The sequence below is a fragment of the Miniopterus natalensis genome, chromosome 5 (genome assembly GCF_054644295.1).
Source record: "Miniopterus natalensis isolate mMinNat1 chromosome 5, mMinNat1.hap1, whole genome shotgun sequence".
In the NCBI taxonomy this organism is placed as follows: domain Eukaryota; kingdom Metazoa; phylum Chordata; class Mammalia; order Chiroptera; family Miniopteridae; genus Miniopterus; species Miniopterus natalensis.
In genome coordinates, this window is record NC_142085.1 from 19,137,299 (window position 1) to 19,264,316 (window position 127,018).

At 38.1% G+C, this 127,018-nt stretch overlaps 1 protein-coding gene and 2 pseudogenes across 2 annotated transcripts; 1 reads left to right on the plus strand and 2 right to left on the minus strand.

Moving 5' to 3' along the window:
- Positions 1–6,273: 6,273 nt before the first annotated feature.
- Positions 6,274–97,697, plus strand: CD2AP (CD2 associated protein). 2 transcript variants are annotated; one of them, XM_016212736.2, is made up of 18 exons: positions 6,274–6,508; positions 28,296–28,456; positions 37,250–37,403; positions 45,361–45,461; positions 47,086–47,206; positions 51,881–52,068; positions 59,489–59,567; positions 59,963–60,057; positions 61,422–61,526; positions 63,729–63,765; positions 64,862–64,924; positions 75,164–75,326; positions 75,686–75,828; positions 81,835–81,947; positions 82,662–82,763; positions 87,241–87,422; positions 90,635–90,698; positions 95,136–97,697. In XM_016212736.2, the coding sequence occupies exons 1-18, from the start codon at positions 6,505–6,507 to the stop codon at positions 95,175–95,177; spliced, it is 1,917 nt and encodes a 638-aa protein (XP_016068222.1). In that variant the 5' UTR covers positions 6,274–6,504; the 3' UTR covers positions 95,178–97,697. The 2 variants fall into 2 exon arrangements, with proteins under 2 accessions (XP_016068222.1, XP_087673565.1); XM_087817439.1 differs by lacking the exon at positions 90,635–90,698.
- On the minus strand, positions 13,780–16,876 carry LOC107536882 (small ribosomal subunit protein eS10 pseudogene; annotated as a pseudogene).
- Positions 54,714–56,487, minus strand: LOC107536881 (thyroid receptor-interacting protein 11 pseudogene; annotated as a pseudogene).
- Positions 97,698–127,018: the final 29,321 nt, after the last annotated feature.

Genomic DNA, 127,018 nt, shown 5'->3' on the forward strand with positions numbered 1-127,018 from the left:
GGTTGTACACTGAAGGTATTGGTATCAACCTCAGGAGGAAGGAGGTTGAACTGTACTATGTTTCACTTGAATTCACCCTTCGATATTTCAGTAGATGTGAGAAGAGGCAAAGCTGGGTAAGGAGGCGTGGGCTGAGAAGGAGATTGGGGAGATCTGCTTATGAGCCACATATACAATGTGGTACAGTTGTGGGGGTGGTGAGATGTGGCCTGGAACCAGCAGAACAGAATGTGAAGTCTCGGGAATATGCAGAGAGGAACGTCCTGGTGGATGAGCTGCTTTGGCTGCGGCAGGCATTTAATTCTAGGCATCAAACTAATGTCAGCGCAGGCAGTTGAAAGGCTCCAGAGTCAGATAGGACATAACCCACTTTGTCATCTGTGCAGTTAAGGAAGTGACAGGGATTTGTAATAAAGTTTCCACTTCTCGTTTCAGAAGCACAGAAATATAACAATTTGATGAGTGCCTTTTAATGTCACATTAGGCCAGATGTAGAAACGAAAGTGTCCAAAGGTTAATGAGCATAGATGGAATCCTCTGCTGAGCATTCTCTTGGGTTACTATTTCTTTTTTTTAATTTCCTTTTTTGTTGTTTACACAAATTCACAAGTGAAGAAAACACAGGTTACTAATATTTTTGTTTTCAAAAAAACTACTTTGTGGTAAAGTAACTTGGGATACATACAAATACCTTCTGAATATTGGCTAACAGGTCATTTGTCTTGACTGCTTAAAACGTGCAAAGTGATCGAAATAAGAATACTGCAAATTCATTACTAAAATGAGAATATGTCCAGTTTGGTGGTCTCTGCCATGATGATTCTAAATGCACACTCTCTGCAATGAGGTGAATTTTACTTAAATAAGCATACGTTCAAAACAGTCAAGCAGCCCGGCCGGGCGTGGCTAGGATCCAGGAGATCGCGGTCAGAGCACATGCCCAGGGTGTGGGCTCAATCCCCAGTGTGGGGCATGCAGGAGGCACCGTATCAATGACTCTCTCTCATCATTGATGTTTCTATGTCTCTCTCTCCCTCTACCTTCCTCTCTCTGAGATCAATAAAGACATATTTAAAAAACAAAAACAAAAAAAACCAGTTAAGCATGTCTTAAACTTCTTGGCTGGAAATCACATTCCTTAAAGGCAGAGCTTGTGTTTGCTGTGTTGCATCTCAGAATACATAGTGCCTTGTATATATTATATCAAACATTTTTATATTAGTAAAAACACATTTACTAATTGATCAAGGGTATGGGTGCTTAGTCAATGCTTCTTGAACCAAATGTTTCGTATCTAATTTTTTGAGAGGCATGCATTTTTTTGCTGTGACTGTAGATGTGGTTGAAAGAACAAATCCATTACTTACTTAAAATTTTTCATTAACTACCTATAACTTCTAGAATAAATCACAAATCATTCCCATAACCCGTGGGGCCCTCTGTGTTAGACTCCGGTTCCCTGAGCCTGGCCCCTCAAAAGGCATTCGAGGGCTTCGATTGTACACCTGCCTGTTGTCCCTGCCGTCTGAACACACTTCCTTGTCCTTATTGGGCAACTCCAATGTACCCTCAAACGCTCCCAAGACTTCCTGTTTTCAGGGCATGGACCGTATTTTCTACCTCTATATTTATCACAGAGCAGGTGCTGATGTATAGTGGCACCTGCTCTTAATCAGTAAATGTTTGTCGAGTTCAATGAATGTGTATGCACGACTGGAAATTCTTTACATAATATTGTGTGTGTCAGTGAATTGCATGATATTTGAAAAATGCAAATGTATTTGTCATTTGAGATTACTTAAAATACCTGACACTTCAACAGAGACTAGCTTTAACATTTTGAAAAAGTAATGCTTCTTAAAAGAGACTCTCTTTGAGGGCCTACAAGGCTCCATGACTTACCTGTCATATATCAGCTCTATAAGGACACTACCATCGGAATAAAGTGCATTATTAAAAAGGTCCTTTCAGTTGGCCATGTGGTGAGACATTTGGCTGGCCTCATCACGGTGTTTTTTTGTTGTTTTTTTAATTCTCACCCAAGGATATTTTTTCCATTGTTTTTCAGAGAGAGTGGAAGGGAGAAAAAAAGACAGAGAGAGAGAGAAAAACATCAATGTGGAAGAGATACATCAATTGGTTGCGTCCCGCACTCGCCCCGACAAAGGCAGGGGATTGAGCCTGCAACTGAGGTACATGCCCTATGGCAGGAATCGAACCTGGGATCCTTCAGTCCACAGGCTGACGCTCTAAGCACTGAGCCAAATAGGCTAGGGCTGGCCTCATCATGTTTTTAATTAAACGTTTTCTTAATGTGAAATAATGAAAAGTGCTGAGAGTGGTCATATGTTTGAGCACATCCCCCAAATTGCTAGCAGAGTAGCAGGATTTTGTTACAAGCTCATGGGTGAGTTCGAGCAGGGCGATTTTCCAGCTTTAATGATCCTACAGCATAGGCATTGTATTTGAGATTATTATTTCCTGCAAATGTTTTGTAAAGAACGACTTTTAAAATTCAGGTTATACATTGATGTAATTTGTGCTTAAATATACCGTAAACTAGCCAAGCAAAAACAACATAATAAGGAAAATGGCCAGGAAATATCGTATTGTGGAACTAAGAATAAAGACACAAAAAAGAATTAGTTGCCTGGAAGATTTGAGCTAAATGAGTGTTTTAAAAATAACACAATTGAGTTGATTTTTAATTGAATTTTCTTCAGAATGATCTTCCTGGTTAGAATAGTTTTCACCAGACAGAGAGAAGGTGGATATTTTTTTCAATATAGATACCTTCTGATAAATTTCTAAGGAAATATTAGAAATAAATGATGGCAATTTAGCATGATTAGGTTGGTCTGGAATTGTATTATTTTCACAGAGATTGTAATAGTATCTTTGATACTAGATTGACACATTCAGTATTTAGCAGAAGAAAAAAAGTGAGTGGTCAGAGTAGTATTCGTCCATTTATCTGGGAATGCAAAGAAGACTGAGGCCAAATGAACAGAAAAAACCTAATTCATTATAGCATAACAATAATGGAAATAAAGGCAAAAAGAAAAAATAATATATATATATTAAATATATCTTTATTATTTCAGAGAGAGGAAGGGAGAGGGAAAGAGAGTTGAAACATCGATGATGAGAGTCACTGATCGGCTGCCTCCTGCTCATTCCCTACTGGGGATTGAGCCGGCAATCTGGACATGTGCCCTGACCTGGAATCGAACTGTGATCTCCTGGATCCTAGGTTGATGCTCAACCCCTGAGCCACGCCAGGCTGGGCAAAAAAATAATCTTTTTAGCTGAAAGGAATTTAAGGTGCAGTCTAAAATATGTGATAAATATGAGATTATCTTCTCACCATATTTTCTGTCCTCCGACAAATAGTTATTGCTGAGGAAAGCAATGTTTTGAGCTGAATAAAGTGCTAGCTATATAAAAAAATGTATATAGTGTATATTTTGAAGGTCTCATTGAGAAGATAAGACAAAATGAAAAGAACTCCATGGAGTAATTAATAAGTAACATTTGCTTAGTACTTGGAAGTTTGGAATGTAGTTTTAGGTACCATTTTGTAAGTTTAAGAAATACATTTCTAGATTTCATTCTTCTATTGGAGTTTCCTTTGGTTTTACCTGTGGAAGACAGGATTAACTCTAGGATTGTGATTACTTCTTAGCTTTACTTCAGTTTTCTCAGCCTTTCTTATGGGTCTAGAGAGAGTGAGAAAGATCCATCGGTTGCCTCCCATACACACCCGAACCCTGACCGGGAATCGAACCCATCACCTTTTGGTGTACAGGGAGGATGTTCCAAACAATTGAGCCACTTGGCTGGCCAGAGATAAGTGTTTTATCTTGTTGTCAGATCATGTGACCTGACTTCTGGTTAAGAAAATATGGTCACCTTATCTCCTTGTGGCCTCTACTCCTTATCACTTAGTCACTAAATGACTTTTAACTTTCCTGTTATATACTCTGAATATATAGCTATCTATATTATATTCTGAAATTATATTTTCAGAGGTAATCTTATTGTCAAATCCAGTGGTCTTTTTTCCCTCCTGTTAGTTTTCCTTAACCTCTATTCAGTTCTATTCATTGGCCTTTTTTTTTTTTTTTTAAACATATCTTTATTGATTTCAGAGAGAGGAAAGGAAGGGGAAGAGAGAGAGATAGAAACATCAGTGATGAGAGAGTCATTGATCGGCTGCCTAGCCCGCAACCCTGGCATGTGCCCTGACTGGGAATCGAACCCCAATCTCCTGGATCCTAGGTCGATGCTCAACTGCTGAGCTACGCCTGGCCGGGCTCATTGGCCTTCTTGAAATGTCTAGGATTCTAGAGACCTAGGACTTTAGTTGTCTTCCAATATACTATATGATTCTTTGTCTCCTTTCATGAATTTTCTTTTTGCCCCCCACCAGCCCCATTCTTCTAAATCTGAAATGGTTTACTTTCTTATGGGCAGCTGGAGCCACACAGATTTCTTTAAGGCTCAGGAATGTTCTTTTTGCATATCCATCTCCAGTATTTACTTCTAGGACTCCTCCAGGCTGAAATTATTGCCTTCCCCCAAGCTTTAGTTCAGTTTATACCTTCTGAAGCTTGCCTTGCTCAGTAATTAATTTGCCTTTAAATTCTCAGGCATTTGACCCTCCCTACCTCATACTGTTAATAAACTGTGTTAATGTGTCACTTCCTAGTTAGAATGCAAAATCCTTGAACATAAGGGCTGTGCTTTAGCTTTTTTTTTTGGTTTGCTTGGTAGGAAATAATGAACATAATACTCAAATATTTATTGACTGAAAAAGGCACAATATATTCTATGGTTTCAATACAACACAGTCAACACGTACATTTTGTTGAGGTGTGAACATTAAATTTTTCTTTTCTTTTTGGCTTTTCCCATCGTCAATGGCAATTCTTCTTCTAAAGGTACCATATGCAACATTTTAGAAGCCATAAAAGAATTAGAAGATGGTAAAAGCAGGCCTCTAGGAGATAGCGGGAATGGATACTTACGAAGGCTGCTACAATGTGCCAGACACTGTGCTTTGCACTGTAAGGATTTTTTTTCCAAAAGACACAAGAAACTGAAGTTCAGGGAGCTTAGAAGGTTCCTCAAAAAGTAAGTGGCTGTGCTGAGTTTCAGAAACCTAGGTCTGCCTGGTTTCAAAGGACAAGGCAGTTTTAGTATCGGATGATTGTTAGAATTAAATGACATTTTCCTTAAAAAGCACTAGGCCCAGGAGCTGGCACTCCACAAATGTTGCGGTCACACACATGTTCTGGGGACTGGGTGGGTATACTTAGACAAGGGGGATAAAAGCTGGCAGAATTAATTACACTTGTTTCTAACTCTTCAAAAAGGCTGTTTGATTACAAGAATCCTTTGCCCTTCTTCAGGCGGAGGACAGAAAAAAATGCCTGGCAATATTTCAAATCATGAATACCCTCCTCCCCGCCTCATGTGACAAATTATACTTCTAAAAGAGAACAGGGATTTAAAAATCGTCCTAAAGGAAGCCAATCATGTATTCCTGTAAAATAGAAGTTATTTCGTGCTTTGGGTTTTTTTCCGACGAAGAAATGCTCCTGATGCGTAAGGAACTTTGCAAGGCAAAGAGCGGAGTCCCGGTAGCAGCTGGGCCCCCGGAGGTGGAAAGCCAGCGGGTCCCCTCGACCTCGCCGCCGCTGTTCTTTTAGGTCCCCCCGAGCCTGCCGCCTCGGAAAGCGGGGCAACGCGGGCTCGCGGTGCCTATCAGCAAAAACTCTTTGTAGTCACCGAGCCACCAACCGTGCAGAAGCTCCCTCCCAGCCGCTCCCTCCCAGCGCAGGACTAACCGCACTTCCTCCGCCCGCCGCCCGCCGCACCTGGGCGCCCGCGGCGCGCGACCCCCGGCCGTGACGTCACCGCACCTGGCAGCCGCCCGGGGGGCCGGGTGGTGAGCCCGCACGCGGCGCGGCGGGAGGGACTGGGGGAGCGAGGGATTCTCGCGAGATTTGCCTCCTCCAGGGCCCCGCTCCCGACACCTTCCCGGCCTCTCCCCGGGTCTCCACCTCAGTGTTTGGCGTCGAGTTCTGGAACGGCGGGCATTGTCGGCGAGGCGAGGGGCGGGCCCCAGGCTCGACGGGCGCTTCGGGTTGGAGCCAGCGGCCTAGACGAACCGGCAGGTCCCACCCCCTCGCGGGAGCCACCCAGTGTGGGAAAGCCACTGTCTGGGCCGGCGGGCGGGCGCGCGGGGGAGGGCGCTCCAGCCGCCGCAGCTCCGGCGGAGGCCCGGCGTCCGTAGCAGCCGCCGCCTCTTCCTCACGGGCCGCGCCGGCGGGACTGTCCGAGGAGCGCCGCGGGCTGATGGAGGCACCTCCTCGCCCCGCCTGAGCTCAGGAGGGGCAAGAGCGGGGCGCAGGGCCCGCCTCCTGCCGCCAGAGCGGCGGCGCGAGCAGCTGGAGGAGGAGCAGCGGCGCCGGGCTTCTCCCCGAGGGGGCCCCCAGCATGGGTAAGAGACTCGGGGGGCGCTTCCCAGCGGCCGGCCGACCCTCCTCATTCGGGAAGGCGGTGTCCCGCTCGGTCTCCGCGGGGAAGGGACGGGGCGGGGGTGAGCCCCTGCGCCGCAACCTCGAACCCTCCCCTCCGCCCCTCCGCGCCCTGCCTTCCACCTTGCTCGCCCCGCGGGGAAATTCGTCGGAGGGCTCGCGGCGCTTCCTCCCGCGCTCCCCTCCCCGCGGGTTTCCTGCTCCCGGGAAAGGTGAGGGGGTGGGGTGGGGGATGGGGCGCCCCGCCGCCTCTGCTCGCCCACCGCCCCGCGCCGCTCAGCCCCGGGCTGCCCTCTCCCCCGGCCCTCCCCCCCCCCCCCCGGGAGAGGACGATCGAAAAACTTCACCAAGTCGCACTTCCCACTTCTTTCTCTTCTGCGAGGCTTTGTAGAGATTGGCTTTTAAACAATTTTTTTTTTTTTTTTTTGGTTAGAAAAGGCAGTTTTCCCCGCTGCTAAGAACTTGTAAGGGATGCCCCAAGGACTGGGGAGGCTTCAGTATTTATTTACTCCCTTTCTACCTAGGCGAGTCTGTTGGCATTTAAATGTTAAATCCCTGAGGATTGGGTTGGGGTTTCGTAGGATTTCGGTGGTGAGCCCTTTGAGAAGCAGTTTCCTGTTTGGAGTTAGACTTCCTTGCTAGAGGAGGGAAGAATGCGAGGCCTTATGTGTTATTTACGGTGTGCTTTAAAGTTGTGTGTGGATCTGGGGAGAGCAGTATGTGGTGCAGCCTGGTGGGAAAGGGAGTTTTTGTTGAGCCGTGTAACAATGCTCGTGGTGATAAAGTGCCGCGTCGGGCTCGGCGCTAGCTCCCTCCCTCAATCCTTCAAAAATCAAAAGCAGTTTTTAAAAGAGCTGCTTTAAAAAATAAATAAATAAAATCAAAGTGCGCCACCTGAAAGCCTAAGTTTGTGTCACCATAAGGTGTAAGCGTGTTCTGTCAGGGTAATCTTGATTTTGGTTTCGTAGAGTCAAGAGGGTGCTCTGGCTTGTTGCTGTGGAGGACGGCTGGTACTGCTTTGTACTGACACGCTGTTCACCGAAATGAATGATTTATGAAACTGACACATAATTTTTAGAAGCAGGACATACGCAGAATACTGCTGATGTGGCACCTTCTGCCCACACATTTGTTCTGTGGGGAATGCTTTAAGCACAGTGTGGATAGACACTCGCCCTGCTCTTCTGTGTTTTCTTAGGCTTTCTTACTTTTGGGTTCCCCAGCCTCCCTCTTAACTTTCAGGTGACTTTTGTACACGAAGCGCTCTTAACCTCAGAAGCAGTAAAACCTTTGGTATTTGGAACTTCCACATGGAATGCCTTTCTCATGGATTGGTTGAGCTTACTGGGTAATTGAGGGCTTTACTCCTTTAAGCATCAAATTATAGAACCACTTTATTCCCTTCGAATGAAAATCAGACTAAAATCAAATATGTAATTCTTTTCTATCTGGAATAGGGTGCAGAATATAATTAAACTTCTTGTTGACTTAGGGTCCTGATTTCAGATGTCAGGTACGGTGATGCCTTCAGTATCTGTTGATTGTATGTAGGACTGTTGATCAGATTCTTTCGCATTTTGAGGTGACTGGCGTACTTTTCTGCTTTGCTGTTGGGTGTGCTTGTCACTGAGATCAGTGTCTTCACCACCTCTGTTCTCTTAATTTTTTTACACGTGTGGAAAGCATGCTCATACCTACTGTATGAGATTCTCTCTTGAGAAAAGTGAATGAGTATCAATACTTGGATATTGGAGTATCTGTTTTGATTGTGCAGGGGCCTTTTCTTAGTGACTTCACCTTTGTGTTCTGGTTAGGTGAGTTGCCAGATTATTTTGGTTGCATGCTCTCACTTTGACTACCCAGAATGTGTTTCGAAGGTTGGTTACTTTCGGGCATTTGTAGCTAATTTTTGAAAGGTATTTGTCAGACATTTCCATTTGAATGTATACTTTAAATTTATTGGTCACGTACTAATTCATATTAAAATTATCAAAATCATTTAAATGAAGTTTCCTCTTATAATAGCAATCTCATTTGCTTGGTTTTGTTATCAGCAGTCTTTATTTCTTATGCTTTAAGATGACAACTTAAAATATATACGTGGTGTTTTATCAGGTTTGTCACAAAATGAAAAAATCTTTAATTTCTTTGTTTTGAAATAGTTTGGATACCTATTAAGTGATGGGTCCTACATTTAGGTGGTGCAGCTAGAGTTGAGACCATGGGCTCTGGACCCGGATAGCTTAAGGTCAAATCACAGCTCTTCTGTCTCCTAGCTCTTGTGACTGTTACCCTCTCTCTGTTCTTCAATTTCTTAATCTATAAATGGGATTAAAAATATTAACCTCATAGGCTGTTACGAGGATTGAAGGAGCTAATACTTCTAAAGTGCTTAGAATAGGGCCAGTACCGGTTACTGTTATTTTTATTTTCAAATGATTTCCTTAATTTTTGCATCAACTTGAAAAAACCAGTTCTCAGTTTTTGACCTTGACTAGAAGCAGTGTATTGTATTTAAAGGACCAGTGGACTGAGATGGTTTCGTACTAATGCAGAAATTGAATTTATATATTGTATTCTTGCAAAAATAATGTAGGAAGATATGTTCAATATTGGAAATACTGTGAGAAAGTCCATTATTGGTAGTAGGTTTGGTAGTTTCGGAAAAACTAAGTAGGACGAGTATTAGGATAGACTTATGTATTTTATGTTAAACTAAAGCCCAGTTTTTAGTTTCTACGTCATAAATGTATCGTAAATTTGAGGCATTGTGTGTGAAGGAATTTGGGAAGAGCTTTAAAGAGATAGAAAACAGTACTTATTTCTTATTCCAGAAGTTCAGATCTGCATTTTGGAGTGGAATAAGACAGAAAGCAAATGGCACAAAGTATTACTATATGTAAACCTTTATTGTTGACCACGTAAGTGGAATTTTTAAAAAGAAGATTTTAGAGAGAGGAAGGTAGAGGGAGAAAAAGAGACAAACATCCATGTGAGAGTGAAACATCAATAGGCCGCCTCCTGTACACCCCCTACTGGGGATCCAGCCCTCAGCCCAGGCATGTGCCTAGACCAGGAATTCAACCGGCAGCCTTTTGGTTGAGGGAACATCGTCCAACCAACTGAACCACACTGGTCAGGGCTAAGTGGATTTTAAGGACTGAGTCTCCTAATTTTAGATAAGGTTATGAAGTTTTTGGCTTAAATTATTTTTTATAAGGTCACATATATAACAAGTGAACACATTTAAATTATGAGGTAGTTTTAATGGACAAAAATAGACAGTTGGTTTAGAAATGATGTATGTACTTATATAATAGAGTAATTTATTGCTTTATTTTACTTTGTTGCACTGTTTGCAGAAAATCTTGATTCATATAGATAAGTAGTGGCAAATGAAAATTGCCTGCTACTGGCTCACCTTTCAATCAAAGGATTTACTTCATTTAATCCAGAGCGTGAAAAAGGAATATTAGGAAATGATTAGTTGTATTCCTTAATTAGTAAGTCCTCAGAATCAGATTTTTTCTAGGTATTTCAAACTTTGAATAGTTTTAATTCCGTAAAGTCACATTAAGGGTAAAACTTCACATTTATAATATTTTATATTTTCCTATGGAAACTAGCCTAAAGTTTGCCATGTATCTCTCCAAATGAGGAGTTTGCAAAATAAAGTGATATTACATTAACTTAAGATCTGAATTTTAAAGTATTTAATATAAAGACTTATAAAGCATGAAATGCTTTGGGTTCATTCCATATTGCCAATCAAAAATATCTCGATTTTTTTGATACATAATCCAAATTTGTGATTTTTTTCTCTCCTCCTTAGTCATAGAATATCTTTCTCTATTAAATGTATTTTAAGTGTGATAAATGTTTAATTTTTCTCACGAATGAAGAAATGGTATTTTGTCAAGGGCCTGAAGGTAGGCAAGGAAAGAACTGTAATGATTCTTGATTTGGATGAAAATAGGACAGAACTACAGATCTGCTTCCTAGCTAAACTGGTGAAGCAAGTTATGAGAGACGTGTAAGTGTTACTGTTCAGAAAAGAAAGCGTAATATATGATTGGATATGAATCATTAAATTGGGTAATCTTTATCATTGAGCTATGACTTTGCTTAGTTGTAGAATTTGATATGCAGCTACTAGGCAGATTGACCTCAAGTGGGACTTACATCTTTTTAGATGGGGGAGAGGCCAGAAAACTGGCCTGGGAAATCTGGATGGAGGTCCATCCATATATACCCACTGTCAGCATGAGGGATATGTGTAGCAAAAGGCAGTGTGTAGACAGATGGAGCAGGCCAGCTTGTTGTGGGAGTGGAATGGTGGTTGGTAGCAGGCTCTAGGTAGCAGTTCAGATTGGCATCTTGGGGGAAAAGGGAAGAAGTGGGGTTTGGTAGTAGGCCTTGAAGAGCTAGCCTCAGGGAAGCGAAACCAGACAGGATACAGGTTTCATATGAGAGATACAAGGTAGATATTTGTTTCCAGGATAAGCTTGGTTATTGGAATTATTTAAGATGAGCCAAGCAGTGAAGTTGACAAGATGCTGGACTCCTAAGCTGTAGATCTTATATATTTTTTGTCTTGGATCACATTAGTTGTCTAAGTCAGTAGTTGGATCTATAAATGTGATATAAATGGTCCTGGATAAGTGGGATGAAATGAGATCATCTATCTAAATGTTTGAGGATATTCCCTGGTCACAATTTAGCACTCCCTTTTGTTTATTTGGTCCCAGGTATTTAATGTCTGCTTTTTGTTTGCTGCTATCTCTCTTTCACCTGAGTCATCTCTTTTCAGACCCAAGGCAAAGCAGATTACTAAGTTTCAGCACACCCTTGAATTTCAGAAACAAGCACACAATATTTTTAACTGCCAACATAACAATAAACAGGCAAGTAAGGCACAAGAAACTTGAAAGTCCTTGATTTCACTGAAGTGGTGTTAAGCACCTATTAGAAAGGGGTTTTTTTGGTAGAATGTACTTGTTGGGGTTTTTTTGGTAGACTGTACTTGTCCTCCCTTACACTTCCATACCTCATTCCCTCTAGCTTTATTTTAGGCTTATGTTAGATAGATGTTCAAACTAGTTCATAGAGTCATTTTTTACCACCATTAAGCAGATAGAATCTCCTTCATAATCTTACTAGGGCTTTTCCGACCTGACTTTGCTATATGCAATACTTTCATTTTTCAGTCATAATCTTGGCTTTTAGCCCAAGTGAGGTAGGCATTTTCCTCTGGGCTCCTAAATGTTTCCTCCTGTGAACTAAATTTGACATTACTTTTGTTTTGTTTTGGATTTTGTTTGTTAGTTTCTGAAGGTCTCAGGTGCCTGGGTGTTCTACTGTCTTATTGTTTTCATTCAGCTGAAAACATACTTACCAGTTGTTTGCACTTAAAGGAGCTTTTACTCTAAGAAGAAACTCTCCTTTTAAAAAATTCATTATTCTAAATTGATATCTAGCCTAAAATGTTGAACCAGTGTCAGATAAGGCAGTGTTATGGACTCATTCTTTCCTAAAATTTACGCTGTCAATCCTTTCCAATGCCTTCAGTAGACTTGCATTTCATAATCTTTCAAAGTTTTATACTTTGTTAAACTTCCCATCATGATCCAATTCTGTTTCTCAACTAATTTGTAAGACAGAGATGACTAACATGGGATCCTAAATTCCAATGTCTATTTTAGTGTCAGCTCAGGTTCTTGATGGATGGTTCAATGTTAAGGTAATTGCAAGACAGCGACTGTGTAGCATCTAATCACTAGGAGTTTGTAGTAGAAAAATACTTTTAAGTATAGTAACAGTAATGAACAGTTACCACCATCATTAGGAGAAAGGCTCTGTCGCCTGGCTGGGTGTGGTTCAGCAGTTGAGCATTGACCTAGGATCCAGGAGATCGAGGTTTGATTCCTGGTCAGGGCATATGCCTGGGTTGCAGGTTCAATCCCCATTTGGGGGTGTGCAGGAGGCAGCTGATCAATGACAACTCTCTCATCATTGATGTTTCTATCTCTCTTTCCCTCTCCCTTCCTTTCTCTGAAATCAATAAAGATATATTTTTAAAAAGAGAGAGAGGCTCTATCACATCGTTAAGGAAAGGAGCATTAGATGAGAGATTAATCAAGACGAATTTGGGCTATTGTGAGTAGTGTAATTAATGCCATGCTAGACATTAGGGGAATTAGGACAAGTACAAGTTTTAGTGCCTCAAGTAGTTTACAGAAGTATTGGGGGTTGGGCATGTTATTAGAATCATCTGGATTTTTAAACTTTTCACAACCCCTGGAAACTGGTATAAATGCTCCTGCCGCTCCTTCCCTCCAGTTGTTGATGAGTGTCATGAATGTGCTGGGATGGTCTACCATGTTGTGATAGGAATAAAACTTAAGAAGTAAATCATTGGAAATCCAAACAAGAGAGGAAATATGTAGTACATTAAAAGACTATAGCCAAGTTAGATACTTTAAGATGTACTAGGAGAAGCATAAGGAAGATCAGGATATAGATTCCTGCATTGGAAGGCAAATAAGATTTGTTCATCTCTCTCTAGTTTGACCAGTCACATAGTGAGTACTTGGCAGTAGCCAAGAAATTTTTTTCTACTCCTGTCCCTGAGTCTTTAGAGTGAAGCATGCCTTCAGTATTTTGTCTTGCTGTTTTGGAGTGCGTATATGTGTTTGTGTGCATGCACTTGTGCATGTGTACGCGCTATTTAAGATGAAAATTTCATTTTTACTTACCTACTAATTAGACAATTACTATTATTATTTTTAAAATATGTCTTTATTGATTTCAGAGAGAGGAAGGGACTGGGAGAGAGAAACATCAATGATGAGAGAGTCATTGATTGGCTGCCTCCTGGGCACCCCCTACTGGGGATTGAGCCAGAAACCTGGGCATGTGCCTTGACTGGAAATTGAACTGTGATCTCCTGGATCATAGGTTGAGGCTCAACCGCTGAGCCTCGCCAGCCAGGCAGACCATTCTTATCAAACACTTTATGAAGCAGTTTAAGAAAATTACCTTAAATAATGAAAATATATCTGTTGAGAGTTCAGAATTTCAGAATGAATGTCAAATGGAAATGTAAAAACTTTGCCACAAAAATTTCCTATATTCCTTATATTCTATAAAACTCAATTGAACTTACTTATTTTTAAAGTTTTTACTTTATCTTTTTAAATTTTTAAATATTCAACACAAAATAATCCCTCTACCTTTACTGAGGTGGTTGACCATATCTATGACCAAATCCATCTCTAAACTAGAATTTGGTTGCTGACCCAGCCCTGGCCTTGGCTTTCTTGTCAGCACTAGCCTGTAGTCTGTATGTGTCTCTGTTGGCTTCCCCTCCTTCGAGTCTTGCAGGTCCCTTGCCCTCCAGACCTTTGGACCTTGGCTTGCCAGTCTCAGGTCAGCTACAGGCAAAGTGGCAGGCAAGATCTCAGGAGGCAGGTGGAGATAAGTAACCAAGGAGATACTGGATGCCCTCATTGGTAAGGTAGCTGTAGAAATGTCTCCAGGCAAACTTCCTTCATGTGGCCTTGTGATTTGAGAGACTGCATGACCTTCATGACGTGAAGATTAGGCACATTCTTGTCTACAAGCTGGGAGTGTTTAGGCATGTGAACATCCTTCTTGGCCACCATTACTCCCTCCTTAAAAAGGAGTTCATAAATGGCAATCCAGTTCTTCTTGAGCATCAACGTTGCAATGGCTGCAGTGTCTGGGGCTAGAGCTGGAAAGGAAGGGGCCAAAACCCATTTGAATTTATAATTTAGAAGCTCCTAGTTTAAAGCCAAAAGAAAAACTCTCTTGTTATTCTCTTCATTTCATATGTAATGATCTTACTTGCCCTGAACTCACTGATGTCAGAAACCATATCAATTATTTTATTCTATTCAAAAAATTTGTTAACACTCTTAATAAGTAATAGAAAATTGTGAGCCTGCTATGTGTTCACTAAGTCTATGAGTCAATAATACTTTAATTTGGAGTAGTTGGGGAGAGGGGGCCAGTCTAATGACTAATACAAAATTTAAATATATTGAAATATGTCCACTTAAACCAGATTAACAGAATGTTGCCTAATTGGAGCTCCTGTTTCAAGTTGGTGGATGAGGTCTAACTATCATTTTAGAAAGACACTCTTCAATCCTTTCTTTCTGACTCATTGTGGCTCCTAAGTCCCTTTGGTAGAGAATCAGTGATATTTGTGTCATTGAGATTAAGTATCTTGTCAGGTGGGTCTGCTGATTGCCTATTCCATGTATGTTACATTGATATTACATGCTTCTAGTAAATAAAGCAAAAATTATGTGTTTTATAGATGAGAGAGATTTCCCTGTTTCCCATTTATCATGTTAAATAAATTCAGATATTAAGAATCAATTTGCTTTAAAAAGTTTGTCTTAAATAACTTGAACAGTGTTGGTTGAACTGTAAAGTTATACCATCTTCAGTAGGTGCTGTGAAGCAGGTATACCTGTGTTCTCTGAAGCATACTGAATTGATAAATCACATACCAATAAATTTGCTAGTAGCTATGTTAAAAAATAAAAAGGAACCGGTGAAATTAATTTTAATATATTGGATATGTTAGGTTAAGGGAAATATATTACTTCAACATATATGCAATTTAAAAAGTTATTAATGAGGTAGTTTACACTTTTTTCCCTCGTTTTGAAATCTGGTGTGTATTTTATATTTATATAATATCTCAGTTTGGACTATCCACAATTTAGGTGCTCAGTAAATATCTGTAGCTGGTGGTTACCAGCTGGACAGTGCAGTTTTAGAATGTAAACCTTATAGCTTTGTTGTGATCTAAGAAGTATATATGAAAATATTTTTAAAATATTAGGCAATTATGAATTATAAAGAATTGTACTATTTCAGGGTTCGATAAATCATTTTTTGTCCTTATTTGATTCTGTATTAGATATTAGTGATTGTAATTAAATAACAAGTATGTTTTCTAATGGAAAAATATGTTCAGTTTAGTGGATTGCATGTAATAGGCCTGGAGTTTATTTCATTCTGTTTTCTAAATAAAATGTGTTTTTTGGTACTTGGCCTACTGGTGTTTTAGAGAATTTGAAGCCTTTGAATGGCATTTGGATTGTTACTTGAAAGTATAAGTTGACTTTAATAAGAGAGCTCTTCTTTCAGTTTAGAATGCTTACCTTTAGAGATAAGTAAGATTACAAGTCGTATTTCACAGATAAATGAATGCTGTTGGTCAAAAGCTCAAAAGGAAAACAAATAATTATTGGGGATGTGATAAGTTCTCAGAAATGACATGGGGAAACATTTCAGAAGCCTGTCAGTTTTAAACATAAAATTTTAAACAGACCTTTATGATGGAATTCTTCTGGCCAAAGGGTCTATATCTTTTATTTGCTTTTTGGTGAGCTCTATGATCTGAAAAAAGTTCCGAAGGACTGTTACATGATTTCTTTCCCACATTCTGACATTTCTACTTCTTTTTTAATCAGTCATATCCCACACTAATTATTTTTTTCTCAGAAAAATAATTATAATTTTATCTTGTTAGTAAATACTTTGGTATAAACTTGGTAAATTTTTTTTAGGTCTTTATATAACAATCAGCAAAGACAGAAGCACTCAAAATGAAAAGGTGGGCAAGATCATTGAACAACTTCTGTTAACATTTCCTTCATAGCAGTTCTGCGGGCTATGAATTCTTGTTTTTGTTTGAGAAAAATATTTCTCTTTCACTTTCGAAGGATAATTTTGCTTGATATATAGTATTTTAAGTTTGTAGTTATTTTTCTTTCAATACTTTAGTTTACTTCACACCCTTCTTGCTTGAGTGTGTCTGAAGAGAAAGAAGCTGGATGGAATTCTTACCCTTGTCCTTCTCTAGGGAAGGTGTTTCTAATCTTGCGACTTCTTTCAAGACTTTCTCCCTCTTTGGTTTCCTGTAGTTTGAATATGGTATGATTAGGTGTAGACTTCAATTTAGCCTGCTCAGTGTCCTCCTTTTTCCTTTTCCGGCATTCCAATTACGGGTATGTTATATCTTTTGAAATTGCTTTACAGTTATTGGATGTTTTGTTTTTTGTTGCTTGTTTGTTTTTTAAATTATTTTTTCCTCTGTGCATTTCAGTTTGGGAAACTTCTATTGACCTATCTTCAGACTTATTGATTCTGTGCATGGCAGTGTCTGGTCTGCTGTTGAACTTAGCAGTGGCATCCTTTATTCCTGTTACAGTGTTTTTGATTTCTAGTATTTCCTCTTGATTATTTCTTAGAGTTTCCATAACTGCTTACCTTACCCACTGTGCTCGCATATTGGTTTTTCCATTATCACTCATAACATTAGTCATAGTTATTTTAAATTCCCTGTCTGATTCCAAAATATGTTATGTTTGAGTCCAGCTCTGATGCTTACTTTGTCTTTGTGTCTTGTCTCTTAAAAGCATGATGTATAGTTTTTTTTGTTGAAAGTTGGACATGATGTATTAGGTAATAGGAGCTGAGGTAGATAGGTCTTTAATGTAAGGTTTTATATTAATCTGGCTAGGAGTTGTACTTTGTTTAATATTTGCTCTAGCTGTAGGTGCCAGAGGCTTCAGATTCCTTTAGTGTCTTTGTTTTTGTCTTTTTTGCTGCATTTTGGTTTCCCTAAGAACTTTCTCAGTATCTGCATTGTGCAACTCTTTCAGCAGTAATTAACTCTTATCATGCTAGAGCTCCTTTGGTGTGATAGTAAGGTGTAGAGGAGAGGAAGCATCCTATAATCTTATAATTAAATTGCAAACTTTTAGTGGATCTGTGTCCTGGGACTGTGACCACTGCAAGTCTTTCTTAGTCTTTGTTCCCCCCTCACTGTCCGTTCCCCCCCCCCCCCCCGCCAACCCCCATGAGACAGGATGGTAAGAGGGGACTGGAATCTGAGAAATGCCCATTCCACAGGTGGGATAAGTCCCTGATAAAGTCATTTCCTTGGAGGGTAGGTCTTTGTTATGGAGAATGCTCTGGTTCTTAGTTATTTCACAGTGATTACTTTTTCCTTCCCCCTTGCCAGAACTACAAAGACATCTTTTTGGGCTCTTCACTGTGAGAACCTGATGGGGTTCCTGGAAGTAAAACCCATAAAAGTGTGGGGTCCTCCTATACAGTCCCCAGAAGTTTCCCATTCTCATGATATTCCACCCACAGCCTCCAGGAATTCATTAAAATTACTATTTGTTTGTAGTGGATTGACTTTTTGTCCCCAAAATGGTAATATTCAAGTCCGAATTCTTGGTAAAATATGAGTGCAACATTATTGGAAAATAGAATCTTTGAAGATGTAACTAAAGATCTGAACATGATGTCATCTTAGGTTTAGAAATAAGAAGAGGGAGATCTGAGACAGAGATATATATAAGGGGAAGGCCATGTGCAGATGGAGGCAGAGGTTGGAATTAGGTAAGCCATGGAATTCCAGAGATTCTACTGGAAGCTCACAGAAGCCAAGATAGAGATGTAGAGCAATTCTTCCATGAAGTCTTCAGAAAGATCCAACCCTGCTGAATACCCTGATTTTGTGCTCTGGCCTTCAAACCTATAACTGTGAGAGAACAGTGTGGTATTTTAAGTCACCTAGATTGTGTCAGTTTGTTATGACAGCTCTGGGAGACTGATAATAATGTTCCTCCCAGTTTATGGCTCTAGTGGTTTCTACTGGAGGTGATCTAGTAAATGTGACTTTCTGACTATGCCTGTCTCTCCATATTTTGAAGTGGTGGTTTGCCCTGTGTCCTCATTTCTCTGATGGGTCTAAGGAAAGTCATTGATTTTCAGTTTGTTTAGCTTTTTTCTTGTAAGAGTGAGAGTGACAACTGCCAAGCTTTTTACATGTTGGAGCTGAAACTCTCAAGTATTTTTTTTAAAATAAATTTTTATTTATTGATGAGAAAGAGAGAGAGAGACATCAACTGGTTGCCTTCTGTGTGTGCCCCAACTGGGAATCGAACCGGCAGTCTAGGTATGTGCCCTGACTGGGAAATGAACCCGCAACCCTTCGGTGCACGGGACGATACTCCAACCACCTGAGCCACACCTGCCAGGGTGATCTTGGAATACTTTTTACTCCTGGTTTTTAGACTGCTGCTATTTTAATCTTCCCATATTTTAATTTTTTTATATTATTATGTTATATATCATATAACATTAATTTCAGTTGTGCAACATGATTTAATATTTGTATATGTTGCAAAATAATTACCACAGTAAGTCTAGTTAACATTTGTTACCCATGTACATAGTTAAAAAATGTTTTTCTTCTAATGAGAATTTTTAAGTTTTACTCTCTTAGCAACTTTCAAATATGCAGTACAGTATTATTAACTATAGTCACAATGCTGTATATTATTTAATTATTTTATAATTGGAAGTTTGTACCCTTTGACCACCTTCATCCATTCCCTCCTCCCCCAGCAACCACCATACTTATGTGCTCTGTCTATAAGTTTGTTTTTTGTGGGTTTTTAAAAAATTCCTTTTTTAAGATTTCACATATAAGTGACATCTTACGATATTTGGGTATTTGTCTTTTTCTGTCTGACTTATTTCACTTAAGCATAATGCCTTCAAGTTCCATCCATGTTAATGCAGATGGCAAGATTTCCTTTTTTATGGCTGAGTAGTATTCCGTTGTATATATATCACTTTAAAAAATTCTATTTATTCAACAATGGAAACTTAGGTTGTTTTCATATCTTGGCTATTGTAAATAATGCTGCACTGAATATGGGGGTGCATATATCTTTTCGAGTTAGTTTTCTTTTCTTTGACTGAATACCCAAAGTGGATTTGTTCGATCATATGGTAGTTCTGTACTTAATTTTTGAGGAACTCTATACTGTTTTCCATAGTAGCTCTACCAGTTTACATTCCCACCAACAGTGCACAATTTGGGTTGCTGTTTTCACACTTAGAATTAACTGATAAGTACTTAAAGTAATTAATTTAAATTTCACTTTCTCTTTCATTGGTAATCACATTTGAAATGAAAGATTAGTAATCCACATTCAAAGACTTTAAGTGATTACTTTGATAAAAAAGTGGGTCAGGTGAAAGAGCCATCAGTGATAGATAATACTGCAGTGTTTATCAGTACGTATACATTCTCTTCCTCCCCAATTTTTAGTCAACATTTATTTCTTCACTTTAAGCAGACACTTAATGCAAACCCCTTTCTTTAGTCAAACACAATTGTTTTAAATGGTAGAGTGTTATTAATTTACTTTCCAACATACCAGCTTTCAATGAAAGAGTACGTTTTTTGAGTTTTTAAAATGTGGAGGATGCTGATTCTTGGAATGATGGCGTGCACTTAATTGTATGGCAAACTCTTGAATTAAATAAGATTTTATTTAGTTTTAACTTTTTAGTTACATAATGTCTGGTGAGTAATTTTTTTAGAAACTTATTTTTACCCAATTTATATATATTTATTGTAGAAAAGCGCTAAGGTATGGGTTACCATTTACAAGACTGCCCTCATTTCTGACACCAACTGCAGAGTTTGGGGATTCCCAAGACTGCCCTAATGTTCGTTAACTTGGTAGAAGGACTCACAGAACTTACTGAAAGGTGTCATACTCTTGGCTCTAGTTTATTACAGTAAAGGATACAGATCGAAATCTGCCAAGGGAAGCAAAGCATGGGGTGGATGGAGTCCGGGAAGGTTCCCGGCATGGAGCTTCCTGTTGTTTTCTCCCCCAGAATCATGGACAGTGTTAATAACCTCTTGGCAATGATGTGTGACAATATGCAGAGTATTACCAATCAGAGAAGCTCACCTGATCAACTAGGGAAGATATAGTTGACTGCACATGTCACTGATCTTTAGTTTCTAGCCCTTCCAGAGGTAGAATGGGTATTGCATGACCCAAAGCCCCCAACATAGTTACATTTTTAGAACATTTCCAGGTGCAATTTTCAGGTAAACAAAGGTACCCCAGAAACCCCAAGGTCCCGAAATTTACAAAAACACTGTTCCTAGAGATCACATCCCAGGAGATGAGGCAAGGTCCAGACCTCTTTTGGGTAAGATTAATTTTTTACTAAAGATGAAATAAAAAGAGATAATAAAAAACATCTCAAATCCCTTCAAATGTCTATTAACATTTTGGAATGTAACTTTGTATTTTTCTTTGGATATTGGATTGTCTAGATTGGTCATCTGTGTTTTGTCTTTGTTTTCATATTTTATTTATGTCTCTTTGCTTTACCTTTTTTGGAAAATTTTCTTGTTGTTTTCCTCTCCTCCCCCCCCCCCAATTAATATGACATGTTGGAAGACACAACTTTCTAAACACTTTCTATTTTTTTATGGCATTCTATTTAGATTTCATGAACTTTATTATAGGCATACATCATTTTCTGGATAATATCCCCCCCCTTTTTTTGTGCCTTGATACTTTTTTCTATAAATTGAAGGTTTGTGGCAGTCCTTTGTTGAGCAAGTCTGTTGTCTCTACTTTTTTTTTTTTAACATATCTGTATTGATTTCAGAGAGGAAGGTAGAGGGAGAGAGGGAGATAGAAACATCAATGATGAGTGAGTCATTGATCAGCTGCCTCCTGCACGCCCCCTACTGAGGACTGAGCCTGCAGCCTGAGCATGTGCCCTGACTGGGAATCCAGCAGGGGACCTCTTGGTTTATGGATCGGATGCTTAGCCACTGAGGCACACTGGCTTGACCGTCCGTGCGATTTCTTTATGTCGGTCACATTTTGGTAATTCTTTCAAACTTTTTAATTATATTTTTTCAAACTTTCAAACTTTTTAATTATATTTTTTATGGTGATCAGTGATTTCTGATATTACTATTGTAATGGTTTGGGGGGCATTTTAAACCACACCCATATAAGATGACAGCTTGATAAATGTGTATGTTCTGACTTCTCCACTGACCAGCTCTCCCCTGTCTTTATTCTTTTCCCCTGGGCTTCCTTTTTTCCTGAGATACAACAATATTGAAATTATGCCAATTAACCATACAGTGGCCTCTAAGTGTTCAAGTGAAAGGATGAGCAGCACGTCTTTCACTCTAAATCAAAGGCTAGAAATGGTTTAGTAAGGAAGGCATGTGGAAAGCTAAGATTGGCCAAAAGCTAGGCCTCTTGTACCAGTTAACCTAGTTGTGAATGCAAAGGAAAAGTTCTTGAAGGGAATGAAAAGTGCTACTTCAGTGAACACACGAATGATAAGAAAGTGAAAATAGCTTTATTGCTGATATGGACAAAGTTTTAGTGGTCTGGATAGAAGATCAAACCAGCCATAATATTCCTTTAAACCTTAAAAACCACACACAAAAACCCACCAAAGGCTAATTCAGAACAAGTCCCTAACTCTGTTCAATTCTCTGAAGGCTAAGAGGTGAGGAAGCTGCAGAAAAAAATTTTCATGCCAGCAGAAGTTCCTGAGGTTTAAGGAAAGAAGTCATCTGATGTAGAAGCTTCAGCAGATTATCCAGAGATCTAGCTAAGATAATTAACGAAGGTTGGTTATATAAACAACAGATTTTCAATGTGCATGAAACAGCCTTATACTGGGAGAAGATGCCATCTAGGACTTTAATAGCTAGAGAGAAGTCAGTGCCTGGCTTCAAAGGACTGTCTTGTTAGGGGCTCAAAGCAGCTGATGACTTTAAGTTGAAGTCAGTGCTCATTTACTACTATGAAGGTTCTAGGGCTCTTAAGAATTATGCTAAATCTACTCTACCTGTGCTCTAAAAAAGGAACAACAGAACCTGGATGATAGCATATCTGTTTACAACATGCTTTACTGAATATTTTCAGGCCATTGTTGAGACTTACTGCTCAGGGGAAAAAAAGATTACTTTTAAACTGTTACTGCTCGTTGACAATGCACCTCATTACCCAAGACTTCTGATGGATATGTACAAAGAGATTTTTTTCATGCCTGCCAATTTGACGCTCATCCTTTAATCCGTGGGTTAAGGAATGATTTTGACTTTCAAGTCTTGTTTTTTAAGAAATGCATTTTGTAAGGCTATAGCTGCCATGGGTGATGATTCCTCTCATAGAACTGGGCAAAGTAAATTGAAAACCTTCTGGAAAGAATTCACCATTTTAGATCTCATTAAGAACATTCTTGATTCATGGAAAGAGGTAAAAAGATCAACATTAACAGTAGATTGGAAGAAGTTGATTACAACCAACATGGATGATTTTGAGGAGTTCAAGACTTCAGTGGAGGAAATAACTAGGTGTGGTGGAAATAGAGAACTAGAATTAGAAGCAGAGCCTGAAGGTGTGACTTAACTGCTGCAATTTCATGATAATATTTTAATGGATGAGGAGTTGTGTCTTATGGACAAGCAAAGAAAGTGTTTGTTTATTATAATTTTTTAAATTGCTTTCAGAGAGGAGGGGGGGGAAGAGTCATTGATGTGAGAGAGAAATATTGATCGGTTGCCTCCTGCGGCATACCATGACTGAGAAACCCGCCACCTTTTGGTGTACGAGCCAATGCTCCAACCATCTGAGCCACACCAGCCAGGGCCAAAAGTATTTTCTTGAGATGGAATGTATCTCTGGTGAAGATGCTGTGAAGACTGTTGAAATGACAGCAAAGGATTTAGAATACAGTGGTACCTCGGTTTTTGAATGGAATCTGTTCTGGAAAACTGTTCGATTTCTGAAGCACTCAAAAACCGAGGGATCAACAGCCGACAGCTAGGCCTCAGGATCTTGCCCTCAGCGGAAGCCGTGTGGCATGTTCGACTTGTGAGGTGTGTTTGAAAACCGAAGCATTTACTTCGAGGTTTACAGTGTTCGTAAACCAAAATGTTCATCAGTGGAGATGTTTGAAAACTGAGGTACCACAGTATTACACAAAATCAGTTAATAAAGAGGGCAGGGTTTGAGAGGATTGATGACAATTTTTAAAGAAGTTCTGTGGGGAAAATCAAACAGCATTGCCTGCTCCAGAGAAATTGTGAAAGGAAGATCAATTGATGTGGCACATTCCATTGTTGTCTTATAAGAAATTGCCACAGCCATCACAGTCTTTAACAGCCACTACGCAGTCAGTCCGCAGCCATCAACATGGAGGCCAGACACCCACCAGCAAAAATATAACTCACTAAAGGCTTAGGTAATGTTTAGATTTTTTTAGCAATAAATTTTTTATTTTTTTTATACTCATCCAAGAACATTTTTCACTGATATTTAGAAAAAGAGGAAGGAAGAGTGAGAGAGCAAGCTAGAGAGAAACATTGATGGGTTGCCTCCTGTACACACCCCTACTAGGCCTGGGGATTTGACCTGAAACCCAGGCATGTGCCCCCACTGGGAATCGAACCTGCAACCTTTTGGTGTACAGGACAATGCTCCTGACAACCAAGCCACACTGGCCAGGGCAGCAGTAAAGTATTTTTGGACTAAGGTACGTGTATTTTTTTTTAACATAATGCTATTGTACACTTAATAGACTGCAGTATAGTATAAACTTAAATGCACTAGGGAACCACACAATTCGTATGACTTGCTTTATTGTAATACTCTCTTTATTGCGGTGGTCTGGAACTTAATCTGCAATATCTTTTTTATTTTAGTTTTTAGAATAAAATAGTTTAATGTATTAAAATATTAAACTGAGCTTTTTAAAATTTTTATTGTTGATACTATTACAGATGTCCCCAGTTTCCTCCTTTTACCCACCTCTACCCAACCTCTGTCCCCCTCTCTCTGGCTATCACCGTACTATTCTCTCTGTCTATGGGCTATGCATAAATGTTATTTGGCTAATCTCTTCACCTTCTTTCATCCAGTCCCTCTCTCCCCCTCCCCTCTGACCTCTGTCAGTCTGTTCCATGAATCCATGCCTTTGGTTCTGTTTTGTTTGTCAGTTTATTTTGTTCATTAGAGTCCATATATAAGTGAGATCATATGGTATTTTTCTTTGTCTGTCTGATTTTGCTTAGCATAATAATCTCCAGGTCCATCCATGCTTTTACAAAAGATAACAGTTCCTTTTTAACAGCTGCATAGTATTCCATTATGTAAATGTACCACAGCTTCTTTACCCACTTTTCTACTGATGGGCACTTGGGCTGTTTCCAGATCTTGGCTATTGTACATAACACTACTATGAATATAGGGGTGCATATATTCTTTCTGATGGATGTTTTGGGATTCTTAGGATATATTCCCAGAATTGGGATCTCTGGGTCAAAGGGCAGTTCCATTTTCAATTTTTTAAGGAAACTCCATACTGTTTTCCATAGTGGCTGCACCATTTTGCAGCAACAGTGCACGAGGGTTCCCTTTTCGCCATACCCTCGCCAGCACTTGTTGGTTGATTTGTTGATGGTAGCCATTCTGGCAGGAGTGAGGTGATACTTGATTGTTGTTTTAATTTGCATCTCTGTGATGACTAGTGTCCTTGAGCGTTTTTTCATATGTCTGTTGACCATCTGTCCTCTTCGGAGAAGTATCTATTCTGGTCCTTTGCCCATATTTAATTGGATTATTTGTCTTCCTGGTGTTGAGCTGTGTGAGTTCTTTACATGTTTTGGAAATTAACCCCTTATCAGATGGTAGTATCTTTGATGTATACCTCAACATCTCTGAGGATTTAAATTTGTATGTGTTTAAATTTTATTTAAAAATTTTGAAATGTAGAAATGTTAATTAAGAAGTACCGTACAGCCCGGCCAGGTGTGGCTCAGCGATTGAGCATCAGCCTAGGACCCAGGAGATCAGGGTTTGATTCCTGGTCAGGGCACATGCCCAGGTTGCGGGCTAGGCAGCCGATCAATGACTCATCATTGATGTTTCTCTCTGTCTCTCCCCCTTCCTTTCCTCTCTGAAATCAATAAAGCTATGTTTAAAATAAATAAATAAATAAAAGAAGTACCGTACAAAGAATTTTTTCCTGACTGATACCTTTCTTCTGAGTATTTTACTCTATATTTTCTACAAACTAAGACCTTTTCCTACTTAATCATAATCCAACCATAAAATTTAAGAAATTAACATTTATGTATACATGTGTGGACTCATGGCTTCTTATTTTATTCAGTGGAGTATATTCTGTTACTATCATTATTTATTTTGATGCTCAAATTTTCCTGATACGGCCGAGTAAGAGCCTTTAAAATAATACCACTTTTCTTTGTCCTTTGGCATCACCTCGTCCTTTTTTGAGAACTTCTTTGCTGTCTGGCATAACACTATGTTTCAGGCTTATTTTGTGCTTTTCCTGCCTTAGCCCTGGAATTGCCCCTATTCTTAGTGACTTCTGGTTCCTTTTAGTAAAAAGCTGATTGGGAACTCTGTTTATATTGCTAGGACTTAGAGTTTTATTTTAGAATTAACAGGTGGGGAGCTAGGCGTGGCTCTGGAGACCTTTAAATTCTGGAAATCAGTAGTCCTTTCTGTAAGAAACTAGCATTCATACTTAGTAGCTATACTAGTTTCCCCAAACTGTGTGTGTGTGATTAACCATTTAGGTTTTTGTCTTAGGAGAAAAGTGCCTGCCTACTTAGCATTAGTGTCTTAGAGCTATTGTGGTTGATCATGGGTGTCAGCTTTTCCATATGGAGATTAATTTCTCTATTTTCAGCTTTACATTTACCATGAGCCTTCCTTTTCTGAATTTCTAGCCTTTCTGGGGTTCTACAGAACAATTCGGTATCTCATTTATAGTTTCTTAAGTTCTCTGGGCTTCCTATTCCTGGCTTTATTAGTATGGATTTATTTTCACAAATTAAAATTCTCTCTGGCTCCCTTTTGAGGTTGGGATGTGTTCAGCTGCAGATAGATATACTGACTAAAATACACTTAAAAGTTAAAGCTACTTCTATAACAAGAAATATAAAGGTATTGTAATTCTGGGAATGGTTAATTTAGCAAAGATCCAGGTCACTTTTATCTTCTCTTTCATCCTAATCGTACCTGCTCTTTATCTTGTCTCGAATTGTTGTGGCAGTTTTGGGTATTACATTCTCATCAAAGAACGTCCAAAGTCAGTAGGAGAACATTCCTTCTTTGTGTTTTGTAGTTAAGGTCAAATAAAACCTTTCCAGAAATCTTGCTCGCATCTTATTGGTCAGAATCCACCCATCACATGTGTGTTTGAAAACTCATCAGAGTTTGTGTGTATAAAATTACTATAAATCAACTATCATTAGACCTTTGCCTCTTTGACCAGCAGCATTAGGTATCCCGAGACCTACTTAATCAGAGTCAACAAGATGGCTTCTGCAAGTAAATAAAGATGACTCAATTGTACATTAGTATTTGAGAAGTACTGGTCTTGACTAGTCAAGAATTAACCCCTGGGACTGAGAGAAGCCTCACTTGTAAAAGTACAGGGTCTCAAAGAACCTGAACAAAAAGGTTCAGTGAGAAGGGAAGGAGGGGCGGTCAGTATGGGAATGGCTGTTGGTTTGACAGCCAACAGTGTCTGCCCATATTCCCTTTACTCCTTTTTTTTTTTTGGTTGTAGGTTTTGCATGTGTATGATCTTTTTACTTGTCATTATTATGGAAGGAAAAAAGATGAATGGAGGTATGGCTAGTATACCATCTGAATAGGAAATCTGTTACTGCTTTTCTTTTATGGAGCCCTATAAAATATTAATGGTATGGATAAATCATGTTTCATAATCTAATATCTTATACTTAAAGGAGATGAAATATGGATCCTCATTAACCTTCATTTCAGGGTGTATTCATTTTATATCATTCTGTGACAATATTGCCACACACTTAGCAGTTTAAAACAATATACATTTATTATCTCACTGATTTTGTGATTCAGCAACCTGGGCATGGGCTAACTGGGTCCTCTGCAGGCTGTAATCAAGGTATTGACCAGGGCTTGGGTTTTCAACTGGGGAAGGATCCAAGCTGACATGGTTGTTGGCATCATTCAGTTCTCTGTGGGCTGTTGGACTGTGGGCCTCAGTGTTTGCTGGTTGTCAACTCTAGACCTCCCTCAAATGCTTGCATGAAGTCCTCTCCATTGGCCAGCTTACAACATGGCACCTTGTATCTTCAAAGTCAGCAAATGAGTTTCCTAGGAAGACAGATATTATGATCTTATGTTGTCACATTCAATTCATCATGTTTGTCATATTCTATTGGTCATGTTCACATTCAAGAAAAGAGAATTATACAAGGACATGACTATCAAGAGATGAGATCGCCCAGCTGGGCGTGGCTCAGCGGTTGAGTGTCAACCTAGGATCCAGGCGATCAGGGTTCGATTCCCAGTCAGGGCACATGCCCAGGTTGCGGGCTTGACCCCCAGTTGGGAGTGTGCAGGAGGCAGCCGATCAGTGACTCTCTCATCATTGATGTTTCTGCCTCTCTCCCTCTCCTTTCCTTTCTCTGAAATCAATAAAGATATATTTGAAAAAAAAAAAAAGAGATGAGATCTTGGGGACCAACTTAGAGTTTGTCGGCCCCTAAACACGAAGAACAAGTGACTGTAAGAACAACTGATGGCATGAATTATACATTGTATTGAGCCTTCTACTTAAAACTTGTACTATGCTTTATACTAAGGTAGTCAAGAAATTTGCTGATGTAGCGAAATATTTAAAAGCATTGAGATAAGCCTTGATGATATCTTTGTAATATTAATTATTGTTGTTAAACAGATTCCTTAGTTTAGTAATAGGCTTAATAGTATTTTACGAGTTAAGTTTTAGACATTAATCTATTGTTTCTTTTTTTAGTTGACTATATTGTGGAGTATGACTATGATGCTGTACATGATGATGAGTTAACTATTCGAGTTGGGGAAATCATCAGGAATGTGAAAAAACTACAGGAGGAAGGATGGCTGGAAGGGGAACTGAATGGGAGACGAGGAATGTTTCCTGATAATTTTGTTAAGGTAAGTATTTTCCCTTAAATTTCTAGCTGTTACTTCATAGGATTTAATCTTGAACATCATATCTTAATGTTATGTATAAATATAACAAATGTTTTAGATAAATTTTTACTCTGCAGAATTTAAAAAAACTAGAGGTCCAAGTACCCCTATAATGGATGTCATTGTTTCTTGGTGTCCTGGTAGATAACAACACTGCATGTTTGTGTATATATGTATGTATGTGTCTACCTGTCTATCTTTTTAAATAAATAAATAGTAGTTTGCATTTGGGTAGCACTTCATAATTTACAAAGAAGTTATGCTGTGAAATTCTTTTTTTAAAAAAAAATGTTTTTATTGACTTCAGAGAGAGGAAGGGAGAGGGAGAAAGAGATAGAAACATCAGTGATGAGAGAGTCATTGATCCGCTGCCTCCTGCACACCCCCTACTGGGTGAGGATTGAGCCCACCACCTGGGCATGTGCCCTGACTGGGAATCAAACTGTGACCTCCTGGTTTATAGGTTGATTCTCAAGCACTGAGCCATGCTGGCCGGGCTTGCTGTGAAATTCTTAGTTGAGCCTTCAAAAGTCTTGTGAAGTAAGTAGGGCAGATGATAATTCCATTTCAAATATGGTGTCATATAGACTAAGAGGTTAAATGGTTTACCCAATGTTGCATAGCTAATGAAACATAGAATATGAACTGACATCCAGGATTGTTGCCTCTTTAAGTCTTATTGTATCTTGTTGCTTTTCAGCGTTGCTGTAGTTAATCCATCATAGGACGTAACAGTTACGCTTCAACTATAACCAAACATTCCTTTTTTATTAAATATTCTAGTCACCTCTGCCAGAAAACGTTGAAATCTATTACAAACTAAAAAAGTTAATAGTAGTTTAAGAGAGGGAAAAATAAAGAATATTTGTATATTTACACTTCACTTATAATTGTCTTATTTTCTGTATTAGTTTTCTTATACCCAACCACATCCCTGACCTCATTAGATTATGAGTTCTTCTGGGAAGGCTAGAGTGTATGTCTCATTTATTTGTCCAATTTGTTCAGTAGTTGTTAAGTAAATATTTGTTCCCTGAATAAATTTGTGTTTATTTTAGCTGTGATTTTACCTCTAAGTATGAACTCATACTTGATATTCTGTTCATTGGTTTTAGAGAAGGTGAACTAACTACATTTTATCTCTTGAAACAACTGAGAAAAGCTATAGTAAGGAATTGAACTTATGGAGGAAGGTTACTTTTGTTTTTATTTTTGTTTTATAAGTTGACATCTTTTTTATAACCTAAAATGGAGTGTAATGCAAATACCATGGAAATTGGAGTAGAATAATTGTATTTAAACACAGTCAAATTCCAGTTTTGCCCTTTGCTGGCGGTGTGATGTAGGGCAAATCACATAATTTCTCTGTTTTTTCTTCTCCTTAAAATGGTATATTGATGGTGTATACATAGTAAGCCATGACATTGGTTTCTCATATCTTTATTGATTTCAGAGAAAGGAAAGGAGAGGGAGAGAGAGAGAGATAGAAACATCAATGATGAGAGAGTCATTGATCGGCTGCCTCCTCCATGCCCCTACAGGGGATCGAGCATGCAACCCGGGCATGTGCCCTGACCGGGAATCGAACCCTGATCGCCTGGATCCTAGGTCGACGCTTAACCACTGAGCCACGCCCGGCCAAGCAAGAACATATTTAAAAAAAAAAAAAAAATAAAATAAAAATAAAAATATATATATATATATATATATCTATATATATATATAATGTCCAGAGTTTTTAACTGTACCTAGTGGGAGGAATAGTGAAAAATGCATCTGTCTTTTTGTAATGGGAAGTCTAGATATTGATACCTTTAAATAGCGATTGTAATGCACATACTTAACCAGTCTAAAAACTCAAAATGTAGAAGAGTTTCTCCTTTTGGAAGTAGTGTAGGAATAGTTGTTTTTTCCTTAAGCTATTGTTATAAAGTGTTCAGAAAATGTAATATTAGTTATCATTAACACAAGAGTAGATTAGCATTCAGTAAATAGGTAATAAGTATAGTTGATATCTTTATTTTATGACTTGCTTCTGAAGATTAAGATAACATGAAAGTAGGTAACAGTGCAGTTGACTAGTTGTAGGTATTTAATAAATGTTAGTGAACTCTGCTCACTGAGTTTCTTATATGCTAGAGTGCACAGTCTGATCACCTGAGTGAGTGAGTCAGAGGAAGTTAGGGAGGGCAAAGGGAGGGGCACCAATGTAGAAGGCACTTGGTAGTTTACAAGTATTGAAGCACCGAAGGTTATGGGGAAAGCTGAGAAATATCAGTGAAATAATACATCAAAAGAGATTAACAGAAATATTCGTCGTATTTAAAGAGTCTTAGGGCAGTAGTTTTGGGTAGGGGATGCGAGCTTCAGAGCAGCTATCTTGTGGACTTTATACTGATCTTGGAGGTGCTACAGGTTTTTATAGGATCTGTTGCTGTTACGTTGATTGTATTTTAGTGCTTTAAAAAACAAGTGGATATGTTCACAGAAGATGTCTCAGGTGTTGGTAAGTCTTCATAAAGGTTTTAAAGGAAATTTTGATTCCTTTTGAATGCAACTTTATAAAGTATTTTAGACTTTTTGATATAATAAGAAACAAGGAATCAAGTTACTCACATATACTACAGAAAGCTGATAAGTGAGTAAAAATCATTTGGATGTTTTTTCTTGGTTTTGACCTAAATTCTAGCAGTTTTTGTTTGCTTGTTTGCATTTAGAAAAAAATATTTAAATTATTGAATCAGCTTTTTTAAAATAAAAAAATAGTGACTACTTATGTTGCATTTGAAAATGTCATTTTATTTCTAGATTTCATAGGTTATGTGTTAAGTAGACATTAGATCTATAAATGTATTTAAAATCTTTTTAAAAGCTTCTTTAAAAATATTAAGTAGCATTATGATGAATAAGCTATCTGATATACATGGCTACTTTGGAAAAGGTCTTAGTGATTTTTTTGTTTGTTTTTTAAATATAAATTTTTTTTGGAAGAATGCTTATTTCGTTTTGCGAATCTGTTGGTATTCCACTTTTTCCATAAGAAGAATTATTACTTGAATGAAGGAAATGACAGTTTGATTTTATGTGACCTTTATTCTTTGAATCCCTTACTTTGTGAAAACTATTCATTTGCTTACATAAATTGGTGGCTTTAGTAGAACAGTTCAGGAAGCTAGCTTTAAATTAGGAGAAGAACATTTGGTGTTTTATTTACTTTCCTTAATTGGAAACACAGTAGAGGAGAAAACTCCATAGATATCAAAATACCAAATGGAAGACAACTTTTATTTGCTTGTTGAGAATTACAATAAAACATAATGTAAAAGTTGTGTGTAGTTATTCATGATACATCGTAGTATATTTTCTGTTACGTATTGTAAAACATTAACTATTCTTTACACACTGATTAAGGGCAGTTTGTTTTGTGACTTGGGTTACTTCTGATAATATTTTGAATCCCATATACACTATTCACTGAGTTAGAGAAATAGTTTAATACAGGTAATGTAAGGAAAAGAGGTGTAAGGATTTAGATTTTGTAATGGGTGCTTACACAACTAAGATCTTTCTAAATGCACTAGTAGAGCAATTTGACTTATGGTGCTATTATTTGTGGGCCCACCACATTTTTTTATTAAAAATCACTTAAGTAATGCATGTTGAAACAAAATTTAAGCAGTATAGAAATATCTATTGTGAAAAATACATTTATTTTCTTACAACCCTCTTTTAAAAACCTCCTTCCATTTTTAGAAATTTGGTAAAGTCCAGCCGGGCGTGGCTCAGCAGTTGAGCGATGACCTAGGACCCAGGTGATCAGGGTTCGATTCCCAGTCAGGGCACATGCCTGGGCTGCGGCCTTGGTCAATGACTCTCTTATCATTGATGTTTCTATCTCTCTCTCCCTCTCCTTTCCTCTCTCTGAAATCAATAAACATATGTTTAAAAAAAAGAAAAGAAATTTGGTAAATACCTTACAGACTGTTTTCTGTAGAAAATCTTTTCAACTGAATTATTTGTACCTTTATCCCCCTTTATACCCTACTTTTCACACCATAAAGTTGAAACATTATGATGTAAATCATGTTAGTGTTTACCTGGTACTTGGAAAGTTAAAATCTAGGTTTTTTTCCCCTTAAAGAGTTAATATATTTTGTTTCTGCTAAAGTATTTCAAGTTGTAATTTAAACCAGGAAAGCTTGATTGCCAGAACCTCGGCTTCTGGGGCATCTCCTGGTTTTGCTTTTTATTAGATCAGTACTCGTTGCCTGCTTGTCATGTCATCTGTGGTCTCAAGGAGTTTAGCAGCTTTGAGAGAAGGATCTCCGTGTAGGCCTGGTGTCTTTGGAGTCATACTAGACTGGACCATACCCCCTGCCGTTCTTATCCTAAAACCCCTTCATCCTAGGGCTGAAAGCACAAATAACATTTTTTTAAATTAATAAAACTAGTGTGAAAAATATGACCTTTATAAATTATTGAGGTATTTTCAGTTCATTTCAATCAGTGTGGTATGCCGGAAAGAATATGGATAGGAGAAGAGTTCTGTATTAGTGTTTTTTCCACTCTACTTCTCTTGGCTGTCATTAGCTTTCCTGTGATAGGAAAAGAAAAGGAGTAGGATGCCATGAATGTACATAACTCCCCCTTCCTACTCTTCACTTTTACAGATGTGGCATGGATAGTGCATAGTTGAAATAGGGAGGCCCTTTGTCCAAAGTGGAGAGACAGCAGTTACATGGAGAATAGCTTATTTGGGGGAGGAGAAAATGAATTTAGAAACTTTTAAAATAGTCATCTTGTATTATATCTTTGCTGTTTTCCTTGATGATTCTGATATGTTAGCATTCAGAAGGTACACATTGATTTCATATTAAGGATATTTTTCTCTGTTGGTCATTTTGCGTTGCAATTAAGATATTTGTGTGTGTGTGTGTGTGTGTGTGTGTGTGTGTGAACATCCAGTTTAATCATAATAAAAAGGAAAATCTGATGACCTTTAGGTGGTTCCTTATGGATCATTCCTTATATATTATGACTTGTATTCCACAAAACAAAAACTTTATGATTGGGGTTAACCATTTTGTTAGCTTGGAAACCTAATTTTTTAAATGTGGGTCTAATGTTGATGCAGTCAAAGCTGGAACAGCATATAGGTACCAAACATTTCATCTTAGTTTTCTTATTCTTAATAATGTCACTTTTCCGTATCTTCTGATTTATGCTTCTGTAAAGTTTGGGAGGTTCTAGTTCTATATAACACTTTTTGGAAATCCTGAATGTAAAATTAAAAATAAGTATATTCCTTAATTTGAATTAGCATAAACAGATCTGTAATTGCTTAGGAATTTGCTGATTAGATAACCTATGTCATTTAAGAGAAAAGCTCTTACCCTCTTATCTGGTATTTATTCTTTGTAACCTTTGATTTTATGATATAGAAGTCAAGTGATTTCTATTCTCAGATGATGATCATGCACTGGCCAGGATCAGATAACCAGATTATTGTATAGATATATTACAACATGAAGGAATGTTTGTGAATTTTGTTGATCATCTTTTAAGTTACCTGTTTTTGGTTAGTGCAGTTAGAGTTAAGTATGTTTGATTACCTTAATAGGTGAAGAATAACTATATTCTCTCCAATCATTTTAGCTCCCTAATGTGCTTATATTTCTCATCTTCCTTTAATTTGCTGTTTTTTTAACCCCTTATCTATGAAATAAAAATCAATATAGTACATTCTTATCTATTTGGAAATTATCCCCATTGTATTTTTTCTTGGCCAATTTTGGACTGAAAAATTGAATTACTTATTATGTAGAGGGCTTTCCTCATTTGTGGAATGAGATTCAGAGTTTTTCTGAGCTTGCTTTGTCAAGACATAATACTGTCTACCAGAGGACTTTTTTTTTTTTTTAAACTGGATCTCCTGGAGTCATCTTCAAAGTCAGGAAAGGAAGTGAAGTTGGTAGAAAATAGATGCGACGAGATTAATATGTATTTTATATACTGGCTGATGAAGTAGAGGGCAGTCAAGGGCAGAAGAAGAAAGAAACACTGGAAGTCTTACTAATACTTCATAGTGACTCAATAAAATTTGCTGTTGAAGGTAGCCAAAGAGTAATTTGGAGGCACTATGTGTCCAGGAACAGGAAAGGGGAGTAGTTGGTGAGAGAGGGGGAGTTAGGGAGGGGAAGTGAGGGGGGAGAGGTGCCTGGTAGTAGATAGTTTCAGGAAGAGGTGGAGGAGGAGCCCAATCCAAACTTTATTTGTAATTTTGCTTATAGCCTTGAGTTCACTTATAGCCTTGAGTTCATCTTAGTTGGCACTATGTATTTAGAACCTGAGTTTTCCCCGTGTAGAGTAGACCATATATATATTTTTGTTTGCTTCTCCCTTTCATTTTGTATATCTTGTCCTCAGATTTATTATATCTGACATTCATGGATGTGATTATGTTTCAAAGAATTTTGAAGGTCCTTAAAATGTTTCTAGATCTTGAGCAATATGTTGTAAATTAATTTTTTTAGAAATGGGAAATATTGTCTCAAATATATTTATTAACATAATTTTTATTAAAAAATAACAAATATCCAAAGTTGTATAGTAAACAGGATAATGCCAAAATTTGTATCCAAGTCATCTGTCTCCTGAACCTGTACTTTGAATCATATTAGGTTAAACTAGAGTTACTTTTTAAAAGAACAAGATTCGAATGTCAGGCTAAGTTCTTGGTCTTGTACTGGAAAGCAACAATAGCTGTCAGAGATATGACTTTCATTTGTTTAAAACGTAGGTAGCTCATGAGACAGGAGAATCCAAAATGAATAATACTCTTTGGCATGTTGAGTTTGTAACTACCAGTCTTCACATAGATTTTATGCTTGTGTTAGTTTGAAAAATACTTAGTCTGAAAACTGAGATTTTCAGATGTTGATATGTCACATATTATTAATAGCAAATCAAAGTATTTTTCCTTAAGTGCATTACCCATAAAAATGAAGCAAGCTGTCTCTATTATATTTTGTCTTCCATGATTTCTACTTTAATAATTTTTCACAATTCTCCTCCAGTTTAACAGTTTTCCCAGAATGGAAAAACTTTTATTCTGATTGCAAAACATTATGCATTGTTTAAAAAAAAAGCAGGAATCAAACACTTTTTTAAAAAATATATATTTTTATTGATTTGAGAGAGAGGAAGGCAGAGGGAGAGAGAGAGAGAAACATCAATGATGAGAGAGAGTCATTGGTCAGCTGCCTTCTGCACACCGTGCCCTGCTGGGGATCAAGCCCACAACCCTGGGCATGTGCCCTGACTGGGAACTGAACCTCGATCTCCTGGATCATAGGTCGATGCTCAACCATTGAGCCATGCTGGCCGGGCGCATCAAACACTTTTGTTGTATAAGGGAGTCAAAATTATCTGAAATCCTACTAGTTAGAGAGTAACGACTGGTTAACATTGTGGTAGACACAAACACCTGGAGATAGAAATTCTTTTTTAACTTCGTGTGTGAAAAAATATCATCTGGTTAGTGATTCACTTTTTTTAATGCTTAATTTTAATGAACAGAAATTATTAATTCTAATATCAAATGTGTGAGGTAGGAATCCAGTTTTATTCCCTACACCCAAAATAGGGAACATTAGTTTTACAAGCACAATGCATATTAAGATTTAATTTTTTCTCATTTTTGTTTGTTTAAATCAAGTTTGTTTTCATTTTGTTTCATTTATCAGTATTTTTGTTTTTATGCCAATACTGCACTAATTTATAGTATCATATAGTTTTTCTTTATATCTTAGTTAAAAAGAAAAAGTCCTCACTTTCTTTTCCGTGAAGTATTCTGGCTGTTCTTGGCCTTTTGTTGTCCTATACATACTTAGAGTCTGTTTATTAAATTGCTCTCCTAAATCTGTGAGATATTTTTGGAATTGCATTGCATCATTACATCAGTTTTAGGGAGATTTGATATCTTTGTGATAATGAGTTTTTAAAATCACTGAACATGGTATAACTTCCCCTTTATCATGTTTTATGTCTTCCAGTAAAATTTAATACTTCTTTTCATGAAGGTTTGCCTATCTTCTGTTAGCCTCTGACTTAGAACAAGGTTTATCAAACTGTGGCCCACTGGCCAAATCTGATGCTGCCTGTTTTTGTCATGTCTGTGAGCCGCGAGTTGCTAAGAATTTTATAAATGGTTATAAAAAAAATCAAAAGGACAGTATTTAATGACGTGAAATTATGTAAAATTGAAATTTAGTGTCCATAAATAAAATTCTGTTGGCATATAGTTATGTTCATTCATTTAAGTATGTGGCTGCTTCTACACTTCAAATAGCAGAGTCTATTGTTTAAACAGAGATTGTATGGCCCACAAGTCTAAAACATTTTATTATTTAACCCTTTATAGAAAAAGTTTATCCACCCCTTAGAATTATCTTTTGTCATTGTTTGTTTATGTATTTCACGGTGAATGTGTGTATTAGGGTAAAGGTGGAGGTGTTGTTTAAGCTTCCTTTTCTTTACCTGTATCTTCAATTCTGATAAGACTTAAACTCATAATGAGCCACTGTTACCAAAGTGCTTTGCATTCTTTAAATTTGTGTGGGCAGAGAAAAAGTTTGAAAACGATTATGTTTTGTATAATAATCACTGTACCTGTGTTTTGGTATTTTACATTTGAGAATTTAATTTAATAAAATATAACTTAACTTGCCTATTTACTGATTTCCCCTTTTATAGGAAATTAAGAGAGAGACAGAATCCAAGGATGATAATTTGCCCATCAGACGGGAAAGGCATGGGAATGTTGCAAGTCTTGTACAACGAATAAGCACCTATGGACTTCCAGCTGGAGGAATTCAGCCACATCCACAAACTAAAAACATTAAGAAGAGTATGTAAATAATTTCTTTACTGTTGAGTAAAATAGAAGGATGAGTCAAAATAGAAGGGTGTCTTGTAGCTGTTTATAAATTATGTTAAGAAAAATTAGTTCAACCTTTTGTAGCTGAGTGCAGAAGCTTCCCACTTATTCTATTCTCATGTTAGCAGTTACTGACCCATGCAGTCACTTCTTTTTTTTTTTTTTAATGTATCTTTATTGATTTCAGAGAGAGGAAAGGAGAGGGAGAGAGAGAGATAGAAACATCAATGATGAGAGAGCCATTGATTGGCTCCCTCCTGCACTCCCCTGACTGGGGATCGAGCCCACAACCCGGGCATGTGCCCTGACCAGGAATCGAACCCAGATCGCCTGGATCCCAGGTCGACACTCAACTGCTGAGCCACGCCCGGCCGGGCTGCAGTCAGTTCTTTATATGAATTGCTGACAACTATGATGTGTGGGAATTATAAATTAGAATATAAGGCTTTGTTTTCTTATTAGTGTTACAGGCTCTGTTAACACTTTGCCTTAACTTTATTTTAATACCATTTATTTACTGAGATGCTTAAATGTCTGCTTATTCTTAAGCAGTATAGATAGATGCAAGAATTTTGTTAGTACGTTTCTTTAGTGCCTAGACATCTGAACATAAACATTCAGTTTTCCAAGGTGATTGTCCCAACAAAATGCCTTTTAAGTATTTGGTACTCTGTAAATATGTTAGGAGAACAGTTTAGCATAGAGGGACAGCATCACATTTGAAATCAGACATGAGTTGGAGTCTTACTACCTTAGATCATTTAAACTCTTGAGTTTTATTTTGTTGCTGGTGAGAAAGTGTTAAAAAAAGATTGGTAATATTGCTGTTCTCAAAGAGTTTGACATCTTGGGAAAGACTGTAACAAAAAGTATTAAACATCTACAGAGAAATGCAACATTTATGGAGCAGATAGCATTTTAACATAGTAAAACCTGAAGCCCCTTGAGAGATAGATTACTGATTACTATGTTCACTTTAGTTTAATAAGTAGTAAATGAGTGTTCAACCACATTTATCTTAGATTAGTGTCTTTGATATTGTGGTCTTCAAATCTCTTGCTGTACCAAGTACTCTACAGTAAAGAAATTTTGTTCACATACATTTCACAAATGTAAGAAAAATGTATGAATTTTATTTATTTATTTTTAAAAATATATCTATTGATTTCAGAGAGGGGGGAGAGATAGAAACATCACTGATGAGAGAGTTGTCACTGATCAGCTGCCTCCTGCACGCCCCTGAGTGGAGATCGAGCCCACAACCCGGGCATGTGCCCTGACAGGGAATTGAACCTTGGTCTCCTGGATCCTAGGTCAATGCTCAACTGCTGAGCCACGACTGGCCGGGCTGTATGAATTTTATAGTCTCCTTATATATCAGCCTGTTACTTTCTATGCTACTGTTTGTGAAGTTTGGGTAAACCTGCACTTTCTGTATTATGTCATCCTTTGATTACTTTTATAAAATAAAACCAGATTTTCATAAAAATGAAACATTTCATGACACTGAGATAGACCAATTAAAGGTTCTGTGTGTTGTTTCCCAGTAAATGCAGCATACAAACTATTTAAATATTACCTGTACTGTTTTTAGTCCACTGACTGAAGGTGGACAGCTTCAGTAGTTTAATTGTTCTGGACTCTGAAATTCTGTTTGTTTGGAGATTGAGGGATAATTAACAGAATATGTCCACATCCTACTGGTGAAGCTCTGTGTAGAATTTCTGTGCACAAGGAGAATTTTTAGGCCCCCAGAAGGGCTATTTATGACTTCTGCCATCTAAAATCCACTTACCACTTTCTTTAGCTTTACTGAGCTATAGAGAGACAAATTTCTCCTTAAGGCTAGACAAAGCCCTTTAAGGTTATGAATATTTTATTTTGTCTCCTAATAGGAGAAGGCACACTAAATTTTATCTTCCTCAAGAACATGGGTCATAATTCTTTTTTTTTTTTGTAAGAAAGAAGAAAACATGTAGTTGGTGCCAGGAGGCTTAGGTTTTTTTCCTAAGGATCCTCTATAACTTGTTTTTAAGTGCCTGTGCTTCAAGGACTAAATTGGTCATTTGGTGCTAGGTAACATTTAAAACAGGATGCAGGTTGTTTTTGCTTTCAGATTGCTTTTCCAGGAAAAGCAAGCTTATGGTTTTTTGTTTTGTTTTTTAATCTGATTTTTCTTTGGTTACTGTTAGTTTTCATCATATCCTTAAGTTACAAAATAGACTAGTTTTCAAAAGTGATTCATTGCAATGATAAATAGTAGTGCATACTACTAACCAGTGAAATGGTGTTTTTTTTAAAAAACATACACCTTACCACCATTGTAAAGGTTGATAGTGATAAAAACTGCAGAGTGAATATTCAGTTTAAATCTGTGTGCCAAGACAAGTGAATCTGCATGTGTTGAATTTTGTGTAAGCAACTAAAAAGGACACGTTCAAATAGATAGTATAGTGTTAAATATCTGGAAACTACTTGTTAGCTATTTTTTTATAATCTCCAAAGCCAAAAAAGTGTTGGCTTTTTTGTTAAGCCTAGTCATGAAGCCATTGAAACTTTGCTTTGTGCCCTGGCTGGTGTGGCTCAGTTGATGGAGTGATATCCTGTGCACCAAGAGGTTGCAGGTTCGATTCTGGTTAGGGCACGTGCCTAGGTTATGGGCTTGTTCCCCAGTAGGGGGCGTGCAGAAGGTAGCTGATCTTTCTCTCTCCTCAATGTTTCTTTCTCTTACTCTCCCTTCTCTCTCTCTCTAAAAAAAATAAAAATAAAGCTACTTTGCTTTCCATGTAAGTTAAGCATGATAATTTCTTTGGTCAAACAGGTATTTTCTAGAGCTAGCACAAAATAAGGTTTTCCAGGACACAGTTGGCTATTATAAGTTGCTAAAGTTATAGAAGAGCAAAACAGGTACAAGTCTCACATTACTGCTGAGATCCTTGTAAAATCAGGCACAAAGGTAATGCATGGCGTAGAGTATTTTACTTAGAGAGTAAAGAATTGACATCTTTCAGCATCACAACTCTGTGTAACATTCATTGTGGAATATTAGATATTTCACTTTTTATGTGGAAGAAATGGATGTCAGATGTGAATCTACTCTTGGCATGTGTAAGGGAAGGCTTGTAACTTTCTGTTCTTTGTTAGGGGAAACTCATGCTGCAGAAATGACTTTTCATCTAGTTAATAACTTGAATGTAAAAAGATACATTGAGGTTGATACTGATAGATCCTTAGTAGCTGTGCTGAAGTGATGTTGCTATATGAAAAATTAGTTGACTAGGATTTCATTCCTAGTAAACAGTTGATAGCAAATAGTATGCCTTCTGATTTTGAGCCAGCACTGAAGAAAGTAATGAAAATTCTGAATATCATCTTTGGTGTTGAGAATTATACTGACAGTACATCTTTGCAGCTTACATTTAAAAAAAAATGAGTATATTAGTTCAGGCTCTGCTCTTTGACATTAAAATATTCTGACTCATAAGGGGAAAAGGACCCATTCAAATGACTCCTGCCTAGGTACAGCCTCTCAAATGAATGGGGTAGGGTGTTCTAACTTTCCTTTTTGACATCATACTTTATTTATTTTTAAATTTATCTTTATTATTGAAAGTATCAGAGATTTCCTCCTTTACCCCCCATTGGCCCCCTCCACCCCGCTACCACCCCCTCCCCAGGCCTTTACCACACTGTTATCTGTGTCCATGGGTTATGCATATATGTATAGAAGTTCTTTGGTTTATCTCTCGCTGTCTGCCCCCCCCCCAACTTTCTATTTTATTTTGAAAATTTTAACATTTTACAGAAAAGTTGAAAGAATACTTGTACAATGAACATGGTATGCTCTTCACCCAAGTTTGTTTTCATTTTGTCACATTGGCTTTATCTCTGTCTATATACATAAATACATATTTTAAACTGAATCAGTTGAAAGTACATTGTGGATACGGTACTGCATCCCTAATCATGAGCTTTTGTTTCATGATGGTGATAATGATAATATTTTCTAAGATTTTGATTGTCTTAAGTGATATGTCTCAGCAATATAACTGGAATCTTGACCAGCTTGAACCTTTCATTTAATGGCCTAAGTGTTATGATTCTTTTATTGCTGAGGGTAAGAAAGAATATTTGCAGAAGATTCAACCATATATATAGCAAATGACTCAATCACTGTGTGCCTTAACTTTTGATGGTTTTCTTTGGGGATTATGGAGTTCCAGGTAGAATTGCTACCTTTGGAAGACCCATGGAGATAAGCAAGTGTATGGTATTTTCAAAGAATAAGGATCTGACCTGACTAGACTGCATGAACTGTGTTAAAGCGTTGTGGTCTGTAAAGGAAGCAGCATGATTCTATAGGGGAAAGATAAAAGCCTCAAGGGTCAGAAGTGGGTATAGTTCTAGTTTTGCCTCTCTAGCCCTGTGGTCTTGGACAGGTTAACTTCTGAGCTCCTGCTTCTCATTGGTAAAATGATGATAATGCGTTTTTATGGTGTGTTGTATGGAAGATGTTTGAGAAAGACTTAGAATAGCAGTGATACATCGAAGACATGAAATATGTCCCTGCCTTTGTTGTACCTCCTTTATCAGCTCCATTGTTAAAAGCTTTACTTACAAAATATTAATTTAAAAAACTTTCTTGATATTGTTTGTACATCTGAAAAGCTATGTGGAGATTACTTGTGATAAGAAAATACTAGTTACTACTTTTGGATAGTATTATGCTAAGTGAAATAAGCCACTTAGAAAAGTACCATATGATTTCACATATGTGTAGTATCTAATGAACAAAATAAACTAACAAAGTGGAGACAGACTCATGGATACAGAGAACAGACTGACAGCTGTCAGAGGGGAGATGTTTGGGGGCTGGGTGAGAAGGTGGAGGGATTAAGCAAAGAAAAAAGGAAAGACTCATGGACACAGACAACAGTGTGATGATTGCCAGAGGGAGCGGGGGAGATAGGAGAAAGGGGAATAAATGGTGATGGAAGGAGACTTGACATGGGGTGGTAAACACATACTACAATATACAAATGATGCATTGTAGAACTGTATGCCTGAAACCTATATAATTTTATTAACCAATATCAACCCAAATAAATTCAATTAAAAAAAAATTTTTAAATAAAAGGAGCCCTGGCCAGGTAGCTCAGTTGGTTCGAGTGTCGTCCTGATATGCCAGTGTTGCTGGTTTGATCCCAGGGCACATACAGGAAGCAACCAATAAATACATAAAGATGTAGAACAAGTCAATGTTTGTTTCTCTCTCTCTCTGTCCTTCCCTCCCTCCTTTCCTCCTTCCTCTCTTTCTAAAATCAATAAATTAAAAAATAAAAATAAAATTCTAGTTGCAATTTTTTAAAATCGACTTAATTTCATGCATTTTTTTTAAATTGACAACTCTGCTATTGCATGTATTGGTTTTTTCTTTAGTGTTTAGAGAGGTTCTGATACATTGTGGTACTTAAGTAAATATTTATTGATCAGTATGTATGGGTAGACGTTGTGTATGCTGTTTGAAAATGTGAAAAGCTAAAAATTTTTTAATTTTGCTGCCAATTAATAGATAAGTTCAATAGAGGCCATCACTTCAACTTAGGAGTGAACCACATTTAAAAGTGGATTTGTGAAAGAATATTTTTAGAATGAATGACTCATGTTTTGTGTTAATAATAGGGGCTGTTTAGTTGTTTTATCCAGTGTGGCTCTTTCCTTTGAAAAATGAAAAATTCCTTTGCATAATTTTACAAAATACAATCAGTGGAGAATTATGCTTGGTGTGAGGAAGAAAAACCAAGACTTTTGGTTAAACTATAACTAGGCTGCTCAAAGTTGATTGATAATGCTTAGGGATGGGAGACTAATTAATATTCTTTTTTACCTTAAATAATTTAAAAAGATGTTTATACTCATTTAAAAGCAAGCTATGTTTTTTTTTAAAGGCCTAAGATTATCAGAAAGGTACAAAAGATTTTCTTTGAAGTGCACCTTGAAAAAAGTAGATTTTCCTTTTCAATAATAAAAATCATTTTCTCCTCTTTTATGAGGTGCTAACTCCAAAGAACACATTTATGAGCACATTTTCTCAAGGCCACTTCAGAAACTTGCAAAAGTGTTGAGGGAGTATACTCATCTCTAGTCTAAGTTGAGAAGTTTTCCTGCAGTATGCATAGAGCCACTATTCTTAAATTATTACTTAAAATTATTCTGAGATGTGATGAAAACTAACATTTGAACATTTTTACTGTAAACTCTAGGCTAGTTATAAAAGTATGGTCAGTGTTATCTTTTTTTGGTTCCTTTTATTGTAAAACATTTTTAAAATCAGATATAATTACTCCTTTAGGAAGGGGGGAAACTATTACTGAGGTGTAACTGTTTCTTATTTGGAGATTAGATTCTTCTGTCTACTTGATTGTCACGTCTGTTTTGCACCTCTTCATGATGTTGGTTGCAGTATTCTTTTGTTGTTTTGGGGCTCAGTTGGATTTATTTTTTTGTGTTGATAATTTCATAGATCTGTAGAATGTTAGAGCTGAAGTAACTGCCTTTGCATGAAGTGCCCAAAGTAGTACAGCTTCAGTTTTGTCATTTTTGCCCCAGCAATGTTTCAGGCTTAATTTGCTCTAGTAACCACGTGATCATCTTTCTGGTGGTCCAGGGTAGCCATACAGCTTTCCTCCAACATCATATTTCAAATGAATCAATTTTTTTTTTTTTTTAAATATATCTTTATTGATTTCAGAGAGAGGAAAGGAGAGGGAGAGAGAGAGATAGAAACATCAATGATGAGAGAGTCATTGATCGAGCCTGCAACCCAGGCATGTGCCCTGACTGGGAATCGAACCCTGATCGCCTGGATCCCAGGTCAACGCTCAACGGCTGAGCCATGCCCGGCCGGGCTCAATTTTTTTCTATCTACCTTTTTCACTGTCCAACTTTCACATTTGTAGATAGTAATTGGGAATATGAGCGTATGGGTAATCTTAGTCTTGGTCTTTAATAACACATCTTTGCTTTCGATGATTTTTCCTAATTCTTCCATTGCTGCCCTTCCAGGTCTCAGCCTTCTCTTGATTTCTTTGAGTAGCAAGAAGCAATCCTTTAATGAGCCATACCTGGTCATCTACCCATAGATGCTCTAAAGATTCACTTTTAAAGATGGGAGTGAGCCCTAGCCAGTTTGGCTCAGTGATTAGAGCGTCAATCCTCAGACTGAAGGGTCTCAGGATCCATGGGAGTGAGTCTAAGTTCTCAGTTATTAAGAGTTTGAAAGAAGTTGAGAACCACAAAGCTGGATGGTTATAAATGATCATTAGTTGTCTGAATAAATGAAGCTTGTTTGAAAAGCTAAAGTAAAATTATTTTTATCTTTACCTATATGAGTTTGATTTTTATCTATCAGAGAACAGCTATTGAAAATAAAGTACATTTGTATTTGTGCATTTTGCCTCTTTTTTAATACAGATACTCTTAAATTAGTGCATTTTAAGAATTCCTGAATTTTGATCAGGAAGTAGTCTGGAAATCACTGGCTTGGAGGACTTGTATGTGATAAATTTGTTGTGCCAACAGTGTCTTTTATTGTCTGTAGTTCTAGTCTCAAAATTGGCAGTGGATATTTTACTTTTGTGTAATTGGTGGGATCAGATGTATAAATGATTTCATTGCTGTGATGCTGTGATCCTTATGCCTTATTTGTAGTTCGTTTGAATTCATTTTGGGCTGAATAGATTGTAATGTGGGTCAAGGTGGAAAGCTAACCAGAACTGATTGTGGTTAGTTGCTTAGAATGTTTATATGTTCTGTTTTTGTTCATGTGACTAAATCCTATGACAGTGAACATAGTATGTAAATAAAGGTGCTGTTGTTTGTTTTAATGATCTTTCTTAACCTAATTTTTTTATGTTACTTCCTTTAGAGACCAAGAAGCGGCAGTGTAAAGTTCTGTTTGAGTACCTTCCACAAAATGATGATGAACTGGAACTGAAAGTGGGGGATATTATTGATATTAATGATGAGGTAAGGAAAACGTGTTAGAGATAAAGTAGTAATTAGAATTGATGCTCTGGGTATCAGAAAAATGCTTTGTAAGGATATTAATTTTTGTTACAGTTTTTTGCAAGTTTCATTGTTTTGTCTTTTTTTAACAAACATTTTAAGATAAAGACTTCAAAATGGATCTTTAATGACTTAATACCTTGTCTTATATGTAGAAATAAAACTTCGCTCATCCTTGCTGTACCCAGTATTTGTGTACTGTATTTGTATTTGTTGACTTGCGGAAGAAAAGAAAAAACCTTTAAGCTAAAAATTAATGTAATCGAAGTGGCTAAGAATATAAATAAATCTTTCCTTTGATTTTGAATTCACGTTAGGCACAAAGCAGCGGTAAAATAGAAGGAATTTTACCTTTTACATAGCAAAGGAATACAAAAGCAAATCTTTAAAAAGCTTTGCATTGTTTGAATTATCACATTGAAATATTAGTCCGAACCACTTTTCCCTCACTTTAATATCTTAGAATGATATTTAAAAATATTTTTAAAATAGCTTTCATATCTCTGCTTTTACCATTTAAGGAATATTAAAGTTTTATTTGGCACCTGAAGCTCTCATTTTCAAAGTATATGTTTTGATATCGTATATTGTCACAGGAATTGATACTGTGTCCTAACAGCATGTAATACAGTTTATCACTTAGGTTTATGTTAAGTTCCAATGTGTTTATACAAACGGCAGTTCTGTTTTATTTGTGCTAGGTGGCAATAATAATAATGTTTATGGAACCAATATTATGTCTGAAAAATATTAACATTCACATTTATTATTTCCTTTTAATTTTTAAACAACCTGGAAATAGGAATTTTTATCCCAATTTTACATATGTATAGATTGAATCATAGAAGATAAGTGATTGCCTGTTCCAGTTACTGTTGCTACATGACATGCCATACCAAACTTTGTGGCAAAGATAGTTGGTTTATTAGGTTCATGGGTATGTGTGTCACAAATTCAGATAGGGCTCAGCAGGCATGACTTATGTCTGTTCTTTGGGGCTTCAACTGAAAAGATTCAAGGTTGGGTGCCAGTGGAATCATGGGAGAGCTTCTTCACTGACATGTTTGGTGCTTAGAAGAGTTGAAGGTTAGGATTTCCTATGTAGAGCCATTATGTAGTTTCTCCATTTGGTTTGGCTTTTTTACTATAGTTAGTAGGGGGAGGTCTCAGGATAGGTGGTCTTATTACATGGCAGTTCAGGGCTCTTAAGTGTAAGCATTTCAGTGAACATAGAGAATCAAGTGCCTTTATTGTTGGTACTTTTTTATAGTCTATCTACTTCTTGCTATTAATACATTATTCTTGGTTATTTGATACTTTCATGAAAATTTCTTTATAGATTACAATTGATTACAAGTTCTCGTTGTAAATGTTGCAAAGTGCTATTGATATGATTAATCCAGTCAATTTAGATTTAATCTGCTTAAAATACATTTTCCCATTGTGTTTTTTTACAGGTTTAAAGGGATTATTTTGCATTACTAACTGGGCTCATTCACTTCTGTAGCTTAATTTTCCCATAGGGGGAAGATTTTCATTTAAGAGAAATTTTTATTATTTTTGAGTTGTGAGCTCTTTCTTTCAGGTAGAAGAAGGCTGGTGGAGTGGAACCCTGAACAACAAATTGGGACTATTTCCCTCAAATTTTGTGAAAGAAATAGAGGTAACAGATGATGGTGAAAGTCATGAAGCCCAGGAGGATTCAGGTAGACTATTTAAAAATTTTTGAATAGATTTAAGTAAACCTTATGTATCATCTAGTGTTTATTTTGTATTTTTTGAAACTCTTTTCTTGCTTTTGAACTGTGAGCTTTGGTTTATCTACTTTCAGGGAAAAAATCCACCAGCTTTATGTCAGGGTCTCAAAATGAGCTAAGCAGCTAGGCAAAATAATTGAATGTTTTTTTCCTCTGATGTCTGCTTCAGCCTAGAGTAAACCTTTAATACCCTGATTGTGAAATGGTAATACTGATGTTACCTTATTTCTTCCCACTTAGGATAGGCTTACATACAGTTTTGTTCTGAGTTTGCCAATGTCCTAATTTTAGAAATTCCTGAAGTCAAAGATGTTGAAGTCAATCTTCAGTACAGATGCTGATTCCATTGAAAGATAGAAAATCACTGAGATAGGAATAAATAGAGGAGTCATAACAAATTGATGTATTATTTTATGCTACACTTACTTGAGAATGCTTGGTACCAATTCTGAAGTCAAAACTTACGTTTTGAGGATGTATAAAAACCATTAGAGAACAAATATAGGTACTGAAAACATCTGGCTTAAATTTAATGGTACACTTTTTCCTTAGCAAACTGTCCCCTGAATTACTTCTGATCCATATTGGTATTTCTTATGTTTTATAGGTATTGGATCCTCTGATATTTACTTTTAACATTAAAATTTGATATTAAAGCTTATGGTGAAATGATTTTTATGATGCCATATAAATTGAGCCCTTAAAATATGTACAGCCCTAGCTGGTTTTGCTCAGTGGTTAGAGCGTCGACCCTCGGACTGAGGGGGTCCAGGTTCAGGTCCAGCCAAGGGCATGTACCTCCGTTGCAGGCTGGATCCCCTGCTCTGGTCGAGGTGTGTGCAGGAGGCAACCAATTGATATGTCTCTCTCACATCGATGTTCTTCTCTCTCCTTTCCCTGCCTCCCACTCTCTCTGAAAAGCGATGGAAAAAATATCCTTGGCTGAGGATTTAAAAAAAAACAAAAAACAACTGCACAAAATTTAAAGTCCATATGGGACCACTAGCAAAAGAAATCAAATTTAAATTTTGATGTAGATTATTATTTTTATAATTATAAATAGTTTGGGCATTTTCTTGCACTGTTGAGCCTTATTTGAATTTTTAGTAACCTTGCAGAGTTGTATCTGTTAAAAATATACTTCCTTGCTTGTTTAACCCCTTTACAATAACAAGCATTCTAAATGTGGAGCTTTGTGATTATGGGGTGGTAAGTCAGCGGTTTAAGTACCCTATAATTCCTTTTTTTTTAATTCTTAATTTTTAGGCAGAGAGTTTTTGAATATCGATTTGAATGCCAGGAAGTGAGTGCTTTGTAAAGACTTTAGGACTTCAGTGATGAAAGTATATAGTCCTTTAAGTTTTAATTTAAGAGTTTGATCTTATGCATTATGACTTAAAGAATTGACGTTCACTCTTCCTGTGTCCTAACAAAGTGTAATGTCCTGTGTCTATAATTGGTAGTTTAACAGTCTTTTTAGTTAGTAAAATAGTGTGTATTTCTAGTAGCTGTTATAGGAATTATTGTCAACTGGACATTATAAAATGTTATTTTTTGCTTAGAGTATTGGAATGCCATATCTACCACAATTTGATTATTTTACATAGTTTCTACTTATACTTCTTTACATTTAGTAGAGCTCTTCTGTTCTCTTCTTTTAATCAATAAACTGAAATATATGGGATGATATTCTTGGTTTGACCAGTTAAAACTCTTAGCTATTACTGCTAAGTAGATAATTCTGACTCTAGAAAAAAGATGGACAGTATTACCTGAGTCTTCATGGGTAATTTATTTTTATGCCTTCCGTTTTCATTGAGTGACCTTAGAATAAAAGTTATAAGAGAGTCACTATTATATTTTTTATAGGAATGTGGTGAATGAATTCATAATTTGTTCTGGTTGGTTTCTATGTAAAATCTCAAGATAAAAATCTTTTAGTATTTAATTTGATGAAAAGCTTCTCAAGGGAAGTGTTATATTTCCATTTTTATAACAAAATAACTCATTTTTGTCAAATATATACAACCTTTTTTTGTTTAGTGTGTCCTTTTGCCACGTTCAGATTCTACTTACTTGCTAAGTAAGACTTGCTTTCAATTTTCCCCTTATTCTATAAAGCCAGTGACTATATCTGCTGGAATTTTCCTCCCTTGTATAATCTTTTCACCACCTTAAGCCTGTGAAAATCTCTATTTATAGATGTCTAATAAGCATCTTAAACTTAAGATGGTCAAAACTGATCTTCTGCCCTTTTCACCCAGATCTGCTCTATACACAATTTTATCTGAGTTAATGGTAACTCCTTCTCTCTCTTACTTAGACCAAAGATTTGGATTCATCTTTTACTCTTAATTTTAATCTCACACTCTGTTTTTGTCACCTACTAAGTAAAAGTGGAGAACCTGTTTTCTTTTATTACCTCCACTACTGCTCCCTGGTGTAAGTTTTATTTTGCTGCATAATTGTAATAGCCTGTTATTTGCCATTACCTCCCTTCTGAATGTTCAGTGCTCACCTCTAGTAGCTACCCATTTTAAGAAGTCTCACAGCCTGGCTGGGCGTGGCTCAGCGGTTGAGCGTCGACCTAGGATCCAGGCAATCGGGGTTCGATTCCCGGTCAGGGCACATGCCTGGGTTGCAGGCTCGATCAATGACTCCTCATCATTGATGTTTCTATCTCTCTCTCTCCCTCTTCTTTCCTCTCTCTGAAATCAATAAAGATATATTTAAAAAAAAAAAAAGAAGTCTCACAGCCTTTGAACTTGCTGTATACCTTTGGGAATCTTCTTTGAGATCTCCTTATGGCATTTGATACAATTTCAGTAGCCTGCTCAGAAGTCACCTTTTCAGCGAGGCATTTCCTGATAGCTCTGTGTAGAACAGCCAAAAGTTCCCACCCCCCATTCTAATTCCCTTGTCTTCTTTCATCTTTGGTGTACTTGTTATTAGTCCTTATTAATTTTCTTACTGTCTGTCTACCCCTGTGTTAGAATATACATTTTATTTTGTTCGTTGCTGCATACCCAGTTTTTAGAATATTGGCATATTGACGCTCAATGAATGAATGAAAAGTCTTTTGTGGTGTACAGAGAATTTTTCAAGCACTTTGTCATGTTAAATTCTCATAACTTTTGAGGAGGTTAGTTCCCTTCCATTTTAAAGGTGAAGAAATTGTAACAGATTATTCAACCATGGAGTGGTAAAAATCATAATTGAAATTTTGAACTTTCTACGTTACTATGCTGTTTAATATATGGGGATATGGATATAAATGATTCTCACTGTTTTAACCATTTGGTTTGCCTGTTGTCTCTCAATTTTTAAAAAAAATCATACCTGTAGAACTGTCTTCTCGTGTACTTTTAGCCCTGTGAGAGTTATGAGTAGTGATATGTGATTCAGTGGCATTTCCCATGGATGGAGTCAGTGCATTCTTAAATTTGAAATTTGAAAGACAAATCCAGTGAAGAGAGATTCCTAATATAAAAGCTATTATTTAATAATTCAGAATTCATGTATTTGCTTATTTAATATATTGAGTGCTAATTGGTGAACATATTATGCAAGGTTCTGGGAATACAATAATGAACAACATAAGCATGATTCTTTTCCATATTTGAAGCTTTTGGTCCTTTGAGAAAGAAAAGACTATTGATTAAACAAGTGATTATAATTCCACATGAGAAATGTTTGTGACGGGAAAGTTTAGAGTGCTATAGATGCATGTAAGAGAAACCAAATTTAGCACTATATAAGGGAATGCACCCCAGAGGAAGTTACAGATTGAGATCCCAGAAAAGGTAGGAAATCCCTAGGCAAGTTTGTTTCAGAGGGTGAACAAAGAGCATAGTGTTTTCAAGATCGTGAGACATTCAGTTTAGAGGGATTGTAGAGTATATACTTGGATGTGGTGAGTGTTGAGACTGGAGAAATTATTCGGTCACGTTTAAGAAGGCATTACAAAAATGCTAAACTCTGACACCAAGAAGCCTTAAAGGGGAGTTGAAATGATTAGATTGTTTTTTAGATAGATTGGTTTGGTTGCATTATTGAAAGTGGATTGGAGATGAGTAAGACTGGGATAGGGAGATTAGTTGAAAATGTTTTGATAATTAAGGCAGAAATAGTATCAGTTTATATTAGAGTAATGATCATGGGGATGGAGAAACATGGGTAGAATAGGAGCTAAATAGGTGGTATAAAGAACTGCACCTTGTGATGATGGGATATGGGAATGACTGAGAAAGAAGAGCTAGTGGCTACCAGATTTTTGGCTCAACTTTATATGCTTCAGTCTTATATTTCATATCTTTGCCCAAAGATGTATATTTGACATGCTCTTGTTAAGGATCTTGTATAATATGATTTTTTGGATTTATTAATTAGCATTTTACTAATTAAAAATACCTAAATTGTTACTGTTTAACACAGTAACATTCAGAAAAACATCAGTATAAAGTGCATATTACTCTTTTGAATATGTTAGTACTCGGCCATTTGAGTATTATTTTTACTTGGCATTTTTTATGAGGAGGTACAGAATGTAAACAGTCTGGAAGGGGAGTATCAGGAGTCTCGTGATGTTAGGTGTCCTTCTTAAGAAACACATTGTTCTTTCAGAATCTGTATGGACTGGGCCCACCTTATCTTTCTCCTCTCTGGGGAATGGGAATGACACTGCGCCTGGATCGGTGACACAGCCAAAGAAAATTCGAGGGATTGGATTTGGAGACATTTTTAAAGAAGGCTCTGTGAAACTTAGGACAAGAACATCCAGTAGTGAAACAGAAGAGAAAAAATCAGAAAAGGTAATGTGGGTAAACTTTACGTAGATTAACTTCACCATTTCTCTCATTTAAAAAAAAAAATTATTCTAGCCCTAGCCGGGTTGCTCAGTGCTTAGTGTGTCAGCCTGCAGACTAAAGGGTCCCAGTTTTGATTCCGGCCAAGAGTGCGTACAAGTACCCTGGTCGCAGACTCAATGCCCAGCCCTGGTTGGGGCGTGTGCGGGAGGCAACCAATCAGTGTGTCTCTCTCATATCAATGTTTTCCTTCCCCCCCCCCCCCCTCTTTAAAAGCAATGGAAAAATATTCTCAGGTGAGGATTTTTTTTAAAAAATTATTTTCAGTGAGAGAGAGAGGAAGGGAGAGAGAGAAACATCGACCTCTTGTTCCACTTATTTATGCATTGGTTGGTACTTGTATGTGCCCTGACCTGGGATCAAACCTACAACCTTTGTATATAGGGGTGATGCTCTAACCCACCGAGACACATCGGCCAGGGCTCAGTAAGCGTTTTTTAAAATGTAAAAGTCACTTTGCAACTCTTAAATATCCTTTTTTGAGGTTACTGGTCATTGATTAAGAAGTTTGAGAAACTCTTTTCAAGTTTATAGTGATTAATGTGTATGTTTGATTTTTATAAAATTAGAATGTTTTGTGGTAAATTTAACACAAACTCTCCTTAGTGGAAGCTTTAGAGTTTTAGTTGTTATAGTTTAAAAATAGAAAAGATAAGCCTGTTTTTTTCCTTTTAAAACTAAGAATATGTATATTTAAATAAAGCTAAATATATATATATTTAATCTGAAGTAGGCCTCAAATGGGCCATTTTAAAATGGCTTTGCAATGAGAAACTAAGTGTATTAGGTGCTGCTTGACTTTTCTCTGGTTTGTCAGCAATGGTGAAACCTACTCATCCCTCTCTAAATATATGGAGAACTTTATTTTTCTTTAGCATTTCACTGGAATTGTGAAATAAATCAAAGTGAATGTACCGTAAATTATAAGCTCTAATGAGAGATATTAAGCTAAGTTCTTAAGTTTTTATTTTGGGGGAGAAATAGCTACAATCTTAAGGGCATTTATTTCAAAGCTGTTGTCCCTGTTGTTAACATCTGGGAGCTTCAGATAGGTTATACTTGTTTCAGATAGGAGTCTTTCCCGTGACATTTAGGGTATTGTTTCCCTTGTAGTTCTCATTTGTATGTTTTTATTTAACTCTTAAAGAGTTTATGGTATTTTAGTATTTACTTGCCTAGTGTAGCTGTATTTCACTTTTAAAAAAAATAGCTCAGCCGGGCATGGCTCAGTGGTTGAGCATCAACCTAGGACCCTGGAGATCGCGGTTTGATTCCCAGTCAGGGCACATGCCTGGGTTCCAGGTTCGATCCCCAGTCGGGGACATGCAGGAGGCAGCTGATTTATATTTATATTTATATATCTTTATTGATTTTATAGAGAGGAAGGGAGAGGGAGAGAGAGAGAGATAGAAACATCAATGATGAGAGAGTCATTGATCGGCTACCTCCTGCACACCCCCCACTGGGGATTGAGCTCCAACCTGAGCATAAGCCCTGAGCAGGAATTGAACCACATTTTCCTGGATAATAGGTTGATGCTCAACTGCTTAGCCATGCAGGCCAGGCTGTATTTCACTTTTAAGACTGCTTTGGTTGGTGAAATATATTCTGAAATTTTCTAACATATCTAGTTTGAACATTTTTTTTCTTTCCTAGCTTGCTACATATTTTCTCATGTAATTATGATCTGAGTTCAGGAAAGAAAACTTGTACTTTGTACCCTATCTTCTCCCATCTCTGAGACATCCAGCCTTAAGGTTATGGCTAATCAGTTCTTGGTTTTAAAGATAAAGATTGGAGTTCTTGGTGGATTTTTGGAGTCTTGCTGTAGCCATGTAACCACTAGGAATGTTGGAGAGGCAATGTCTGCATTAGCAGGGCCATTATAGTAAATGATCTCAGGCTCCCCTTTCCAACTCCAAAGTTTAGGATTACAGTGGTACCTCAGTTTTCGAATGTAATCCATTCTGGAAGATTGTTTGAGTTCTGAAACGTTTGAAAACCAAGGGATCCACAGTGACAGCTAGGCCTCAGGATCTTGTACTCAGTGGAAGCCATGTGGCATGTTCGATTTGCAAGGTGTGTTCGAAAACCAAAGCATTTACTTCCGGGTTTACAGCGCTGGTAAACCGAAATGTTTGTCAGCAGAGACATTTGAAAACCAAGGAACCACTGTATATTGAAACATTTCATGACAACACTAACAATTTTTTTTTTATTAAATATTAAGAATGTCTTTATTAAACAAAGTAAAAGTACAAAAACAAATATGTGCCTTTTCCCTAAAGGCCACTGCTTTAAAGTGCTCTTATTTCTGGCTCAAGAATCATCTGTTTTGCTTTGGAAGGTCTTTCAGAACAACTTGAGTACTCTTGTCAGATGGCAGTAGCAAAGGTGAATATGTGGGCAAAACATTAGTAATGGCATTTAGAAGAAGATGCCTGCCCAGACCCACCAGTTGCAGGTCCAGGTGGGTGAATAACACACAACTGTGGAACAGGAATTCACATCTGTTTTCTGGGTGTGGGTCCTCTGGTAGTTTGAAGACTTGGTGGCACATTTTTAGCTTGTTTTGTCTTTCCTGGTGAATCTCAAGGCTTTATATCACAAGCAGAGTGTTTTGCTGCTGGAAAAACTGAGTAAGAGTCTGCTTCTAGATATTTAACAAAAAGTTCTGAAAAAGAACCCTTGTGCATGGACTACTGGCCTCAGAGGTGTGTGGGGGACACTTTTTGATCTCAGCCACTTGGTCATCCACCTGCCTTGGTCTTCGCTGAGCAACTCCATTCCTTCACTTTTGATATGCAGGGTGCTTCCTATTGTAACACTTAATGACCTTTGTGTTTTGATGTTTGAAAATATCCTCTAAAGAGGTTTCTCATTTGGACTGTGTTGACTTTTCCTTTTGTGCTACTTAGTATAAGTTCATTAATTTCTTTTTTAGGTTATCTAGCACTACCTTTTCTACCTCATTTTGTTATTTAAATTCTTTAATTTGTTCTTCCTTCTAATTCAAGCCAGCATCCCTTTATCCAGACACCCCTGTAACACTCCCAGTTTTCTGTCTAGACTATCTGCCTTTCAGCTGGTACCAACTTCAGGTTAGCTAGTGCGTGAGCATACTACTTTTCTTGTTCTTGAGACACAGAAAGCTGTAGTGCACTTTCATCTCTCTCCGCGGTGATAACATTGTTCCTGCAGTGACTGTACCTGCAGACTAGCTTGATGGCTTGCCTTTTCCATTGCTTTAGAAGACAAACCTGACTTTTCCTCCAGTACTGACTTTCCTTCTAAGATTAGCTGCTCCATCTTCTGCAGCCCAAGCTTCTGGCAAAGGAGAATCTTGTGATGCTAAAGCATGGCTAAGGGATCTCTCCAGGTCCTGGTTTAAGTATAATTCTTTGTCATGTAAATATTGAACTTCCTCTCTAAGACAGTTTACCATTTGTTTCTGTTTCAGTGCCAACATGACTTCATTTAGCTCCTGTTGAAACATAACTGTTTCTTGCTGGAGTGATGCTACTGCCTGTAAAAGCTGACTTAATTCCCCTGCCTTGCTCTGTTCTTTTTTTTTTCCAGTAGTTGCTTTACAGCAAGAGCCTTTTTCGTCATTGCAGCATATTCCAGTTCTTTCTCTTTCCTCATCGTAGAAAGTTGCATATTTGCCTCTTGTAGTGCTTGATTTTCTGTTTCCTTTTCCCATGAAGTTTTCTACTGTTTTTTCATTTTCGTGTTTGAGTTTCCACATGTCACCTTCAAAATTCAATAGTCTCTCATTCAGATTGGTTACTGCCTGCCTCAGAAGTTTCTTTTCACTCACTTTATTACTGAAATTTTCACTTGAAGGATTGCATCACTTTTGGCTTTGATTAAGAACTCTCTTTCCTTAAGTAGGTCTTATAAAACATCTTGTTTCTCCTTTAGCTGCTTAACCTCTGAATCAGTTTGTTCACGTTGTCTTTCTAGTTCAGAGGTTGCAGTGATTGAATCGGACAATCTCCGGGATCTTTCTCCAGGGTTCTCATTGTTGCTTCTTTTTTCTGCATTGATTTCCTCAGCCCTTGAAGCTCCTCTTGGAGCAGTTTAGAAGACTCACTGAGTTCATCAGGCATCATTGCCTTCAGAGAGACTGCATTCTGTGGTCATTGACCCTGTGGAGGGCTGCTGTGGAATAAGCTCAAACTGACCTAAAAGAGCATCGTTGGCTTTGCAGAGCTGCTCTGCGCTGAGCTGAATTTGTGCTGGTTCCTTCTCCAAATGTTGATTGTTGTCAATGAGATTGTTATTCTGGTTGAGACTACTCCGTCTCATTATTTTATTTTCAGCATCAGACAGTGCTTGTTGCGCTCTCAACACTTCTTTCATGAATGTACTTTGGGGAAGAACTTTTTTCTTTTTCGTCACCTTATTAATTTGCTTCGTAATATTTCAATTCACATTCTTCAGTTTTTTCTGTTGCTCATTTTTCTGGAGTTGTTCTCTTCTTAAAACATCTCTCATTTTGTACAGAAGATAAATTTTTTTTGAGGGATTTAATTCTGATTTAAAGTCCTTTGGCCTTGGTGGGCTGTTTTTTGTTTTTTTCTTCTCCCCCCCCTCCCCCCCAGTTTGTAGAATTTGAATAGATTTTTGCATATCATTAATTTTAGAGGCATCAGTTTCTCTGATTTCAGAGCCACCCTGCTGTAAAAGATTTCCAAGTTCAATTTTTTTTCTTCTTATTCATTTATTTTATCTTGATACCTACATCTTATTTCTTCCACTTTTTGTTTGTGAACATTCTGCAATATTGCCATTTCAAGTTGATGGTCATCAATGTATTTGTTTTGCTTCTGTTTAAATTTCTTGATGGTACTTGATGGAGTTTGTAGAATTCATGGTGATCATAGCTGTTTGCTGTGAAAGGCTGAGCAAAACACCTTCAATGGCTAACTTCAGCCTCAAGTGTTACAACTTTGACAGTTTGTTTATTTCCTGTTGTGGTGAAATCATGTCAGGAAAGTCCATGTCACCTCCATTGCAAGTTGAAGCATGAGGGTTGATGTCATCATCCAGTGGAGGTGATGCAGGATTGATGGAACAAGGTCAGCTCCAGAATTTTCTCAGTGGCTGACTGCAGCTTATTCTTTAGCACTGTCTGTCTTCCTCTCAGAAGTTTGATCTCTAAGTCTTTCTGCTGTGGGCTAGGTCAGTAAGCAGCAGTTTGCAGTTTCATTTGAAGCTCTGATGGTCATACTTCTGTTCTAGATACTACAGAGAGTTTCAAGTCTCTCATTCTCTGCTCTTAACATTGCCTGAGTGACTTCAGCCTCCTTCCTGTTAGACTCAAGTGTCTCTTCCTCTTTTTTTGATTCCTTCTTCAGCACCTCTTTTGTGAAGTTAGAGATGTGTCCTGTGAGGAAGCCACACTGCTGCCCACTTTGTCTAGGGAATGGCTTAAGCCAGAACCAAGGCCACTAAACCAGGAGGCCATTGCTGTGGGTCATAGGACTGATCTGGTTGGCTCTGCCAAAAGCCTCCAGAGCAGTTGGACAACTGCGCCAACTGTCCAGGAATTGCTTCATGGGCAGGGCTAAGGATCGAATCACAATCATCCATTTCGAGGCAATGCTTGAGTGGTGGAAGGATCTTTCCACGTGGAGGCACGAGGCACCTGGGAGTTGGGAGGTCTGGTCTGCGCCTGACAAGGGGGGCTCCTCTGTCCCCTCTATCTCAGTTATCACACAGTTCGTGTTGTCCTGCAGCTTGTGATTTCCATGACACCATTTCTTTTTGCATTTGAGGTGGAATTCACAAAGTGACACACATTCATCTTAAGAGCACAAGTGGATGATATTGGACAGATGTCCATGCCTGTGTGTTGACACCTACACTAGTAACCTTTTCATTGCCATTTATAATGGCCACTACTCCAGAGTTGTGATTATGATAGTAGTTTCAAGGTCACCCTACATGATGGGCTTTTGAGGCTTGCTTTCATCACTGATCTAGGAATTGATAAAGTAGGGAGAGCATTTGCTATGTTTGTAGGTGACACTGGGTTGGAAGATAACGCTTGTTAGAATTGGGAGGAATTAAAGTGAGTATCTTAAAATTTAAACACAACAGCCCTGGCCAGGTCGCTCAGTTGGTTAGAGCATCATCCCCTACTCCAGAAGGTTGTTGATTTGATTCCCAGTCAGGGCACATACCTAGGTTGAGGGTTCCATCCTGGGTCGGGGTGAACCAATCAAAATTTTTCTCAGATTGATGTCTCTCTCTCTCTCTTTCTCTCCCCCCTTCCCTCTTTCCTAAATCAATACACGTATTCTTGGGTGAAGATTTTAAAAAAAGTTAAACAGAACATACAGTGATAGATAAGTTAGTGGTATGTTCAGATTTTTAACTAAGCAGTTAAGTCTAAGGTCAAATAGAGTGTTATTTCTGGGGATAGGACTCAAGGAAGCAGTGAAGGACTTAACTGCAGTAAAATATAGTGGAAAATTGTCTACTAGACTATAGTTTTAATAAGACTATACTGATAATGACATTAATAGTATTTTCATTTCTATAGCAGCAATGAAGTATTGAGACTTTTTTCTCTGTCTCACTGTAAGGAAGATTAGTGATGTTGTCTAAGAGCATACTGACATTCTGGTGTCATATTTTCTAGGTTTCAACCTGGGTTCTACTAAATTACTCTGATCATGGTCAAATTATATATCTGTTTCCTTGTCTATAGGAGGAGTGCCTACCTTATGCAGGGGGTTCTGCAGATTAGTTATAATGAATGTAGAGTGCTTAGCTCAGGGATTGATCCATAGTAAGTTTCTAAATGCTATCCCTAATTTTAGAGGTTCTAAAGTTAGGATACTGCATTGTGAGTATCATAGTATTTTTTTAATCATACAACCAGGAAGTTTTAAAAGTTAGAGGTTCTGAGCTATCATTTAAGTCACCTTTGAGAGCGTTCTCTTTTTCGTGGCATAGTTTTTAATAACATTTCTAACCTGGCTGTAAGTACCACTAGGGAAAGCTGTGTAACTGTAAATGGAAAATTTGTTTAACAGTATTATGTTTATTCTAACTTAAAATAGTTGATCTCACCATGGCCGGTGTGGCTAAGTGGTTAGAGCATTGGCCCGAGCTCCAAAGGGTGGGTCACCAGCTTGATTCCCCATCAAGGGCATGTACCTGGGTTTTCGGGTTCACTCCCAGTCCCTGGTCGGGGCACATGCGGGAGGCAGCCAGTTGATGTGTCTCTCTCACATTGATCTCTCTCACCCCGCCCTCCCTTCCACTCTCCCTGAAAAGCAGTAGAAAAAATATCCTCAGGTGAGGATTAACAACAACAAAAAATAGTTAATCTCATCCTTTTCTGTTGTAGCCCTCGATCCTACAGTCACTGGGATCCAGAACTCAGAACATGGAGATAACAAAAACAGACACTGAAGGTAAAACTAAAGGTGAGTGTTTCAATAAAACTCTCATACTAGGAATGAAACGTGCTCAAATATATTATTAGATTTGTTGAAGACATTTGTCAACACTGTACTACTTGGTCAGAGTATTAAATTCTGCTAGATATAGGCACCATGAGGTCGAGGATTTTAATATGTTTTGTGCACTGATGTTTCACTCCCACAGTTAGAATGTGCTGGGAGCATAGCAGGAGCTTAGTAAGTAGTTGAATGAATGATCAGTGAAATTGTTACTTAATTCCACATATAGTATTGGCTGAAATTATTAAATTCATTTTAATAGCTTCTAGTGTACATTTCTTGGCACTACATAGAAATTTAGTAACTTTGTTGAAACAGTCAATTTATATAAGCTACATTATTTACATTCTTTATTTTAGCTAAGGAATATTGTAGAACGTTATTTGCCTATGAAGGTTCTAATGAAGATGAACTTACTTTTAAAGAGGGAGAGATAATCCATTTGATAAGTAAGGTAAGATCTTTCTCATTTTTCACTGAATCATATCATGAAATTCATTCATAGAAACAATTTTCAGTATTCTTACAATCCCCCTACCATGTGAGCTCTAGAAGAGCTGGGACCTTGTGTTGTTTGTTTCTGTGTCCTGAGAATCGAGCACATAGTGAGAGGTTGGTTTTTTTGTTTGTTTGTTTTTAGGAAACTTTTATCTTTGTTATAATTGATATACTGGGAATTATTTTTTTACCATCATGTTGCATTTTTTCTTCAACCTTAACCCACCTCCAGTTTCTGTTCTTATTTTCTTTTACCTCACTGAATTTTTTCACCCAATGTTTTTGTATTGTTTGTAATATATTTAAAAAAAACCCATAAGGAATATAAGGAAACAATTTAAATTGTCCCTCAACATGTAAATGATTATGAAACTTTATACTGTGGAAAATAGTGCAACTATTTAAAAGAATAAGGTAGTTTTACAACTTTGAATGGATTGAGACAAAAGAAAAAAAAAACCCAGTATTATTGGAATCCTATAATTAGAATTTGTAATAGAGCAAAGTTACAAGTATTTTGTTTATGGTGTAATTCTATTGAATAGTTTTTGAAATTTCTTTCCATTGTTTTATTTATTTTTTCAATCCTCACTTGAGAATACCTTTCCATTGCTTTTTCAGAGAGAGTAGAGGGAAAGTGGGGGTGGGGGGTGGGAAGAGAGAGAAACATCCATGTAAGAGAAACACATCTACTGGTTGCCTCCTGCACTTGCCCAGCTGGAGGCTGGGAGGGAACCTGCAACCAGGGTATGTGCCCTTGACCAGAAATCGAACCTAAGACCCATGCACAGTCCGATGCTCTAACCACTGTGCAACACTGGCCCACGCTCTTTCCATTGTTTTAAATTAACAATCAGGTGGTTCACTGTGTGCCATTTTGAATGTTCGTACAGTTTGGACTAATTTATCATGGAAGGATGGCATTTGGAAGGAATTGAAGAGCTTGTTAATTTCTAAAGCAAGTCAGTAATGTGGATAATATTTAGTATATAAAATGTTGGGTAGAAGGTTTAGAAGTTACAGTTTGGAAATTCAGATTTTCTCTTCACCCTCCTCTCCCACTTTTCTTTTTCCTTTCTCCTCTTAGAGAACTTTTTATCCTTATAAATTAAATATTACTTAATTTACTTAAAATTAAACCCAATTTTATAACTACTGCTAGAAGCAATATGCGAGGAATATTTTCTATTAGGAGGACCTCATCTGTTTAGGCTTTTTTTCTTTTCCTTGTAAAAATCATGGAATTCAAGTTTTCTGTAATTTTTTCCATATTTAAAGAGAACCCCTATTGTCTTTATCATTCTTCATGTTGCATTTTAGGAGACTGGAGAAGCTGGCTGGTGGAAGGGTGAACTGAATGGTAAAGAAGGAGTATTTCCAGACAACTTTGCCGTTCAGATAAATGAACTGGATAAGGACTTTCCAGTAAGCTTTTATTTTTCAATGATGATAATAGTTTAAAGAACCTTTTGTCAATATATATATTTTAAAACAGAGTTTTTACATTGTTACTGAATAACTTTATGAGGGTGTTTTAGATTCATATCTTTGGGTAACTTACTTGAATTATAGTCAAAACAAAACAATATTTCAGTTCTGTGCTTTTTTGTGGTTTTCTTTCCCCACTGATAATGCTGGGGAGTAACCTTTGACTCATTACTTTATTATAATTAAGGGAGGGAGGGGGAGGAAGAAGAGGGCAAAGAGTAGAAAGGGAGCACCTGCAATAATATCGACACTAAAAACTTGTAATAAAAAAAGGCAGAGCCTGGCCGGCATGGCTCAGCAGTTGAGCATTGACCTAGGATCCAGGAGATCATAGTTTGATTCCCGGTCAGGGCGCATGCCTGGGTTTGGGCTTTATCCCCAGTAGGGAGTGTGCAGGAGGCAGCCGATCAGTGACTCATCATTGCTGTTTCTGTCTCCCTCTCCCTTCCTCTCTCTGAAATCAATAAAGATACATTTAAAAAAGGCATAAAAGAGACAAAAACATACACTCACAAACACATACACACACCCCTTCTAATATGGGAACAGTTGTCCTTAATAAATTGTAAAAAATAAAATACTGCATGCAATGGGGGGAAAAATAAGAAAAAATGTTGGCCATACTAGTTAGATAAATTAGCACTTGCCTGGAAGAAATTATATTTTTATTTAATTTTGTTGAAAATAAGGCAGTGTAGATCTTAACTGTTATTTCAGTGCATGTTTGGGAGGGTAAGAAGTGGACTTTGCCTTCTTAATGGATTTAATGTATCTGTTTCACTTCTCACGGTGAATAAAGTGAATCTTGAGTTTCATCAGTAACCTTTTGCTTTTTTGCAGCTTGATCTCTTTTTTCCCCCATAGAGCAATGGATCTAATTGAGTTTTAAAAATATGTAGAGGGGAAGGGAGTGAGAGTGCATATACACAGCAAGACAGTCTACCATATTTGAATTAGGGCAATACAGAAATCTCTTAATTTTTTCAGTCTTTCATTTAGTTAAGTGAATTATCAGGTTACTCTGTGGACGCTCACACTGTCTGATGCCTTTCCTTCCCTGGATTTGGTTCACTGTTGATTCAGCCTTCAGTCTGCTTTATTTTTATACTCCCCCCACCCCCATTTATTGATTTGAGAAAGATAATTGTTGGTTGATTCTTTTATGTGCCCTGACCTGAAACCTGAAACCGTGGTATATGCAGAGAGGATGCTCTAACCAACTGAGCTGCCTAGCCAGGGCCTATACTTTTCTAAATGAACACATTTTTTTGGTCTTTTATTAGATCCTTATATATTATTGATTATTAGTTATTTTTAATTTGGGAAAAACCAAATTCACATACTTAAAAATGTGTCTCCAGTTTTTTAACTCATTAAATGAAGTCTTAAGTAGTAAGTGAATCCTTATAAATCTAAAAGAATATGAATAAATTGAGGAAACAGACCTTTGCCTTTAATCTTCTCTTTGGGAGTTCTGAAAAGTCAAGAATGAAAGCTACATATATTTATTAGTTGCTCTTTTTTTTTTTTTTAAACAATCTGAATTTCCTTCTTTCCCTTTCCCTACCACCCCTCCCCACCGAACTCAGCTGTTAGACACAGTGAAACGATGCACAGAAATCTTAAACTACGGGAGGCAGAACAGAATGTTTTTGCTTATCATTAAGAATTTATAGGCTTATCTAATACTGATAAATTTAGAAATTTTATTTTTAATATATCTATTGATTTCAGAGAAAGGAAAGGAGAGGGAGAGAGAGAGATAGAAACATCAATGATAGGAGAGTCATTGATCGGCTGCCTCTTGCACGCCCCTGACTGGGAATGGAGCCCGCAACCCGGGCATGTGCCTTGACCAGGAATCGAACCCCAATCGCCTGGATCCTAGGTCGACGCTCAACCGCTGAGCCATACCCGTCCGGGCTAGAAATTTTTGAATTTTGATCAAGGAGATATTCTAATAGAATAAAGTTTTTCCGTGACATTTTGTTGAGTTAGGATTTTATAATTTTTAGCAGGTAGGGGTTAGAGAGATGTTCATATAATTTTGATTTTTAGTGAGCAGAAATTATTTTAACTATATTTAGTATGTGTTGAACTGTTTTTACCATTATTATTTTACCATTATTATTTTAATAGAAACCAAAGAAACCACCACCTCCTGCTAAGGGTCCAGGTATGTAAGAAAACTATTATTCAGTTTGTTGTTTTCATATCTTTTAAGTTCTAAAGTGGTGAAATTGGGTCTTATATACACCATTTATTTCTATTAGCAAAAAAAAAAGTATGTGCTTTATATGAATTTTTAGAAATATATAAAAATTGAGTGCTCACATGCATTAATATCTGTTAGTATTGTTCAAAGTACAAGGTATATAAAATAGGAATTTTGAAAATAATTTGTATGCTTTAGTTCTATATGATTTTGAGTTAAGAGAATTGACTAAGTTAAAATCTGCTGAGTAAACTTAATATATTGACCTGACAAAACCATTTTTTCTGTCTTTTCAAATGAAATCCATTTGTTAATGTCTCAAACAAATACTGATTATTTATGCACTCTTCTTTAAGAGAGTGTGCTAGTGATTAAACAAACTACAAGAGTTTATTTTTTTAAACAGTTGAATTAAACAAACCTAGAAGAGTTTTCTAGAGTTAACGTTTTATAATGCTCTTTGTCTATTTCTGTGAATTCCAAAGCCTCCAACTTCTGATGTTTATAAATATGGTACAGTTTTTTTTCTTGAAAGATTTTCTCTTTTTAGAATAATGCAAGCTGTTTCTTGCTCAGTGGTTTTTAGCTTTGTATTTGCTGACCTAATCCCAGAGCATGGAAAGCTCAAGTGAGAAGTAATTTTTATATAAGATAGTATTGATGGCTTTTTAGACACTAATTTGGTCTTACAAAGTTATTAAAATTATATAAAACATTTAATTCCAAAATGACAGCAGCATTTCACGCCTCAACAGCCAATATAGTACAGCACAACAATAGAATATTTCCATCATTATGGTTAGTTATACTGGACAGTGGTGGTGTAGCAGACGTAACACTTTCATTTGACAAAGGAACTGAGATTACAGTTATTACTTAATCATGCTAACAGTGGCAGGTTTAGCATTAAATTGAGCCTAATCTGTTATTGTTCTTTCTGTTAAACCATGTTTTCATCTGATGTTATTTTTAAACCTTTACTTTTTAGTAGTATAATTGTTCTTGTGCTCTAAAACGATTTTTTTTTAAAAAGTATGAACTTTGTGTTTTTCCTTAGCCCCAAAGCCTGAGCTGATATCTGCAGAGAGAAAGTATTTTCCTGCAAAGCCTGAAGAAAGAGGTGTGGCTAATTTTTCCACTTTTAGAAAAATAACTCTTTCTTCTGTTGTCATTCTAAAGAAAAACATCTCTCCACACTGGGTTTAGTGTTTACTTTTCAATGTGTGGTGTGTTCTGGGAGGAAGTAGTTTGCCAGGATCCCTTAGGAAGTTAAGATTTTACTCAAACTGATAACCAGTTTACATTCATTAAACTGTTAAACCATTTCTTTAGTAAGGATGTAGTATTTATTCATAGTTATTTCAAATGCTGTATAAGAAAACTAAGCATAAACATTTTTATAGTGACCTAGTTGAAATAAATTAATTTTTTTTTTTTTTAGGGATCTGTGTGTTCTTATTTAAAACATGGAAGTGGGTTATTGTGTATTATTTAATTTTCATTTCATTTGTCCTGTAAACTTGAAAAGTTATTTAAGGTACCATATGTATTTTGTTAAAAAACATTACTTAGTTTGTGTAGTTATTATTAATTTGGAGAATATACCTCCTTCATACAGAAAGATCTGGAATGGTTATGTCTAGTAGATGAGGCTATATGTGCATGCAAAAATTTGAATAATGTTTTAGAATGGTTTTGTTTCTGCTGCCTGTCTTTGTCTCTTACCTAAAGTGTGATTGACCTCTCTTAACTGATTTCTTCTACTCTAGTTCCTTTTTTGGCTTATATTTTACATCTTTTCAGAATTTATTTTTTAATAGACTATGTTTAGAACTGGTGTTTTTTTTTTAATTTATTGGTTAGAGAGAGAGAGATAAACATTGATTTGTTGTTCCACTTATTTATACATTCATTGGTTGATTCTTGTATGTGCCCTGACTGGGAATCTAACCTATAACCTTGGCGTATTAGGACAATGCTCTGACCAACGGAGCTACCCAACCAGGGCTAGAACAGTTTTAGAGTTAAGTAAAATTGAGCAGAGAGCGTGTACTCCCTACCTACACACATGCTTAAACTTCCCCACTATCAACATCCTGCACCAGAGTGGTACATTTATTAAAATCAGTGCACCTCCATTGACACACATCATCCAAAGGTTGTAGTTTTCATTAGGGTTCACTCCTGGTATTATACATTTTATGAGTTTGACAAATGTGTTATTTGAAAAATGTATGTTTGTAATATCATACAGAATAGTCTCACTGCCCTAAAAATACTCCCTGCTCTGCCTTTTCATTTCTCCTTACACTTAATCCCTGACACTCACTGATCTTTTAATTTTCTCCATAGTCTTGCCTTTTTCAGAATGTCATAATAGTTGTCATATATAGCATGTAGCCTTTTCACATTGACTTTTATTTTGTAATATGTCTTTAATGTTTCTTGAAGTCTTTTCAGAATTTGATGACTCATTTCTTTTTAGCGCTGATTAATATTCTATTGTCTGGGGCCATTAACCTATTAAAGGGTTGCTGTCAAGTGTTGGCAGTTATGAATAAAGCTGCTCTTAACATCTCTATGCAGGATTTTTTGTGTACATAAGATTTCAGTTCACCAGGTTAAATACCAAGGATTGTTAGATCATATGGTGAGAGTATGTTTAGCTTTGTAAGAAACCACCAAACTCTTCCAAGGTGTGTGTACCATTTTGCATTCCCACCAACAGTGATTAAGGGCTCATGTTGCTCAACATCCTGGCCAGTATTTGGTGGTGTTGGGAACTGATTCCAAATTATAGTTTTGTTACCATCTTCTACCGTTTTCAGTCACTAAATGCAGCAACTACTTATAGTTTTCTCCCTGAATATGTTATACATCTTTGTAGCTTTATCTCTTACTCATTATTTGAACTGATCTTTGCCTGCATGTGCTAGGCAGAGTGCCAAGGTTTGGGAAAACCTCAGCATAATGCTGCTGATTCCAAAGAAATAATCTGAAGAACTTGCTGTGAAAGACATGGGTTTATTAGGACTTACGTGTGCACTGGGGGTGGCCAGCTGGTGAAGTTTTCCCACTGCACCAGCTGCCACCGGTGAAGTTGAACCGCTAAGTCCCATCTGGCCTACAGACTGGCCACACGGGGGGCAGCCGGCCTGTGGTATTGTTTCGCCGCCACCCAGACATTCCCAGCACAAGGTTTTGTAGAGAACAGAAAACAGAGAAATGCAGGGCATGCAGGGCAAGGGGGACAGGCTGTGTGAAATCAAAACACTAGCTCTTTTCTTGACTGAGGAGCTGGCTAGGCTCCCAAGGTCTCATAGTGTGTGCTTACTTATGGCCTTCACTGTATTTCCTACAAGGTGGGAGGGGAAGTTGGAGCATGGGAAGGGGCCCATGTTCCCATTTACCGTACAGCATGGAAGTTTTACTTCCTTTTTTCCGTTTGAGTATTTTTAATTTGATTTAAAATAATTTATACTTAATAAAAGCATTTCTTAATTTCAGATTAGTCCTTTGTGGTATTGCTATTGTTAGGTCTGATTTTTGGATCAGTTCATTATACTACTTGGTTATAATATTTGTACACATGAAACTCATGTAGAAGTGTGTTGCTGGCTTCATCATTATATTCCTTTTATAGTCCTCTCCATTAAGTAGATAGTGGTTTGTTAAAATTCAGATACTGACTTCTATTTTCTGCGATCAGTGAGTTGATCTTATAAACAAAATCAAAGATAATACATTTTTTTTTTACATTTATCTCCTCAAAATCCTGGCCATGATAAAGTAGCAAAGACTGAGTTTTCCTTTCTGAGTTAAACAACTTGGAAACTGGACAAAATATTTGACACAGTTTCAGTTACTGAACAATAGGTAGCATAGTATTGTTATCACTGAGAAATTTTCACTGAAACCAGTGAGGCAAGCCCTGAAATTATCCGCAGCTTATTGTCTAGAAGCATTTTGCAGGCAACAGAAAACAGGAGGCCAGACAGAGCTTAGTTTTTCTGCAGAGTAGAGGAGATTGGGGTTTAGGGAGCCCAAGGTAGCTACATTGTGTGAGGCAGAGTGCCAGAATGTCTGTAACTGCACACAGAGAGCACTCAGAGATCCTGTAGGATTTACCATGAGGCTTTCTTGGTTGAATACTGAATTACACACATGTGTAAGAAAATTTTCATAGCTGGAGATTAAGTGCTAGAAAGCATTTGGTGAAGTAATTTCTGGAACTCACAGAAAATTTGTTCCTACAAGCCACAGTGGAAAGAACTCACAAGGCATTGGATAGATTTTCTAAAAGGATATCTCACCTTAGACTAAAGGCTTCTCTGCACCTACCTTGGAAACAGATGAAACTAATTTTAGAACAAAATTCAGTAAAATGTAAAAGAACACAGACATACCTTATTTTATTGTGCTTGACTTTATTGTGCTTCACAGATTTTGTATTCTTTTATAAATTGAAGGCAAGATCCTCCACCAGCAAAGATTACAGCTTGCTTTATTGTGATACTTGCTTTATTGTGGTGATTTGGAACTGAACCCACAATATCACCTAAGAGTATAAAATTTACATAGTCCATTATCTGATGGGGGGGGAAAAGAACAGGAGAAAATAGTAACTCATAACTCAAAGAAAAATCAGTCAATTTAAAGAGACCCAGAAATGATAAGATATAATGGAAATAGCAGCAAGAACATTAAAACAGCTATTATAAATGTATCCCATGTGTTCAAGAATGTGGAAGAAATTCGAACATGGTGGTAAGAGAAATGGAAAATATAAAAAGAAAACCCAAATTGGACTTTGGTGGATGAGGAATACAATATCTGAAATGAAAAACACTGAATGGAATTACCAGGAGATTGGAGAGTAGAGAAGAAAATATTAATGAACTGGAAGATAAAACAATAGAATGTATCTAAAATGTATAGAAAAAAGACTAGGACAATGAACAGAGCACCAGTGGTGTGAGAGACAATATCAGTTGGCTTTACTTATGTGTAATTGGAGTCCTTGAAGCAATAGATAGAGAATGGTAACAGGAAAAAATATCTGAAGAAGTAATGGTTGAAAAAATTTCAGATCTGGTAAAACTATAATCCTACAGATCCAAGAGCTCCAAGCAAAAGAAACCTAAAAGAAACCACTTTAAGGCACATCATAATACATTTCATGAAAAGCAGTGACAAAGAGAAAAGCATAAAGTTGGAAATAAAATAAGTGTCAACCTTGAGTTGTCTACCTAGCAAAAATAACTTTCAGGTAATGGATGCAAAATAAAAATTTCCAGACAAAATCTGAGGGAAGTCATGACCAGCAGACTGTATATGCTACATAGGAAATGTTAAAAGTTCTTTTTTGGAGAAGGAAAATGATGCTATATAGGCATTCGAATGTCACAAAGTAATGAGGATTGCCAGAAATGGCAAATATATGAGTAAATAGAAAAGACTTTTGTTTTCTTAGTTTTAAACCTTAATACTAAAACTTCACTGAAAAGATTTTGAAACATTTTAATGCGTCCGTGCAAGTATAAGAATTGTTTTATAAGTGAAACAAGATCAAAGATCTACCCTTGTTCCATAGTCAGCAGAACGAGCTATTTCAAACCGTGTCAAGAGCCATGTTAGGAGCCTTAGCCTTCTGACAGGAAATACAGTATATTTCACCAGTACATGTGTTCATGACTTTTATCTCTCATGATCCTAGTTGCACGGGAGATACCCTTTGAAAAGCTCTGCTGTGTTGGGGAGGGAAAAAAAGAGCTACAAGAAACATGCATTTGATCATCTTACCTTTGAGGATGCTTTTTCAAATCTTAACAATGGAGCTTATATCTTCACTGTGTGCTTCCTGCCCCATGCTGCAAGGTGTATCTTTTCAGGCCTACATAGCAGTTTTTTGCCCCTGATTTTCTCAGAGGTACCTTAAATGCCAGCCATGCTATGCCTCAGAAGAGTCATACTATCAACACTTTGGAGTACAAGTTTTCCTCCTGCTTTAGGGGAAAGCTTTCTTGGACATACCTGTCAGTAGTCTACTTCATTGTTGGTGCCCTTTCTCCTCCTAGGTATGAAATATGTATGAGTAGAAAGGGATAAACTGTTATTTTGGGGTGCCAGGCAGGGAGGCAGATAAATGTGTAGGTTAGAATGTAACAAAAACTGGTATAAAATCAATTAGATGGTAACCTTTAACATGTCCTCCCCCAAAAGGCCCCAGGGACATCCATAGGAAGAGCATGATAGGCTGCTGAAGCCTAGCCTGGTTCCACATTTTTATTATTAGAGGCAGTGAATCTGTGCTCACTTTTTCTTGCGGAGCATTTCTTTTAGAGTTTCTATTTGAGAAGTGGGATCAGCTGATTCCCAAGTAGAACATAACCAGATAATAAACCCTTCCAGTCAGGAACTAAGCACCATCATGTTAATAATGGCATCTGGTTTCCTAACTAGCAATGGGAAGGGAGAGATGTGCTAGTGTATATTCCTTCTTGAAGTTTGTTGATGATGATGTTTTCATTTCTGCATCTGGCACAGATTTTAGCCTGACACTGAAGGGCAGCAAATTAGAATTGCTGAGAAGCTGTAGTCACATGCTAGGATTTCATGAGACTACACAGTGAGGGTCTAGTTGGCTGATTCTGGGATTTTGAAGCCCAATAAATCTTACCCTATCTCCTTGAAAAAGATTTCTGGTTCAGTTGATTTCGTCTCTTATAGAAGGTCATGTAGCTGTTGCTGGTTCCCTTCCAAAGGGGTAGGAGCATGTTTAATTCATTCACTAATTTACTAAACTAAAAATTAATAAGGAAGAACTGTCAGAGTTGAATCTTGTGTTGTCTTATTCTTGACTTTCTCATTTATATACTTAAAAGCTTCAACCACCACGTGTATGCTGCAGATTCCCTATGTTTGGTTGTTTTCACTTTATACTTTCTGCCTAGAATAAGTATATATAATTTCTTTTATGGAGGACCTAATGGTGGAACATGTTTTGTTTGTTTAAAATTTTTTTTCTTGTTCTTGAAAGATATTTTTGTTTTAGGTTGAATTCTAAGTTGGCAGAATAGTAGTTTTTGCCTAAAAAGGGAGTCTTGGAGTAGCTACTTTACAGCTTTGCTTGGGAGCATTCTTTTCTCTTGGTGAGCCAATAAATGGAATGCTTAATTTATAGAGAGTTAAAACTTTATGAAAATTAAATTGTGATAATAAAGGTGTGGATTTTCCAACTTCTATGCTGGCTATGGATTCTTAAATCAGTATTCTTCATGTTGCAGAGTGTTCAAGATCAGTGGTCACAATGTGCTTTTAAATTATGTGTTCTCAAACCTTGTGTAATACAGTTCACTTTAGTGTGCAATTAAAATCAAAATCCATGTGTTTAAGACTCATTTGAGGTCATTTATTATTGGAGGTACTAAACTCAAGTGCCTTTTAATCTGTGACACAATCTGTAGTACATAGACATTGAGTTGAGAGTTGGCAGGACTCTATTGTATTTTATATTTAGTGTGTTTACCAAAAAGGAAATGATACTTATCTCTAATGTTCTACAAAGAACATTTTGAAATCTCTAATATATCAGTCCAGACTGAACCTAAAAATAATCTTGACCTCTTAAGAAGTGGTAAACTATGTTCTATATTTATAACTACACCTGAAACAGACTTAATAAAAGTTAAACATATAGTAACATAAATGCAGTCAATTATGAATGAGGCAGCTTGCTTCTGCTAGATACTAGGAAGATAAAGAAATTACTTTTTCATTTAAAAAAATTATATCCCAACCTTGCTAGTTGAATAGTTAATAGGCATTAACTATTGTGATTGTACAGAGACTTAGAAAATGAACAGAATGTGTTGACTAAAAAGGTGAAGGTAAGTCCACAGAAAGAGAATATGAGAAGAATGAAAGCATAGCATATTCAGGAAATGGCTATAGACACCTAAAAGGAGTTGTGAGGAACTAAGCTAGAAAGGTAGCTTGGTACAGTCATTCTCAATCCTGGCTGCATATGAGAATTACCTGGGTGTCTAAAAAATATGCTGATGCCTAGAATCCTGTACAGAATTATTATAGGGTAGGACTCAGTAGTATTTATGACATGATTTTATCTGAAGACAAGATTGAGAACCACTTGTTTAGTTCATGAAAGAGGCCTTTCAATGGTATGGGAAGGAGTGTGTATTTAACTATTTGTTTACATCTCACCCTGCTCCAAAAAGGATTTAAAGTAGTGATAAGGGTTTCAGAATTTATACTACGGAAATTAAGTGTATGTTTACGTGTTTCCCTCGAATATGTGTATGTCATATACAACATATCAGCTTAATGTGTTTGAATGCTTCCTATTGCATTTTTGGAAAATATCCGACTTACAATATTTTCTCAAAAGCAAACTCTCTTGATTACATTAGCCTTATCCCAGCCTTGCAGGTTTTGAGTGATCTGGCTTCTATTGACTTTTCTAATATTTCTCATAATTCTCTTTTCTTGCTTACTGTATGTAGTATCTAGTTCCCTACTATATCATGTGCATAGAATACCAGTATTTTTTTCTTCATCATTACATGGTGTAGTACCTTTTCCCTGGAATCCCATTTCTCTCATACTCCTTTTAGAAGGAGTACTTTCTGTAGCTAACTCCTTTTTATTTTTTAGGTTTCAGCTATAATATCCAGCTTAACGTCACCTACTTGAATTAGTTTTTAAGTTATTCTGTCTAAAAGTTGATATAACTCATATGTCACATATTTGTTTAGATTTTTTTTTATTTTCTCACGTAACTAAACTTCATAAGGGCAGAGGCATAGGGAGAGAGAGAGAGAGAGAGAGAGTGTGTGTGTGTGTGTGTGTGTGTGTGTGTGTGTGTATCTGAATCTTATTTGACATTGGTTCTGTAGTTCCTTGCACAGTAGATATATGATGCATAGGGATACGCAGTACAATGTTTATTGTGTAATTTAAACACTGATGTTCAGATAACGTTTTTCTGAAACTTTCTTCTTGGGCTATTTAGGTAGATGGGGTATGGATAAAAGGAAGTTGGGATGTTTTAAGAGCAAAGGACATAAAATCCTTATTCAAACTTACTTAAACAATAGGAAAACCATCTTAGATAATTCCAAATCCAGAAGTAGGAGCCATCTGACCTCCCACACCCTGAACTCTCTAATTTTATTATGGACCTGGATTATCTTTCTTTCCATTCTTCCATCCTTAGTGTCTACTTTATCTTCTAATTGATTCCCCTTGTGGTTACAATAGTGTTGACAGTGACGATCAGAGCAACATGATTTCTTGTCCATTTGATAGGAAAGAGAGGAAAACCTCTCCACAACCATGAACTGTAAGTCCTTTTCAGCTTTTGGACCAACTTTAGGCACATGCATTTCCAGATCGATTAGTCTTATAAAAAGAACACTGTGCACTTACTAGCTTGGTGTAATCATATGAAGGAAGGGTATATTTGAGTTAATAAAATACATTATCTGCTAAAGAGACTGATATATATCAGGCTCTGCAGTAAGGAGAGTGGTTTAGGTTTTACATTAGCACATCTTGTTAAATGATTGGATCCCAAGGGTTGTAAGGATGGGGAAATGAGATGGTATGAAATAGAGACAGTTTCTGGGGGGAAATATGCATGAGTTCAGCTTTTTACATGTAATTTGATACAAATATCAGAAATATAGGATGAACTTTTGTTAAGAGTTTATATTAAGCATTTATACAGAATCAAGAAGTACATGGAGCCCTAGCTGGTTTGGCTCAGTGGTTAGAGTACCAGCCCTCGGACTGAAGGGTCCCGAGTTCATTTCCGGCCAAGGGCGTGTACCTTGGTTGCAGGCTCCATTCCCTGCCTTGGTCAGGGTGCATGTGGGAGGCAACCAATCGATATGTCTCTCTCACATTGATGTTTCTCACTTTCTCTCTCTCTCTCCCTTTCATTCTCTCTGAAAACCAGTGGAAAAAATATCCCCGAGTGAGGATTAAAAAAAAAAAAAAAAAGTACATGGATCCCAACATTGTGAAATGCAAAGAATACTACCCTGTACATTCATTGTAGCCATGCTGCTAGAAACAAAAGACAGATAAGCCTGAAAGCAGGATGAAACTGAATTGATTTCAAGCTGTTATTTATATATCTGTTAAAAGAAGTGTATTCAATTAGTGAACTTCTGTTTGTTATCCTTTAACATCTTCCATATATATTTTATAAAACATCTTTTTAAATATTTTATAGAAATTTAAGTTTGGATGACCAGGGTTTTACTAGACTAAGCTATATTTTAAATTATCTAAGGAAGCTATCCATACATGATAAAACTGAACAATGGTATTTTGTTATTTTCATTGTTTGTTATTTTCATAGTTTGTTAGATGAAACTAGTGATTTTGAATGAGTGCTTTACCCAGTGCTTGCAGAGTTTGTTCAAGATTCATTATCACCAGTTTCTGATTAACGTGAAAGTTCATGAAATAATTCGTGGTCCTGAGATAGATATTGTTTTCAAAAACCAAGTGAACTTTGAAAAGTACTCAGTATTGCACTTAGGAGTTTCTTATTTTTGCATATATGCCATATAACACATTTTTTGCTGACTGCTGTATAATGGATATCTAACGTGTGCACGTGTGTCAGTTTTGATACTTGTTCTTATTACCTGAGAGATCAGGAACCAAGTATGTCTTTGTGTATATAGTACCATGTACTTTTGGTGAAAAATTTGTTTTTCATAATATGGTTTGAAATTGTCCTCAAGGTTGTTTTGTCCAGCATATTTTCTAATTTATTTCATAGAATTATTAAATGATATGCTCTTAATAAAATTCCTAACACCAAGGTGAGAATTATAAATATAAGGCTGTAATTTTCTCATTTCTAACTAATCAGCCTAGCCTCAGTTTCTCTTAATATTTGATTTTTTTCTTTGTCATTGTGATTATTTCAAAATAATTATGTTAACACTAGAATTCCTATTCATTTTTAGTTCTCTCTATTTCATTTTCAGAAAGTGGTCTGGATTTAAGTCTAGATAATATTCTCGGCTTAGAGTAAAATCTTGAGTGGTTATATTTGAGCAGAATACCACCCCTACGAGCAAAGGATGCTGGGAAGACAATAAGAAGCAGACATTATTTGTATTTTAGAAACTTATTTGGGGTCCCCCACCCCACCAAAGTAAACTTTTTTTTAGATATTTAGGCTTATTACAGTATAACTTAAAACTTAAAACACAAATAATTTCTGTTTCACATTTTTCCAGCCTGACATTAGCTTTAAGCCATAGAAAAACCTGAACAGTTCCCATTGTTAATAACTTATTAAATATTTTTTACTCAGATGAAAAATCCATGCTGGAACAGAAACCTAAACCAGCTGCTCCACAAGTCCCACCAAAGAAGCCTACTCCACCCACCAAAGCCAATAATTTATTGAGATCTTCTGGAACAGTGTACCCAAAGCGACCTGAGAAACCAGTTCCTCCACCACCACCTGTAGCTAGGTAAGTTTTACATAGTTTTAAGTTAGCTTGTTAATTTACCTGCCTTTGACATCAATGGTTCTACTGCCCTTCTAAATCTCAAAGAAATTTTTTATGTATTTGGTTTCCATGTTTTTTTTCTATAGACTTAATAATTCTGTTAAATATTAATCTTATACTCACACTGGTGAATGTACTCATATTAAGCTGTTCTTACATTTCTGATTTTATTGGGAATAGTTTTAGGGTAGAGGTCATTGTTTATGAAAATCATTTTATAGAACAGAAAGAGAAATCAGTATTATGCTATAACATCTTCGGTGTCAATTAAAATGTTAAAAAGCGGTCATGTTGCCTCTGTTGGATTTTTCTCATTTCAGGATTAATGGGGAAGTGTCTGCCATTTCATCAAAATTTGAAACCGAGCCACTATCAAAACCAAAGCTAGATTCTGAACAAGTACCACTTAGACCAAAATCAGTAGACCTAGATTCATTTACTGTTAGGAGCTTTAAAGAAACAGGTAAGTTAACATGTAGAAAGGTGGTATATTTTAAAAGTTGCCAATACAGTTTTCAGAAACTTTTTAAAAGAAGAAATTGGTGTATGCAATGTGTGTATGGGCAGATATTAAATGCTCTATGAAATATTTTTTTAAATTTTAATATTTTAAATATATTTTTCAGTTTCATTGTTAACATAAACTCGAGGTCAGTTACTCTTTGATTTTTTCCCCTCACTATATTGGAAAACGTACTACTTATTACCTTTAAAAAGGCGACTTTGTCTTTCCTCTTTTCAGTTTGCCAATACCAAAGCTCTGACCTAAACATGGCCTCCCACAGTTTTTAAAATTTGAATGTTTTATAGATCCTTTTATCATGTATTTTGGATCCTGCCTATTCTGGAAGAAGCCATATTCATTAATAATTTCTAGAATTTGAGATGTTGATTGTATTTTAGAGGCATTCACTAAAATATATTATGTTTTATCTGATGAAAATTATTCATATTCATGGTTAGTTAAATAAAATAAAATCCCCTTTGTGTTTTTAAAAAATATTCTTTCAGTTGAGGTTAGTGGTAAAAATATGTCAGTTTTTATTGTTTTCTGTTTGATGTAAAATACAGCTAGAAATGTGTTTTCAAAAGTAATGATTAGAGAAATAAAGATTTAGTATACAATTTTAACTCTGGAAGTTAAAATTTCATGGGCATTACCTTTTTAAATTCCACAATTTTCTGTGATCTTTATCAAAAGTCTTAAATTTTGATGAGTTGTTTTGGGAACTGCAGGAGTAATATTTAGAGCCTATATATTTTCTGTATTTTTATGTTACTTTGTATCATCCTTGGACATTTTTCTTTATTTGAATGTCTCAAGGTAATGGAAATTTGCAAAAAAATTTTAAGTAAATAAAAACAATTTTTAGTTTTTCAAAACTTTTTCTGTATGCAGTCACCAGTAAATTTGTTTCCTTTGCTACATTTCTAGTAGAAATAACCTGTAACCTTGTGTGAGAGCACTGATGGTTGAGAAGTTCTACTTTTTACTCTGTTTTTGGTCCCAATTCTTATATTTATAGCCATTTTCAATCTTTATTAGAAACCAGAGAGACTTTGTGGAACAGGGTTTTGAAATTTTCTTATTTCTTTTTTTATCAAATGAATAAGGGAGTAATTTAGAGATGCTGAGACTTTATATGGTCAAGAGACTAACAGCTGGCTTTCAAGCTGCTGTCCTTTATTCCTTCTGCTATCGTACTGCTCTTGGTGTGCCACACATATACCCTATAAACTTCAGAACATAGAAATTTTGGAAATTGACTTCATCTTAAGCGGCAAATATTTACTGAGAAGTGTTCTCTCCACAGTACTGTTTTAGGCACAAATGTGTCAACATAAAAGGCTTAGCTGCTGACAGCACTACTTGTCTCACAGCTCAACTCAGGCTGTTCCTTATTTCCTTTTTATTAGTATATCATGTTCTTAGTACATGGAGTAGAAAAGTGTTTTACCTCTTCTTTGGAAACTGTTTTGCATCAAATACAGCCTTAAGTTTGGCATTAGGTTGAGGTATATTTTAAATTATATTGTGGGCTCAATTTGAGGTTTTAAAATCTTTAAACAGCATATCAATCTAGCTCTTCAACGTAAGTTTCAGAAAGTTTAAAAAAATACAAAAATTCCTTTAGTTTTATTATGTAAAGTAATAAATAATATCAGGTGAAATGATGTAGTAGAAAGGACACTGACATTGTTGTTAAACAATGTGGGTTGTAAATTATTAGCTGATGATCATTATTGGCATGTTTCTTCTATGTAATCTATTTTCTTGCTTAACTAACATTTGAGTGCCCCAAAATCTCTATGATACTTATTGGAATACCTGACGTGAAAGTTGTTATAAAAAGTTACTTTCCTTCTGCTCCCCTCCTCCATTTTAACCCCATCTCATTCTGGTTCTGCTCCTATCTATAAAGGATGTAAATTCCTGATTCTACTCTCAGGATTTTCCTGTATATAAAGGCATATAAAACACATATATGTATATAAATATATACTCTGACTTTTGTACATATAAGAAAAACATTCCTTGAACAGTCAATTTGGTTTTCTTTTTCCTTTTGAAAAGTGTATATATAGCCTCATATATGATATAAAATAGTACTACAAATTATAGAGCTGTTATAACCATGTTTTAATTGTGTGTTTTTAAACACTTCATCAAAAATTGGCTAGGATAATCTCACTGCCACTACTGGTTAATTAAAGTTTATGTGGTCTAACTATTTCTAAAATAGTCAGTTTTCCAGGAAGTAAAATGGATTTACAATTTGTTTTAAAATGTAAGATAGAATATTTAGCGGTAACATAGCTATGTCATTGAGAAAGCACAGCTGATGTGATGAAGTATTCTTAGAGTATAGTATTTTATCTTTTTAAATTCTTTTTCTGTGGTAAATTCTTCTTGGGATAAAAGGAAAGTTTAGAAATACATACATGATTTGATCCAAAGCCTTTATTTTTAAATAGGGAACCATTCTTTCTCTTTAGTCCTTTTTGATAGTTGATCTATTTTTGTTTGAATTACTTTCCCAGTATGTATTCATTTATTTCTTCCAGAAAGAATTATGGTCCAATTTTTCTGTACCTACCCATTCAGTGGTAGACACTGTGAAAAAATGATACTGTATTAGAACTAGGATACAAAAACAGTACAAATCCCCATACTCCAAAATGTAGAATTTACCAGGGATAAGAGCAGAGATTAAAATTTGTATTTTCTAATAATATCCTTGCTGTCATTCTAGAGAGTATCATAGGACATTACTGAATTTTCATTTATATATGTATGAGATTTCAAGTGTTGTATTGAGTTGCATTTTTATAGTGAGATACTTAAAAAGAATATTTAATATAGTTTTCTTCTATTAGATCATAGAATTAAAATTTTCTCATTTACTATCATTTACTGAAGACTGAAACTTGACTAAAAGGAAATTTAGTTTTAGTTAAAATTATATTAATAAGTTGTTAATATATTGATGTATTACTTTGACTACTAATATTAGCACTAAAACATCCTTTTGGAAACTGTCTTGGTATTCAGTGAGTAATAAAAAATGCTTCTTTCTAGTTAAATGTCTATTGAAATTTATACTCATTATAGTTTTCCCTTTGAAAAACAAAATTTAAAAAAGTCTAAAATCCAGTACACATCTTATGTAAGTGTAGATGATTTGTAATAGGTATATGCTAAACATTGAACTGGTTCTATTCGTTCTACAACTGTTCCTTTTTCCTGCTTTGTAAAATAATTTTTTTGGTTTAGTCTTTTTTCTAGACATTTCTATCCTTGACTTTTCTTTCCAGATTTTGTTTCCTAGCCTGTTTGCCATGTTTCCCTTCTTACGTGTCAGGAAATTATTCTACCTTTCTCCATTTTGGTAAGATAACAATTTATAAAAGAAATCAAAATAGTTTATTTAGTATAAATAGGTGGTGCACATTGATTTTTTTTGTTGTTGTAATTTTACTAAAAGTGTACATGTTGTCTGTCTATTCTAACCCTTTGGTTTTCCATTTTTAAATAAAATTCACGTTGGAAAAATTTTCCTGATTAGTTTAAGGTGTTTTTTGATAAAAGTTTTTCGTTTAATTGAAAAACCATAAAAGTCAGTTTATTTTCTCCCAAAATTTGATATTTCATTATGATTTTTAAAAACTCCACGTTTTCTTAGGCAATATTTAGAAATGTAAATGGCTGGCAGAGTGACAATATGATTGCAGGAGTTAAATGGTTGTCATGCCATTTATGCCACGTGTACAATCTAAATCTGTTATTATTTTCAGGGAAATTTAAATGTGTTCAAGTATAGCATGAGTCCAAAATGTGCACTATTTCCTTTTACTAACTTAATGGCTTAAATGGAGGACCTGAGAGAGATTTAGAATAGTAAAATTGTTTGCCTTGATATTGTAGCCCAAAACTGGACATATGAAAGGCCTTTTTACATGAGCATGATGTATAATTTTGCAAACCTACCTTTTATTTACCCTTTCAGTTTCATTTATCTTCATCCCTTCCTATGTTTTTCTGCTTATTTCTTTTTCTTTCTGCAAGTTGCTTAAATATGCATTTGAAAATAATCTCCATGAGCCAAAATGACTGGATTGTACTTTTCAAGATTTTTTTTAGGTTGTCAATAAACATCATTGTAAAAAAGCAATTTTTTTATCCTTTAAACTATAGTATATTTTTAACATTTTAAAAACATTATTTACTTTGTTGGTGACATTTACAGATAAAGTGAGGTATTTAAATATATATTTAAACTCAAGGTCTTTCACACTGTATAATGCCTTTTCCGTTAAAACCATTGTGTTTCTTATGGTTTGTTATATTTTATAATTACTTATAGACAATTATTGAATGACTGAAGACAATAATTAAACCAAGCACATTAGATTGCCTGTTGTGATATATTAACCTAGTGAGTAGATCTAATCCCAGAATGTGAAGGTGGAGGGGAATTAAGTGGTCAGCAGACATTTAAAGTTGTCACAAAATGCATATCGCCATACAGCGTGGTACCTCTTCCTCTGCCTTACGCTTTCTGTCCTTCTTCCCTTTAAAAAATTTATCTAAATGAATTACTTTGAATATGAAAATTGATGAATAAGCTGAGGGCAGTAATGATTAGAATCTTTGGGTTCTTTTACAAAATAACAAAATAATGAGGTGAGACATCTAAAAGCACATAAACATCCAGGCAGTGGTAATGTGAAGAAGATTCTATACCTGGAAGACTAGCCAAAGAAATCTGCCATTTCAAGTATCTTTACTGTGATTAATATTCCTAATTTGCAATCTGGGCTTAAGGAAGATACTGACAGTGGAAGTATCTGGAGTTAACCTTAAGGTTCTTGTATACTTACAGATACCTGGGCTTCAAAATTAAAATTAAAGATCAGCTCCCTTTAGCGAGGTGTTCTGGATCATGTAGAAAAAGTGAAGGCATTATACTGTTGTTTCAGAGATACGAATTATCTAGATTTGTCTTTACACCTGTTACTGGGTCAGAGGTCCACCAGCCTTTGATGGCGGGGAAACAAGTGAATGATATATATACAATTTTTTCTTGATCTCCCACCTGCCTTAGATTTATAGCTACCTTATGATTCCTAAACATGGTGATGTCTCAGCAGAAGTGCACTGAATTATAAACAGTGTGCATCCCAGCTGCAGTAGACTGTGTACATACATATATATATTTATACATATACCAAGACACATTAAATTATACTTTGACTTTACATTGAGAAAAGCAACTGGAAAGCAGAAGGGTCCCAGATAGAGTTGCGGCCTTAAATTAAAAAAAAAATTTTTAAAAAAATCTGATTTCAGAGAGAGGAAGGGAGAGGGAGAGAGAGAAACGTTAATGATGAGAGAATTGTCATTGATCTGTTGCCTCCTGCACGCCCCCTGCTGGGGATTGAGCCCGCAACCCGGGCATATGCCCTGACTGGAAATCGAACCGTGATCTCCTAGACCCTAGCTCGATACTCAACTGCTGAGCCACACCCGGCTGGGCCGTCCTTAAATTTTGAGTATCAGGATACCACCTGAAGTTTAAAACAAACTTTTTGTTTTAATTTTCTGATATCTATTGTAATTAGTTATGAGAAATAAATTTTTTTTTATAAGCAAGAACTTGAGAGCTTTTTTATGTAACAACAGCTTGTGACAAGTATAGGTTTATACCTTTCTAGAAGAACGCTCTGGTCTAAGTCTATTAAAAGTATGAATTATATATTGTTACTAAAGCCTTGTGCTATAAAATGTATCAGGTAAAGAGGATGTTTGTTTTTTATGGGTGAGTGTTGTTTTCTAAATGCATATGAAAAGCACAGGTCAGCTTGTGATTCCTTTTAATTTATAGTTTGTTGAAAAATCCAGAAATACTTTTTACCTTTTAAAATGCACAGTTATTTCTTAGTGGATACACTGAATTTTATTCTCCAGATATTGTGAATTTTGATGACATAGCTTCCTCAGAAAACTTGCTACATCTCACTGCAAATAGACCGAAGATGCCTGGAAGAAGGTTGCCTGGCCGCTTCAATGGCGGACATTCTGTGAGTTACTCATTGTTGTAAAACAAGGAATTTAGTAGATCCAGAGTCCTTCTGAAGAGAAGACTGAGGGAGGCATTATAGTTTTACTAAAGTTTAAAAATCAGGAAGATAGCTAATGTACTCAAGTGGTACATGGTTGGTTGTATTTAAGGAGATGTGGGGAATGTGTCCTGCTCATTTAACAGAGCTGGGATGGAAGGTTCCAGAACCAGAAATAGAGTTGTCCTGAGACCATAATCACAGAGCACTCAGAAGAGGACACAGGGTATTGTATAATCTGCCTGTCCAATAACAATAATTAAGTTGAGTGGTATATACTCACTTTAGGAAAGTTGGAGAACATCTTTCTCCTTGAAGTAGGAAGTGATTTTTGTAGTACTGATCCTGGTATTTAAATGTGCAACTTCTTTTTATGCTTTCTATACATAACCCAGGATATTAATAATACTTTATTGCTAATATATTAGCTCATAAGCATGATGGTGCTTTTAAATGACCTAAGTAGAGAAAATTTTCACTGCTGAGAGGGAACCTGTTTTTCCCTCAAGATCTGCAAGGGCCTTATTCAGCTTGAAATTATGTAACATCCTGTTAATAATGGAAAGCTGGAACAGTACATGCTGGGAACAGAGATAAACCTTACTTTATTATCCAAGTACTAAATTTTTTTTCTTTGGTGTTTTCTGTTTCTTCATTTAAAAAAATATCATTTAGCCAACTCAAAGCCCAGAAAAAGTCTTGAAGTCACCAAAAGAAGATGATAGTGCCAACATAAAGCCATCTGAACTTAAAAAGGATTCCTGCAGCTCTCCAAAGGTGAGGTGTGCATTGTGGTCTAAGGTTTGTGTACTTTTTAAGATTCTTTTTAACCATCAAAGCTATGTAATTTGAAGTGTCCTTGAAGAATTAGCTCTTCTGCCAAGAAATTAAATAATACCTGCTAAAAAACTGAGTTGTTAAAGCTAAGTCACACTATTTTCTGTAGATCTTCTTTTAAGATCATCTCACATTATTTTAAATGAGTAATACAGAAATGTTATGTTTTCTGTTTTTTAACACATAAATCTATACATCTATTTTATTTTCATTAAACATACACTCATTAAGTCAGAAGCATTCACTTGTTTACTTCTTACGTAGGTTGATGTTTTGCACCATAATAAGCACTGAATGTGCTTATTACTGGAATGAGTGGCAGAATATATGGATTCTTCCATCTAATAGATAGTGTTAACTCTTCTAAACTCCTGCCATTTTTTTAAAAATTTATTTATTTTTTTTTACCTTTATTTTATTTTTTTAATTTATCTTTATTGAAAGTATTACAGATATCCTCCCTTTTTTTCCCCCATTTATCCCTCCACCCCACATCTGGTCCCCACCCCACCCCCAGGCCTTCAACACACTGTCGTCTGTGTCCATGGGTTATGCATATATGCATATAAGTTCTTTGATTAATCTCTCCCCACCCAATCCCCCACCCCCACCTTCCCACTGAGATTCATTAGTCTGTTCCATGCTTCTATGTCTCTGGATCTATTTTGTTCCTTAGTCTGTTTTGTTTATTAGATTCCACATATGAGTGAGATTATGTAAAACTGAATCAGGAAGAATTAGAAAACCTGAGTAGGCTAATAACAACTGAGGAAATCGAAGCAGTAATAAAAAAAACTCCCAGCAAACAACAGTCCTGGTCCATACAGCTTCACAGGGGAGCCTTCTAATTCTTTAAGTTGTACGGTTAGATAGTTCACTAAAAATTTTTCTTGCATTTTGTGGTAGGCCTTCAGTGCTATGAACTTCCCTCTTAGGACTGCTTTTGCTGTGTCCCATAGATTTGGGGTGGTTGTGTGTTCATTTTCATTTGTTTCCAGGAAGTTTTTGATTTCTTTCTTGATTTTATTGGTAACCTATTCATTCTTTAATAACATGTTACTTAGCTTCCATGTGTTTGAATGTTTTGAGTGTTTTTACTGTAGTTGATTTCTAATTTCATGTCCTTGTGATCTGAGATGCTTGATACGATTTCAGTCTTCGTAGAGACTGGTTTTGTGTCCTAACGTGGTCTGTCTTTGAGAATGACCCATGTGCACTTGAGAGGAATGTATATTCTGCAGCTTTGGGGTGAAATGTTCTATAAATATTACTTAAATCCATCTGATCTAGTGTGCCATTTAGTTACTGTTTCTGTGTTGACTTTTTGTCTGGAAGATCTATCCAGTGAAGTCAGTGGGATGTTAAAGTCCCCGAGTATGACTATATTGCTGTCATTCTCTCCCCTACGGTTATTATTGATAGGTCCTTATTTATTGCCATTTTAATTATTTGTGCCTATGTTTCTCTATTTTATTATTACAGCAGTCCCTTCAACATTTCCTGCAATGCTGGTTTGGTGGTGATAAACTCCTTTAACCTTTTTTTGTCAGGGGTACTCTTTATTTCACCATCTATTTTGAATGATAGCCTTGCTGGATAAGTAGAATAGTCTTGGTTTCAGATCCTCATTTTACATTACCTTGAATACTATATGCCATTCCCTTCTGGCCTGTAGAGTTTCTAATGAGAAATCAGCTGACCGCCTTATGGGAGCTCCTTTGTAGGTAACATTGCTTTTCTCTTGCTGCCTTTAAGATTCTCTCTTTGTCTTGAATTTTTGGCATTTTAATTATGATATGTCTGGGCGTCGGCCTCTTTGGGTTCTTCTTGCTTGGGACTCTGTGCCTCCTGAACTTGAATGACTTTTTCTATGACCACGTTAGGGAAGTTTTCTGCCATTATTTCTTCAAACAGGCTGTCTAACCCTTGCTTACTTTCGACCTCCTCTGATGTGAATATTGTTACATTTCATGTTGTCCCACAGCTCCCTTACACTGTCGTCCTGTTTTTCAACTGTTTTTTCTTTTTGGTTTTCTGATTGATTTTTTTTTTACTCTTCTAATCCACTGATCCAGTCCTCAGCTTCCTCTAATCTGCTGTTTATTTCTTCCAATATATTCTTTAATTCTGCTATGTCATTCTTAATTTCCTTCATAGTTTCTATATCTTTTTTCATGCTGGTGAGCATTTCTGATCAGTATTCTGAACTCTATATCTGATAGATTGCTTATCTCCATTTCATTTAGCTCTTTTCCTGGAGACTTCTCTTGTTCTTTCATTTGGGGCTTGTTTTTTGCCTCCCCATTTTGGCTGCCTACTTGGGTTTATTTCTATGTATTAGGTAGATCTGCTAGGACTCCCAGTCTTTGGATGGTCTCTGGTGCTGGCCAATATCAGATGCTGTTTGTGACTGGCCTTGAGTACCCTGTTGGGAGCTATCAACAACCCACGACTTGAGGTCCCCTCTGTTGTGGCTGGGTGTGTTTGGACAGGACCAAGATGCACACCAAAGTCTGCTTTTCCAAGGCCCGGGTCCAGAAACAGATGAGGTCTGCCTCTGCCTGCAGGCTAATTAATATGATTCTCTTAATGAGCCTTAGGCTGTAGAAACTCCACAGGGTGGGGTGGGAGATTTTCAGTGGGTGGTGCAATTGCTTCCCCCTCAGGCAAAAGCTGCTTGGAAGGTGAATGTCTGCCTCTGCAGTCTGGGGGAATAACTGGGTATAGGAATCCAGAGGGGTGCCCCCTGAGCTCTGTCTCCAGAGCCCACAACTCTAGATTCTCCTTACACAGCTCCAGTCCACTCTGCCCTCCCTCTGCTGGAGCCCAAGGTGAGTGGCTGTACACGAAACTTTGTGTGTTGACTCTTTAAGAGGGTGCCTGCATTTTCCAGCCGCCTCTCCCTGGCAGACAGAAACCCTGCTGCTTTTCACAGCCAGGTGTTATGTGGGCACCTTTCTCAGTTCTGGTGCTCTTGGCTGGGAAGCCCAGCCTGGGGTTTAGGCCCCAGAGTCCTCAGTGGGAACCCCCACAGCTGAGATCTCCCTGCTGACCTTCAGCTGCTGCCTGTAGGAGCCCAGCCAGCCCTCTCATACCTCTGCACTTTCTGCCAGTCTCAATGGGGTCTCCACTTTTCCTCCTTGGTTATGAGGGTGCTCCCCAGCTCGTCTTCAGTTGCCGTTGATTATTCAAGATTGTTTTTCTATATTTTAGTTGTAATTCCAGTTTGGTCCTAGGAGAGTGTCAGTGTAGCTTCTACTCAGTCCGCTGCCATCTTGAATCCCAAACTCCTGCCATTTTTAATTAAAGTAGTATTTCCACAACTGGAACTCATCTTATATTTAAGAAGATCATCTTTCTTCCTCAAATTCATTTCAGAGCATTTGGCTGCTATTCCAATTAATCAGATATGCTTAATCTGAGTCTCAGCAGTTAGCAGTCTATTGAAATTTTATCTGCTGTTATTTTAGTGAACTAGTAAAAGGGTTTCACACCATTTATTCATTTTAATGCCTCTTCATGCACTTCATAATTATTTGTAAGTGAAGCTCTTTGGATATTCTAAAAAATAACTTTAATATGAAGTATCAAAACAATACAGTAATGGTGATACAGTATTCCCCCCTTATCGCTGCCACACCCCCATGGTTAGTACTGGAACACATATACATACATCTAATGTTTTTTAATACATACATACATGCCTTTTTACTTATGGGAAGCACTTTATGGCTTCTCTGCATTCAAATTGCCAGCATCATAACTGTTGTGGTACGGGCCCATTATTAAGTAAAATAAGGGTTACTTGGACACAAGCACTGTGATACCAGGAGCAATTGATCTGATAACCAAGATCCTGCAAAGTGACTAACCGGCGAGAGTGTCATATATGCGTCGTGAATACACAGGACAAGGGGATGATTCACGTTCTGGGCAGGACATCAAGACATCTCGAGATTTCATCACACTACTAAGAATGGCATGCAATTTAAAACATGAATTATAATCTCTGGAATTGTTTATTTAATATTTTGAGACCGCAGTTAACTGCAGGTAACTGAAAGTACAGAGAATGAAACTTTGTGGGTAAGGGGGGACTGTATATTCTTGCTTCTAGATAGTCCACTAGGCAAACCATTCATAATATAAATCTAATGCATTTTCTTAAAAAAATTTTTTTAGAAAACAAAACCCTTGCTATTTTTCACAAAAATCGCTATTGATTGCCAAGTTACTCTTTGGTATGGTGGTTTTTCTAGTTATGAACATCAAGCTGCTTTTAGTATTTCCATTTACCATTTATCTTGACTTTATTCATCTCTTTGCTGTATTCATCTCCTTGCTATAAAAACCTTTTGAACTTTAATATTAAACCTGAATACAAGTAAAATCACAAAAATTTCTATTGTATTTTCAGCCATCTCTGTACCTTTCAACACCTTCAAGTCCTTCAAAACCAAATGTGGCTGCTTTTTTAACTCCATTAGACATCAAAGCTAAATTAGAAGCAGATGATGGGAAAAAAAATTCCCTGGATGAACTTAAAGCTGAAATGATTGAACTGCTGTGCATTGTGGAAGCACTGAAAAAGGATCATGGGTAAGTAGTCCTTGTTTGCTTCTCTGGTTACTACTTGACACTTGTGTAAAGAATTCTTCCAAATCATTTGAAGTAAAGATGTAGTCTTCCAAATTACTTGTATGAACTATGTTTTCAAAGAAATTTCCATTAATAGTGCTTGTCTCCACTTGGCAAAAAACTTGAATTAGAAAACTTGTTTTAGTAGCCCACTTATAGAAAAGATACAGGCACACCTATAATTTAAGACTAGAAGTTTTCTGGTCAAACACGGGTTAATTGGTCTTAAAAAAAAATCTAAAAACCATTTGTTATATGTTGGATCTGGGGTGTATCTTTTTATATGTTTATTTCTTAGAGGAGTTTGATTGTTCTTTCTGCTAGGGTCAAGCTGCATATTCATAAAACCAATAGGTTGGGATAGGTGGTCTCTAAGACCCATCTGTTACCTAAGAAAGTTTTTGATAATAGTATGTGGTGATACATACCCTAAGTGAAAGTTATGGACATTTTTTGCAAAAGCCAGTAGTTAAAACAGCTCAAAGATCTACTGAACTGAGGGTGGTGAGGGTTCAGGTGCTCTTTTCCTTTCTCACCCTTTTCCTTTCTCACCGTCTCCTGTAGCCTCTACAAGTATTTCATGGGATGTGGAATCTGGTGTAAAAGTCACTACCAGAAACCATGTTACCTCTGAGCTTCAGTTTACCATTTCTCCCCCAGTACCCAGCTGGTATTTGGTTCTTTATTAAAAACAGTATTGAGATGAATAATATGTATTTATAGTTTGCAGAGCACTTTTATAAATGTCTCTTGGATACATGTAAAAAATTTATCTTAAGCAACTACTTAAATAGCATCTCAGGCATATGTATATCCTGTATATAGACAGGGTGTTTGTAATTTGATACATGATGGCTCTTTCTTGACTCCTCTAGTTTCTCTGAGTCCAGCACATTTTTTTCACAGATTCTGCAGTATGCATGTTATAAACTATAAGTTCTTTCATCTAGCAAATATTTACTGAGCACCACCCATGTACCCGAGAACTCTCCTGATTTGTTGATTTTGACATTTTACATTTCTGATACCAAGTGTGCTTAATGAACTAATAATTACATATACAATTTGCCTGTTGGTGCTCATAAATTTGCTGAAGGATGAATAAAATATTTATGACTTACATATATTTTAAAACATGAGATATTTTAGAAGTCTTTATTTCCTCTGGAAAAATGAAACAGATGGCACTAAAGTGTGTCACAGGAGAGAGTGTATATATAGGTATATGTATATCCATATAGATATGTGTATATTGATACAGAGAAATACTATATAGTGTGTGGCGATAAAAATAAATGAATTATGGCTACATGTGTCAACATGAATTAATCTAAAAACCGTTGGGGGTGGGAAAAGTAACTTAGAGACATACATACAGTATTATTTTATTTACATAAAGTTGAAAAGCATACAACAGCAAACAGTATATTGTTTCATGATATATTTGTGTATGTGGTAGAATTAGAAAGAAGAAAAGGAACAATAAATACTATAAAACTTACCCTATGAAGGAGAGGGGGAAAGTGGGATTGAGAAGAGAAGGTCACTTTTGGGCATCCAAGATACTGGTGTTAATATTTTATTACCTAAGCTGACTTGGAGTTCTTACGTTTTTGCTTTGTTATTATATCTTTATAGCTTTAAATACATAAATAGTCTTTATGCATTCAGTGTTAAATCCACAAATGCATAGAACAAGTCATTTAAAAATTGAGGGAGATTGACATGGAGAGGTTGGCAGAGGAATACATCAGTAATTCATTTCTTCAGTAGAAGAGTTACAAAACAAGATGTGTAATTTGATCTTATTCTTGTAGAGAGAAAACAATGTTATATAAAAAGTTTATAGTTGTAAATGTGTTTTTGAAAAGCAATAAAAATGTGAAAGTGGTACTTAATTATCAGAACAAAAAGCAAATACTTAGAATAATATAACACTATTGTAAATATAGATAAAGAGAACAGGACAAATATTCTAGGAGTAGATCCTAATTTAGATGTAAATTAAATATATAATAAACTCAGAGTAATAGAATAATTGGGCAAAGGAATCATTTTATTTAGGAAAACTTTATGGAACTAGGAAGTTAAATAGCTTAGAAGTGCATTTTATATCACATGTCAGACTAAGCTCTAGATAAATTTGAGTTAGATATTTTTAAAAGTGTACTCAGTAGAAAATTTACTCAAAATACGGTTTTGTAATCATTGAAACCACAGAAATTAGTTTTGATAGTATATAATTTAAAACTTCCTTTCTTTCTCATATATTCTTTCTTCATGAGAGTTTTCACAAGTTTCTCAAACTATTTCTACAGTACTCTTGAAGGTAATTTTCCTAGTATATCGAGAGACTGAAAATGTCCACACTTTTTTATTTAAAAATTGGATCCACTGATGTGTTCATGATGTTAAGTTTTTAATTCCTCCCATTTCTTTTGTTCCCCCCAAAACCAGCCAACAAAACAAAAAACCTGGTTATTTGAATACCAAACAGCAGTCATCAGAAATAGGAAAATTTTAGCAGCATGGAAATGTCTTAAAATACTTTGTGAAAAAGACACACATAGAATATATACTGAGAGTTATGGAGGGAAAAATTGACTCTATAAAGACATAAAAGGGGCACAGAAAAATGAACACATGAGTTAAAGAAGAGGGGTGGTTGGCTGAAGTTTTTTTTATTGGTTTGGTTTGGGGATTTAATATAACATTTAATTTTTTTAAAAAGAGAGAGAAAGAGAAATGTAAAGTCCAGGTTATCTTATTAAATAAACTAATTTGCCTTTGACTGGGACATATTTTGATATTTGTTTTACCAAATTGTTTAGTCTCTTAGAGTGCCCAGCCTGGGAAATGCATGGCAACTGAATATGGGAAATTGCTTCTAAAAGCCAGTTATTATTTCTTATTTTTATCGTGAGCTCTTCTGTACTCACTTAAAAAAATTTTTTTTTTAATCTCAGGTAGTTTTGCCATGTTTTGCTGAGTATTAATTGTAATACTGAACCATTCCATCTAGAGATTTTGAAATTTTTCTCAATCAACATGGCTCTCTTCTTTTTAAAGTTTTCCCCATGTTCTGGGATATTAGGCAACACAGAGACTGGTAACATTAGTCAAACAAATGGTTTAATTGAAAGCCTCAAGAGTAACAAAGACTTTATTTTTAGGAGAGAACTGGAAAAACTACGAAAAGATTTGGAAGAAGAGAAGGCAATGAGAAGTAATCTCGAGGTAATTCATTTCTCAGCGCTGAGCTTGCAGCCGGCACAAAGCAGACGCGCATTTTCCGCCCCAGCTTGGCGATCGCTTCCACTGCAGATGGTGCTGTCCCGCTTCATCTGGACACTCCCTGCTGCCGGTGGCCATTTAATTAATCTCCTGTTGACTCCCTGTCGCATCTGTCATGTGATCGCACCTGCTTCTTGAGCACTAACTCTCGCTGGCAGCGCGTGAGGCATGTGGAGGAAACAGACGTGGTTCTTGCTTCTTAAGAGTGTCTAGTTCTAGATCTTGCGCACTGCAGGCTGCTTTCTGGAGCTAGAGTTCTCTTTTGTTCAGTTCACCTTTCCTTTTGCTGGGGGCAAAGCTGGGGGTGGGGGTGGGCGTGGTGATGGGATGGCGATAGATTTGCTGACTTGGATTTCTCACCGAGAGCTGACTTTGTAACTGTAATGTCATCATCTTCACTGTGCTGGTGACTGACAGTTTCACTTATTTTCTTTATCTTCCTTAACTTTTTCCCCATCCTCACTGACTTTGGTCTTCATTTGTCATCTTCTTTTCTGCATATGTCAGAGAAGGTGTGTCCTGCCTTTTTCAGAGACTCTTTCTGTATTTTAGCCTCCCAGTTTTTACCTCATTACATACTTACCCATTTCTTCTGTTAGCACAGTGACGGAGAGAACATGGGACTTTCTGTTAAAAACTTGACCTCCTCTTCTGGCTTATTTATACTCATGACTTCCAGTTCTAAACCATGTGTCAGGCTTAACAGTTTCTGTGCATCATGTCATCGGATACATATAACAACTTGTAAGGATTATTGTTCTCATTTTAAGGGTGAGGAAACTGCGGTTTAAAATGATTGAGTTACTGCTAGTGGAGCTGAAATTTTTAACGGAAGCAGCCAGACTTCAGGACCTTTGCTTACAGGGATTAAGTTCTACAGTTTGAACTTGAGGAAGTCACTGAACCTTATTCCGTTTTAGTTCTTGAAGTGTTGTATGTGAAGGTATTTGATAAATTATCAAAACTCTATTCTTACTCTTATATGCATATCTCTTTTACTGGCTCTTTCCTCTCTTTCTGTGAAAATGCTCTTATTTTTTAAATCTCATAAAACAAAGAAAAGCCTCCTTTTAGCGCCCTTTTTTTCCCCCTCAGATACCCTCTGGGTCTACGGTAGTTTTCTTTTTTCATTTGGGATTCTTTCATTGCAAACAAACAAAAAACAAGCCTACATTAGCAGTCTCTAATTCTTCACCTTTAATTCATTCCTAGCATTGAATTCACTCCTGGCATTTTTGGTTTACTGATGGCAACTCCAATGTCTCTGCAGGTTCCTTGGCATTTCACATTTTAACGCTGCCACTCTTTCAAGGATTTGCTTGGTTTTTGTGATCCTGTATTTTTCTGTCTTTAACTTCATCTCTTCTTTCTTTCTAGTAACGTAGATGAAGTATTCCCTCAGTACTGTCCTTGGTTGTCCTCCTCTGCGCCCGTGAAGATTGTGGTTAGCTCTAGTGCATCTCCGTCTAAATCTAACCCTTCTTGTCCCATCTTCTATCTTCTGTTTTAGCCATTAGTTTTCCTGGATGTTCCACTGTGAATGTAGACACTTAGCATGTCCCCTATGAAATTTATCATCTTCTTTTCCTGCTCTGATTCTTTTGTTGCCTTTCTAGGATGTGGTACATACTTCTATTCTATTCTTTTCTGATTCCATTTCCTTTTAGGCCTGTTAGCTTTACGTCCTAACCTTTCTCCCCTTGTTCCCACTATTTCTGTCCCTTTCTCATGCTCTTTATCTTCTGTTTAGCTTGCTGAAGTTTCTCTCATTCTTATTTCAAATTAATGTTTCCTTAGTACTTTTAAGAACTTTCTATTAGGCTGAATAAAGTTCACACTTCTCGACTTGGCATATGTCTTTTATGTCCTGATCCTAGTTTATTGTTCTTTCCTCTCTTGCTGATCCTCCATTGTCCCATACAGATAATCATCTGAACTTTTACACCTGTTATATTTTCCTGGATTTTCCTTTTGTCTCGTCTTCTCATGCCCAAGTTCTTACAGATTCCCAAGGCCTAGCTCAGTCACCTTAAGTTGGTACTTCTGATTAAAAATAATTTATGTTTATCCAAACTCATATACTTTATTTTGTAAGAGATTAATAAGTCATAATATATTTTTATTTTTATCACTGTTACATTATGTACTTCTTTTGTACTTCTAGCTGTAAGACTGTTGGAGGTAGGACCTATGTCTGTTTAATCTTTGCCCATAGCTTCTAAGTACAATGCTGTGTACATATTAGATAACTTGTAAATTTTTGTCAAATTGTTACATATTAGAGGGTACATGTTAAAAAGGTCTTAAATTCCCTATGTGTAACATAGTAGAAATTGAGAAATTTTAAAAAATGTTTCTTTTATTCCTTACATTTTATACATACACATTTACATTCATACATGAAAATAAGGTAATAGGTACAGAGGAACTAATATAGTGTTGAATTTCAATATATGATTTAAAATGTCAAAAAAATTATGGCAAGAGTCAAATTAACTTTTTAAAATTTTATTTATTGGTTTGAGAGATTTGTTATTCTACTCATTTATGCATTCATTGGTTGCTTCTTACATGTGCCCTGACTGGAGATTGAACCTGCAACCTTGGCATATTAGGATGACAGTCTGAGTTACCAGGCCAGGGCCTGAACTGTTTGTTTTTGAAGAAAGTCCTTTGATTCTGCTTTTCCAGCCAAATCAGCTGTTAGCTTCTCAGTGACTTGTACTATAACTTTTTCCCTAATGGGAAAAGTTTTTACTCTTGTATTTATAAAATTACTCTTCTTTAGGCATTTGAGTTTTAGGATCATATGCCTAAAGGAGAAATTATATTTTCCCCAAAATTAAAAGTAATATTTTGAAATACTATGAAGTTAGCATTATATAGCATTAAATTATACTTAGAAGTGATAAAAATCACTGAAGATCACCAATGAACGTAAAAGAGCTAGATGAGAAAATCTAGCAATGTAATATTTGCCTGATATCTAGACTTATGACAAATAGCAGTCTGTAAGGAGTATCACTGACTGCGTATGGGATTAGTTTTCCCACCCCCTCTTCCACCAGTATTTTTCCTGTTTTCTTTGTACCCTCTTCCATTAAAATTGGTGCAGGTGGTTAGTATAACTTTGTAATAAAGACAATCATAGCATGCTAGGCCACAATTGAGCAATTTTGTCTTCATATAGCCTGAAGACCAAGAATTGGCCCAGTCCAATCTTGCTTCAAGTGTTTAACCAATAATCATATTAATTGAAGAGTAATATCAAGAAAGATCCTGGAATTAACAAACCATTCTTGAATGGTCAGAATCCCTCAGGATTGGAATTAACAAACCATTAACAAAGATCCTGGAATTAACAAACCATTCTTGAATGGTCAGAATCCCTCATTACAGTTTTTGACTATAGCAAAATGCTCATCGTTTAGTAGTGAGCTATTTGTCAGAGGTTAGCCATAGTGTGTGTTATTTGTGTGGACTGTTGGATAGAGGGATGATGCTATCAAGAGATAGTAAGGCCTAAATATTTCCACATGCCAGGAAAGGTCAAAGATGATCAAAATACTGTATCAATGTGAAGATCATAAAACCGCCTTAGGGCCTTAGACTTCACCGATACAAGTTCTCTGCCACTTGCTAGCATGGAACCATTGGCATGGCATTTAATCTCTCTGAGCCTCAATTTAGTAGTTTGTAATATATCAAAATAACATAACTCTGTATTTATTGTGATAATTTAATGAATTTTTCTAATTTTCTTAAGTTTCTGAATTGTGAATGTCTGTAAATTGAAGGATACAATCTGCCTACAGGTCAAAATATTTCCAATACATTGAATCTTAAATGCATTTCTGGGATTTAAAGATAACTTAATCTAGAACATACTATTTACAGATACAGAAATTGAAACCAAGTGAGATTAAATAATTTACCATCACCACATCGGTTGCAAGTGAAAAATGGAGAACTGAACTCGTCCTTTATGTTTTTTTTGGGGGGGGGGGGGGTTGCTGTCTGTACTGTCCACTTGGTTTAGTTACAGGTGTGTGTATAATTCTTAATTTGGTTTCAAAGTTCTCGTTCTTTGTAGGGCTGATTTTCTTACAGTTCTTCCAAACACGTCTTAACCTTGTTCTGGCTGACACAACTGTAGTTGCCTTTGTGTCGTTGTCGCCTGCCATTTAGGAACTTGCATTGTGACATTTTCTTCTGTTGGACTTTGTCTGTACACATCATTGGAAATTTGATTTTAGAATGGAAATCAGCATCTGGAGGCCTGAAAGTATGACCAAATCTTAATGGCATAGGATGAAATAAAGAAATGTTACTAGTGTAAAGATTTCATACCTGCTGCTCAATTTATGTTTTATATTTTAGGTAGAAATAGAGAAACTGAAGAAAGCTGTCCAGTCTTCTTGAAGAGGCACAGACCCAGAATTTTTAATGATACGGGGACTCAGAAGCAAAACTATGAACTTCAGTTGACTTGTTACTTAAAAATAACAAATTCTGATGCTGTGGTAAAGAAATATGAGTATATGAACTATAATATCTATAGAAAAGTAGGAGGAGCGTGAATTTTTTTATATATTTTGTTTTGCCAATATGAGAAAAAAAAGAGGCCTTATTTCTTATGTGCTGGGATTGCAAACTTCTTTTTTAGTTTGCTTGAAAATACTACTGAATCTGTATAAAACGGAAAATTCACAATAGTTTTTTTATTGAAACTTGTAGTATTATTTTTAAAGAGATCTATACTATAAATATGGTGATATCTTTACAAATAATCTGTAAAATATACTATTTGAGAGGGACAGTTAGCTTTATAGTAACTCCAGTCACTACTTTTCACATACATTATACATAAGGGATATATACTTTTTTTGTGTGTGTGTGTATATATATATATGTATTCTTTCACTTTTAGCTTCTTACCCAGGATTACACTGTTGTGCCTGTTTGTTTGCAGTGCTGTTTATATTCTGGGCGATGAAATAGGAGTTTCCTAGCTATATACCAGATTACTCAACCGTGCATTTAGTTAATATCTAATGAATTAATCAAAATAATTCTGCTTATAGAATATTTTATATTGCTTGCACTATAGGATTTATAAAATGAATTTAGTTAAGATGTTTTGGATTGTTAAATACTTTTGGGAAAATAGGAGCTCTATTTTAAATTCATTGGGTCTAAACAGCAAAAAATGTCAATTTAACCCTTACCTTGTGCCTAGAAACTACAGCACATACATATTATGCAAACACCAGCCTTATTGCTGTGCTTTTCTGCTTATTTTTCAGGCTTATATATTACTCATTTCATAATCTTGTGATTTAATCCTCTATACTGCTCCCTCTTGTTTTTAATAGTGTAATATTAGGAAAACAAAACTCAAAACTTTCAGAAGTTCAATGTGCGGTTTCATACTTTGACAAGTTATCATTATGTAAATGCTCAGGTTTTACAACATTTAGTTAACCTATAGACTAAATTGAGTGGTGGAGATATATTTTTCCTTTAAAGTTTTGATCTTACAATTCTGAAATCTTGTGTTAATGAAATTTTGTCACATTTTAAATAAAATAACTGAAGCAGAAAATAGTAGAAATTCCAATACATAATTACTTCATGTTAAAGTCCTTGGGCTCTTCTGATGAGGTCACTGCTGAACAAAATTGCTCATTCCTATTCTAATGTTTTTAAATGACTTGTCAAGTGAATGACTTCCTTCTTGTTAAATAAGTTAGATCTTATTTTCTTTTAATGAAAGTCTTCAAGTAGATATAAAAACAGTGTATCCTAAAAATCCTCCTCCAGCTTTCTGTCTGGAAAAATCTGTAAGTAACCCCTCCTCGCTCTAAGTTTCCAACAGATTTCAGGCTGTTCTTAAAGTTTCTGTTGGTCATTTTCTCACTAGCCCATAAAGTCAAGATGGTCATGAGTCTGGAAATACATTTAAAGTATTTGCTTATAAACTTCCTCAGTCAGAATAGAAAAGTAATGAAAGTACTGTCTCTATTTTTCTGCCATTAACCAAAAAGTAAAGAAAACCAAACAAACTCATACTCAGAGGGAAAACTGATAACTTTAATCTAGCAACTTACCAGTATTTGTTCTTGATATGGGAATTCTGTTAATTCTTGTTCATAAAGTTTATAACACAAAATGCTATGTCATAATAATAGCCTTTACTTGGGGATAAATCATTTGCTATGAGTGAGCATAAATGACAGACGAGAGGTGGATAGCACAGACTCTGTCATTGCCAAGTTATTTGTGAATGTATTGTTCAGGAATTGCTACTCTTTGAAACACAATATTACTAATATTCCTAATTGTGTTCTGATATTAGAAATAGTGTGTGTGTGCACGCGCGCACCTGTGACCACAAGCTTCTTTCCAAAAGTTATTCTGAAACTTCTTTAGAAAATTTAAGTCCATAGATAGGAAGGGAAAGTGGGCCTGGAGTAACAGATGGTTCTTTTTTATATGCTTCTTACTGTGATCATAGAAAAAAACCCAAGTGCTCTCTAGGTGTCTTGGTAAACATTTTATGCTTGCATTTAAACTTGAAATGTATGAACAGAATGAGACAATCAGTTGAAACCAGAAATGAGAAGCGTTACAAACTTAATGGCCTTGTTTTGCTATAGCAATAAAATGACCAAGTGCAATGACTTGATTTAGTAAAATCATCTTTTAGAAGTTGCTGCTATGAATATTTTTAGCCATAAAATTTTACCCTTGTTTTTGCCTGACTTGCCTTTAGTAACTATTATGTAATGCGGTTGGTGGTATGGTATGCTAACATTCCTGGGTGGGTGGGAAAATATATATAAAAACTCAGAAACTCAAAACTCACTGACATGTTTACAGGCGCTGTAAAAAGCATGCTACTCCTTCAAAAGGAAAAATTAATAAAGAATACTATTGCCAGTCGTGTCAGTCTCTATTGGTTATTTTTCATTAACTTTAGCATATGCTAATTGCAGAGTACAGTGAAAATTATTTTATATTACTTTCAGTTTTGTAAGTAAAAGAAATAATGTAAATAGTAAAATGAAAGCATTTAAAGTTCTAGACCCAAGTGATGTTTACTAAACATTTATGAGTCTGTCTTTTCACCTAGAACTGTGAGGTAATATTTTCTACATCAAAGGAATATTGGGGGAATTGGAAATAATTTATATAAAGTATCTTATAGAGTGCTTGGCATGGAGTAGATTTTTTTTTAAATGGAAGCTTTTTTCTCCAAAGCATTTTACAGTGATGGCAGTGATGAAGAGAAAGGAGGCCTAGTACTTCCTTTCTTTGGGGGAGATAGCCCTTTCATTTGTATCATATTCATAGTGGCGCTGCTACTATCTTACAGATTCTATCTCCTTGGCCACACAGTGACTGGCAGAAGGGAGAGTACTTTGCCCAAGTTGTGTTGACTTAAGAGACTGAGATTTTAAAATTTTGAAACACAAAGAGCTAGTCTCAGCATGGGAGCTCTCCGCAGTTCTATTCATCGGTCACCTGGAAAAAAGCTGATTTGAAAGAACTCATTTAATATTGCGAAAAGAGATGGAAACAACCCACAAGGATTTTAAAAACATTACAAATCATTCCTGAGCCCCACCTACCCATGCATTACTTGGATCCTTAAGCGTAAACTTGCTCATGAATTTGGGCTCCTGAACTTACAGCCGGAAGCCCTGGTAAATACGAAAAGCAAGGGAGAGTCAGGAAGACATCAAGGCCTATGCACCCGCGTTGGAAACAAGCCGCGTGCGGACTCCAGGCTTCCTGGAATCCGCTGTAAACTGAATCAGGAGTAAGACACCACTGCGGTGCGCCAAACCTCGGTGGAGTACAGCTCACCTCGGGGTGGGGGCAATCAAGATACTTGGTCGGCCGGCTGGAGGGGGTGGCTGCTGAGGCAGAGTTGGGGGCGGGGCGGTGCTGCGCCTGCTCTACCACTTGCGGGGCGCAGGCGGCAACTGTTGTCAAAACGTGACCCCCAGCGCCCGCGTTTCGCCCGCATTTTCCACCGGGTCCCGGTGCTGTGCGCGGGCTCCCGCTGCTGCGCGCCTGGCGCGTGACCGGCCGCCGCACTGGCGCTGCTCTCGGGCGGCACCTGCCGCCGCACCTGTCGCCGGGTCGCTGCCGCAGGTCAGGCTGGCGGGTCCCCGAGCGGGGCGCGTGCGGCGGACGCGGGAGATCTCCGTGGGTGGCGGCGCTGCGCCTGCTCTGGTTAAGCGCTCAGCGCAGGCGGCCACTCTCAACACGGTGGTCCTGGGCACCCTCCTGTTCCGGTGACCTTGTCTCTGCGCCGCACACGCGCTGTGCGCTTGGTTCGCGTCCTGCCCCCACCACACCCCGCGCCGCAGGTCTAGGCGCTCGGCAAGCACCCACTGCCCGACCCCTGCCGATGCTCGGGCAGGATTGCGGGGTTCGGGGAGCGGGACGCGGGTGCAGCGTGTTGACACTGCAGAACGGGATGGGGGGGCGCGCAGTGCTGTGCCTGCTCTGGTAAGAGCTCAGCTGACCCCAAACATTGTCCCCCTGCCCCCTGCGCCACCGGAATTTCCCGAATGCGTGGCTGACCGGCTCCCGCAGCTCGCTCGCCGCCCCGCCTTCCTCTCAGGCGTCCGATCTCTGTGCCCTGCGGCGGGCGGTCAGTAAGCAGCAGTTTGCGGCTTCGTTTGCAGCTCTGATGGTCCTACTTCTGCTCGAGACGCTACAGAGAGCTTCGGGTCTCACTCTGCTCTTCAGGTTGCCGAGCGGCTCCCACCGCCTTCCTCTTAGGCTCAGGCGTCTCTTCCTCGGGATTCCTTCAGCAGCACCTCCCGTGAGGTTAGAGATGTGTCCTGTGGGGGAGCCACACCGCTGCCCACTTTCTCCAGGGAATGGCCTGAGCCAGAGCCGAGGCCACCGAACCAGGCGGCCATGGCTGCGGGTCACAGGACTGACCTGCTCTGCTCTGCCAAAAGCGTCCAGCGCCACTGGACAGGCCACCAGCCGTCCAGGAATTGCTGTGCGGGTGGGGCTAGGATCCAGCTGCAGTGACCCATTGCTAGGCAACGCCTGAATTGGGGACCTTCCAGCTGGGGCACCTGGGAAGGGGGAGGCCTGGCCTGGGCCTGACAAGGGGCCCTTCTCCAGTGACTCTGCCCTGAGGACGCTCCTCTGTTTCCTCTGTCTCAGAAAACGCACATTGCCTTTGGCTTTCTGGTCACACAGCTTAGGTCCTGCAGCTTGTGGTTTCCACGCCATCATTTTTTTACATTTGAGGTTGAATTCGCACGATGATGCCCATCCCTCTTAAGAGCACAAGTGGGCCCGTCTGAGCCAATGTCCACACCTGGGCAGTGGCGCCTGCACTAGTCACCTTTCCATCACCATTTATGTTGCCCGCTGTTGCAGAGCTGTCAGTAGTGAGGGTTGTCTCAGTCGCCCTACACATGGGCTTGCCAGGCTCGCTCTGACCACTGATCTAGAAACAGATAAGTTGATAAACATTTGCTGTGTTTGTAGGTGACACCAGATTGGAGGATATGCTTGTTAGAATTGGAAAGCTTAGCAAGGAGTAAGACTTGGGGCAGAGTGGGTAGGAACTACGCGGGACTTTTGGTTTGGTGCCGTCCGAGGAGGGAAGCTGGTGGAACACATCGGAATGTTAATGGAATGATGCATTTTAGAGGGAGAAGGGATGAGCAGCGAGTAGGAAACCTTAAGGAATGCTGCCCTCGAGGAAGTCTGAGGCGAAGGGACCGAGCTCCTGGGAAGGGACACGTTTTGACAGGAAGGCAGACAGGAGGGAAGGAAAAGGTGGGGGTGGATGCAGGGGGTTTGTGGTTTGGAGGAGAGAAGTGGGTAGAGTTACATCCGATGGTTATGGTTTCTGTTTTCTCCGCAAAATGTCAGGTGGTGTTGATAACGTGAGGGGTGGGGAGAAGTTTTCTCAGTGCTTTGGAGAGAGCGAATGTACTAGTCGCCCAGGATCGTGGGAAAGAGAGCCTGCCAGTGAGTCACAGCAGGATTGCTTTTAAAAACAAGATGAAAATACAGCAGCTTGACAGCCGCCCATCCCAAAGAAGCCTGTTTGAGCCGACGCACATTTAATGTGATTCCAGCCTCATTGTAGCCACTGTCTCCGGAGGTGGTCAGCTCTACGTTACTGGAAGTCTCACCTGGAAGTCTGGTCTACAAGGCCAGTCCCTAAGATCTTCTGCCAGTTTAAGTCTCTATCATAAAATTTTCTCGTAAGCTGAACTCTCATGAAACGATAGTTCAGATTCCTTTGCTAAGGTGTCCAATGTTGGATGCTCAGAAGTTGTATCTTAAGTAGAGAGGTGGTTATTGAAGAATGGAGAGGATATGTATCTATTCATAAAATATTATTTTCCTGGTATATGCCAAGCAGTCTGTTAGGTTTGGGGGAAATAAGCAAAATCTGGCTCTCTGGCCTATAGGAGCTCACAATCTGTTGTGAGACGGGCAAGAAACAGAGCGTTGTCACCAGAGGTATTCCTTCCTCTAAGCACTTGGGGAGCACGTTTGCTGAGCTCCTACAAAGTGTCAGGCACTGATCTAGGCCCTGGGAATGCAGCAGTAATGAAACTGACTGGGTTTCTGCCCCCGTAACCCTTGGGGAACAAGGTCAACCAATAACCTTCCCAAGCAAGGTCACTTTGACACGTTGTGTAGATGAAAAGTGAGTGGAATATGAGGCAGGGACTGGGGGCTGCTTTAGGCAGGGGTTAGGAGCATCAGTTAAGCTGCTTTGGCCACAGGCAATAGAAGACCTTGCCGTAGCACAAGTCTTAGGAGCATTAATTTTTTATTTTAAAAGCCCAGGGGTTATTGATCCCAGGGTGGGTTTAGTAACTTGGTGGTGTCATTAAGGACCAAGGCTCTCCCGTCCTCCCCTTCCCCTGCCCTCAGCATTTGGCATTTTCCTCAGGCTTGTCGCTTCATGGTTGCAAGGTGGTTGCCGGAGCTGCAGGCATTACATTCCCTTGCAGGTTTGAAAGCCAGAGGGGAGACAGAGGCAGGGAAAGAGGGGCAAGATAAGCTTTTTCCCAGCGTCTCTCTCCCGTTTTATCAGGAAAAAGTCCTTCCTAGAAGCTCAGTCTCTTCCAGCTGACTTCTCCCTAAAACTCATTGAACACAAATAGTCACCTGTCTACATCTAATTCAGTGACCAGAGAAGGAAAGTGGCCACAGTGGGTGCAAAATCATTATGAGACATCAAATGTAGATATCTGACAACAAAGAAGCCGAGTGACCTTCGGTAGGCAAATGGCCGCAGCCAAATCAGGGAATGTTTCTCTGAGGAGGTTACATTTGAACTCAAATCTAAACGATGAGCTGATGGTTGCCAAAGGGGTGGGGGTGGGGGGTAAAAATAAATGTTGAGACGGTGCCAGTCTTGGGCGCCATGTACCATGGTTGTATGAAGGGGTGGCCTGGGCCAGGGTGGTTGGTCACGGAAGGTGAGACAGTGGAGGAGACACTTGAAGACAAGGATGAGACAGCCAGGTGACGCTCTGGGGAGAGATGGGCAGAGGCCATCAGGCTGCAGGAGAGCCCAATGGCGAAGGAAAGCGACGTGAGCCAATTTCACATTAGGCTCAAGCAAGATGGGCAAGACCGAGCAGATCTCAGCCCTGGTGAGGATGCCTTCAGAGGGGAAGATCCAGATTCCAGCATTACAACACGAGTGACGAGGGCAATGTATGCAAAACGAGGGAGACTCAGTTTCACCTCAGGCTTTGGAGGAGACTTTCTTAAGAGACAGTTGTATTGAATCATAACTGAGGACAGGGGTTTGCCAGCAAAGGAGGTGGGACAGCCATCCTAGGCGTAGGGCACAGCATGTGCAGAGACCTGGAGACTTCAAACCACACAAGGAAACCTCAAGCCCAGAAGCCTAGGCAGGGACTGGCATCCTGGGCAGAACAAAGGCAGAGCAGGGCGCCAAGGCTGTGGGAAGAGTGGAGCTGAGCGCCCCTGGCCAGCCCAGGCCTGCTCTGTGACCTCAAGGACGGGGAGACAGGAGAGTGTCTGATGAGTTAAGGAACCATCTAGGAGGGGCCATCAACCCAAATTGGGGAAGGCAGGGCAAAAACCAAGAACAAAGGCACAGAGACTGGAGAGCTTGGGTGTTCCCAGCCTGCAGGGCTGTGTGTGTGTGTGTGTGTGTGTGTGTGTGTGGTGGTGGTGGTGGTGGTGGTGGTGGGTGTGGAGGGTGACAAGACAGGAGGTCAGAGAGGCCCTGGCAGGAAGGGAGTCCCCTGGGTGAAAGAGGACAGGTGCTGACTGGACCGAGCCCCTCACAGGCCACCGTGGCAACCCTGGCCCCTGGGATCTGGCACTCCCCCATTATGAGGAAAACAGAACAGGAGTGATGTTCATCCACTGTTTGGCACAAAAGGACTTCTACTCTGGCCACCTTGGCCTTCTGGGGCTACCCCATCTCCAGACACCAGACGAAGGCCGCCATCTCAGGGCTTGGGGGCCAGGAGGAGACTTAGCCCCCAGCTTCTGGGCCATCAGGGGCCCTGGGCCTCCAGGGATTCAGACACAGCACAGGCCTTTCAGGGCGGTTGCATCCCAAAGTCAATGCAGCTCCTAGGCACTGAGCTGCTGCTGTGACAGGGACAAGGTGCTGTCCCGCTCTTTCCAGAGTAGCAGGGCATTGTCATCTATCTCAACCAACCACTCCAGCAGCAATCCCTCGGTGCCACAGCCCCGGTCCCCGCCCGGCTGGGGGCTGTGGGACATCAGCAAGAGCGGGAGCAGCCCAGCCGCCCCTGAGCCGGCTGCTGCCATTTCGGCCCCTGGTAAGTACTGGTTTGTTTTTCCAGTGAACATTATTTTTAAATTTTATTTATGTTTCAATTAAATTTATTGGGCCCTACTGGGTGGGTTGATTGGTTGGAGTGTTGTCCTATGCACCAAAAGGTTGAGGGTTCGATTCCCAGTCAGGGCACATACCCAGGTTGTGGGTTCGATCCCTGGTCGGGATGTGTACTAGAGGCAACCAATTGATGTTTCTCTCTTGCTTGCTCTCTCTCAAAGCAATGAACAAATCCCCAGGAGGGAATTAAAAAGAATTTTATTGGGGTGACACTTGTCATTAGGGTCATATATGTTTCAAGTGTACAGTTCTATGACATATCATCTGTATATTGAATTGTGTGCCTGCCACCCAAAGTCAAATCATCTATCACCATCTGTTTGGCCCCCTTTTCCCTTTATTACCCCCCTTTACCCTTTATTACCTTCCCTGTGGTAACCGCCATACTGTCATCTGTGTCTATGAGTTTCCGCTTTATATCCCACATATGTGTGAAATCATATGCTGCTTAGCTTTTTCTGACTGACTTATTTCACTTAGCATTACTGTATATTATCAAGGCCCATCCATGTTGTTGCAAATGGCAGTATTTCATCTTTTCTTATGGCTGAGTAGTACTCCATAGTATATATACCACACCTTCTTTATCCAGTCCTCTATTGAAGAACACTTTGGTTGTCTCCATGTCTTGGTCACCGTGAATAATGCTACAATGGCCTGGCCAGTGTGGCTCAGTTGGTTGCACTGAAAGGCTGCTTGTTCAAATCCCCGTCAGGACACATGCCAGGGTTGCAGGCTTGATCCCCAGTAGGGGGCGTTCAGGAGGCAGCAGATTGATGTTTCTCTCTCTCTCTCCCCCCCCTTCAAATAAAAAAATCTTTTAAAAAATCAATTAAAAAATAATAATGCTGCAATAAACATAAGGGTGCATGTATCTTTGTGAATAAATGTTTTCGAGTTTTTGGGTAGATACCTAGAAGAGGGGTTGCTGGGTCACATGGTGACTCTATTCTTAATTTTTCGAGGAGCCTCCATACTGTTTTCCATGGTGGCTGTACCAGTCTACATTCCCAGCTGCAGTGAAGGAGGCTCCCTTTTCTCCACAGCCTCGCCAGCACTTGTTATTACCTGTCTTGTTGATAACAGCCATTCTAATGGGTGTGAGGTGGTATCTCATTGTAGTTTGATTTGCAGTTCCCTACTAGCTAGTGAAGTTGAGCACCTTTTCATATATCTGTCTGCTGTTTGTATGTCCTCTGGGGAGAGGTTCCTGTATCATATCAAATGCTTTTTCTGCATCTGTGTCTTTTGATAAGATCATATGATTTTTATCCCTTGTTTTGCTAGTGTGGTGTGTTACATTGATAGCCTTGTTGAACCATCCTTGTGCCTCTGGAATGAGCTCCACTTGATCATGATGTATTATTTTTTTAATGTATTGTTGTATTCTATTTGCTAGTTTCGTGTTTAGGATTTTTGCATCTGCAGTCATCAGAGATGTTGGTCTGTAGTTTTCTTTTCTAGCATTATCCTTGCCAGGTTCTGGTATCAGGGTTACGTTGGTCTCATAAAGTGTGTTAGGAAGTACTGCCTCTTTTTCAGTTTTTTGGAAGAGTTTGAGAAGGACCGGCATCAAATCTTCTATGGTAGAATTCACTGGTGAAGCCATCTGGTCCTGGACTTTTATTTTTGGGGGAGGCTTTTGATGGTTGTTTCGATTTTCTCACTGTTTTTTAGATTTAGATTTTTAGATCTCACTATTTAGACTTTTTCATTTCTCCATGATTCAGTCTAGGAAGGGTATATATTTCTAGGAACTTATCCATTTCTTCTAGGTTATTGAATTTGGTAGCATATAGTATTCTATTAAGATCCTTTGTACATCTGTGATATCTGCAGTAACTTCTCTTTCATTTCTGATTTTGTTTATATTGAGTCTTTTCTCTTTTTCCCTGAGTCTAACCAGGAGTTTGTCAATTTTATTAATCTTTTCAAAGAACCAGCTCTTTGTTTTATTAATTTTTTGTATAGTCTTTTTGTTCTCTATTTCATTCAATTTTGCTCTAATTTTTATTATTTTCTTTCTTCTGCTGACTTTGTGTTGCTTTTGTTCTTTTTCTAGTTTTTTAAATTTATTTTTATTTTTTATCTTTATTGATTTCAGAGAAAGGGAAGGAGAGGGAGAGAGAGAGACAGAAGCATCAGTGATGAGAAAGTCATTGATAGAGCCCGAAACCCGGGCATGTGCCCTGACTAGGAATCGAACCCTGATCTCCTGGATCCCAGGTCGACGCTCAACTGCTGAGCCACGCCCATTATAACATTAAGATATGTTAGGTTGTTAACTTGGGATTTCTCTTGTTCCTTGAAATAGGTCTGCAATGACATAAACTTTCTTCTTGTTACCGCTTTAGCTGCATCCCAGAAGTTTTGATATGTTGTATTATAATTCTGTCTCTGTATATATATTTTTTAAATTTATCTTTATTGTTGAAAGTATTACAAATGTCTCCTTTTTTTCCTCCAATGATCCCCTACACCCTGTACCCCTCGGCCCAGGCCTTCATCCCACTATTGTCTGTGTCCATGGGTTATGCATATATGCATATAAGTTCTTAGGTTAATCTCTCCCCACCCACCCACCCCTGCCTTCCCTCTGAGATCCCTCAGTCTGTTCCATGCTTCTATGTCTCTGGATCTATTTAGTTCATCAGTTTATTTTGTTCATTAGATTCCACATATGATTAAGATCATGTGACACTGGTCTTTCTCTGACTGGCTTATTTTGCTTAGCATAATACTCCCCAGGTCCCACCACACTGTCTCAAAAGGTAAGGGATCCTTTGTTTTACAGCTGCATAGTATTTGTGGTGTAAATGTCCGAGAAGATGTTTGATATGATTTCAGTCTTCTTGAACTTGTAGAGACTTGTTTGTGTCCTAACGTGTGGTCTGTCTTTGAGAATGCCCCATGTGCACTTGAGGAGAATGCCTATTCTGCAGCTTTGGAGTGAAATGTTCTGTAAATGTCAATTAAATCCATCTGACCTAGTGTGTCATTTAGAGCCACTGTTTCCTTGTTGATTTTTTGTCTGGAAGCTCTCTCCAGTAAAGTCAGTGGGGTGTTAAAGTCCCCTACTATGACTGTATTGCTGTCCATCTCTCCTTTAAAGTCCTCCAGAAGTTTTGTGGGTCTTTTTCCCCAACCTGTGTGAGTCTTTGTTCTGAGGCGGGTCTCTTGTAGACAGCATATATTTGGGTCTTGTTTTCTTATTCATTCAGGTACCCTGTGTCTTTTGACTGGAACATTTAATCAACTTATATTTAAGGTTATTATTAATTGGTACTTATCTATTGCCATTTTCTTTCTTTATGCCTATGTTTCTCATTCTATTTTGACTTCTAATTACAGCAGTCCCTTTAACATTTCTTGCAGTGCTGGTTTGGTAGTGATAAACTCCTTTAGCCTTTTTTTGTCAGGGAAGCTCTTTATTTCACCACCTATTTTGAATGATAGCCTTGCTGGATAAGTAGAATAGTCTTGGTTTCAGATCCTCATTTTGCATTACCTTGAATACTTCATGCCATTCCCTTCTGGCCTGTAGAGTTTCAAATGAGAAGTCAGCTGACCGCCTTATGGGAGCTCCTTTGTAGGTAACAGATTGCTTTTCTCTTGCTGCCTTTAAGATTCTCTCTTTGTCTTGAATTTTTGGCATTTTAATTATGATGTGTCTAGGTGTCGGCCTCTTTGGGTTCTTCTTGCTTGGGACTCTATGCCTCCTGAACTTGAATGACTTTTTCTATGAGCAGGTTAGGGAAGTTTTCTGCCATTATTTCTTCAAACAGGTTGTCTAACCCTTGCTTACTTTCGACCTCCTCTGACACTCCTCTGATGTGAATATTGTTACGTTTCATGTTGTCCCACAGCTCCCTTAAACTGTCCTCCTGTTTTTTAATTGTTTTTTCTTTTTGTGTCTCTGACTCAGTAAATTTCTTCTACCCTGTCTTCTAATTCGCTGATCTGATCCTCAGCTTCCCCTAATCTGATGTTCATTCCTTCAATTTTTTTTTTTAAATTTCTGCTGTCATTCTTAATTTCCTTCATAGTTTCGATATCTTTTTTCATGCTGTTGAGCATCCTTATGATCAGTATTCTGAACTTTATATCTGATTGCTTATCTCCATTTCACTTAGCTCTTCTTATGGAGAATTCTTTTGTTCTTTCATTTGGGGCTTGTTTTTTTGTCTCCCCATTTTGGCTGCCTGTTTGAATTTGTTTCTATGTAGTAGATAAATCTGCTAGGACTCCCAGTCTTTGGATGGTCTCTGGTGCAGGCCAATGTCAGACGCTGTTTGTGACTGGCTTTGGGTACCCTGTTTGCAGTTTTCCATACTCCACAGCTTCTGGTTTCCTCTGCTGGGTTGGGTGTGTTTGGACAGGATCAAGATGTGCATGCACCAAGGTCTGCTTTTCCAAGCCCTGGGTCCAGAAGCAAATCAGGCAAAGACTCTTAAGCACCCAGAGGCTGCTATTCAGTCACTTAATGAGCCTCAGGCTGTAGAATCTCCACAGGGTGGGGCCAGAGGTTTTCCAGCAGGGTAAGGCAATTGCTTTCCCCCCAGGCAAAAGCTGCTTGGAAGGTAAATGTCTGCCTGAGAAAAATGTCCTCTGCTGTATGGTGGAATGACTCAGCACCGGGGTCCAGATGGGTGCCCTCTGAGATCAATTCCCTCAGCTAGCCTCCCTGGATTCTCTGCACACTGCTCTAATTCACTCTGCCTTCCCTCCACTGCCAGAGCCCAAGGTGAGTGGCTGCACACAAAACTTTGTGCATTGGCCCTTTAAGAGGGTGCCTGCATTTCCAGCCGCCTCTCCCTAGCAGACAGACACCCTGCTGCTTTTCACAGCCAGGTGTTATGTGGGCACCATTCTCAGTTCTGGTGCTCTGAGCTGGGGTTTAGACACCAGAGTCCTCAGTGGGAACCACCCCCCCCAGCTGAGATCTCCCTGCTGACCTTCAGCTGCTGCCTGTGGGAGCCCAGCCAGCCCTCTCATGCCTCTGCACTTCCTACCAGTCTCTATGGGGTCTCCACTTTTCTTCCTTGGTTCTGAGGGTGCTCTCCAGCTAGTCCTCAGCTATATTTGATTATTCAAGATTGTTTTTCTATATTTTAGTTGTAATTCCAGTTTGGTCCTGGGAGGGTGTCAGTGTAGCTTCCACTCCGTCTGCTGTCATCTTGGAATCTCCCCTCTATATATCTTTTGACCTCTCCTTTTATTTCTTCTTTGACTCAGTCAATTTTTAGTAGTGTGCTTTTTAATCTCCATATATTTGTGGGTTTCTTTACTTCCTTTTTGCAGTTGATTTCTAATTTCAAAGCATTGTGGTCAGAGAATATGCTTGGTATAATTTCAACCTTCTTGAATTTGTTGAGGCTGGTTTTGTGACCCAACATGTGGCTTATCCTTGAGAATGTTCCGTGTGCACAGGAGAAGACTCTATAATCTGATGTTGTAGGAAATCTGATGTTCTGGGATAAAAGGCTCTGTAGGTGTCAGTTATTTCCACTTGGTCTAATGTGTCATTCAAGGCCAATATTTCTTCGTTGATTTTTGGTTTGGATGACCTGTCAAGAGCTGTCAATGGAGTGTTAAGGTCCCCCACTATGACTGTGTTTTGGTCTGTTTCTCCCTTCAATTCTGTTAGTAGTTGCTTTACATATTTCTGTGCTCCCTGATTTGGGTGCATATATATAAGGAAGTGTTATGTCTTCTTGATGTAATGTTCCCTTTATCATTATAAAATGTTCATCATTGTCTCTTGTTACTTTTGTTATCTTGAAATTTGTTTTGTGAGATATGAGTATGGCTACACCTGCTTTTCTGTGGATGTTATTTGCTTGGAGCATCATTTTCCACCCTTTCATTTTGAATCTACTTTTGTCTTTGCAGCTTAGATATGTCTCCTGAAGGCAGCATATAGTTGGGCTTTTATTTGTTTGTTTGTTTAAATATATCTTTATTCATTTCAGAAAGAGGAAGGGAGAGGGAGAGAGAGATAGAAACATCAATGATGAAAGAGTCATTGATTTGCTGCCTCCTGAACACCCCTGACTGGGGACCGAGCCCGCAACCCGGGCATGTACCCTGACTCTATCTCCTGGATCCTAGGTTGATGCTCAACCGCTGAGCCACATCCAGCCAGGCTGTGTTTTATTTTTTTTATCCAATCTGCTACTCTGTGCCTCTTTATTGGTGAATTCAGTCTGTTTACATTTAGAGTAATTATTGATGTGTGAGGATTTCCTGTAGCCATTTTATCTTTTGTTTTCTGGTAGCCCATTTGTTCTTTAACTTTGTGTTTCTGTCTGTTGTTTTTGTTTGATGGTATTCCTTTTGTTTGATAGTATTTCTTTCCTCTATTTCTTGTTTTTCTATGCTAAGTGTCTTCAGTTTGGGGTTTTGTGCATGTGGTTACCATGAGATTTATGAAAAAAGAGTTTCATATATACAGTAGTCCTTTTTCTTAATGACTTTATCTAGCCTCCATTCTCCTTTCCAAATTCAGACCTTTACTCCCTCCCCTTTTATGTTTCTATCATCACAGATTATCCTGTTTATGCTGTGAGTCTTGGCGATCTTACTCACAGTGTTGTGACCCTTTGTTCTTTGTTTCAGGTAGAATAAGCCCCTTGAGTATCTCCTGCAGTGGAGATTTTCTGGTGATAAATTCCCTCAGCTTCTGTATGTCTGGAAAAGTATTTTTCCTTCATATTTGAAGGGTAACTTTGCTGGATATATGATTCCTGACTGGTAATTTCTCTCTTTCAGTAGTTTAAATATTTGGTTCCGCTCTCTCCTGACTTGTAGAGTTCCTGCTGAGAAGACTGATGATAACCTACCGGCCTTTCCTTGGTAGGTTACTTTCTCTTTCTCTCTGGCTGACTTGAGAATTCTTTCTTTGTCATTAATCTTTGACAATTTTCATGCACTGTGCCTTGGAGAAGGCCTCTTTGGATTGAGATAACCAGGCGTTCTGTTTGCTTGTGGATTTGAGGATCCATCTCTTTCCATAGGTTTGGGAAGTTCTCATCAGCCATTTGTCTGAGGAGGCTCTCCACCCCTGCCTCCCTCTCCTCTCTGGTCTCCCTGTTACTCTATGCTGCTCTTTCGGATGGAGTCAGTTCTCACAGAGCTCTTTCAATTATCTATTTTTCAATGCTCAGGCCTCTCTCTTCTTCCTTCTGCACATTATATCTAGATTTCTGTCTTCGACATTACTAATTCTTTCTTCCCTTTTCCCTGTTCTATTTCCTGTGCTCGCTAGTTCCTTCTTGACCTCTTTTACTGAGGTGTTCAATGCCAAGGTTTCTGTGGGTTCTCTTTTATTTTTTATTATTTTTAAAAATATATCTTTATTGATTTCAGAGAGAAAGGGAGAGGGAAAGAGAGAGATAGAAACATCAATGATGAGAAAGTCATTGATCGAACCCACAACCCTGGCCGGGAATCGCACCCCGATCGCCTGGATCTTAGGTCGACGCTCAACCGCTGAGCCACGCCTGGCCAGGCTGGTTCTCTTAAAGTTTCAGTCTCTTTGGTAAAGTGCTCATTTTTTCATTAACTTGTTTTCAGAATGCATTAACTTGCCTGTCTGTATTTTCTCACATCTCACTGAATATTTTCAGAACTGCAGTCTTGAACTCTGTCATTTATATCACATATTTCCTTGTCTTTAAGTTTGCCTTCTGGAGATTAGCTTTCTTTCTGAGCTGCCTTGCTGCCTTGGTTATTCATAGTATCTGATGGATTGTCTAGAGCGCTTCTCTAGCGGATTCATACAGAGAGGTCTTTCTACCTTTTGTCCAGCAGGTGGTGCTAAATCACAAGTTTTTTAGCTCTGTGAAATCCCAGTGCTTCCCAGCAGCCAGATGCGGCCCTCAGTATGGCTGTGATGCCTGGGGGGGGGGGGGGGGGGGGGGGGTTGGAGGAACCAGCTAGGTGGCGACCTTGGACCTCCCTGGGGTGCCCCTGTGCCCAGACCCTGGAACCAGTCACAGAGTGCAACCTTTGCTCAGGGAAAATTGCGATTCTGTAGTACCAGATCTCAGGGTTAGGGATTATGTGCTCTGAACCCCAACACCAAGGGTGCAAGGAGATTACTGTTAGGGGTGGCAGGCTTCGTGGCTTTGTTTCTCTGTCTGGAATGCACACCACCCAACAACCGACAACCAAGGCACAATCGCTTGCTGTGTCCTTGCCCAGGCCTCTGGGCTCAGCCCTTGCTGCTCACTCCTGCAGGAGTGCCCACCAAATCTCTGACCCTACAGACTCTTATTACGTGAACTAATATTACGTATTTTTCCCCATTCCTCACCCCACTCTGAAATGTTACTGGAATTTTCTTGGATGTTTTACTCAAGAGCTTTATTTCTTAGATTGTAAGGCCCTTTGAGAATCTGTTGTGAGCTGTGCTGCTTTTACCCTGAAAAAGGATCTGAAAAAATACCCACACAGTTTTCCATGGGGACGTTCATGGACTCACTGAGGCCTCTAAATGAGAACCTTTGCTACTTATCAAGAATATAGAAACAACTTTCTTACCCCTATCATGTTCAATTTTTTAAAAACAGTTTTTACTGTTATAAATTTTCATGGACTGCTTCAAATTTAGACTTACATTACTTCATCCATGAGTTAAAATGATAAATCTTGAACTGTTGACTTTTTAAATAAAAATTTGATATTAATTTGATAATAGTTTTTGTATTTGAAAATTCACCCTAACTTTGAACAGATAAAATCATACAACTTTTTAACTTTACCTCTTTAATGTTTCAGTCTCACTGTTCATATGATCTTTGTTCTAAGCTGTAATTTGGACATGCTGTTGTAATGATCTTATATAACATCATTTCCTGGATTTATTAATTAGCATTTTACTAATTAAAAATATCTAAATTGTTATTGTTTTACACAACATCCAGGAAAACATCAGTATAAAGTACATCTTACTCTTGGATATGTTAGTATGCAGTCATTTATTATTATTTTAAAAAATATTTTTATTGATTTCAGAGAGAGGAAGAGAGAGCGAGAGCGAGAGAGAGAAACATCAATGATGAGAGTCATTGACCGGCTGCCTCCTGCACCCCCCTCCCACTGGGAATCGAGCCCGCAACCCGGGCATGTGCCCTGACTGGGAATCGAACCCCGATCTCCTGGATCATTGTCGATGCTCAACCGCTGAGCGACACTGGCCAAGCGGCTTATTATTTTTACTTGGCATTTTTTATGAGGAGGTACAGAATGTAAACAGTCTGGAAGGGCAGTATCAGGAGTCTCGTGATGTTAGGTGTCCTTCTTAAGAAACACATTGTTCTTTCAGAATCTGTATGGACTGGGCCCACCTTATCTTTCTCCTCTCTGGGGAATGGGAATGACACTGCGCCTGGATCGGTGACACAGCCAAAGAAAATTCAAGGGATTGGATTGGGAGATATTTTTAAAGAAGGCTCTGTGAAACTTAGGACAAGAACACCCAGTAGTGAAACAGAAGAGAAAAAACCAGAAAAGGTAATGTGGGTAAACTTTACATAGATTAATGAACTCCACTGTTTCATTAAGGACTGTTTAAAATGTAAAAGTCGCTTTGACTGCAGCTCCCGCAGCTCGCTCGCCGCCCCGCCTTCCTCTCAGGCGTCCGATCTCTGTGCCCTGCGGCGGGCGGTCAGTAAGCAGCAGTTTGCGGCTTCGTTTGCAGCTCTGATGGTCCTACGTCTGCTCCAGACGCTACAGAGAGCTTCGGGTCTCACTCTGCTCTTCAGGTTGCCGAGCGGCTCCCACCGCCTTCCTCTTAGGCTCAGGCGTCTCTTCCTCTGGATTCCTTCAGCAGCACCTCCCGTGAGGTTAGAGATGTGTCCTGTGGGGGAGCCACACCGCTCCCCACTTTCTCCAGGGAATGGCCTGAGCCAGAGCCGAGGCCACCGAACCAGGCGGCCATGGCTGCGGGTCACAGGACTGACCTGCTCTGCTCTGCCAAAAGCGTCCAGGGCAGTTGGACAGGCCACCAGCCGTCCAGGAATTGCTGTGCGGCTGGGGCTAGGATCCAGCTGCAGTGACCCGTTGCTGGGCAACGCCTGAATTGGGGACCTTCCAGCTGGGGCACCTGGGAAGGGGGAGGCCTGGCCTGGGCCTGACAAGGGGCCCTTCTCCAGTGACTCTGCCCTGAGGACGCTCCTCTGTTTCCTCTGTCTCAGAAAATGCACATTGCCTTTGGCTTTCTGGTCACACAGCTTAGGCCCTGCAGCTTGTGGTTTCCACGCCATCATTTTTTTACATTTGAGGTTGAATTTGCACAGCGACAGGCATCCCTCTTAAGAGCACAAGTGGGCCCGTCTGAGCCAATGTCCACACCTGGGCAGTGGCGCCGGCACTAGTCACCTTTCCATCACCATTTATGTTGCCCGCTGTTGCAGAGCTGTCAGTAGTGAGGGTTGTCTCAGTCGCCCTACACATGGGCTTGCCAGGCTCGCTCTGACCACTGATGTAGGAATTGATAAATTGATAAACATTTGCTGTTTGTAGGTGACACCAGATTGGGAGATATGGTGGTTAGAATTGGGAGACGTTAAAGTGATTACCTTGAACTGAACACACAGTGATAGGTAAGTTAGTGGTGTGTTCACATTTTTAACTAACAGTGAAAAATTGTCTTCTATAAAGTATAGTTACGGTAAGGGTTATAATGTTACCTAATCTTTTCATTTCGATAGCAGCCATGAAGTATCGAGACTTTCTTCTCTGGCTCATTGTTAGGAAGGTTAGTGATGTTTAAGAGCTTACATTCTGGTGTCAGACTTTCTAGGTTTCATTCTAGGTTCTACTAAATTACTCTTTTCATGGTCAGATTATGTAGCCGTTTCCTAGTCGATAGAAGGCGTAACTGACAGTGCCTGCCTTATGCAGGGGGTTCTGCAGACTAGTAAAGAGTTTAGCTCAGGGATTGGCCCATAGTCAGTATTCAGATGCTATTATTATTTATTTTAAAGGTTCTAAAATGAGAGTACTGTATTATGAGTGTCAGAATATTTTTTATCTTTAAGTTAGAGAGTTTTAAAAGTTATAAGTTCTAAGCTACCATTTAAGTAGCTTTGGGGAATTTCTCGTTCTCATGGCAGAGTTTTCAGCGACATTTCTAACCCGGCTCTAAGTACCACTAGGGAATGCTGCGTAACTGTAAATGGAAACTTTAACAGTATTTTCTTTATTCTACCTTAAAATAGTTCATCTCATTCTTCTCTATTCTAGCCTTTAATCGTACAATCACTAGGATCCAGAACTCAGAGCATGGAGGTAACTAAATCAGACACTGAAGTTAAAACTAAAGGTAAGTCTTTCGATGTTTTTATTCTAGGAATAAAACATGCTCGAATACATTATTAGAATTGTTGATGACATTTGTCAACACTGTACTACTGAGGCAGGATATTAAGAAGCTAGGGAAACTCCTGGGCAGGTGGGATGGGGAAACTGAGATAAGATAATTAAACAAGGGCAAACAATGTGAGCAATTTACAGCCAGCTAGGGAATCACAAGACCTTCCCTTCCCTAACCAAGGGCTCTGGAGAGCAAATGGTTTATACGTCTCCTCCCTAACCAGAGAAAACTTGGCTTATATCACCCTGGTCAGGGGACAGAGACCCAGTTAATGCCGTTTGCGCCAGCCAGCCAAACCCAAGATGGGTGACGCCAGGGGAATAACAATGCGATTAGAGGCAGATACCCAAGATAAGAGTGAAGTATTGACGCCACCCAGAAAATAATCCCAAACTTCCCTATATGCTCATTTTGATGCGTCAGCATGTTAGAAACGCACCTGGAAAGTTCATGAATATTCTGCTGAAGCCCTGCCCTCAGATTCTCCCCCAGTAAAGAAAAATAAAAACCTTCAAGACCAAGGGGACCAGCCGGGGCTCTCTCTCTGGAGCACACCCATGCCTTTTCTCGGGCCTGAACTTTTTTACTTTCTTTCTCTTAAACTCCCCATGAGACTTACAACCAAGGGAACAGCAAGCAGCAGCAGCTTGCCCCAGACTAACCCCCTAAACCTGTTTCCAAGCCCCCTTTTTCTCTGAGTTCCCAGGGAGCTAAAAGCAGCCCAGCCTGGGCTCACTTCTTTCCTGTAACGTTGCTAGGGAGCCAAAGCAGCCCCACCTAGGCCCTCTCCTGTTGGCTTTTCTATCCTAAGCCCTTCCTTTGTTTCACTGTCCCCAAAACATACTCTCAGAATCACCCGGACTTGTGTTACGGAATCTCTCCTGCACAAAGTCAAGAACCCGGACAGAACCTTCCAGCCCAAGGCAGACCCGCTCTGGGCCTGGTCCCCGCCTGGTAGCACAAGGGCCTATAACCAAGATGACTCTGTCCGGCAAAGCTGTCCTTTAAAACTGAAGGACAGATAAAGAGCTGCCCAAACAAGAAAAAGCTAAAGGAGTTCATCACCACCAAACCAGTATTATGTGCAATGTAGAAAAATGGATAATAAATATCAACAATAAAATGGCAATAAATACATACCTATCAACAACTGAATCTAAAAAAGCCAAAATAAATGAACAAGCAGAACAGAAACAGACTCATAGAAACAGAGAACGTTTTGACGGTTGACAGAGGGGAGGGGGTTTGAGGGGATGGTGAAAAAGGTGAAGGGATGAAGAAGTACAAATGTTGTTATAGAACAGTCATGGGGGCGTAAAGTACAGCACAGGGAATATAGTCAATAATATTCTCATAACTATGTATGGGGCCAGGTGGGTACTAGATTTATCAGGATGATCACTTGGTAAGTTAGGTAATGTCTAATCACTGAGGTACATACCTGAAACTAATATAATAGTGTATGTCATCTTCTAAAAAAATTAATTTCAGAGAGAGGATGGAAGAGGGAGAGAGAAACATCAATGATGAGAGACAGTGATTGATCGGCTGCCTCCTGCACGCCCCCTACTGGGGATCGAGCCCGCAACTCAGCATGTCCCCGACTGGGAATCAAACCACAATCTCCTGGTTCATGGGTTGATGTTCAGCCACTGAGTCCTGCTGGCCAGGCTGTATGTCATCTTTAATTGAAAAATAGAAATGATTCATCCTAAAGTATTACTTTAATTATTTATCTCCATGTCATAAACATCTTTTGAACTTAAGTATATTAAATATGTATACAAGTAAAATCAGAAACATTTCTATTTATTATCTTTTCAGCCATCTCTGTACCTTTCAACACCTTCAAGTGCTTGTAAACCAAATGTGTTTTTAAAAGAGCAATAAAAATGTGAGAGTGAATTATCAGATCAAAAAGCAATTAATTAGAATAATGTAACAGTACTGTAAGTATAAATAAGAGAGAGCAAGATAAATATTCTAGAAGTAGCCCAGCTGGTGTGGCTCAGCAATTGAGCATCAACCTAGGATCCAGGAGATCGCAGTTTGATTCAGGGTCAGGGCACAGGCCCGGGTTGCGGGCGTGATCCCCCAGTAGGGGGTGTGCAGGAGGCAGCCGATCAATGACTCTCTTCATTGAAGTTTCTCTCCCTCTCTTCCTTCCTCTCTCTGAAATCAATAAAAACCATATTTTAAAAAAGTATTCTAAGAGTAATTCTTAATTTAGATAAATATTAACTGTATAGTAAATTCAGGATAACAGAATAACTGAACAAAGGGAGCATTAGTTTATCTAGTAATAACCTTATGAAAATAGGAAGTTAAATCTCTTAGAAGTACATTTTATATCACATATCAAACTAGGATCTAGATAAATTTGAGTTAAATATTATTATTTAACAACTATGGCCAGTAGAAAACAGTAGAACATTTACTCCCAATATTAGAGAAATCGTTTTTTAACCATTAAAACCACAGAAGAAATTAGTTTTGATAGTATATAATTTAAAACTTCCTTTCTTTCTCATATATTCTTTCTTCATGAGTTTGCACAAGTTTCTCAAACTATTTCTACAGTACTCTTGAAGGTAATTTTCCTTCAAGGTAGTATATTGAGAGACTGAAAATGTCCACACTTTTTGATTTAGAAATTGGATCCACTGATGTGTTCATGATGTTAAGTAAAGTTCCTATTCCTCTCATTTCCTTTGTTCCCCCCAAAACCAACCAACAAAACAAAAAAACCTGGCTATTTGAATACCAAACAGCAGTCATCAGAAATAGGAAAATTTTAGCAGCATAGAAATGTCTTAAAATACTTTGTGAAAAAGACACACATAGAATATATACTGAGAGTTATGGAGGGAAAACTGACTCTATAAAGACATAAAAGGGACAGAAAAATGAACACATGAGTTAAAGAAGAGGGGTGGTTGGCTGAAGTTGTTTTTTTTTATTGGTTTGGTTTGGGGATTTAATATAACATTTAATTTTTTTAAAAAGAGAGAGAAAGAGAAATGTAAAGTCCAGGTTATCTTATTAAATAAACTAATTTGCCTTTGACTGGGACATATTTTGATATTTGTTTTACCAAATTGTTTAGTCTCTCAGAGTGCCCAGCCTGGGAAATGCATGGCAACTGAATATGGGAAATTGCTTCTAAAAGCCAGTTATTATTTCTTATTTTTATCATGAGCTCTTCTGTACTCACTTAAAAAAATTTTTTTTTTTAATCTCAGGTAGTTTTGCCATGTTTTGCTGAGTATTAATTGTAATACTGAACCATTCCATCTAGAGATTTTGAAATTTTTCTCCATCACCATGGCTCTCTTCTTTTTAAAGTTTTCCCCATGTTCTGGGAGATTAGGCAACACAGAGACTGGTAACATTAGTCAAACACATGGTTTGATTGAAAGCCTCAAGAGTAACAAAGACTTTATTTTTAGGAGAGAACTGGAAAAACTACGAAAAGATTTGGAAGAAGAGAAGGCAATGAGAAGTAATCTCGAGGTAATTCATTTCTCAGCGCTGAGCTTGCAGCCGGCACAAAGCAGACGCGCATTTTCCGCCCCAGCTTGGCGATCGCTTCCACTGCAGATGGTGCTGTCCCGCTTCAGCTGGACACTCCCTGCTGCCGGTGGCCATCTAATTAATCTCCTGTTGGCTCCCTGTCGCATCTGTCGTGTGATCGCACCTGCTTCTTGAGCACTAACTCTCGCTGGCAGCGCGCGAGGCATGTGGAGGAAACAGACGTGGCTCTTGCCTCTTAAGAGTGTCTAGTTCTAGACCTTCCGCACTGCAGGCTGCTTTCTGGAGCTAGAGTTCTCTTTTGTTCAGTTGGCCTTTCCTTTTGCTGGGGGCAAAGCTGGGTGGGGGGTGATAGGATGGCGACAGATTTGCTGGCTTGGATTTCTCACCACGAGCTGACTTTGTAACTATGATGTCATTGTCTGCACCGGAATTTCACTTATTTTCTTTATCTTAACACTGTCTCATCGGATGCATATAACAGCTTGTAAGGATTATTGTTCCCGCGTTAAGGGGGAGGAGACTGAGGTTTAGAGTGACTGAGTCACTAGCGGGGCTGACATTTTTCACGGGAGCAGCCGGGCTTCAGGACCTCTGCTCACAGGGATTAAGTCCTACAGTGGGAGCTTGAGGAAGCCACCGAGCCCCGTTCCGTCTCAGCTGTTGAGGTGTCGTGTGTGAAGGCATTTGGTAAATTATCAAAACGCTATTCCTTTTTTTAAAAAAAAATAATCTTTATTGTTGAAAGTATTACAGATGTCCTCTTTTTCCCACTCATGTAATGTTTTCTTTTCTGGATTCACTCTTTAGTTTTAAAATAATGAATAAAAAATAAATGTCATGTTAACACATTGTTTGTGGGGAGTTTGTATCGCGCACTCTACTACCAGTCAACGTAAAACGTATAAATACGTTTCCCGCATACAGTGTGTTAAATGTATTATCCAAATCCAGTAACGTTAGTTCATGTGTAAATTAAATTTGTACTTTTAAAACAAAATATATACTTTTTTCCTATTTTATTTCTCTGTTTTCCTATTTTAAATTTCACACATCCCATATAATGTCAGAATCGAAGTAACTCGAGTTGTTTCTCTTAAAACTACAATGGCTGTGGTACTGTTTATATGGACTCTACTCCTGAAATGCAGGAAATTATAGGGGCTGGGGACACAAAGTATACTCCAGATGAGTTTGAAAGATTCTGAACCCTTAGGAATTGGCTCTCAGAATAAATGCATGGAGCTGATTCCATATGTGTGTGTGTGTGTGTGTGTGTGAGGGAGAGAGAGAGAGAGAGAGAGAGATAATAGGGGACAACACTGAGAGTTCTTTAAATTAGTTTCCATATAGAAAGAATAATAAAAAATTAAAAATGTGCTAATTTGAAGCTTATATCTGTATTATTAAAAGTCAAACAGTAATCACAGGAATTTTTTTAGACTTTAGATCTTACCCCCCCCAACAGTATTTTATCAAGTTCATGGCAATGATAAAAAGCAGAATGAATTTTAGTCCATCTTTATCATTGTTTGAAACTCTCTAAAGATGACGCCCTGCGCACTTTTCACTCCTGGGGCAAACCCTGTCCTCTGCCTAGTCCTGGGCATGCCACCGAATAGAGGTCACAGCAGCTCCTGTCTTCTACTCCAGCATTTTGATTGTCAGATTATTTCACCTGTAAGTCTGCATATTTTCCACCCAGTTGTGTTGGGACATAAAGGCTGCATAGCCTGGACCTTATAACCTCAGGAATCTGGGTCCGTATTGAAGCCGGATTGGGAAGTCCGTAGGCATGCGCAGGGTTTCTAAGACATGGACAGCAATAGTCAGAGAATCTCATAGAAGCTGACCGTGTTCAGAAGTCCCCCTTAAAGTTCTCTTGGTTTGGTAAAACTTATCTGGTGCCTCTTATACCTCTCTAACCCTATGCCAGGTTGAATTCAGGATATAACTAGCTACTTTCCCATGGAACTAGTGGGCTTTCAGAATAAATCTTCACAAGAGTTTTTGGAAGTAGGACATGTGCGTAACCATGATCCAGTGGGCACACAAATTAGCTTTAACACTCAGAGTTTTGTGCCTGGGGCAGGTCGTCCAACAAATCAGCTTTAAGATTAAGCTTATGCGCTCAGTAACCTCAGTGATCGCTGAGTAACAACACCCTTTGTTCAGGTGGATTCTGCACTGTTCTTACTGGACTCTCAGTGAGGTGGCACCAATCCATTAGACAGCATTTTGGGTGCCAACAGTCAGTGCTGAACTATAATTCACCCCCATAAGAAACTACTTACAGTGCTGCATTCTGGATGTTTCTAAGAAATAAATATGTGATTATCCCCCCCTCCCCCAAATTCTGTGTCTGGGTCTTCTAGTTTCTAACTCTGTCTTTAAGATAGTACTATAATTAATGATTGAGTATATAGGTGCACAATGCCCAGACCACAAATAATAATATGTGGGGGAAAAAAGACAAAGAAGGGGCTTAGTAAAAACCACTTGTTTGGGTTTGACAGGATTTCTTGTGTTATGTGTCTTCTGCTGCTTTTTTATTTTATTTATTTATTTTTAATCTTTCTTTTAAAAAAAAAATAAAAGACGAGGCTCTGGCTGGGTAACTCGTTTGGTTGGAGCATCACCCCAGTGTGCCAGGGTTGCAGGTTAGTTCTCTGGTCAGGGCGCATATAGGAATCAACCAATGAATGCCTAAATGGATGGAACAACAAACTGAAGTTTCTCTCTCTCCCTCGCTCCCTTTTTCTCTAAAAAAAAAAATTAATCAATTAAAAAAAAAAAAAAAGACTCAAGCCTGGTTAGGATGAAAAGTGACCTCAACCACAAAAATAATAGCTACTTTTGAATATTTATTGTATGGCAGGCACTGTATTTTTAACTTACTCCTAGAGAGGAATCCTGCGAGACTGATACTATTTGTCATGAGAACTCTGACCTACAGCTTCTGCAGCAACTAGCCTGGGAAGCCGAACTGTAGCCTCTGCTGCAGCCATCCCGGAAGGATCAGGACTTGGTTAATGACTGCCCGGGTCCGTCTGATTGCACCCTTCCAACTTAGGACACACCAGAGGGCCCTAAACCAATCATGTAAGCAGCCCCTGCGATAGCCTCCAGCTTCCCCCATACTAATAGCATCCAACTAGAGCACATGTGAAACCTCCCTTTTTCCACTGTTGTCAAAGTTTTTCTTTGCAGTTTTTTTGCACCAAAGTTACACAGATAAGTGAGACTACTGCAATAGGAGAGAGTGAACTCAACCCCTTTGAAACGAAAGGTGGTCGGGTTTTGAAGCACTGGGGTGAGCTAGTGGAAAAGTCCCGGAAAGACAGGAGAGGCTGCTCAGTGCCAGTGAGCCGGCTGTTTGCTGACTGGAGCTTATGAGGTTGGGCTCCTACCCTCTCGCAGAGACCGTCTGCTTAGGGGTACTGTCTTTCTGGATTATCTTTCAAAGGGATGGCTCCCAGGACCTTAAGAAAGACATTTCTAGGTTGTAGGAGTCCCAAGAGGTGGGGAGATCTAAATGGATACTTGCAAGCTTCCTCAAGTAAATGCGCTAAGAAAACGGAGGTCAGGAGCCTACAGTGAGGAAGAAACCCGTCTAAAGTCAAGTCGAGCTGAGGATAATGGGAAGGTCATCTTAGTCACTATGAAGCTGTATCAGGCTCTGAATATTTTTGTGTCCTTTTCGGTGAAGGCAGCAGTCCCCTAAAAGCACTCATTCCCATTCCATCTTATAGTTGGAAATGTGCTAGGATGTAAAGTTAATGCCTGACTTTCAAGTAACCTCATCTTGTTTTGTTACCAGTTGGCTGCCTGCTGCCTGGGAACTGGTTATAATTCCTTGTCTTTCCAAAGTGCACTGAACTGTTTCTCTCGTCTGGAGAAGTTACAGAGCTTTTTGCCCTAACGAAAGAGAAAGTGCCGACTAGAGTTATAAAGGTGTCCAGATGTTCACCAGCAACAGACTGTTTTCTTATCTGAATCACTGGGTTATAATTCAGGCTCCACTTTCCCCCCCACTTCCTACCCATTTACTACACGTGGCTGCCAAGTCCTTGACTGGCCTGCAGAGCTGTTGCAACTGTGCTTCCATTAATGACTTCTTGCCCTCCTTCCCTTAAGGATTTTTTTTTAATTATTATTATTGTTTCACATTCTTGGATAATATAAGAACCACATTTCTGAAATAGCCATGTGCTGCATAAAGATGTTCAGTCAAGAGGGACCACATATAAGATGGTGATCCCACATGGTTATAATGGAGCAGAGAAATTCCTATTGCCTGGCGACTTGGTCACCATCCTGAAGTCACTGCAAAGCACGTCTCACTGGTTTGTGATGCGCGTGTAGTCAGACCTCTTGCACTGCCAACTGCACGAAAGTACAGCCCATGGAATAAATTATGTGCAGTACATAATACTTGATAATAAACAACTGTTACTGGTTTATGTATTTACTATACTATACTTTTTATTTGACGGCTTGCTTTTTCTACTTATAATGAAAAAAGCTTGCTGTGAAACAGTACGCTGTTTCCCCGGCAGCGGCCTCCTCACATGTTGTGTTTAGCATGCCTCTTGACTGCATTATTCTCTTGTGCCTGACTTAATCTCATTTTGTTTTCTAAATGTAGTGTAGCCTAAGTGCAATGTGGATAAAGCCTACAGTGGTGTAATATCCACCATTCACTTACCATTCTCTCTGACTCACCCAGGGCAAATTCCAGTTCTGCAAGCTCCATTCGTGGTAAGTGCCCTGTCCAGGTGTACAGTCTTTTATCTTTTCTCCTGTATTCTTACTGTACCTGTTCTATGTTTAGATACACAAATCCTTACCATTGTGTTACAGTTGCCTATAGTATTCAGTACCCTAACACGCCGTACAGACCTGTAGCCCAGGAACAATAGACTGTACCATATAGCCTCGGGGTACAGTAGGCTATACCATCTAGGTTTGTGGGCACTCTCTCTGATGTTCATATAAAGATGGAAATGCCTAAAATGCAAAAATGCATTTCTTAGAATGTACATGTCTCTGTCTTTAAGCCACATGACTGTAGTTTTAACTCCAATAATCAGTGTTTTATTGGTAAAACCTTTAGAATAATAAGGCCTTTTAAAAAATTACAAAGCTTTTTAGAACTTTCTTTGCCAAGTCACAAATCAATAAACTATACTTCACTCTTTTCTAATCTCTAAATGTTTTCATAATTCTACAAAGTACCATTTCCACAGCATTGTTAACAAGGAGGAATGAATGTAGGGAAAATAAAAACATTTAGTCTTCGTGACAAAATAGGATGCAGAACTATATACAGCGTCTATGTCAATGCTTCTCAGATTTTAATGTGAATGACCCAGGGATCTTGTCAAACTGCATAATCTTATTCAGGAGATCTGGGGTGGGGCCTGACATTCCTCATTTCTAAACTTTCACAAAGATGCCCATGCTGCTGGTTCACAGACTACATCTTGAGTAGCATCAGCATACGTTAGTGTGTACAAAGACAATACTACAACTTTACATATAGTTTATGCTTAGAAAAGTGTCCGTATACAGACATAAAAATAGAGTGAAAGCAATAAAACCAGACTGGAAACATACCAAATACGAAAGGAGATGTGGGGACATGGGTGAGTTTTTGTTTTTATTACATTTTTGTTTTCCCTAACAAAACAATATTTCCTCAATTTTTTTCTGCAGTGAATGTAACTTTTTATTTTAATAGAAAGCTTTCTCTCTAAGCAGCAAGTTGTATATATTGAATATAAAAAATGATGGAGATTGTGGACAAATGTTTCGAGAGGTTGACACTTGCCGGATCCATGGTGGTTATGTGACTGTGATATTGTCTTATGGTGTCTTAAGTGGCCAGGTGGCTTCGGGAAGTCCTTGCCGTGATTCATCCACCTAAGACAATCTTAGATAATCAGAGGTGAGACCAAAGAGCCAAGACCCAGCCATTCTCAGAGATATCTTAGTACTGAGGATGCCCACGTTTCACTCTGGATTCACTCCCAGGACACTGAATGGGAAAAGATTCTTCCACCTCCTCACAGGACAGGGTTTTGCTTGGATCAGGAAAATCTGTGAAGCAAATTCAACAGTACTTCAACTTACTTTTCATATCAGGGAGATATCTGTCTAAAGGAAATCTGTAAGTACACTGCAGGCATGTAATAGGGAGGTTGGTAAGTGCTTTAAAAAGAATTTTTTATTTAAAGAAGTTAAAAATAACCCCAACATATTTGGATTAAAGGGTTGGGGGTTTGCTGTTTGCTGTGCTCCACTGGACATGGTTGTCGTTAGGTAGTTTTATTTACCAAGTAAAGGAGATGGGATTCACATCCAAAGCTCTGTTCCCTGAAAGGGAGGCTTGGCCACTGCTTATATACGCTATTGGGTAATTACATGTTGATTTCTTCTTTGCAGCTGGTTAATCTTATCAGGTTGGGTTCCTGTCAAGCTCATCCTATGTACAGATCTTTCTCACAATACTGTACTACATTTTAACATGTAGCAAGAACAGCATTTAGTAAGAACTGCCCAGACCTTGAGACCTTTGTCCTATCTAACAAAAGGAGTTAAGCTGACTTGAATAATACATTTTAAAAGAGATAAAATGAAAACTTAATTGTGCCCTTTGTGCCTTTCTCTTACAACGGAGCATCAGATTTAAAACCCCAGAGGGAAAACAAACTAACCTGACAGGTCCTAAAGAAAGTACTGGAAGCTCTTACCAGCCCACAGGAACTAAGCAGTGTGTGAAACCCCCTCCAAGACTCAGGCATGGTGCACAGGTCTTTGAACCTTAGGGTGAATCTTTATGACAAGACATGGAGGTCATTTCTAAGGAATTTAAGGACTGTTTGCTGATAAAGTGTTGGAGAAAGCTAGAAATAAGTTGTCTTTCAGCAATGGAAAAGTGTCTAAAAACCACTGGTTTGAGTTCTACAGGATTTCTTGGGCTGTATGCCTTCAGCTGTTTTTTATTAAAGACTAAAGCCTGGTTAGGATAAACATGAACTAAAAATACGAATAACACTAATAATAATAGCTAACTTTCAGCATTCACTTTATGCCAACTCTTCTAAGTATTTTTCATTTAACTTAACCCTAGGGGGGAAAAACCTCTATGAGGTTGATAGTATTTATTTTCCCTCTTTAACCAATAAGGACACAGAGGCATATAGAGATCAAGTACTTGCCCAAAGTCACAGTAAGAGGTGGAACAGCTCTGAACCCGAGAAGCTGAACTCTACAGAGTTTGACTCCATAGAGAAGGCAACCAAATGATGCTACCGTTTTTGATCAGTGTTAAATAAAGAGGCTTTTCTTGTTGACTATGTATAGCCAATGCTCTATCACATGGGGCATGTGACTCAGAATCAAATTTATTAAGTCAGGTCTAAAATCTGTCTGCTAAGAAGTTTAACCTCATAGAGGACTGAGGCAGGGTTGTTGGGGAGAAAAAAGATAACTTACTTTATGGGGCCTTTATTACCTGTTCTACCCGCCAAGTCCTGAATTCCTCTCTCAAGCGAGGGTCTCATAAGCCTGAGAACTGTAGTGGTGCTTCTTCAGACAACAGGCCTTGCAGGACTCAGGGACATCAAGGCAATTCTAGAATTTCTCATAAACATGAGTTGGGAAACCCAGGATGCCCTAGGTCATCTTTCAACTCCCTAGAAGTCAGTCCCTCTAAAGGCCATTCCCAGCCTTTAGGCAAAAAATGATCCTATCCTTGTCTAACTTAGTGAAGTTGGTTTTATCTGGAATTACTGAAATATATGTTTGTTTATCCTTTCAGGACAGTTAGCACCTAGATAATAAGGAACAGTACTGCTAGTTTACATCATTACAAATATGTTTACATCATATTTACCCATAAGTGCTTCACAGTTTCAGTAGAAATCAATATGGATTTCTGGTCTCCTGTCTGAACTTTGCCCTGAATACGCTGACCCCACGCCAGGGACTCTGCTACCCATCAAGGAGTGAAAGTCCTTTATAATTTGAATTTTATGATTGATCATAAAAGGTCCAGCAAACAATGGCCCACAGATCAAATCATGCTCATCCCCCATTTCGTATGGCCAGTGTGCTAAGAATGTTTTTACATTTTTAAATAGATGAAAAGAAATGATGAGTAGTATTTCCTAAATTGGGAAACTATAAGAAATTCAAATTTTCGTGTCCATAGTTTTATTGGGACACAGCCAGCAGTATTATGCGTGAGCAGACACGTTACTAGCTGTGTGACCTTTTCAAGCCACATGACCTCCAGGCCTAGGCTGGCTCATCTAATAAAATAGGGACACACTTTCCCCAATTGTCTGCCAGGAAGCAAGAACTGGATCAGAGGATATGTGAGGGCATTTCAAGCTCTAAACTGAAAAGAAGGGGCAAAGGGGGGGAGTG

Excerpts from the sequence above, each read along its gene's own strand:
- CD2AP (XM_016212736.2), top strand. Across the intron at positions 81,948-82,661 it reads GCTTCAATGGCGGACATTCT|CCAACTCAAAGCCCAGAAAA; the intron begins GTGAGTTACTCA and ends AATATCATTTAG. Across the intron at positions 87,423-90,634 it reads GCACTGAAAAAGGATCATGG|GAGAGAACTGGAAAAACTAC; the intron begins GTAAGTAGTCCT and ends CTTTATTTTTAG.